The sequence below is a fragment of the Populus trichocarpa genome, chromosome 6 (assembly GCF_000002775.5).
Source record: "Populus trichocarpa isolate Nisqually-1 chromosome 6, P.trichocarpa_v4.1, whole genome shotgun sequence".
Taxonomy (NCBI): Eukaryota; Viridiplantae; Streptophyta; class Magnoliopsida; order Malpighiales; family Salicaceae; genus Populus; species Populus trichocarpa.
The window spans coordinates 23,052,354-23,172,918 of record NC_037290.2 but is presented as its reverse complement, the minus strand read 5'-3'; the positions used below and the strand labels follow the sequence as shown (position 1 = coordinate 23,172,918).

The window sequence follows — 120,565 nt, the reverse complement described above, 5'->3', positions numbered from 1 at the left end:
AATAAATTGAGGAACAACAATGAAAAAAAAAAAAATCGACCTAAAAGAAAAAAAAACAGTGTGGAAAACTATTACAATACACAATGTTTTTGTATCTATAATATCCCATGCCTTTTAGGTTTCTTCTATTTATTTTTAATAATTGTAATGTAATGTAATAACTGTCTAAGTATTAGTCTTCTTACAGTAATCTGTATTTGTCAGGTCCTTTATTCATTGAGGGGAGGCAAAAGGCTACCTAAATACTTGATTAATAAAGTATATTTCTTACTCCCTCCACACACACACACACACACACACACACACACACGTATATAATGTAAATAATAGTCCAAGAACATTGCTCGGTGTCTTGAGCATATATAGGTGCCCCTCGTGACCTCGTCCCCACAAACGAAATATACAGTTTTAGAGATACACTGTTGACATGTTTGTGCCATGTTCTCCCAAAAGCTTTTGTCTTCCTTCTCAGCACATACAGTCCTTCACACTGCAAAATTAAAGGATCGATCTTCAAAAAGTATAGTTTGATTGGCTTTCATTTTGTCATCTTCAGCTTTTGCATTGTTTATTGCAATACTCCATCATTCTTTAAGAATATGTTTGCTCGCTCCACCATGTATCATTTATGCTCTCACCTCAACATTCCCTTTTTGCTGGCTAGCTTTTACCATCTTGAAAGCAGCTTCATAATGTTCTTGGACACAGCACTGTCCTGATCCTTGTTCGTTCCTCGTTATTTGATTTCGAGAGCAGTACATATATATTTACTTGGACACAGCGGGCCGGGGAGGAATTAATTCTGATTAACGCAAGCTCCTTTTCAAGGAATATTTACAGTTGCCAGTACGTACATCTACAACTATACAATATATACGTCTTATTTTGGTTTTATATGGGGGAAAAAAGCCATACCAACCGACCCTTCTATTCAATCTTGGTCCATACCAACCCTTTCACTCTATCTTGACATTGACATTGACGTGCAAGTATGTGCATGTGATTATATATATGATAATTAAAGAAGGTTGTTAAGCTTATAATTATAGCCATTAGTCTTTGCCTGCTATTGAGTTCCTATTGAATTAGTGCGTGAAGTTTCCTCGATTAAGTTTTTTATCCAAGGATTTTGTGGGAGGATTTCATGCTGAGTAAGGAGCATGAATTATCCTTTACTATTTATGCCAGCTCCACTCGAAGGGCGGTGTGTTTCTTCTATCCTTTACTATTTATTTCCTTTTTCTTAAGCTTTTAACTCGATCTTAATTTCTAATTCCCTTTCTGGCCTTTTAAAAAAAAACGAACATGAAGTTTCTGAGTGAATTGATTTTTGGTTGGTTTGTTCTATTTTTCATGAAATATAAAGTCTATATATATATATATATATATATATATATCCAGATTCAGCATGCATGAAATGCTATTTACGAGCTAGGCTATGCCATCTCTTGTTTATGTGCTCTTTTTCTCCTAAGAAAAAAAAAGAAAAGGAAACGTTATCAGGTGTGAGTGTGCTCGGGAGTGCTTCTATTTTTGTTTTTGAGTATTTTTTATTTTAAAAAATATTAAATTGATATTTTTTTAAAATAATTTTTAATGTTTTTGATATATTAATATAAAAAATAATGATATTAAATATTACATTTCAATGACTTAAAATTTTTAACTAAAAAAAAGAAATTATGTCGTACAATAAACTCAAATAGATGTTGGCAATTTTTTTAGCTAGATTTGAAACTCGATACAAGTTTTTAATTTTATAATATTATTTTTAATATATTTATGCATTATAAAAAATATACTAATTTAATTATGTATAGATAAAAACTATTATTTAAAAAACATAAAAGTTCTATTATGGTTTATATACGATATGAATGAAAAGAAAAAAAGAAATTACCATTAATTAAAACATGTTTTATCTCAAAGAAAAAGAAAAAGGAAAAGTAATCTAGGTCATGTTTGTTTCTCGAAATTCACTTTTCGGGAAACCACTTTCCAAACTTTCCTGTGTTTGTTTGCAATTAGGAAAGTTGGTCAACGGAAAACACTTTCCGGTCAACGGAAAACACTTTCCGGTTTGGTTTGGTTTCCAGGAAAGTGTTTTCCCTTTTGGCTGTGTTTGTTTTCCGGAAAGTGGTTTCCGGGAAATCACTTTCCAAACTTTCATGTGTTTGTTTGCCATTAGAAAAGTTGGTCAACGGAAAACACTTTCCAGTCAAAGGAAAATTTGGCTTGGTTTTCAAGAAAGTGTTTTCCTGGAAAATTTGGGCGGAAAACACTTTTCGGAAGTTGTGAAAAAATTAAAAATATCATTATTTGTTGATTATATCAAATTTGATCCTCAAACTTTTGATTGCTATATATAATTTGTTTTGAATATTTATTTTTCAATTTCATCTCTTAAAATTTAATTTTATATTAATTTTGGTCCTTATTTTTATAATTGTTATTTGTTTTTTCCTTATCATTTTTTTATTGAAATTTTTTATCTATCAAATTTGGTCCTCATTCTTTTGATTGTTACTTATTTTATTTGAAATAATTTATGAAATGTTAATTATTATTATTTTAATTTCTTCACCTTTCATTTTTTTTAATTTTTTAGATTTGATCTCTATTATTTTGATTATTATTTATTTTATTTGAGATAATTTATGAAATTATATTTTTTTTTTCAATTTCATTCTCATTCAACTTTTTAATTTGTAAGATTTGTTCCTCATTATTTTAATAAACTTGAGAAAAATAAAACATTAATAAGTTATTTTCCAGCTCCTTTTTCATGACATAACCAAACACTGGAAAATGTTTTCCAACTTATTTTCCATTACACTACCAAATATCAAAAAATACTTTTCCGGAATTTACTTTCCAAAAAAATACTACTTTCCAGTAAACAAACGGGTCCTATATAAGTATCAATTGATTTGACATATAAGAAGTCATATCAACTATCTATTGATCATCCTAAGTTATGTATATAAGTCAATACAATGTCTTTTTGACCTTTGGAAATGGCACCGTTAGATCTTCAAAATCAAGTAGAATTTCTTTTTATTATTATTATTGCAAATAATATATGGAAAACATTATATATACGTTGAATGGTTTTTCATGTCATATAACAATCATTATACGAAAAAATAAATAAAATTAAATATTGTCTTGATGAAAAAAAAAAAAAGAGGGTTTATTCTTTGATGCACTTGAGTAGTCAAGCTTAGTATGAGGTTTAATTTTACAAGTTAATTTGAGCAACTTGTCTCTCCTTTGTTCTTAAGCTATCATTGACATTCTGACCCTATTGTTATATTTTTCGGGTATGTTTTATCAATTAATTTTACTTTAAGTTATTCTTGTATGTTTATATTATTTAATATTTATATATTTGTCTTATATGTTTTGAAACATTAACCAAATTAAGGCAATGTAAGAAATGTCCCAATTAATGGTTAAATGATTGTTTTATATATTTAGAAAAAATAAATTTAAATTTTACAATAAATAAATTAGGGCGTGTTTGTTTTTAGGTTCAATTGTTTTTGAAAATATTTTTTTATAATTTTAATGTTTTGATGAAAAAAAAATGTTTTAAAATATTTTTAGTTAAATTATTTTATAAAAATACCATGCATTACATTAACAAACTTAGAAACGTGGCAAGGAATACCATTTGTCGATGGACATCCCATTGGATTAAAAAGAAATCTTAAATTAAACTCAATTATTGGATTGAAACAGAGTTGTCAACAAAGTAGAGGATTGAAAACGACTTTATTTTTATTTTCTCCAATGGGATAATACCAAATTACCGATGAATGGTCACATGACTTGGAACTTGGAACTTGGAACTTGGCTTGAATTTTTTATCCCCTCGCTCTTTTTAATGGATGCTTTAGATTTGAAGTTATTAATTGATGACATGTTAATTTGTTTTTTAATCATCATTTAATTTATGACAACACTTAAATATATATACATGAACCTATCAGTGACCTTGTTAGAAATTTTTTTTTCTTTATATTATTAGAAAAGAAATTAACTTGAGTTCTTTAAGATTCTTAGTAAAAGAGAAAAGAAAAGGGAAGCTCGATTCGATCGAGACAAGGAGTCCTTGTCCTCAGCGTCTGAATAGTTCTTAAACTGTCAAATAACTTGGTAATGATGCACTGTGTCCCTTCTCTGAGCTTCACTTTGTGAAGTACTTGAGAATTGATACTGTATCATATTTTTGACAGATCAGTAAATTAAATAAGTTTGGCTTCTTCTTTGATTTTCTCAGGTTGGCATAGGGTGTGAACCAATCAGTCTCATCCAAATTTGTAGTGTTATGGGGTGGTTTCTGTCTTTCACATGGATGACGCTGGTACTGAAAAAGACAAGAAAACGTTGTAGGTAGCAAGCAATTTCCCCAGTTATCTTCGCGCAAGGCCATTTGTTTTTTCAGTCTTTGTGATAGATGCAAACATGGAGATTCTTGCTGTTTTCTTGGTTGGTTTATGCTGTGTTTTGCAAAGCAGTGGAATTGAAGTTGAAGCCTTGGAGAATAATGGATGCCAGAATTTTCAGCCTCACACGGTTATGATGCAAGAAAAGCAGTCATATAGAACCTCCTTTCACTTCCAACCACCAAGAAATTGGCTTAATGGTATAAATATTTACTCTTTTTTTTATTTTTTCCTTGTCAATTTTAATCATTTAGCGTGTTCCTTTCCTTCTTTCTTTATGTGTCTATGTATTCTGAAGACGGGTTTTAATCTTTGTGTTTAACATGTTACATGTACTGGTTGCTGATGAATAAATGATGCCTATGATCACACCAGACCCTAATGGTAAGTAACTCTGTGATCCATGTTCCCTCTTTTCATTCTCTATCTCTTCATGGATGTTTGGATAGCACAAGAAACTGCTGATTTCTATTATTGAGAAAAATTGAACAAGAAAAGCCTTTTTTGTGTTTTAATAACAGGATTAGAATGTCATTTTGAAGTTCTTGTATGGTCTACTATTGATCATGCATCAAATTACTGATCTTCTTAATGCACCAATCAATTATCCAATCTATTTCCAAAAGTGGGTCTGGGATTTTGGTATCAACTGGAGTGTTAGGATCTATGCTTTACTGCTAGTGAAACAAGTTCCAATTGTGTTATGACAATGATCAATCTGGTGCAGGGCCAATGTGGTATAAGGGGGTTTATCATTTATTTTACCAATACAATCCATATGGAGCATTGTTTGGTGATTTTATGATATGGGCGCATTCTGTATCATATGATCTCATCAACTGGATTCATCTCAATCATGCCCTTTGCCCAACGGAACCATATGACATCAACAGTTGCTGGTCTGGTTCTGCTACAATTCTTCCTGGGAAAGGACCTGTCATTTTATACACTGGAATTGATGCTAACCATTGTCAGGTTCAGAATATGGCAATGCCAAAGAATCTGTCTGATCCATTTCTTGAAGAATGGATAAAATTTGCTCAAAATCCTATCATGACACCTCCTGATGGTGTTGAAGGGAACAATTTTAGAGATCCTACAACAGCTTGGTTGAGTCATGATGGAAAATGGAGTGTGATCATTGGAAGCTGGAACAATAATCAAGGAATGGCAATTCTGTATCGAAGTGAAGATTTTTTTAACTGGACTAAGTACCAAGATCCTCTTTATTCAACTGAAAGAACTGGGATGTGGGAGTGCCCGGACTTTTATCCTGTGTCTGTTAATAGCACGGATGGAGTAGATACTTCTGTCCTGAATGCGGGTGTTAAACATGTGATGAAGGCAAGCTTCAATTCTCATGACTATTACATGATTGGTACTTATGTCCCAGAGATAGAAAAATACATTCCTGATAATGACTTTACCGGTACCGGTATGGACTTGAGGTATGACCATGGAAAATTTTATGCTTCAAAGACATTCTTTGACAGTGTCAAGAATAGGAGAATCTTATGGGGTTGGGTAAATGAGTCTGATAGCATAGAAGATGACATGGACAAAGGATGGTCTGGACTTCAGGTGAGTTGAATTTAAGTGAAGGCATGCTGTTCTTGTTTTTAATTTTTGGCTGTGAAAAGTTGGATATCTAGCTTAGTTCAAATTCATTTGGTTTTTTACTGGGTTATAAATGTAAAAAAATGCGGTTAACTGTTTTGTTCTAACATCGTTGAACCTAACTTATTTTTACTCTTCCTTGCAGTCTATTCCTAGGCACATTTGGTTGGATAGGAGTGGAAAGCAATTAGTGCAGTGGCCCATTGAGGAAATCAACAAACTACATGGCAAGAAAGTCAGTTTCCTTGATAAGAAAATTGATAGTGAGTCAATATTTGAAGTTGAAGGCATTACTGCTGCACAGGTGAATAGTTGAATTCCAGTTAGCAGAGAAAAGTAGTAGTTGAATTGAAATGTTGTCTCATGATTAAGTTGCATTTCTTCCAAGTTTCTTTTTTTCTGTCAGAGTATCTCAGATTGAAGTTGTTTGCATTGATTTAACTCTTCAGTCGTGACAACTTCCTCATTTCTTAAAAAAGGCAGATGTGGAGGTTGTTTTTGAGTTGCCAGAACTGCAAGAGACTGAGTTCTTGAACCTTACTGCAGTTGATCCTCAGCTACTTTGTTCTGACGCAAATGCATCAATCAAAGGCAGATTGGGTCCATTTGGTTTATTAACTTTAGCAACGAAGGACTTAACTGAACAAACTGCGATTTTCTTTCGGATATTTAAAGGCCTGAAAGGATATGTAGTACTCATGTGCAGTGATCAAAGCAGGTTCTCCCTTAGTCCCTTTAACAAATCCAAATGTAGAACAAGCACTAAATATCAAATAACTTGAACTTATACTGTACCTAATACCTGCTAACAGATCTGCTCTTCGAGATGAGGTCGATAAAACCACATATGGAGCTTTCATAGATATCGACCCTCAGCGTGAAAATATTTCATTAAGAAGCTTGGTGAGTTGATTAGTGATATTGTTTTTTATAGGGATTACCGTCCAATTGCAGTTTGGTTCAACATGCTTGTGCAATGCTTTGCAGATTGATCACTCCATTATTGAGAGTTTTGGTGGGGAAGGGAGAGCTTGCATCACCAATAGAGTTTATCCTAAGTTGGCTATTCAAGAAGAAGCTCGCCTGTTTATATTTAACAATGGAACCCTGAGCGTGACGATCTCTAGTCTGAATGCTTGGAGCATGAACAAAGCCCAAATCAATCACAAAGAAAACTTCATTTAAAAAGGAAGGAGCATCGCATGGCCTCTGCAGTCTGCTTTAGTGTCTTGAGTGCAATGGATGTAAGATCTTTTGGCTGGTATAGGTGTCTTTACAACCAATGAGTTGGCTGATTTACCATCCAATCTACTTTGTTTTTAATTTTTATGTCTCCGGGGCTTCTATACTTGGAGAAGGTCAATGTATTCTCTTTTGTGCTTGCAAATGTCGTTTACCCTTAAAAGCTGAAACAGAGAAGAGAAATAGAAGTTTACCAATGGTCCTATCAAAAAAACTGCAATGATGTCAGCTACCTTTCGAGGCTTTATGCTTCTTGGACATCTAGATTTGAGTTTTTCTAATTCTTCATTCCTTGTCTATCAAGAGATTCAAATTCGAAACAAGCTAATCTTGTTTTTTTATCCGCATTTTGAGTTTCTTGCACCGCATGGAGAGCACTTTGTTAATTGATTGACTAGGCATGGTTTCACTTACAATTACTATACATTCATGGTGTTGCTCTCACAATTTCACAGTCCATGATGATTGGCTTGTGAGCAGCATCAAGAATAGGCCCAATTAGGCAGGAATTCTCCTATACCACCATTTTTCAAAGGCACCGTGGCCACCTGTTGAAAGGTGGAGAATGAAACTGATACAATTTCCATCTTGGGAAACTAATTAAGGAATCATTGACAGATTCTGCATGTGTGCGGTAGTAAGGTTGAAATGTTGTCTTTGATCTGTCACAAGAGATGCAATCATACTCTCAAACGATGGCAAATGAGCTCCTGAGCGTTAAAAATGTAAAATCCTGCATCTATCTATGATGATTAAAGACCCTATAAAAAGACTTTTGATCTTTTTTTAATAGCAAATCCATAAAAATTATTATTCTAGTAAATAATATTTTCACTCACAATCTACAATCTACTGTGAGAAGGACAAAATTATAAAAACAATGTTTTTAATCCCTCTTGTTTTAAAATTTTGGTAATAGTTGCATTAAATTTTTCATATTCCCATGAACTTTTCTTCCCAGTCCACCTGTAAAAACCCATTTTCATTACTGGGAAGCGGTCACAAAGTCTCAAGTCTATTTCTAACAATTTTTTATAGCAATTTGGATTAGACTACTGAATTCCTGGAATCTTAAACCCCCCCACCCCCCCCCCCCCCCCCCCCCCCCCCCCCTCAGACTGAAAAATATTTAATTATTTTAAAAATATTGAATTTAAAAATGCAAGTTGAAAGTTCAATTCACTTGGTAGAAACAGAAGGAGAAAATCGGCAGAGAAACCTATGTTCTATTGGACTTGCACTAGGCTGTTGACCTGAAAACCTTTAATGGAGATATCTGTTATTTGGGTGGTTGGATTCTGCGTTTTGTTGGTTGACCATGGAGTCCAAGCCTCCCATCAAAGTAGCAGAAACCTTCAGGAAACAGACCAGCCATACAGAACTGGGTATCACTTTCAACCTCCTAAAAACTGGATGAATGGTACGACTTCACAGTTTTCATTCTATGTGTGTTCCTCTCTTTATTATTCTTTATGGCATTTCCTAATCTCTGATCTCTTCTTCTGTTGCTTCTTTTTTCTTGCACCATTTGGCATGTTGTAATTGGGAATTTTGCACTGCAGACCCCAATGGTAAGCTCTCTTGTTACCCTCATCCTACTGTTTTCCCTTATGATTAAAATCCTTTTTCCCCAGTATACTCTTTTGAATTAGATTCATGCTTTAATTATCAAACAATGTAATAGGATAGATATATCAAAGACAAAATGCCAATGTTTTTTGTCACAATGTGCATTCTTGACCTGATTATTCCTTGGGAAGCTCTCTTGTTAAGTAAGAGCATGCCTGATACCTTTTCTTCTCCAGATTTTTCCTCTTCTTTGTGTTTTCCTTGCGGGTTATTTCCTCTGTGGTTTGTTGTGTGGCATAGCACAGTGATAGAGAACTGACATTATGAGTTCCAGCCGAACATTGTAGACAAAATATACATCATGGTCTAATTAAGATTTATCGCTCACAGGACCAATGTACTACAAGGGAGTATACCATCTGTTTTATCAGTACAATCCAGATGGAGCAGTATGGGGGAACATTATATGGGCTCATTCGGTGTCATATGATCTTGTCAATTGGGTTCATATTGATCATGCAATTTATCCAACGCAGCCTTCTGACATCAATGGTTGCTGGTCCGGCTCCACCACAATCCTTCCTGGGGAAAAACCTGCCATTCTATACACTGGAATCGACACTAAGAATCATCAAGTTCAAAACCTGGCAGTGCCTAAGAACCTGTCTGACCCTCTGCTGAAGGAATGGAAAAAATCACCTTATAATCCCCTAATGACTCCTATTGATGGCATTGATCCTGATCTTTATAGAGACCCAACAACTGCTTGGCAAGGCCCTGACAAGATTTGGCGAGTTATCGTTGGAAGTCAGATTAATGGTCATGGAAGAGCAATTCTATATCGAAGCAAAGATTTTGTTAACTGGACTAGAATTGACAGCCCACTTCACTCATCAGGAAAAACTGAGATGTGGGAGTGCCCGGATTTCTTTCCTGTCAGTACCAGCAGCACAAACGGAGTTGATACCTCTTCCCAAGATAAATCTACTAAGCATGTACTTAAAGCAAGCTTCAATCATCATGACTACTACATATTGGGAAGTTATATGCCTGAAAATGACAAATTTTCGGTCGAAACTAACTTCATGGACAGTGGTGTGGATCTGCGGTATGATTATGGTAAATTTTATGCTTCGAAGACATTTTTCGACGGAGCAATGAACAGGCGAATTTTGTGGGGATGGATAAATGAGTCTGATAGTGAATCAGATGACATCAAGAAAGGCTGGTCTGGACTTCAGGTAATGTCAAGCTTATATCACCTGTACTTGTAGAATCAGCCTAGAATTGTTTCGAAACAGGAGAATATTTACTGGAAAAAATGATTAATCAACATCCTTGTTTCCTGGTAGAAATGAATCATGTCATAGAACTTTCAGTCTTGCATGCAAAAAAGTTTTGAACACCATATAACAATGTGTGTATTTTGCTTCCAGTCAATTCCTAGAACTGTTCTTCTTAGTAAAAATGGAAAGCAAATAGTACAGTGGCCGGTTAAAGAAATCGAGAAACTACGTTCCAAGAACGTGAGTTTCCATGATAAGAAGCTGAAGTCTGGATCAGTACTTGAAGTTCCTGGTATAACAGCTTCTCAGGTAATTATGAAATTGAGTCTGAATAATGGCTATGCCTAATGACTCGTTAAGATTATTTATAGTTGAAATAATTACGTTTCTTTTTCCTGTTTTCCTATTGAAGGCTGATGTAGATGTTTCATTTGAGTTGCTCAATTTGGAAGATGCTGAGATACTAGACCCAAGCTGGACAGATCCCCAACTGCTTTGCAGTCAAAAGAAAGCTTCAGTCAGAGGCAAGCTTGGGCCATTTGGATTATTAGCCTTTGCCACCAAGGACTTAAAAGAGCAAACTGCAATCTACTTCAGAATATTTAGAAGCAATCACAAATATATTGTGCTCATGTGTAGTGATCAAAGCAGGTTAGTTATACGACATGTTTACAAGGAAGCTACCATTCCAGTTTAAGGAAGCTACCATTCCAGTTTTTCTTGCAATTAAACTGGCATGACCCTCAACTTCAGATTTAAATCTCAACAGGTCTTCTGTAAGAGAAGAGCTTGATAAAACCACGTATGGAGCTTTCGTAGACATGGATCCTCGCCATGAGATTATTACACTGAGAAGCTTGGTATGTTAAGTGGAAGAGATGCTCGTTAGCTATGTGACAAACCACGTATTTTGTTATTGCTATGTGGTTGAGTTTGTTGATTTAATTCTTTTTGTAGATTGACCACTCAATAGTTGAGAGTTTTGGTGGTGAAGGAAGGGCTTGCATCACTACTAGGGCTTATGCAAAGCTGGCAATTCACAAGCAAGCATACCTATTTGCATTCAACAATGGTACTTCAAGTGTCAAGATCTCAAGGCTTAATGCCTGGTCCATGAAGAATGCTCAAATTGTTTCTACCACGAAACGAAGGAAGCCACACCTTTAGTTTGAAGAGCTATTGTTGTAAATGAAGCAGAGTTAGATGACATAAAAAGCAAAACAACAAACAAATTTCTTCTTTTTCTTTTGAAGTGTTAACAATTCTTGAATTTAGATTTAATTTTTATCCGAATTTCCTTTTTTTTTTTTTTATTGAAAATGCATCACCCACTGACCTGTAATATTTGTCCATCTTGTGTTTTCTCTAAGTTTTCCTTGGATTCCTGCTCTATCTCTTGGATGCGTGTCGACTATTTCATCCATATAGAACCTCAAACGGTGTGGTTTCAAGTGATATATGGTAGTTTTATTATACCACCGCTTGGCCATTAGCAACCAAGAGGACCAACTCCTAGGGTCATCACCTGCAAAACAGTGTAGCTAGGCACCTTTTAGGGTTTTATTAGTTACTTCAGCTGCCCGCTAGTCCGAGGATGGTAGGCAGAGGATAAGTGTAACTGGACCCGGCCCCTGAGACCTGAACAATTCCTGCCAAACATTATTGGTGAAAGCGGAGTCCTTGTTAGTTATAATAGAATCAAGCAGCCCATGAAGTTTTAGAACATGATGAGAGCTAATTATAGAGCAGTATAACGATGCCCAATAGCCATAGAATGAGCGTGTTTAGAAAGTTTGTCCACTGCTAACATAATACAGGGCGGCGGTTGGACAAGGGAAGCTCTCAATGAAGTCCATGGATGTGAATTTCCAAGGTCTTTCAAGCACGTATGAGTAATTAAGGGCTGTAGTAAACCAGGATGTCTCGTATTTTTCATCTTTGCCTGCTAACACGCCTCACGATGCCTGATGTGATTTTTTTACCTCAAACTCCATCCCCGCCTCAAAAAACCCCCTCTAGCTCGTCTCAAGACTCTTTTACACCCCGGATGACCAGCTACAGAGTTGCCATGCATGTATTGCATGATAGACTTCCTGGGAGGATATTTTCTCCTGATATAGATTCTCCCTTTATGAAGTACCCACTCCTCCCTGCATTTGATACCTTAAGACACCACTTGTCCCCCTCTCCATCTGTTTGAAAGTATCTTGTACTTGAGGGTCATTATGATTACTCTCCCTAATACCTAGAATGATAAACACACTGATAGGTTATAGATTTCAATATTCTTGTGTTTTATCATCGGTCCTGCATATTTTTTTTCTGGTACAGGCTGTTAGTTTTTCACCAGTTACATATATGATGGATGGTTCATTATAGTAGATGGTTTGCATAAATTATCACATTTATTTATTATAAACTTTGTACTGACTAATGAAATCCAAAGCTTTTTGCATATGATAGAATGTTTTTGTTCATGCTAATTGTTTAAATACATCACTGAAACTCCATAATGAAATCCAACGTGCTGTCTTTTGTTCTTTTATTGCCCAGATTGCAAGGACTTTTGGACCTGAATTCTTGTCGAAGGTTTATCTAGCTGGGGCAATTGGTAGCTCAGTGCTCCCCTTGCCGCGCCATGGCTTCATCGCTTTATCATCGAAGGTACAGCAGTCCTGCGCAACAATTCCATCATGCTCTGTTCTGGAAAAAGTAACATCATCATCTCTTTTTCATCTCCCGGTTGACAAGCAGAAAGGTAGATGAGAAGACAACGTGGGGTCTTCCCTGTGCTAACCTTCAGCTGTGAATAGCTTAGTTTACGGGGCCTGGCTTGCTAGCTTTTAGTTTAGATCGATGCCCCAAGATGCTAGTGGAATCTTGGCAGCAGAGATATATGATTCCTCTTTGCTACCACTGTAACTTACCAAACTCATAAAAGTATTGAGAATGTGTTGCAGGGTTATACAAATTATAGTTACCCACATCTTATAATCAATCTACTTATTTACAAAATCTAGCATTAACTTAACCTTAAAATATGTTTTAATATCACGATAACCTTGTATAAAACAAACCGAAATAAAAATAAAAAAGAAATGTTTTCCTTTCACCTCTCTTGATTTTCATAGAAAAATAAGTTTTCTTACATAATTAGAGATTTTATAAAACAAAACTGAATAGGAAACTTTATAAATCTTCCATCACAAATTTCATTGCAATGAATGAAAACACTTAGAATGTACATGTTTTAAGTCAGTAATTGGAGACGGATTAGTAGATCTCCTAGTTATCTATTAATTTCATTCCTCAAAGTCACCTATTTCCCACACAGATAAAATAAAAATTGCACCAATTAATTAATAAAAGATAAAAAAAAAACATAGTATATAGTTTTTCATAAAACCAATTTCTTAATTTTGATCATCCTCTTTGACGTGGTTCATCATTTTTAATTTTTTAATTTTATAGCATAATTATTTTTATTGTATTATTTATTTAATTGTTGAGATTTACAAGGATTGCTTGATTTAGAAATCTCAATTCCAATTTTATGAGCTAGGTAAGTTTTAATAAGAAATCTATAAGGATTTTAGATCTATAAGTAATATAAATATAAATGTCTATTTTTTTTATTGAAGATTATTGAATTAAAATTTTTCTAAACATATCATAGTTTTCTCTATAATTAAAAGAATGTAATCTTGGGATGATAGAAAGACTTGTTGAGTCAATTTTCACGGCAACCCACAATAGATTGTGTCTTTCTTCTATATTGCATTTTCATAGTTCTTTTAAATATTTATTTCATCTTATATTACCTAGCGTGTTCAAAATTTTAAATATTGTTTAATAGTTAATCAAGTATCAATTTTATAAAACTGAACTACAATTGCTAAATGAAAAGCAAAATGATCAAATAAAAAAAGCATGCAAATGACAAGAGAAAATTGAAGGACTCGGTGCAAAAAAAGAAGGATGCAAATGAAAAAAAAATTGAGGTGGATAAAAAAGTTTAAAGATCCTAAAAAAAAAGGATGCGAATGAAAAAAAAAAACTTAGAGTGGAAACACTATTCATATAATTTCTTAGAAAAGAAAAGAGGTTGAATATTTGTTTTAGTTTGAAATTGAGTCTCTAAAGTTTTAATTGGATTAAATTAATAAAATTAAATTTTATTTTGCCAAACCGAGCATTAACTCAACTTTGAAACATATTCTTAGCATCAAGAAAGCCCTATATAAAGTCAACCTAAATAAAATATCAAACTCAATTTCAAGTAAATTTAATGTGAAATGATTAAATTGAGAACAAAAAAAGTAAAGTCTCATGAAAAAAAAAAGAAGAAAAAGAAAATATTACGGGTAATTATTGTAAGACATGATTTTGTGTCTTTCTTCTGGGTAGCATTTTCATCATTTTTATAAATATTTTTTTCATCTCGCATTGTCTTGCGTGCTTATGATTCAAAATATCATTTTATGGTTTATCAAATATTAATTTTACAAAACTGAACTACAAAAGTATCAAATAAAAAAAAATACAAATAAGAGGAAAAAAAAAAGACTTGAGGTGGAAAAAAAAAGGCTTGAAGGACCTAATAAAAAAAGATACAAATGAAAACAAAAACTTGAGATGGTTCACAGTTTATATGAATAATGTTTTCATTCCAAGTTTTTTAATGTATAATTTAATACTAGATAGGTAATTCATGCTACGTCGTGATTCAGGTTAGATTTTTTTTAATGTAAAAAAAAATGTTCAAGTGATGATAATCTGAGTTAACTTGATTAACACACAATCCGAGATAACCTTTGAAAAAAATCATAAAGCTCAAAGCAAAATAATCTAATGTCAAAGGATATAATTGAAAGGAAAAAAATAAATTTTAAAAAAAGTACCATCGAAGAAAAAACTCAAGTCAACATGGTTAGCTTGGACCAACTTACCACTCATGATAAGAGATCAAGATAAAAAAAATAGATCTTTTTAAAAAAAGGACATAGAAAAAAAAAAACCAAAGTTAAATAAAAAAGGCTAAAAAAACTTGAGTTAACTTGACTAACCCGCATTTAAAATGACCCTACATAAAGAAAAACAGGAAAATCACAAAGCTCAAGGGTCAATAATATAATGTCAAATGATGAAATTAAAAAAAAATCAATTTTATAAAAAAAACATTAAGAAAAAAAATCGAGTTAACCTGGGTTAACTCGATTAACCCGTTACTGGGATATAAAATCAGGATAAACTCACAAAAAAAAGTGAAACAAATAACAAAGCTTAAGGCTCAATACTCCAATGTCAAATTATAAAATTGGACAATTTTTATTTTATAAAGAACTTTAAAAAAAGTCCTAACTTAAACAAGGCTAATATTTAAAACCAATAATCCAGGTTATAAGATCATGATTACCTTGTCGAAAGACAGATATAAAAAAAAATATTGGAGTAAGATTTTCAATCATAAAAAAATTAAAAACAAAATAAATAGTAATTAAAATAATATGGACAAATCTAGTATAAAAAGTCAACTAAAAGAAAATAATTAGGTATTAAATTGAAAAACAAAATAAATTAAGAAAAATGACAAGAAAAAATAACAATCAAAAGAATGAGGACCAAAATTTGATAAAGAAATTAAATGAAATAAAATATTGAGGGATAAAATTGAATTTTTTTTAGGAAAATGATAAGAAAATAGAAATCAAAATAATTAGAACAAAAAATGAATAAAAAAATTGAAAGTAATAAAATGATGAGGGATTGAATTGAAAAAAAATAATTCAAGGAAAGGATAAAACACAAAAAAAAATCAAAATAATGATGATCAAATTGCATACAAAAACTAAATGAAATAAAACGCCTAAGGACGAGATTGAAAAAAATACTTTTAAAAAGTATTAGAAGAAAAACAAATAGTAACCAAAAGAGTGAGGGCCAAAATTGATAAAAATAGAAACTAGAGGACACAATCAATTCTTGAAATGACCGGCATGAATTTCTAGGCTAGGAGAAGAAAAAAAAATGAAAAGAAATAAAGGTCACCGAACCCAACTGTATCTCCATTGTGAACGCACGTTTGATGAACGCAAAAAGAACATCATGCCGCTCCAAACATTGTCACGGACGGCCCTACATGTGCTGATGCGTTCACTTGTCATCAATGTTTTTTAATAATATTTATTTTTTTAAAATTACCAAACAATCCTTAGATCAACTTGAAAATAACAAAAAAATATATAAAAAAAGATGGAAAACACCCTTAGAAGCAAGCTTTTATATATATATATATATATATATATATATATATATATATATATATATATATATATATATATATATATCTCTTTTATTTATTTTAAGGGAAATTTCATCACTTTACTATTCTTAAAAAAAATTAAAAAAACATAAACACTTGTGAAACCAAGTTTTTTTTTATGGCAATTCTATCACTTCACTTCACTGTTCTTAAAAAATAAAAAAAATAAAAAAGTCCTCCTTTACAAGTTTAATAATTTTTTACTTTTAAAAGCATCAATGAAATTCTACTTTGCAAATAATATTGAAAAGATAAAAAAGTTATTTGACTGAAGTTATATAATTTTTTTTTGCTTCTAAGAACAACAAAGTTAATTTATTACATAAAAAAATATGTGAACCAATTTGTCTCCTATCAATTTTGTAATGATTTTATGGATCTCATGGAAAAAAATAATTTTACCTACAAGATTTGTTAGTTGTTTAGAAGGGTAAAAGCGTAATTGCTCTATTCCAATAACCAGTGCAATATATCTTGGGTCATGGTGTTTTATTAATGGTTTATAATTTTTATTTTTATTTTGTAATTGTAATACACACACATATTATCATTGTTTTTCTAATAAAACAATTCTTTAATTTCTTTGTTTTAAAAAATCTAATTTTGAGTTTTTATATTTTTTATTGCAATTTCATCCGTTAGTTTTATTGAATCACCTTTTTTTTTTCCTATCTAAAATATCTTTTATTTCCAATCGATTTTTTCAATCTTATTTAATTATGAATAAAATTAAAAGTGCTTTTCAAAAGGATCATAACAGTCAACGTTGGTCAAAACACTCATTTATGATTTTCAGAAACAGAAATACTAACTTACATATCATTAAAAAATATAAGGACTAAATTATAATTTACCCCACTAACTATAACTATAAGCAAAGAATTTCCCATCTTGTTCATTACAAAAGCCTCTCTCAACCAAAACCTAGAAGAAGAAGAAGAAGAGAGGAAGAAGGCATCAAGAGAAATGCAGAGACTCCTTTCTCTTAGAAATGCCTCATCAAACCTCCCCAAAAAACTCACAAGCAATTCTTCACTTCTCCTCTCTCACCCTTATAAAACCTTTACAAAACCAATCCACCAGTACCAAAACCATATTTTAAGCTCCTCTCTGACAATCCATTCATGTCAATCATATTCATACCACCATCTTCCAGCTAAAATTCTCCATGGCTTTCTCTCAAAACATTTTTTGTCCATTTTATCGAACACCCATTTCAGGGTTTCAACCAAAAATCTCACAGATTGCAAAGTTGGCTTCTTTATAGCTCGGTTTGCTAGAGGGTATTCTTGGTCCAACCTAAGTCTTGGTTCTAATCGCCGTGGCTGGTAATTTGCAATTTTTTTGCTGTTGCTTCTTCTGTTTTTGAGAAAAATGTCAAGAAAAAGCTTGAGTTTTGGTGCGATTTATTTTATTAGATGAATAAAAACAATTACTGTCATTTGATTTAGATTACTTATCTTGTGAGTTGTGATCATAAAATATTCGTGATTTAGGTTAGAGAGATAAAGCATTAGCAGTAGCCAGTAGCTCTGGCTCAGAAGTAGAGTACGTGTCAACTTTTGGATTGACACCTTCAAAGCCGTAGCTGTTTTCACTGTTCACAAAAGCTCTCACTCTTAACCAGAAATCCATATCTCTCTCTCAACATAGCATTTTGAAGTTAGCTTTTAAGGATGGTGATATTAGGTGTGATTTTGTATTGAGCATTTCACTTTAAGCAACCCCCTTGCTAGGAATTTCCTTAACGAAGGCTTATTACTAAATGGTCAATTTAAACCTTGCAAGAGAGGAAAACTTTACATTTAGAGAGTACTATTTTTGGTTCTGTGCATCCTAGTCCTTCAACTGGAGGATAAGAATCTCCATCATTATAGGAAAAAAAATTGCCTCTTATTTTCTGCATTAAACTATGCTTGTAGAAGGTGGAAGAATATTTGGTTTGGTCTATTGGAATAACATCACAGTTTTGATTTTTCATTTCATATTAATGCTTAAAGAACAGGTGAGATTAATTAGAGTAATCCCTTATTACAAGGCATTTCTTCTTCTTAGACAAGCCATAATTCTTCATGCTTGTCAATAATTTATTTTCTGCTGTTCGTAGGAGATCATGGTTCAATCGACTATCTGCTGATAATGTGGTTCTGGGATTGATCATAGCCAATGCAGCCGTTTTTATGTTATGGAGGATTGAAGATCAAAAGTTTATGATGGAAAATTTTATGGTGGGTCCTTTGTTTCTTGATTAAATGGTACCAAGTATCAGGAATAATTGACACCACGCAGATTTTGTTTGCTAAACTCATTAGGTGCTGCCCTCTCCTTAAAGTGCTGGATGCAGAGGCTAACCCTTGACAATTCTTAATAGAAGTGCAACATTTAGCTACACTATAAGCATAGTTTTTTGCATTATCAACGAAAGAATTCTACAGTGGAAAAAATGTTTTTTTTCACAGAGTATGCAGGCTAATTTTCTAGCTGTAAATTGTCATGTGACTATAGAATAGAGAATCCAAGAGGAATTCTTTGAAGAATGGCACATAAAAGATGACTCAGTGATTTAAACTCTCAGTGGTCTGTTTTAAACTCCATTGCCTACTGACTCATTTGATGTGCCCTGAGCAGATTTCATTGGACAATTTCAGAAGTGGGCGTATTCACACCCTTGTTACTTCAGCATTCAGTCATATTGATATTGGGCACATTGCGTTTAACATGATTGGACTTTACTTCTTCGGGACAAATGTATGTTCACATTCCTTGGCATTTTTTCTTTGTTACAACCTTTTGTTCCGTTAACCACTGCTGTTGAGTTGGTTACTTTTTTATGATTTGAAGCCTGATGAGTTTGGAGAATGCAAACCATACAAAGTATCATTATATTCCTTCGTTATGACTTTCATTCAAAGTTACACTTAAATATGTTATCTAGAATGATAAGTCACTGATAGGTTCTAGATTCCAACATTCTTGTGTTTTATCATTGGTCCTGCAGATTTTTTTTCTGGTATAGGCTGTTAATTTTTCACCAATTATATGTATGATGGATGGTTCATTATAGCAGATACTTTGTATAAACTATTACCTTTAATTATTATAGACTTTGTACTGGCTAGTGAAATCCAATGCTTCTTGAATATGATAAAATGTTTTCGTTCGTGCTAATTGTTTAAATATATTGCTGAAAGTCCATAATTGAAATTGAGCAAATAAAATTTTCAAAAGGAGAAGAAATAGTTTTTTTCATATTGAGACTCAATCAACCCAAAACCAATTTAGGATGGGATATTTAAAAATATTGTAGCAAATTATTGCATTCTAGATTCTTCTCCAGTAATCGTGATGATATTATCTTATAACTTGCAACAGTAAAATTTCCAAAATATTTTGCACATGCAGCATGTGTCTATCTTGTTTTTGCACATTTTCTGTTGGACGAAGTATTCTTTATCAGTCCTAAAAAATGTATTTGGTTGTGCTGTCTTTTGTTCTTTTATTTCTTACTGCCCAGATTGCAAGGACTTTTGGACCTGAATTCTTGTTGAAGTTGTATCTAGCTGGAGCAATTGGTGGCTCAGTGTTCTACTTGCTGCACCATGGCTACATGGATTTATCATCGAAGGTACAATAGTCCTAGCTACAATTCCATTATGCTCTGTTATGAAGCAAGTTATGGGAATGATTACTTTGATGGTTTTTATTTTATGAAAATGTGCTTCACAGGAATGTAGATTTTGGCATGATTTTTTACTACTGGTTAAACTATTTGACCTGATTTTTTATGAAGTTAACTAACAGAATAATATATGGTTGTGCGGACGATGACTTGAAAATTCCATTCCATGTGTTAAATAAAAACACATGTAATTTGTGTACTATTTGATTGTTATTGTTGGAATTCTATTTTTAGGATGCACTGATTTAATGATTTTGGCTAACCAGAAATCTTTGACTCTGTTCCCTATTTTGCTATCTGCAGGGACAGGGAATGTGGGCGAGGGATTCTTCAAGGACTCCAGGATTGGTATGCTTTTGCAACTCTTTTTTATCAGATTTCTCTTCTTTCTATTTACATTTTTCTTCATTTATTCAAGTCAAACGATGCTTGAATCCTTGTCCCTTGACTACTCTCATCATTAGTATGACATTACTGTTCATTAGGATTGTTCCTCTGATACTTTGAACCTGTGAACTAATTAATAAATAGCTAGTCGACAGCTAAATGATTGAAATGAAGGAAAATTTATCATGAAATTTGACAAATGCCAACAATAAATTCAGTGTGGCATTTTTTGGTGGCAAAATTGTTTCACTTCCTGTTATATATTTTTTAAATTAGTTTCTTGACTCAGAATAATGAACAGCTTCTCGCCTCATTTCTGGCCACTTTTCTGTGTTTGTTCCAGAGATAGGAGGAGAGTAACAAAACCTGGATCAGTTTTTCATCATCAAAGGTTGACTAACGAGTATGCTTGTGTCGTTTAGGGGGCTAGTGGGGCCGTCAATGCTATCATGTTGCTCGATATATTCTTGAATCCAAGAGCTACTCTATACTTCGATTTTATCATACCAGTTCCAGCAATCTTACTGGTAGGCTCCTTTCAATGAACAAACTTTTTTTTTTCAACCCAAGAAATAAGTTTATTCAAGCTCATTTTCAGATGCTTACCATATTATTTTTGACAACTGTCATTCTAGGGTATCTTTTTAATTGGGAAAGATGTGTTGAGGGTAATGGAGGTACATGGATATTAATCCTACGATTTTTTTCCCGTCCTTTTACAAATCGTTTTTTGAAAGATTTCGACCCAAAGCAAGCTAAAATGCTGGATTTCACTTTTGTTTTTGCAGGGAAACAGTAACATCTCAGGATCAGCTCACTTGGGAGGTGCTGCAGTTGCAGCTATAGCTTGGGCTAGAATTAAGCGAGGACGCTTCTGACTACTGGATAAATCTACTAATTTCTGATTCAATCTCTGGTTGACCAATAGGCATTACTTTCCAAATTTATTGCGTCTTGGGTTGCACTACATATTGATTGTTAGTGATAAATTTACCATATTTCCTGACACTGTTCATGCCTTAGTATGGTTAAGAGTTTGAAGTCTCACACTCTTCATCTCCTTCTATCTCCCAGTTGACAGGAAGAAAAATAGATGAGAAGACAATGTGGGGTCTTCCCTCTGCTAAGCTTGAGCTGTGAATAACTTAGTTTATGGGGCTAGGCTTGCAAGTTTTTAGTTTTGATTGATATCCAAAATACTAGTGGAATCTTGGCAGCTGGGAGAGACGATTCAATGTTATAAAAATAGGCCTTCCTCATGAACAACCAGAGCAGTGCCACTCTATTTAATTTCTGTCAGCAAATGAATAGGAAAGCCAACTAATCTAGAAGCGTGAGAATACAGCTTCCTCAACTTTTTGGCCTTGTCTCTCATGCTTTGTTTAATCAACTATCTGGATTGCACAAGTTTCCTATCAAAGCTCCAAGCAAAGTGAGTGGCTTTATTGGTCCACCACACGATCCCTCTTTGCTGCCAATCTCACAAATGTTTTGAGAATGTATGGCAGGGTTCTCCCAATCAAAGTTACTCGCATTTTATAATCACTCTACTTATTTACCAAGTTATTTATTAAATGAAAGATACATGATTTTTTCAAAAGATTACAATATACTCTTTAAGTTGTGATTACATTATAATATTAGTAATTCTAACATAATTATATAATAATTAGTCAAGTTAATGAACGATAATATAAATCATTACTTTCTGAAGGCATAATACTTGGGAAACTAGAGAGGGTTGGTAACAATTCGAACAAGATTTAGGATTAGGGTACGAAAAATAAATATAGAAAATTGAAAAATATCTATTATAAAAAAAAGAGAGATGATTATAATAATAATAATAATAATAATAATAATAAGAGGGCTCCAGTGACTCACTGTGCCATCTTTTTTTTCGTCCCTAGGATGTTTTTCATTTTGGTTTTTTAATTTTTTTTATTTGATTCTTTAATGTTTTAATATTAGCCATGATGATTTGGTTTTTATGCCTTCATTTGCTGATCTAACATTGTTGGGGAAAGTGATTCGTTACCTGGTTGATGTTTAATTTAACGAAACAAAATTAAATTTTATTAATTTAAAAAAATTAGAGTTTTAGAGATAACATTTGAAGCTTGAACAGTTGTCTAGTATATTTTTTTATATATAAATTTAGGAACTAGTTTAGACAGGTCAAGGGAAGAGTTCATGTCTATTTTTTTTTTTTTTGTTATTCATCATTTCACTATGTATTTATTTAGGATTTGACTCAATAATTTGTTTTGGTTAGTTAGATTTAGGGTTCCTGCAATGTCAAGGAAATATCTTGGTGCTTGGTTGATCATCGGTTTGGAAGAATAAAATAAAATAATGTTATGTAAAACAATTAAGGTTTAAGGGAGCAAAATTGAATCTAAAATAAATATGGTGGGGTAGGGTCGACGAGAAGGGCAACTTGGTTGGCATATGCATTGCTCGTGTGGAGGAAGCCCACCACATTCTGGCAATGCAAGTGACTTTCTCTGAAACTCAAACACCGACTTTTTTGGTGGTGTTGAAAGTGACGTGTTAAGGTTATTTAAGAGAGGCGACACGTGTTGGTAGAAGAGCGACAATGTCAAGAGCGACAATGTGGTAATGACATGAATTTTTTCTTCTCCTCCCTCTTTTTCTCACTTATCTTATTGGGATTTATGCGAGATAGGAAAAAATGAGACTTGTCATTTTGGTTTTATGTTAAATTCGGTCATCGTTTTTTTTTATTGCTATTTTTTTGCTTTCGGTTCTTTTTGAAAAATTATTTTTTTTTTAATTTCATCATTCGATATTAGCTTGATTGAGAATTTGACTTCATGATTTTTTTTAATTAGGTGATCACAGTCTCATGACCTGGCTCACAAGTTTGAAAGGTTAACATGAGTTGATATCAATTGTTTTTAGATTTTTTTTACATTGATTTTTTTTTAAAATTTCATCATTTAGGTTTGTTGAAAATTGAGATTAGTTAGTTTATCTGCTTTCATTTTTATGAGGTTGTCCTGGTCTTATGACCTGAGTTACGGGTTTGACGGGTTAGCCCATATTGAGTTGAATATTTTTTTGGATCATTTTTTAAGATTGAATATTTTTTTTATTTCATCCTTTAACATTTGGTTTGTTTAAGAACCGAGCTTTATAAATTTTTTTTTGTCTTTTATTATGTTATTTTATTTGCACACTGCTCACGAGCTTTGACATATTTATTTGACTTTACTAGTGCTTTATTTTATTTTGGGTTTTTTTTGTTATTTGTTTTTTTTTATTTCATTCATTAACATTTAGGTTGTTGAGAATTTTGTATATTTATTTTTTTAATTTATTTTTATGAGATTATCATAGTTTTATAATTCGGATTATGAGTTTGGCATGCGAACTCAAGTCGAATCGAGTAAATTCTTTTTTGTTCTTTTTAAAAAATAATTTTATTTTTTTTAATATTAAATTTTCTTGAAATTGAGTTTTTTAATATACGTTTTTTCTTTTTATGCGCAGAACAACGTGATCACGTTTTCTTTTATGTATTGATTTTTTTTATTCTTTATAATACAGTATTTTTCATGTAAATTTTTTTTCCCGGCCGCGACTTAGCGCGAGCCATTATCTAGTATTTCTCTGAAAGCTGTAAAATGAACAAAAAAAAAAAAAGGAAAGAGCAAAGGCACAAGACGTCTAGAAGAAGGGAGTAAAAAGAAAAGAGACAAGTAGAAAGAGAGATGAAAAGGTAGCTGGATTAGATTCTTAAATGAGCAAAGAGAGGAGAAAAAGAAAGAGGAAAAGGAGAAATTAAGTGAGAATGAAGAAGGGAAGAAGATAAAAGAAGCACAAGACAGCAAATAAATCTGAGGGAGGTATGGATGCAGTTTTACTGTTAATTGTTTTTTTAATGACATTCTTGAAGTTAGAAATTTTAGATTTTTAAAACCCTTAAACGTGTTGTGCTATTGATTAGTCATGGATCAAAAGGGTTTGTTTTGTTTGTTAAACTTGGTTAAGAAATGAAAAAAGATTCGGAAAATAGTTGGTCTGTTTGTTCTTCGAAATGAAACTGCAGATGTTTTGGAGAAGGTGATGAGCTTTGGTTCTTAAAGTTTATGAAATTATAATCTTGGTAGTTGTAATTTGTAAAGTGACACTTTGGTCCTTAACGTGGGAATAAGTTTAATGAGTGCCATGATGTTTATAAATAGATTTTCTATCATCAATTACGATTACTATGGACATGTGGCTGCAATCAAGAAGAAACTGATGTCCAGGAATGGATGATATGTGGAAGTAATTCTCTTAATAAGGTCAGTAAAGTCCTTGTGTCATTTTGGGAGACATGTATTATACTAAAGATTTGCTCATATTTAGGAACAGGAAACACTTCGTTTACTTTTTGGAGTTTTAGATGAAGATTCATGGCTGAAGCAGAGCTTGTGATGAATGGAATATCAGCAAACATGTCAAGTTAGTATTAACAATTTAGGAGTTCGGTAATGGAAGAATTGTACTGATATGTTATTCAAAAACTGCAAAGTTTACATGGCTGGAAATGTTATCGAATCCAGTCTCTTTTTTTATATATATACATGTAGAGGGGGAGGCAGTGAATCTTTTTGAGGTTGTTGCAGGCTGTTTGGACAGCTGCATATAGCATTAGTTATAGGACTTGCTAAACTTTGAGTGTAAGGTATTTATGGATGAAAAATAATCGTTTTAACTCAAGTTTACACTCCAAGAGATAGATAGATTCTTGAGCTTCCTAGGGAAAAACAACAAGAAGGTTATGTCTGGCGGTGAATGGTTTTGTTTAGTTGACAGGTAAGCCTAATTTCATTGCATGATCATGAATAGGTTTCTAGCCACTGGATTCAGATGAATGTGGATATGCTGAACAATAAAGGAGTTGAGTTTTATAGAAGAGCACACGCACAATGTCTTGTAATAAAAATAGAAATGGTGGCTTTAGGTGGTGAGAGGAAAACTTTTAGTTCATGCCTTTTGATTTTATTAAAACAAGCTCCATTTCAAAATTTAATTATTAAAGATCTAGATTCTATGGAATTTCAGAAGATAACAAGGTTTCGTTGTAAGAAATTTTGTTGAGGGTGGTCTAGAAAATGTCTTCGGTTATTGAATTTAAAAGAAAATCTCAGATGTTTCAGTGCTTTTTTTACTCTCTTTTTTGGGTGGGGGGGGGGGGTTGAGGTCAAAACTGATTTTCATGTGCTTATTAACGAAATGTAATGAAAGGGGTATCAATTCAAACAGGCAATAGTAATACTTTTCTATGTTGTTCATAAAATCATGTTTGTTTTTTATATATAGTTATTGTTTAAATAAATGTAATAATTTTTATTTATTTAAATAAAACTAAATTTCAATAATGTGGACAATGCACATGGTAAAAATCACTAGAGTGCGTGCAAAGAATACCCTATGGATATTTAAAAATATAAAGATTAAAATTATAATATCACTTTCTTTCTTTCTTTTTTTTAACTCACAGTTTTCTTTATTCTCACGCTGAGTTAAACCCAACCAAGTCTACCACCGAATTCAAGGAATCGCCCCCCCCCCCCCCCCCCCAATTCACTCTCCAATACAATCAAAGCTCTAATAAACATTTGAATTCTCTCAACATTAACTAGGGTTTGCATCTGCTGTTTCTGTTCTCTCTAACTCTTCCTTCTTCATTGATTTATTTATTTATAATATTGTAAAGAAACTGTCTGTTGAATTTTAACTAACATCCGTGTTTAATTTTCCTGCATTATTGAACATTGCTTTCTTACTTTCCAATTTTGTTGAAGATGATCTTGCTGTGTTTTTTTTTTTTAGCATGTTGAGATGTAATTGGTTGGTGTATTCAATTCCACATTCGTAATTAATTCACATCAATATTTTGATAAAAAAACCCATTTTTCTGTGTTTTCAAGATGAATTTGTTAAGCACTTATTTAATTATTTCATTTCCACAGGCAGTTCTGTAGAAAATTGAGGGAGGCTTAGGAAAAGTTGTTGAAATTCTCCAATATGTATGGTCAAGGCAGTTCCAATCCCCAGTCTGGCAGCCAAGGTCCTCAAACACCGATTGCCCCTCCATACTTACACCATCCACCTCCGCTCCCCCACAGTTTCCAACAAGGCCCTCTACCTCCGCCACCTCCTCACACTAGTCAGCCAAGTTTGCCTGGATATCAGCATGTTTCTATGCCCCAACATCTTGCAGTTCAGCAACTTGCACCTGGCAGGACGCCTAACCCGGGTCAGCCTTATTTGCACTCTTCTGCAACAGTTCATGGAAGTGCTCCCATGCCACATGTTTATGCACCTGCGCAGCAAAATTCACAGCATTCTTCCTATTTAGCATCGGTGCCTCCCCCTCCCCCTCCCTTTGGTTCACACCGTCCTGAAATGTTACAGGCCTCGCTGCCTTATAGAGGTTTGCCTCCTCCACCACCTTCACAAGGTCAGGGGTTTTATAAATCTCCAGTTCATTCGTTGCCAAAACAACTAGCTGGTGTGCAGGGTCATGTCCCCCCTCCACCTCCCCCACCTCTTCCTCCAACTTCCAGTTTCCTGACTCCTGCTCTCTCTGGGAGTTCTGCTGAGCCTCACGTTGGAAATCCTCAAATGCTTTCCACAGCTCCTCCCCCACCACCACCACCACTGCCCCCACCACCGACCTCTTGTGCACCACCCATTCCACCTCTGCATAACTCCCACATGATGCCATTATCTGCACCCGTGCTAGATGGTTCCATTCCACAATTTTACTCTGATTTTGCTTCCAATTCCTCCAAACCTTCTGGTGATAAATTGGGCCCTACTAGTTCCGCCAATGAAGTCATTCCTCTCAATCAAGGTGGACATAATGTTCTCATGCGTGATGACAACTTATATCTGGAAGGTGGAAGTGGTGCTGGGGTGTGTTTTAAATTGGATGAAGGAAAGACTTTTTCCGAACCCAGTCATTTGATGGATGCAGTTGGATCCCACATGTCTTCTGACTCTGATATGGAGATGGAAGGTTAGTACCTTATTGGTATTTTCTCAGTCTACTTCATAAGGTGTTTGTTTTCTAATGTTTGCTAAGTTAATTTATGTTTCTCTTATGTCTCTATCCCTCTCTTTGAAGCATGTAAATCTCATAAAACCTATGATCTGTTGTTTATGTTAATTTTTCAATGTTAAAGAGAAAATGAGATGCCTGACTGTTTCTCATTTACATCATGATACTGATGTATGACCAACATGCAAAATATCTATGATTCTTGGAAATTTGTTGTTTCTGTCCAATTTTTTTTAAAGAAATCTTTCCTTGGTTTTGTTTTATTGATTTATTTATTTAAATTCAATCTTAAACTTAAGGTAATTTATCTAGTGGATATGGTTTGCTGTTTGGTTGTCGTATGCCAATGTGACACCAAGCAGCTACTCCCCATGCTATTTTGTCTAGAAGTAATAGATTGGTGCTGTGGATGATGTTTCATTGAAATGCTTGTTAGTTTGTAGATGAAAAGATTTCATGTTGAATGACCTGAACAGATGATCCAATTTGGAGAAGTTTTTGTAACTGTTTATTTTATTTGTATGTACTTTTATGGATGAGTCATATTTTGTATTTGCATTGCGGGTATTAGTGATTCATTCACCTCATCATTTGTTTCTCACTCATCGGTGAGTTGTTTTCAGATGACATTACACAGTCTGACAATGACCAGGCAGTAAATTACCCTATTGGAGGTCAAACTCATGGTAATCATTTGATAGCTGGAGCATTTGATGTAAGAGAGCAGTTGCATGAACTGCAGAGTTCAGCACAATCTGACGCTTCCACAATGGTTTTATCTCTCTCTGGCTCCTCAAGGCTGAATAATGGTGAACAAGGTAAATGTTTCACCCACGCACTAGTTTTCCCTACTTGGACAGTCTCTTCCTAATTTTTCTCCTTAGATAACTAGCTTGGGTCACCGCAACATCAATATCATCATTAGAACAACACAAACAAAGACAAAGGGATATATTTCATCCAATGGGATTTTAGGAAACACCTAATTGATTGTCAAAATAAAGTATCAATACATTATTATATAGTTTAGAAGTGATATTAGTAGCTTATTTTATGTTATTTGGGTTTTATCTAGTGTATAAATAAAAAGTATGAAAAAGAGAGAGGAAATTAACCTATATTTTAGGATTCAATATAAAAAGCTTATTTTTTAGGAATTAATAATTTCCTTTGTAATTTTACCAATATTGTTCTTTTTCTGAATTAGAGATGGGATTGGATTTACTTATTAGTATTGGTAGTATACTATAATATTAGCATTGTATTAAGGGTATAATAGTAAATCAAAAGTTTGTAAGTAGTTCGTGCTTTTATATATATTATGGATTATATATTGCAAAGCTTTAATAGCACATGCCTGTGCTTATATTGAGTTATTTGCTGGCCTGAAACTTTAGGTTGCTCATGTTAGTTGTACAGGAATAACCTGTACACTTGTTCCATGCCCTTAAGTTTAGAGTTAATCTTGTTTCCAATTACAGGCTCAAAACTCATCAATTGTTATAACCAATTGACATCTGGGGAGTCAGTTTCTGAAGTTCATAGCCCAGTCATTAATTCAGCAGGAGCTGATGAAAAAAGTTCATTAAGGATCATGGCAGCTGCTGGATGCATCAATTCTGATAAATATTCTGGTGAAGTTTTTAGAGGCAGCAGCCCATTCAAACTTGTTCAAGATTATGCTTCTGAGGATTGCTCAGAAAATAATGAGGAGCCCTGTTTGAAAGATGACATTCCTAAAACTGCCTCAGACTTGGTTACTGTTGGCTCTGAATATCTGCAGCAGCAGCAACCACCCTATGGTTTGGATCCCTCTGCTATTGATAACGTGTATGGTCTATCTGGGAAGGTGGGTTCTTCATCTAGACTCCCACCAGATATTCTGGACTCAAATCAGCCATCTCACCTGCCAGATTTTGGAGCAAAAAATTCAGCTCACCTGAATTCTTTTCCAACTAGTTTTGAGCAGCCACTCAACTCCGGATTCAGTTCTGATGTTGTAAGGCAAGAAAAGGTTCCATCCTGTTCTTGCAAGGATGATCATTCTTCATGTTTGAACCATGCTTCACTTGATGGACAAGGTGTCAGTGTTGGAACAAGACATCCAATACCTTCGCCCAATTCTGCCAGGGGGGTTGCACAAATTATTCCTAGCTCAGGAGGTGATCAGTATGATCCGTTTTTAGACAGCATTGAGCCAACTTCAAACTCATTTAAGAGACTTGATCACATTCAGAAGTGGGAACCCATTGACACTGATGTTATGCCGAGGCTTAGTGCCTCAAACAAATCATTGGATGTTGAAGAAAACAAGAAAGAAGTTAGAGGCATTGTGGTTTCCACATCTCTTGATAATGAGGAGTTTGGTGAGATTGCAGATGCAGAAGTGGGTGATGTTGAGAATCAGAGCCAGAGTACTCCTGTTGTAGTGAATGTGAATATGGGTGATATGGAGATTGATCAGATTAAGTCTCCAAAGAAGAGCAAAAAGAGCAAGGAGTCCAGATCAATGAAGCTCTTTAAGGTTACCCTTGCAGATTTTGTCAAGGAGGTTTTAAAGCCATCATGGCAACAGGGTAACATGAGTAAGGAAGCATTTAAGACTATTGTCAAGAAGACGGTTGATAAGGTTGCAGGAGCAATGAAGAGCCATCAAATACCCAAGTCCAAGGCAAAAATGGATCATTACATTGACTCATCGCAACAGAAATTAACAAAACTTGTGATGGTAAATCCTTCTTTCTTTTACCTTGAAACTGATATGTGAAAGAGTTTTCTCATGACACAAATACACACACAAACAAGCTCATTTAATAATGGTCTCTATGGTCTCTATTCAAGTGGCAAAGACAGTTGATACTTATATTTATGGCCTTATGTGTATGAAAACAGAAGCCGCAGATGATTAGAAAGGGTTTCTTTAAGAAATATCACACTTGATGCATGTTATCTAGCACTATGAATCTCACATGGTACACATTCAATGATAGGTTTCCCATAACCTCATGGCTCAGCTTATGATTCTACTGATTGGAACATCAATTTCTTACTACCAAAAAAAGTACGATCATGATAGTGGTTATTGTCATTCTAGACTTAGAAGTCATGGGTGGGAAACAGGCATCGATGTGTGCCTGATGCAGCTTGACAACTTTCCGGTCAATATGCTTCCTCTGCAATCCTGCCCCTTTCCACTGAAAGGGAAAGTGCAGAACTTGAATTCTTAACCATTAGCCATCTCTATCTAGTAATGTTTTCAGAGGGACCTAGGAGTTAGGATTTGTTGCCGTGTAGTTTTTTTAACTCTCTACAATGAATTGTACAGTTGTATTTAATTTATCAAGGGAAGGTAGGGTTACACCAACAGCCTTCCACAAAAATTGTCCCATACTATTGAAAAATCACATAAAGTGCAGACACAAAATATCATTCTTAGTGATTGAGACCATCATGAATAGTATTTCAAAATATGATTGAAACTTCTTTGTTGCAAATGGACAAGTTCTGGGACACCAAACAGGGAAATTTGTGGGAGTTGCGACTTCAAAAAGATGTTTTATGTATGATTAGATTCTATATGGTCTTTAATTATGTTCATTTTTTTTCCTTGGCAATACCATTTTCACATTTTGTTGTGCAGGGTTATGTTGATAAGTATGCCAAAGGGTAAAAGTTGATATCAGCAATGATTTCTGGTTAAAGACTTTGATTTTGCTTGCTTTCTGGGACTAGTGTCAATGGAGCAGCAGAACAATCTAGAATTGGATGCAGAGTGCAGAGCTGTGAGAATAGATAGGAAAAAAAATGATGGCATAAGTAGATTCCTTGTATTTTGTGAAGTTTGCACCTGCCAAAAAAAGAACATATTAAGGTCCATGACCAGATGAACTCAGTTACAACATATTCCAACTTCAAGGATATTCTTAGAAGTCTCCAAAATGCGCATGTAATGTGCTTTCTTTAAAAGAAATGTTGCATGTATTTTTTGATCTGGAGCTATTCTGTACTTATATTTGATCGATTTGTTTGTTGTGTAATCATTGCAAGGAGTGAGGAAGCCAAATTGGAAGCATAAATATAGAAAACTTTAGATTTAGTAAGAGAAGAAAAATAATTCTGGTGTTAATTTGCATGAGATATTCTTAGGGTCCTGAATCGTCTCCTTGATTTGTCATATATCTTGGAATATGATTTTCTAGTCAACTAGAAAAATTGAATTATCCTTCTTTTTTTCCTCCTCAAAGTATTATATCTATGCATGTTTTGGACAACTCTAGCGTTTGATTAATAAACAGGTGCTGCAGCGTTAACTTGGACTTCTAATGATAAGACGGATGTACATAATGTTAGCAAGTAACATGTGTATATTGTCTTTACCGTCCCTAATCATTATAGAATTGCAGTAAAGGTAATAAGCAAATATTTGACTGCAACCATGAATTATGTGACAGTGATTGGTAACTTTGATTTTTTCATCAATTGAAGCATGATCATAGGTCAAATAAATCTATAACTGTAACCATGCATCTGATTGTTGGTTGCACAGATTTTCACTATTTTATCTGATTTTCCCCCCTTGTTTGCTGCCCTACTGCAACAGAGAGATCATTGAGCAGTCCTTTTCAAGAATTGGAGCAGAAGCATTCTTCAGAGCTTACAGTCAGCAAACCTCTCGCATGTTCATGTTGTCTGTTCTGTGAGTAGAATCTTTCAGTAGAATTGGATTGTTATAGTGAAATGTGAGATTGATGACTTTATTGAATTACAAGAATTGAGACTTGTTAATATATTTTGAATGCATGAGATGCTGGTGTTTTGCTTCTCTTTATTCCTTCCCTAGAATGGTGATGCATACATGTTTTGATGATCTGGAACATTTTATTCTTGTAAATCATGTTATATGATGGGTATTTCAATCTTGAATTGGATTGTGACTGGTTGTATGGTCTATTTTCCTTTATGTCTGATAGTTATCTGATATTGTGATGGCTTCCTTATTTTAGTTTCTAATTCATAAAGTGACCTTGATGTTTTTTCAATAAATGCTTCCTGCTCAACCTTTGTTGTCGGATTCTAACATAAATTGTATTCTTGGTCGAGGAAACATCCTGAGAATTGTGAGTGTGTTCGGGCTCAGCGAGATGAAATCAAGTTACATTCGATTATTAATTACTGTATGCTTTGACAGAAGTGGGATTTCATTTAGGTTTGTCCAATGAAGCCGAGGTTATGAATTTATAGAATGTTTGCTGTAATGAGGTGCATCATCTGCATTGGAATGCTTTGTTGCTTACCAGTAATACAGAATTTGGCATCTTTCAACTGCAGTGGAGCTCGTTACGCGAACCCCTTGTTCTTACATCTTACACAAAGGGAAGAAAAAAGAAAACCCTTTGGAGCAATGTGGGTGGGTGGCCATTGTAGGAAGTTTTACATTTGGCCTTTCTCTGTAAATATTTCAGTTAAGGAACCTGATGGGCATGCATGTGAATTATGAGAGAGGCTGCCGGAGCTTAGGATCTTGCAATAAGTAAAATGCAACTGTTGGCTCTGCCGTACTGGGCATGGAATCAGAAGCTTTTTAGTTTCATATGATTACCCTTCTTTATTTCCTTTCCTTTCCTTTTCTTCTTTTTTTCTTTTTAATATTATGATGTTACAAGATGGTTTTTGTTACTTTTTTTTTCTTGTTATATTTTAATTATTCTAGAAAAAAATATATTATTAGAAGAGAAATTACATGAAGAATACGGTAACTTTGGACGCCATGCAAGAGGAGAAGAAGGAATTGGAATCAAAGTCAACACAATGGCATTCCAATCTTAAAAATGTTTAAGAAATAAATAACATTAAGTTATTTTGAGAAAACAAAATTTTTGAAAATGTTTAGGTGAGCATGAGAGTAATACATCAATTATAAAGCTGTTGCTTTTCATGAGAACAGAAAGGGGAGAGGTTATAAAATGTTATCAAGGATATATATATATATAGTGATTTTATTTAATGATGAATATAATCACCCAATAATGAAACTTATTTTTTTAGAGGGTTTTTATTTATAATTTAGATAAATAAATTGTTAGAAAAAATGTATTGACTTGTCAAACCCCAAAAAAAACGACCTTAGAGATTTCCTAGATGGAAGGAGAAGGACTATACAAAGGAAAAAGAGAGTATATAAGCTGACAAGTCCTGATCAACTACTCATCGGGAAAGGAATTGCCTGGTCTGACTTTCCTTTATTTCCCTCAAACTACAGAGAGGGAGATTGAAAGAAAAAGATTCTTCCTTTGGAATCTCTCGCACCAACCCAACAAGAAAAAATAGACACGAACAAAACCCACTATTTCTCCTTTTCTAGAGATACTATAAAGATAAACAACGAAAGGGGCTCTCTTGAAACCCAAAAAGATTCGATCTTTATAGAGAAAAACTCATTCTGATTCTGGTTTTTAACAATGAGTAGAGACGATGACGATCCAGGAGAAAAGGGAGGTCGGTCAAAGCCACCAATATCATCAGGGCAGTACAAATGGTTGACAGACTTTCACAAAGATCTATTGGCAGGTGCATTTCTGGGAGGGGTAATGCATACAACAGTGGCGCCAATTGAGAGGGCAAAGGTGCTGTTACAAACTCAAGAAAGCAATTTGGCAATTGTAGGGAGTGGACGCAGGAAATTCAAAGGAATGGTTGATTGTATTGTTCGTACAGTTAAAGAAGAAGGGATTCTTTCGCTTTGGAGAGGCAATGGCAGTAGTGTGATTAGACATTACCCTTCTGTTGCACTTAATTTCTCCCTCAAGGTGAGTAAAGTTGGGTTCTTTTTGGTTTTTGGTTTGTGGGTAAGGTGTTTGATGAAATGTGTCAGTGGGAATATTGGGTGGTTTGTTTTTATAGTATTTTGGGTGTTTTTGGTATTTGATGATGGTTCTTGATGTGTGTGTGTGTATGTGAAATGTTTGATATATGAGTACATGAATATTGCAATGATTGATTTCACTTCGTATTAAGTGGAATGTTGTCTTTTATGATTGTAAAGGATGGTTCTTTATTTTAGTTGGTGTTTGTCATGGTGTAATTTTAACAATGTAGAATCTTGAAGTTAGAAGGAAATAGGAGGATTATTTTAACATGGGCTGATAGGAATGTTGCCTTTTATGATTGTAAAGGATGGTTCTTTATTTTAGTTGGTGTTTGTCATGTTGTAATTTTAACAACGTAGAATCTTGAAGTTAGAAAGAAATAGGAAGATTATTAACTTGGGCTGATAGGATTTGATGGGAAAGGATCTTTGGAACTGATTGCTGCCTGTAGGGGAATGAGGATTTTAGATTTTAGGGAAAATGTTGATAACAGGATTTTGGTACAGTTGAATTTGGAGAAATTTTAAGCAATTTTCTAGAAGAAGGGTCTTGCTAATTTTAAAAATAAAAGGAGAACGAAATTCATGCATAACTTGTCAATTGGGAATTGGAAATCAAAATGTTCCCCAACTAGAGAGTTCCTGGCTATACATTGACTTCATAGATTCATTATGTCATCTAAAATAGTTGGATAGATTTTGAGATTTTGGTGAATTAACTTTGGATGTATAAATTGTGAGAAGATCCTGGAGTGAGCTTTTGCAAGGAATGAAAGAAACGCTGTTTGGAGAGATAAGGTGGCATGAGCTTTAATTACAGGTGCACTGGTATGTGCAAGACGGTAGAAATGAAGATCCAAGAACTACTATGTTGCAAAAAAGGAGAGCAAAAGGAGTTTAATTACAAATAAACTTTAGATATTAACAGGTGTATTGAATGCATTGAAGGCTGAATAAAACCTCTTACTGATATTTTTTGGTTGGCTTTTGACCTTTTCTTTTCCACAAATGTAAATTTGTAAAGGCTTGGTCATGTTCTTGCAATCTTACGGTAACGCTAAGTTTGCCTAAGCTTTTTCTTAGGACATTCAGACAGCTTAACTGCATACGACACACTATTTTTTTTTGTTGATTGCAAGATGTTACAAATAGGACTGGTCTGTCTTAGCTGGCTGAGATCTACTCAGAACTTTTAAGATATGGAAAATGCTTCCCCAACCAGAGAGTTCCTGGCTATGCATTGACTTCATAGATTCATTATGTCATGTAAAATAGGTGGATAAATTTTGAAATTTTGGTGAATTAACTTTGGATTTATAAATTGTGAGAAGATCCTGGAGTGAGCTTTAGCAAGGAATGAAAGAAACACTGTTTAGAGAGATAAGGTGGCATGGGATTTAATTACAGGTCCATTGGTTTGTGCAAGACGGTAGAAACGAAGATCCAAGAACTACTATGTTGCACAAAAGGAGAGCGAAAAGAGTTTAATTAAGGACAAACAAACTTTAGATATTAACAGGTGTATTGAATGCATTGAAGGCTGAATAAAACCTCTTATTGATGTTTTTAGGTTGGCTTTTGACCTTTTCTTTTCCACAAATGTAAATTTTTAAAGGCTTGGTCATGCTCTTGCAACCTCATGGTGACACTAAGTTTGCCTAAGCTTTTTATTAGGACATGCAGATAGCTAAACTGCATACCACTCACTAATTTTTTGTTGATTGCAAGATGTTATAAATAGGATTGGTATATTTTAGCTGGCTGAGTTCTACTCAGAACTTCTAAGATGTGGAAAATGACTTTTTCCTTGAAATATTATTTTGGTAGCTGGTCTCTTTGAGATATACAATGTCATTATCCATGGCATGAGAAAATTTAATAATGCAATAGAAGATAATAATAGGGATTCTAACTTATTTGGCTGCATAAAAGGAAGTGATCTTTTGCTTTGATTATTGATATCAAAGTTTCAAGTGAATTAGGATCATCTCCATTTCGTGTTATGCTACCATGACCTCATGGTTGTTAATTTCTTTTGCAGGATCTTTATAAAAACATCTTGCATAATGGAAACCATCCAAATGGTCCTTTTTTGTCTAGCGCACCTGCCAACTTCACTGCGGGTGCTGCAGCTGGCTGTACGACACTGATTTTAATCTACCCGCTTGATATAGCACACACCCGCCTTGCTGCTGACATTGGAAGAACTGATGCTCGTCAATTTCGAGGTATTTTTCATTTCCTGACTACTATATACAATAAAGATGGGGTTCGAGGAGTGTACAGAGGGCTTCCTGCCTCTCTGCAAGGAATGGTTGTTCACAGGAGTCTATATTTTGGTGGGTTTGATACAATGAAGGAGATTTTGTCTGGAGAAGCAGCTAAACCTGAATTGCCATTGTGGAAGCGTTGGGTGGTGGCTCAGATAGTCACGACATCTGCTGGGTTGGTGTCATATCCAATGGATACAGTTCGAAGGCGGATGATGATGCAATCTGGTTTGGAACAACCAATGTATAATAGCACACTTGATTGCTGGAGGAAAATTTATAGGGCAGAGGGGGTGGCTTCTTTCTATCGTGGGGCAGTTTCAAATGTGTTTAGGAGTACTGGTGCTGCTGCCATTTTGGTTTTGTATGATGAGGTCAAGAAGTTCATGAAATGGGGTGGCTTGTAGCAGGGAGTAGTTTTGGTTAGTTTTTCATCTCAACCAAAGGATTGGAGTAAAATGAGGTGATACGGTTTATAGAAGGAAAATATTGTGAAATGCAAATGAGTTCCATACAGCTAAACGATAGCAAGCACTAGATGCCACTTTACTCCTCCTGAGGTTCTGGCAATTCACCCTTTATTTTTTGTTAACAAATAAAAAGGTTGAATGTGATTGATACAGATTTTGTATACCTAGTTGATTCTTGGTGATCAATCACCTGTATTTTTTATCGTCAAGTAAAGTGGTTGCAGAGTTATCATCTTGGAAAAGAAAGTGGGACTTGAATCCAAAGTCCCGCGATTTTCCCGAGCTTTCTTGTTGATCTGTTGATTAGGGATCTCATGGGCCTAGGTGTCATGTTTTGGGCCTCGGGGCTCTGTTTTAAACAAAAATAAAAACTTATTAGTGAAAGAATGGTATTGGAAGATAAAAAGTAAAGAAATAAAATTATTTTCTTATGAAAATAAATTATCTAAATAAAACTCAATCAATCATAGAAGACAAAATTTCTTATTAGTAACAATTTTTTTATTAGATTCTGATTATTTTTTTGGTATTCCAAAGGGAAAAACACAAAAGACAAAAAGAAATGAGCTCAGACAAGTGGATTCGAAGACAATGTCGCATGTGTACAACGTCACAATGATCGTTCTCCTGGATAAAAAAAAATAAGAAATTCTTGTTATTTATCGGTAAAATAATATTTTAGTCGCTAAAAATTCTAACTGATCTTCAAAGTTCGGATAAAGGGGACTAGTTGTGTATAAAAAAGATAATATCGCTTCTAATACACCCTACCTAAGATAAGTTGTATTGTTATTTGTCTGATTACTAAGGCACTATTGTATTTCTTCTAACTGTTGGTCTATCTAATGGTTAAAAATTGATTCACCCCAGTAGAATAAACCATAACTTTATAAGTTAAGTTTAGTCATTCTAGAGTCTAAACATATTTTTGTATTTGTTACTTTTAATATGTAGAATACAGCTTACATCTAAGTTCGTAATCCTTGATATTAAAATAAACAAATTGATTTATTGATGTTCTAAAATCTAATAAATTTAAAAATAGAGAACTTAAAACTTTGGCCATGTTATCATTTCATGAATTTGAAATTATATGGAAACATTTGAATTCTTGACCTAATATTAAAAAATTAAAAAGAGACAAGGGTGCATGTGAAGTATTTAAGAAATTGTACGTGTAAAAATAATTTTTTTTCAAAAACAAAAAAGAAATTAACTAAAAAAACAAAAAAAATGTAAAAATACTAGAAAAACATCATCAAAACTCAAACTCATGCAATCTTTGCCAAAGAAGTTTTATACCTATCTAAACACACTTTTGTTTTTTGAAAAAAAATCACATAATACGTGATTTTTTTACTCAGAATCCGGCCACCATTTTGGTTGTTGAAAAATCAAGGCTTAAGGATTTGGTGTGAAAAATTCATTTTCACCTATTTTGGCCCCCAAACTCATAATCTCTAAAAGCTTAAAAATCTATTTTATCATGATAAATAACTTTCAAAATGGTTTAAAAACACAAAATCAAACCGAGAAGGTTTTCTCTTTCAACTTTGATTTATTTTTATATGCATGATTAAGATTCAAAACCAACTCCATATCATCCTAGCTACTAGTTGAATGGAACGTGTTGACATCAATTTTGGTTATCGAAATCGTAACAACCAAATACTTTTTCTCTCTAATGTCATTTTCCAGCAGGACTTTTTTTATCTCTCATCCAAAAATCAAAATTGTTTTTTTTTAAGTACTTTAGGACTAAAATAAATTTTGGTGTAGCACATATGGGTAGCCAGATCAATTGTATCCTCCTTTTACTTGGTTCTCAAACCTTTAATTTGATACTTTTACTATAATTTCAAGAATCATTCCATGCAAATAGGCTAGAAAAGTACATAAAAATAACTTTAAAAGGATAGAAAAATAAGAAAATAATCTTGTGGACTGAAATGATTTTTTCCTCTGAATATTATAGTGGCCATTATATTTCTCCGTGTTGTTAACTTTGGTCCCTATCATTGAAATTTTCCAATCCTTAATAAAATTTTACAAATAGTTCATCAATTTAGACCTAGAAAGATGCAACTAAAAAACATTGAGTAAAAAAAAAATTGATACAATAATTGTCCTGGGTGTTTTAGTATATGTTACGTTATAATTACTGACGGCTAACTAATTGATTTTTTTAAACAAAAACAACCAAAGAGGTTTCTATTTATGTTTTCCAATTACAGAATCAGAAATTAAAAAAAAATTGTTTTTTTTTAAATATTTTTACTGAAAGAAAAATCTGCTACCACTGTTATGATTTCATAAAATCACTTGTTTGATTTTGAATATTATTGACAGTTGATTGTTAATTTTTTACGTTTTTAAAGTAAAAAAAAAGTTGTTTCTAATTTAAAATATCATTTTTAAATGGGAAAATGAAAAGTGAAAAATGGATCCCTAACTAATCTTACTAAGTGTAGATCACATAGTTATCATCAGACCCGATTCAAAAAAAGATTTGGCTAAGAGAATTAGGACCTAAATTACACGGGTTGATCCAGATCAACTTGAAAAAATTTAAAAAATTAAATTTTTAATATTTTATATAAAAAAAATTAAAAAATAATTTATATGAGGAAGAATTTCAAAGAAGGTTGGATGCTTGGGCCATGACTATCACCAGCAGCAGTAAAACTTGGCTGGTGAGGCGACACCTTGAAAATGGCCATATGTTAAAATGTGAGGTGAAGATAGTTGGAAACTGGAGTGACAAGGGAAGGCAGCAGTAGCAAGCTCTCCCTGTCAACAAAAGGGGCTTGGTTCTTCTTCAATTTCCTCGGTCTCTATCAGTGGCTGCAGATTCCCAAATATATATATATAGTCTCCATAACATTCTTGTTTGGAATGATTAGTCATCAGCAGAAGTCAAATTCTATGTTATATGAGCTACAGTTGGAACAAATTCAAAGATCCTCTTAGCAAGCATATATTGGTTCTTGATCAATCATAGGAATCGAATCTTGGGCTTCAATGGCCTCAATTCTCTTTCCCATTCTGTGTGCTGCCGACTATGTGTTTGGAATCCTCTATGCTTGGTTTCAGTTTAATTGACCAGAAAAAAATAAACAACAATGTCATAATTTTTTTCTTCCATTGCATCATCAAGCATCAAGAACAATGAGACCCCAAAAGAAAAACACGAACAACTAAGTTATTAAAATAATAAATACTGTATAATAGTGAGGTAGTGGGCTCTATTAGACGGGGGAAAAAAGAGAAACTATAATCAGAATATGCTGTCCTGAAATGTCTCAGTGCCATTTATGTCCATCACATCACAAGCTCTTTAGTTAGCTGCTTAGAGATGGGACATGGGAGTGTTTTTTTTCCTTTTTTCTTCTCTCTGGGAAGTGATGCAAGAATGACTGAATTGTGCAATTACATGGCAGTTGGTGATTTGTAAGTAAACTATACGAGGAATATCTAGGGAAGGTGTTTACCAGGCTGGAGATGGACTATTTAGGGCTAATAATAAATATGATACAGTGGACATGACAGTAGGTGTTTTGGTTCGGGTTTAATTTGGTTTGAAGAGTAAATTTAATAATTTATTTATTTTAATTTAGATAATTTTTTATCTAAATAGATATAATCTTGAAATAAACATGGATTAACCTGTCTATTAACGAGTTGATCGAACCGCTCACTACGGCTGGTTCTAATAACAATAATTTATACCAAATTGGGAGAGCAAATTACAGTGAATAGTATAATAAATGGGTGAATAAAATTTGTGGGAGTAAAGTGGGAATCTCATAAAGAAGGCTAGAGTTATTAAGCAACCATGACTTCACCATTCAAAATAAAAATAAAAATAAAGGGGAAGATGCTTTTGTAGCTTTAGACTGATTAATTTAGACAAAGTGCCACCTAAAAACCCTACCATCAAGGAACTTTCAGTGGGGATAGTACTTGGATTGCTTAATTCCCATGTCCTCATATATATAAAAAAAGATCAAATACCACTTCTCCTCCTACAAATTACCTACCTTTTGTGGAGTATTAAATTGGTGATATTGCTATTAGTATTTTTCAAATATACAGAATCACAAGTTGATTTTCTTACGTTGGAGTGTAAAGAAAAAAGATTCTAGGGTTGGGTCCGTCACTTGCTATATCAACACCATTGCATGTTTGCCAAGTGTGATTCATTATTAAAGAAGGTGAAAAACAAAATTAAAGTGAAGAAAGCACTCTAATGGTGGGTGGTGGTAATTGTGGCTGTGGTTTGTTGATGTTGTTATTGTCATCATCACCTAGCCTGTAGGCTGTAGCTGTCCTTTCCAAGCCCAGAGGAAATGGGTCCCAATTGCCTTATGTTAGGGTTAAGCCTTTTCTTACTATAATTTATCACCCTCTACAGCCCGTCTTCTTTTCCTAAATGGGAAAAGATCTATGAAGTACCTTATATATTCCTCTTCTCAAGTTTTTTAATTAACCTCGACCTGGAATTGGCCAACAAATTTATAATCAGCCTAGCTAAGTGAAGGGCACAGTCTCTTCAAGTAAGGTGAGGGAAGATATCTCTAGGGTTGCCTTTCATTAATTTCCCTGTCTTTGCCAGTAGTTATCTTTCTCAAGTAGTTAACATGGGTAAATTATGGTCTCTCAGCTCGAACACTAAGAAAAATGAAATCTTTTAGCAACAAGAACGTTTTTATAGCCCATCTTGTTTAATTATAGATACGATCAAGGGCAAGCACATGGATTCGGGAGGATCTTTACAAGGTGCTAGACGCATGATGGCCATGGTGATCATGGGCCAAGATGAGTGATGTTAGCAATTGATTTCTCACAAGTACACCTGCACATATATTAGTTAATTAAGCTTCCAAGTGGGAAGATTAATGCTAAGAATCTTGTGCATCCGTGTGTGTGATGGGGGCGAGGATGGGCGTGTGGAAAGAGCAGGATCGATGGCGAGTAATATCAGGCTGTCAGGTGGTTGAAGATTTATCGATGTCATGGGTGGTGACACCGCCCCCTTGCAGGCTGTCTCGTGGAGTGGTGACAAATTTGGCATCACCCCTTAATTTGGTTTTAAATCTTTAATTTTTAGGGGAACCTTCTTTGTCAGATTCACGAAAATATACTATATACCTACCATCTAAACAAATTAATTAGCTTGATCTATGTATATCGTGTTTTGTCTTTTGTCCAGTTAAGTCACAGCTAAGTTTTTAGCTCTTCAAGAACAGATCACCATGATCAAGTCATCTCAAATTAACACCAGAAAAAACCTCATTAATCTATATACTAGTAGATGTTAACAGATTAAAATTATACCCTCGTTTTGTTTTCTACTGCAAATGAAGGCAATAAATCTACATGGGGATCATCCATACAAATACAACAACTTGTTGGCCCAAATTAATATACGAGTAATGTGATGAACTGTAAGGCATGTATTTGAATCTAGGAGGTAAGTTCTACTAGACTTTTTGGACATGGTAGCCTAGCTAAGCCATGACTAAGCACCACTTTTTCCCATTATTCTCTTTCGATTTCCAGGTAAGAAAGGGTGGGAAAAGGGGAAAGATCAGAAGAAGCAATAGTTTCCACCATTAGTGCTCTCTCTTTTCACAACCTGGAATCTTTTTTCCATTCGTGGTTTTCGTAACATTTTGAAGTGAAGATGAGTTGTTCCTACCTGTTATTCGTGTCTCAAATTGAGTTGGTCCAGGCCGCAAATTATAAATCAGAAGAATTAATTACTAGGGCTTGCATGATTTTGGAAGCAATATATAATAATTGAAAGAATTTTGTCAGAATATCTGACAGAAACCCACTCCCTCTAGTCTCCACTCTCATGTCATTTTCACCAAGTAGTACTCCCAAACCCATCTCTCCTTAACCCCCCAAAGATGATCACAGTAACCAAACCAAAACCAAGAAAATTGAACGGCTCTGATTTTTCAATTATTGGAAATGGGTCCCACGCATTGTATGCATGATTGATTGTTCTTTAGCTAGTATTAAATCAACTCATGGAGAAAGAAAGAAGGAAAGAAAGAAGGAAGGAAGGACAATGCCAATGAAATCTTGAAAACCTGCAAGTACTCCTTTCATAAATCAAATATTACACACTACTTGTTCTCACTAGAACTGACTTGATCGACAACCCAACAATATTTAATCAGACAAAGTACTTACTTAATCTAAATCCAATTTAAGACAAAAACATAATCTTAAACTGGAAGCAGACTTTCTTGATTTCTTCTGGTACTACTGCTACTACTGCTATATTGTAGCGGAGACCCTTAAATAAACAGAGAAATTGATCATTTCTCGCTAGTAATCATTTATGTTCACTTACATTAATAACAGTAGATTAAAAACCCAAATCTAAAATCATAATTTCATTACTCCTTTTTTAATAATAATAATAATAATAATAATAATATATTGCTGCTGTTGTTGTTATTACGAGGATATGATAGGATTATTATTATTATCATACCCAGGAGAGAAAGCCAGGACACCAACTTCAACAAGCTTAGGCACAAGATGTCCACTAAGGTGAAGAGCAACAAGAGACTCGAGACCACCAACACAGGTGCCGCCGATGAAGACAGCTGGGGCAAGAGAGGAGGGGGAGGGGGAACCGTCTTCAGCGGCGGGAGGGAGGGCGGAGATCTCGTGGTCGTCTAATTCGATGACAGTGGGGTGAACACCAATAGTGGCAAGGAGTTTCTTCATGACATGACACATGCAACAAGAAGATCGAGAGAAAATGATAACAGGGTGCTCTGATATAAGTCGTTGGATTCTTGTCTCAGTGGATTCTGCACCGTCGATGGATAAAGAGGAGGAGTTTGGTGGGGTAGTGAGGTCGAGACGAACGACGTCGTTGGAGCAACGTCGACGTAGTCGTTGCATCGCCAGGACGGGAATTGAGAGAGAAATGAAGTGTTGGTGTTGTGGAGGAAGGAAGAGAGTAGTAGGTGCGAGTTGATGTCAACGGGGGGAGCAAGTGGGAGCTTATAGAGGGAGGAGTGTTTATATTTATAAATGAAAGGGAAGGAAAGAGGAGGGGAGGAGGTGGGGTTGCTTACATCACATAGTACTGTGTTTGCAACTGCAAATTACAAAGTCTTTTGCTTTCTTTCTTTCTTTCTTTCGGGATCAATGCTTGCGCGAGTTTATCTTACTTTTCCAAGCCCACGCGCCCACACTGCTTTCTTAGATGTACGATTGCTTCCTTACAAGTTATATTATAACTGTGTGTGTTCATCCTGTAGACTAAAGTACCTTCTGTTCTTTTTTTCTTTTTTTTTCTTGATTAGAAAAACAAATTGTTTGGGATTTTATATTTTAGTTTTTAGTTTTTTTTAAATTAAAATAATTTATTTTTATTTATTCAATCTTTGTCCAGAAACATAACATAATATATTTAACATTTAACACGTTCGACAACTTACATGTATTCAGGGAGCAGCCGATATTATTATTTAGAGAGAAAAACACAGATCTACAATAGTAGAGTGGAGGAGGAGGAACTCCCTCAACTCTACTCTACTGTCAAGTGAGTGCCTCAGATCTCTCTCGCACTGCAGCATCAGCTGCTACCCAAGGCAGCTTCTCTCTCTCCCTCTCTCTTGCTGCTACTTCTGCTACTTACATTTGCTCATGTTTTTTCCCTTTATTTATGGTTTGTTTTCCAATCAAATAATTACTGGGATGGATGAGAATGAAAAAATATGAGTTTTAAAAAAGAATAAAAACAAGCAAATTTGAGTGAGATTTTTAAACCTGGATTAATAACTAAAACTTGCAATATATGAAATTCTAGATCCGATCTCAATAAAAAAAACTCAATTCACAACCAATTTAATGTTGAAAGATGAAGTAAAAGAAAATCAATTTTAAAAAATTATCTCAAATAAAACAAATAACAATTAAAAGAATAAGCATCAGATTTAAAAGATAAAAAATTAAAGGGGATGAAATTGAAAAGGAATCTTAATTTTATAAATTATTCCAAACAAAAAAAATAATAATCAGAAATAACAAATTAAAGAGCTACTTTAAAATTTTAAAGGGACAAACATAAAAACCGAGTATATTTTAAAATTATTGGCATGGTTTTTTTAATAATACTTAATGGATGGTGAAATATAAAAATATCTCCGGATCAATTTGATATTAACTAAAAAGCTATAATGATAAAGATAAGCAAGGTAGATTTTTATTTAAAGGGTAATTAAATAATTATATTGATATAAAAAAATTGAAAAGAATATAAAGCCTTTGATTGTGAATTTTATTCCTTTTATCTCAGGGGTAGGCAATTTATTTTACTGTGAAGAAAAGTAAATAAATTATTCTACCCCATGCAATTTAAAAATAACAATTGAAGTTTCTATGGTTAAAGTACAACTTCATCGTGAGACTACTCTACTGAATAGTAAAACTGTAAAAGTAAACAGCCAAGGAAATTACTGTTCCTCTATACTCAAAACACTATTCCATGTCCCGAAAAGAAAACTATAGGAAAGTTACCGTGTCCCTGTGTTCAGCACATTATTCCACCCCTAGAGTTACAGTAACTTCCGTAGTTTAAATTAATTTAATGGCAACTTATTTTTGTCGCGTACCAAAATGAAAGAGTTATTTTATAATATCCTACCCAGCGAGGCAGTCACTTGCATCAAACACCGTGTAAAGATCCCAGCCATTCACGTCCATTTCACGTATGATTAACGTCATCATTTTCGGTTCGGTTTGGTTTTTATCAAAAAAATATTAACCAAAATGAAATTTTTTAAAAATTTTTACCTGAAACAGGTTCAAACCGACCGGTTTCGGTTCGGTTTGGTTCTGTTTTTTAGACAAAAACCTGTTCAAACCGGTTTGGCTCTGTTTTTTCTGGTTTGACTCGGTTTTTTATCGGTTTGGCTCGGTTTTTTTTGTTTTGGGTTCGTTTCGGTTCTGATTTTCAGTTTTGGGCTTATAAAACTGAAACCGAACTGAACCGGTCGGTTTTTTTAAAATTTTAATCGATTTTTTTTCACGGTTTGGTTTTTTTAATTTTTTTTCCTAGTTTTCTTGATTTTTCAGTTTTTTTCTCACCACTCCCCTACACATAATTGTATCAATTGCACCCTCACAATTGTAGCCAGAGCATTTCTCACGTTTTATGATTTTATGTCAACGAGAGAGGTAACAGCATGCGAGATTTTTCTTTTCAATTTAATATTTAAAAATTATCTTAAAAAACAAATAATACGCATTTAAACATGAGACAGGAAATAGACAGATCAAGAGGGGTAGAATTGTGGGGAGATTGGATTTCACGAGGCCAGGCAGCGCGTGAAGGCTGTAAATGTGCACATAAATGGAAGTGATTGTAAGCAATACGGTAATTCGGAAATACTGGATAACTGCTGGAGAGGTGGCCACTCACTCACATGGGGATGGGTGTGGTGATGATACTCAAGTAAATGACCCTTACGTCACTTTGACTTTAACGTGGAACCGCAAGATTGAGCCGTTACGCCACCCGCCTTAATAAAAGCATCTTCTCCTCTTTGTTTTACAATAAAAATATTTTCTAAACGCTTCCCGTGCAGGTTCTAACCATCTTTCACATTACAGTAATTAGTAATTTTTATTTAAAAATATATTAAAATAATATGTTTTTATTGTTAAAAAATTATGTTTAATATTATTATATTTATAAATATAAAAAAATTAATTTTAAGTAATTATTCTTTGAGGAACGAGATGAAAGAGAGAACTTGGGTAAAACGAGATGAAAGAGAGAACTTGGGTACAGAAACAGAAAGGCTGTGGCCATAGCATTTCCCTTAATTTAAAAGGAAAAAGAAAAAGAAAAAGTCAGATGACGTGGAGAAGAGCTGCTGCTATTATGGTGGAGCCCATCCTCATGACATAATCATCGGAATGTAATTACACTTTCCCGTCATCATGACGTTCCCATTTTGACACGTGGTGGCGCTTTAACTTTCCTTCCGGCGTGGAGATTGTGGTCTTCGGGAAATAAAATGGAGGGAAGTGTGCCCATCTTCACTTTTGAAACTGCAAGCGTCCGGCCAATGAGTTTTTTCCACGTGGTTCGGCAGCCTGCTTGATGGTGAACGGTGGGGTGACCTGCGGTCCCTACCATCATAAATCAGGGAGGGTTCTTGAAGTTGAACCATCGATGGTGGTAAATATGGTGTCTGCCATATGTTGTGATTGATGAGTAAGCGGATGGCAACACCCAGGAGGAGGACCCACTAACCTTCCAAAACGTGGATGCCCTCTTTTCGTTATTTTTTCATCTATTTTTTTATAATTAACACTCAATTCTTGCACCCATGGTAGCTTAAATTGGAATATTTTCAATAAATAAATAGAAACAGGTAGATTCACCGAGCTTATATGATGACAAGAGCAATTTCAATGCCATAGTTGACCACGATATTGGGTGCATGGGAGCATCCAAGATATTAATTACATGGTGTTAAATATATTATCATTGCTTTCCTTCTTCTATATTATATAAACTTAAATAAAAACTTGAGCTTGAATGATTACGTACGACGTTTATTTGGGATTTTTGTCGAGAGATGTCATGTGTTTAATGTTAAGAGGGATGGCTAGACTATTAAATTTGAGGATTAAAAAGACTATTTTACTTTATAATCCAAAACACAATGATTTTTACCCTGAAATTATTCCCTTTTTTTTTCCGATTTATTTACAAAGAAGAATCTTGAAACATGCTTTAATTAGGTCAAGGTTTTGATGTCAATGTCATGCATGGTTGGTGGACACAAGCCTAACAACCATATGGATTTTTTAATTTTATCGTGTTTGAAATTTTAGTGTAAAATACTTTTTAAAATTATTTTTTGATTGAAAATATGTTAAAATAAGTTTTTTTCTTTGTATTTTTACATCAAAACCATCATAAAATACTAAAAGAAATTAAATCGATTTAATATTTATTTTAAGCTAAAAACACTTTTAAAAAACACCTGAAACAAAGGTTGTATTAAACATCCCTTTCATCTAGATCGAGAATTCGAGAGAGGGGGGAGTTGGTGTTAAATGACAAGAATGACCTCACGTGGATGATTGTATTTTTCTACAACCTAAAGATTATAGTTGGATACTCCACTTGACTGGATCTAATGGAAAGATTCAAGTGTAAGAATATGCAGTGTTCATTTATCATATCAGACCTCACAAAGTAATGGGAAGAGCATGGACCAGGCATCCTTTTATTAATTAGTTTTGTGGAAGTGGTACTCGTGGTCACCATGCACGCTAGGTCAAATCTAAATATCAAGTCGATCGTAGCTTTTCTTCTTCCTTTTTTTTTTTTTTTTTTTTTTGCAGATCGTCATGCTTAACATCAGCCATACAGTGTCTCTCTTTAATGTTTTCGTGGAGAAACCATAAAGGCTGTTGCCTGTGCTGGTTGCTTTGCCTTGTCCTAACTCAGCAAAAGGTCGACTTGGATTGCACAGAGGGCCAAAAAACCCACCAATGCATAATGGCAGGCAGCCAAATTCTTTACCTAAACACAATTCTTTGGTTAGATACGATGATCTTTGCCACATTAACACGAAATACAAAAAAAAAAAAAAAGTTGTATATATATATAAATAAGCTCTCGATCCCTGATCGATCCCAGCCTTTTTAATTCCTTGGCTTAACCCTAACAATTTATCCTAATTTTTTGTTGTAGTTAATTGTTTTCCTTTCTTTGAACTACTATTTAGTAGTTTGATCTAACAAAAAACCCTGATAAATATATTAATTAATATATGCATATAATTGGTTCTTATATCACTTGCCTCCATCAATTTACATACTTGTAGCCGATTAAGAGTCAATATAAGCAATATCCCAGTCAAGAAACGGGGAAGGAAAAAAGACTGAAACAATAATTATCGAAGCAACTATTTTCTTCCTCGTGTATCAGCCGAAAGGAAAAGAGAAGAAAAGAAGTGGAGGGGGGGAATGGAAAACCAGCATGCTACAGCTTCCTTGACTATTCATGGATCCTTCAAGCAGTAATTACCCCAAGTAATGCAATTTGTCACTATAGTTGACTATCACATACGTAGCAGAGGACAAGCCACATGACATATGCAATGACACCTTAGGGCAACTTCAAACGTTTCATACTTTTAGTTGCTTTATCTTTTTCTCTGATGGTTCAGATTTTTCTGTTGTTATTTGACCTGTCGCTAGAAATCCAATGATCATACTTCACACTTGAACCCTTTTCTCTGTTTTTCTTTTAGCTAATTATCTGAGGAATTCTGTGTAAATCCCTTAGACAACACTACCAACCAACACCTCACTGTCAAAGAACCATTTTAACCCAATAGCTTAATTAGCTGTTAGATGAGGTCACATTTATATTATTTTCTAACATACCCTCTCAAGTGAAAGCTCTTTGGGCTTGAAACTTGTATAAGCCCACTTTACCTTATGCTTAATTTTTATCAAATAAATGGGAATGATGAGATTCAAACTCGTGACCGCTTGGTCATCAAGGCTCTGATACCATGTTAAGGAACCATCTCAACCCAATAGTTTAAACTGTTAAGTGAGGTCGCATTTATATTATTCTCTAACACTCACTCGATTCAACAGGGGCAACCATCAATGATCCACACAGGATTCGGATTAATTATACTCTAAGTAGTTGAGAATCATTTAAGTTTTTTTTTTTTTAACGTATAATCTACAAGGAAAGAGCTAGCGAGTGCCCCAAGTCACTTTAAATTGTTGATTTGTATTAGGAAAATAATAAAATTAAATACTTCAATAAAAACTTCAATTTTTTTTACAAGCTTTAATTAGAGATTTGTTTGTTTTTAATGACAAGATTAAGCTAAAATTATATCCTCTTCTTTTAAAGAAACTTAAGATCGATTCAGCATGACGACATATATATGGTATAATTCCTTTATTTTTAGAGTATACGATACCCTTTGTTGATTTGATGATGTTATTTTCATGAATAATTAAGACTAGGAATAGAAACTAATTCAAATAATCATCATGAACCCGTCTTCCTCTAGAAAAAAAGATACCAACCTTTTCATTGATGGATCTTCTGTTTAATCTCTGATAGGCTAATTCATAGAATTTTGTATTGCACATCCAAGTCATTTGACATCATATAATAAACATTTATCTTTCTAATTTGTTTAAATCAGTTTATGAATGTTAAAATTATAAAATTTATATAAAAAAATTCTTTTTAACATGTATCAAGATATGTTTCAGGTGTGTGATTGGTATGATCGATAGTACTGTAGGGTATGTTTTTAAAAGTGTTTATTACTTAAAAATAAAATAAATTTTTATTTTATTTTTGACATCAAAATATTAAATTTATTATCAAATGTTAATTTAATTTTTTTAAATCATATGTACTTTTAATATATAAAAATAGTTACAAACGCAAAAGTAAAATGTGCCCCAAGTTGTAACTCGCGTAACAAGCAGCGGAATTGATTTGATTAGTAAATGGTACAAATAAAAAAAATAAATCAAAAAACATAAGAGATCCACGTGGGCAACAACATGGAGTAGCCTTCCAAAAGATGGTGTTGATCCACCAGAGACACGGAAAATGTGTACAACTTCAGTCATCACATCCGTACCCGTAAATGCGGATCCGCATTCTCCCATAGGGCGCATCAACCCTTAACGCGCACATTAGCACGACCTCCCTATAGTAACAACCCACTGTTATGACATGTCCTTAATTTGCTCCTTTAACCTGTCGGCGCCGCTGTCTCTATTGTTTTAATTTATTTAGCTCGTTGACTGATTGAGGGTGACACCTGGGTGACGTAACTTACATGACAGTCGCAGGTCATAAATGGGTCCCTATGACGCAATGATCTGAATCTGTGTCGGCTCTTCACCTTGTTTGCGGATTTTTTTTAAAATGATAAAAGTGAATTAAAAATATTGATGGAATAATATAGTAAAAAGTATTGGTAAAATAATATAGGTTGTACTTTTTTTAATTTTTGTAAATGAGAAATACGATTGTTATAGTTTACATTGACATGTTTAAAAAAAATATTAAATAGAAAGAAGAGAAGAGAGGAAAGAGAAAAAAAATTGTTGGAAACATTAAAATTTTGATTATAATACTACTAGTAAACTTATAAATATCTTATTAAGATAAATTAAATAATATAAAAAAAGTTATTAATGATGACTTGAATATGTCAGATTTATCATAAAAAACAAGTTAGTCACCCTTTATTTTTAGATGATAAGTATGTCTCACTTGGATAATTGTTGATTTTTTTTATTTATTAAATTTTTTTTGTTGGGATTTTTTTTATGGTACCAATAATGTTGTAATTGAAGGTTTGGTGAGGTTTTTTTCATTCATTCATTTTTTTAAATTTTTTTTAATCTTTCTTAATAATTTAATATTTTTTAAAAGATATTACTATTTTGCATATCAATAAACTATAAAAATTATAGTTTTTTAAAAATATCATGTTCAACCTTTTTCAAATATATTATTTCACCGATATTTTTTTTAAAAAAAATTCCATGCTAAAAATTAAGAATAGACTTGTTTGCGCTCGTTACTTTCACCCTTCTCTCTTGATCCTTTCAAAAGAGGGTATCTTCTTCTTTTCTCTCATGGCCCATATCAAGGCACAACTACAAGTACTTGTTCATTGCTGTCCGTCCACGTGGCAGTCATGATTGTAAGTGGGTCCATTTTGGGGGAGGTTAAATCATGATGAGTCAATCAAATGGGTGTTGGGTGAGATTTTGAGGCCAGACAATGAGGTGGGGGGTTGCTTATGGAGAGAAGTGTTGGGGTCCTTCCTCACCTTTATTGCAATTATTTTAGAAGCTATGGAGCTTAGTACTACGACTACAACTGCTGCTAGCTAGTACCGATTTGCGCAATTATGGAAGTTGGCATCTGTGGAAAGAAAAATCATGCATGCTTAGTGGCCAAGAGGGGCTTTGCTGAATTGTCAAATATGCATCAAATTAAGAATCGACTAATGCAAGATCCTTACGTATTGTACACTTTTGAAATGGTTGATTCAGCTTTCTTTTTTTGCTTCTGACTGTTGGCTTCTGAGTCATGAGTTCCTAGAAAAGCTAGGTTGCAATATTGGTTTGCTTTTTTTTTTCTTCTGTTAATTTGATCTTGGATGGCTAGCTAGGTAACATGTATGTATAGAGATGATTTTTTCACATTTTCAGTTTAATTAACAACAAATCATCCCTGTAAAGGTAATTTATTGGTGAAAGGAAATGAATTCCAAGCATGCATGATGCATAAATACTCATTTTCTAGGAAAACAGTGTTTACTTGATGTTGTTGTCACGTACGAACAAAAGCTATATATCCACCCTCCATAAAAAATGTGCATTGCTCGCCCTTTTAAATCCGGGAGTGAATTCATAGCCCAACATTCCCCTTGTAAATTACAAAAGAACGACCTCTGTCTTGCAAAAAACTGGTGGGGTATATATCTTCTGCACAATGGCAACAGCTAGAGATTGTCAAGCATCAATCTTGACAAAAGATTGCAAAACAGGACAAACTCCTGACATGTTGCAGCTTGATTTGTCTAAAGATTGTGATTTCATTAGGTTTTTGGATCTTCATATTTGTTTTGTTTAGGACATGAAATCATGAAGCAACATTAATTAGATTTCATCATTCATCACGTATTGTGGGTTTGGTGAGGCTGGGTGTTTATGGTTTTAATCACGGATTGTGGGTTTGGTGAGTTTATAATCAGAGATTGTGGCTGACGAGGGATTAAAGGGAAAGGAAGGTGGCGACTAGGTTTGGTGGGTAGAGAAAGAAGATGGGTGGAAGAAATAACCAAGGTTTTTTTATTTATTTAATGACAAGATTATAATATTTAATATACGCGTCACAAACTTATAAATAATTAGATGATTTTCTTTTTCATTTTGCATGCCAAGTACAAAATGAATTATTATGCGCGTATTAAAATTTAGGATATATATTATAGTTTTTTTAAATTAAATTCAGTAACCAAGTGCAATTTTGACTAAACTTCCCGGTTATTATTTATGAAATAAGCTAAGCTTTCGTCATTTTCATCATAATAAAGTAGACATGCAAAGCATGTATGGAAGAACGGGGGAATTTGAAGGGTTTTTTTTTTTTTCCCCTTCGAAGAAGAGGACCTTTTGATGGAATTACAGAGAGAGATTTACAGGAAAATTATACTCGCATGGACTCATTGAGTGCAGTCAATAAGAGAAGAGTAGATGTAGTAATTAATCTAGATCTTGGTTATTTTAATTCCAGCTCAATATATGTGTATGATATCATGGATCTTGGAGAGAATAAGAAATAAGATACAGAAGCAAGTTGCAACGAGGCCACTTTGAGTACTATATAAATTAAATTAGGGTTTCATTCATTAGAAAAGGAGTAATCATGCTGTAAAAATTCCCTCTCACGTTTTCATAACCCTAGTTTTCTTCTTTAATTTATTCTTGTCTACACGTATAGAGAGACATCACAAGTCTCTTTTCTCCAGGCAATGCGATCCCAAAAATCATGTTGATTATTCTAGTACTTGGGCAAGTCGTCATGGCCTAGGTTATGTAGCTGTAAAAGACAAGGCATAGGGCATCCCCTTTTGACCAGTACTCTTGCTGGGCTCCAATTCCTCTTGATTTTGGACTTTACGTTCCATCAAAATAGGTTTATGATTGATAAAGAACACTCTTAGAGGCATCGAATTTATCAACAAGCAATTAAATCTAATTATATTAACACACAAAGGCCTCCATGAATGAATAAATTATAACTGATGTATAGCAGCAGAAGTAAATTAAGAATGACTTGACGGCCATCCCTTCCGGCTGAAGATTCACATGTCAGCTTGGAAGCAGAAGGGGCCCTTCATTAATTTGTGGACAGACTCGAGGGATTCGATCGGTATGTGCATGTGCAATCTCATCTTATAGCACAGCTTTTTTAGTCTTATTCGAGTTCGATTGGTTTCCTTCTCTTTGGACTTTACTTGGTGGAACAAAGCATGGCCATGGTCTCCTTGTCTTTCCTAAAATTCACAGCCAATTCTGCTGGCATCGACGAAGGTCCTCAAGCACCCTTGCCACCTTGCGCAGCAACTGTGTATGCATGAGAGAATGAGATAGCGAGAGGCCCATATTGTTTATAATTCAATTTTGTCATCTAGGAAAACTTTTTAAATGCCATGATTTCATCCAGGAGCTTTACTAACACTCGTGATATTTTTGTTTTTGTTTGTTTTAACTTTTAGTTTTTTTATAGTTATAATATCTTTAAATATTAACAAAACAAATAAAAACATATGTGTTCGGTTTCACTGGTTATATGAACAATTATTTTTTTTACCATTAATAATATTTTAATAATTTTCCTCCTTTTTTCATAAAAAATTCACTCCAATAAATTCATCAATTATTCAACACATCAAACGTATTTAAAATTCGTATTATTATTTATATTTACTCGAACATTATTTAAAGAATTTTCATCCTAGACGACATCTAAAAGCCAAAAATTAAAGTGTGTTTAGTATTGCCAAAAATTAAAGTGTGTTTAGTATTGCAGTGCAATGTATTTTTCACTTGAAAAAAAATATATATTCTGATATCGCACATAAAAAACCATTAAAAAAACAAAAAACAATATTAATTTAATATTTTTTAAAAACACATCTAAAAGCAATTTTAACCGCAATTCCTAACATCTTTGGAGAGAGATAAAAGGAGTTACAAAAGCCTAGGTTGAGAGTCCCCTATGTTAAGTGACAAACGAGAGATGCACGATCACTAGACTGGGCAGCTTAAGGCCACAGATACAAAAGAATCAGGGCCCAAATGGAAGCTCATTCATTTGACCCAATCAACCCAAATGGATTTGGTCTCTTGAATGCTTCTACGGGCCGCACACCGGACTCAGAAAAAACAGGACCAAGACAATCCAGATCCTGCAATGAGGCCCAATAGTAGTTGCTGGGCTAAATCGTTGTGGTTGTTGAAATCTTTCCTTGCAAAATATCTCCTGCAAGAGAACATTTGAGAATCGTCTAGAACTTCGAGGTCTGGTTGTCTGAATTCTGGAACCCCACACAATCCGACAAGTGTCAGAAAGTTCTGAGAAAAACACGATATCTCCCATCCTCTTTCTAGTGCTTTTCTTTCCTCCGTCCTATAAAGCTCACTCCCTCTCCCTACTCCCATGCGTAAACATTGAGGCAGAGGCTACTTCCAAGTTTCAATCTTTCCCTTCAAAAACGCTAAACACAAGACCAAAAGCTACAAACTTTAAAAACCCAAGTAATTAGACACCCAATCAACCTTAATTGAGACATCATAGACTGAGAGTTTCTGCGAAAATGGAGGGAGTTGTAGTGAAAGAAGAGGAGACAGTGACATGTACTGGAGGTGGAGCTTCTTCATCTTCATCATCCTCTAGTTTCTCTCCGCATCCAATGGAGGGGTTAAATGAAGTGGGCCCACCTCCGTTCTTGACGAAGACATATGAAATGGTGGAAGACCCTTCAACGGATACAGTGGTTTCGTGGAGTGGAGGTCGCAATAGCTTCATAGTTTGGGACTCTCATAAGTTCTCTACTACTTTGCTTCCGAAACACTTCAAACACAGTAACTTCTCCAGCTTCATTCGACAGCTCAACACTTATGTAAGAACTCATATACCCTCATCTTTCTTGATAAATGTTCATATGAGGTGTGATAGTTAATCTTTTATGGTGAGTGCTAATTATGATGCTTCTAATTTGAATGGAAGTTAGGTTTTAAGCTTGTGACCTTCGAATTTCTTAATTGAGGTGGATTATCTTAGGTTGAGGATTGGATTTTTATTTTTCATTTCTGAGTTTGTGTGGTCTTTGTTTTGTGATCGCAGATCAAATGTTTTTGAAAATGTCGATGTATGTTAATTCAATCTAGGTTTCTTGCTTCTTATAGTAATTGTGATTGCATATGTATTGGAAAATGCTGTGCAGTTTTGTTTTTGTTTTATCCTGTTTGTTTGTCAATCACTCCATGTTAATATCAATTTGTATGCTAATTTCAATTTCTTTAAGTATATATGTTAATTTTAATACGAAGTCTCCTTTTTTTGTCGTATTTCTGCTCAAGTGAACTATCTTACCTTATTTTACTTTTTGTTGGTTTCGCTAGTAATATTGATATGCTGTTTTTCAAGGAGTGCTGAACTCATTCTTGTTGCATTGTGATGCAGGGTTTCAGGAAGGTTGATCCTGACCGGTGGGAATTTGCCAATGAAGGGTTTTTGGGAGGGCAGAAGCATCTATTGAAGACCATCAAACGGAAAAGACATCTCTCACAGACCACACAACAACAAGGTGGAGGAGCTTGCATTGAGTTAGGACAATTTGAATTTGAAGGAGAGCTTGAAAGGTTAAAAAGAGACCGAAACGTGTTAATGGCAGAGATTGTAAGGCTTAGGCAGCAACAACAGCAGTCGAGGGAACACATTGCTGCGATGGAGGATAGGTTACGAAGCACAGAGAGAAAACAGCAGCGGGTGATGACATTCCTTGCTAAAGCTCTCAACAACCCATCCTTTATCGAGCAATTTGCACAAAGGGCTGCACAGAGGAGAGAAATAAGAGGTGTTGAAATTGGGCGTAAGAGGAGACTCACTGCAAGCCCAAGTGTTGAAAATTTGCAAGAAGTTGCATCTGTGGCATTAGGTAGCAGCCAATTTGTTGATTACATGAATCAGGATTTACCAACTATTGAGAACGAGATGGAGACGCTTTTCTCTGCTGTCTTGGACAATGAATCAAGCAGTGATATCAAGGACCCAATAGCAAGTTCTATGGACACAGCAAGTGGTGGTAGCACTTTGGATGCTGTTAATGAGACAATTTGGGAGGAGTTACTTACTGATGATTTAGTTTCCGGGGAACCTAATGAAGTTGTTGTGAGTGATGAACCAGAAGTTGATGTGGAAGTTGAGGATTTGGTTGCGAAACCTGTGGACTGGAGTGATGATTTTCAGGACCTTGTGGATCAAATGGGTTATCTCAGGTCAAATCCATGATATAAGACATAGCTGTTATTAAATGATTTTTGGGAGTTTGTATGGTTTTGTGTTGGTCTCTGCAACCCCATTCCTGTTTCCATAATGGTATACCTATGAATCCTGGTTTGGGATTTCTATTTTATTTAGATTTCCTTCTTGTTTGTTTGTGACTGAGGACTATATTTTTTGTCGTACAGGAGGGAGTGGTGGAAGTTCCAACACGGCCAACAGATGTTACTCTGCTCTTCTGTTTCCTTCTTGAATTAGAATGAAATTCCTCAATATTTCTTAATTTTTTAAATTACTTTGAGCCCTTGAGATTCCATTGATTCTTCTCTGCTGAATTTTTGCAGGCCGGAACGCCAACAAAGAATTTTTCGGAGGGGTGTCTGGATTTGAATCATCTAACGAGTTCTAGACTCCACTGCTTTATATGTTCGTTTTCTCAACTTCCGTTGCTGACAGTTTCCTTTTGTGTACATCCCACTGTTATATATACAATTACATAAAAACTTGTGTGTATAGTGTATATGATGTATATAAATGTATGAGACATACTGTACGTTTTAGATATAACTAATTTCTTGTATGTGTTATCCACTAAAATTGAGAGGTTTCTCTGGACCGGGACAGCCTCTAAATATGGTTGTTATTCGTGACCAGCTTTTGTGACTGCGTAGACTTTTTTACAGTTGATACTGTGATTAACTATTCAATGCTGCAATCATGTATCGGTGATGCTTGATTTGGAAGAGCAGCAGTGCTACATGATTGTTGGAGCTCAGATTCCTATTTGAGATCTCATGGTTATACTGATTCGTAATTGAAAGAAAAGCTTGCTTTATATGACTATCAGCAATTTAACGCATTTCAAATTTCAATTAATAGAACGTACAGGGTATGATTGCAAAGCTACCAGACCTTGCATTGTCTGACTGTGTTCCAGACACCGCTGCCTTTTTATGATTTAAGCCAGCAGATTACAGTTTCTTGTTTACTTGAGTTGATTGAATGTAAATTAGTGATGTAGGTGGTTTTAATACGTCAGTTGTGGGTTATGTGAGTGAATGGTTTTGTAGGGATATTTATGAACTGATAGGATAGAGCTAGGTTCAAGAATAGTTATGGATCATGCAGAGTGATTAGCTGGACAAAAATTCCTATAATTTTTTATTTAGTGTTTAAATTTTTTCAAGAGATTCTACAAGCTCAATTTCATAAAAGGGACAGCTTCTCTAACCAGCTCAAATCCGGAATATTTTTAAATTAAGCTTCGGTCTAGTCTAGTTTTGTTATTTATTCTCTTTATTTTCATATTTTTTTTTAGCTTGTTTAGGTCAGTTTTTAAGTTTATTTAAGGTGTAAACTTTTTACAGAATACTATTTGAAGACAAAATATTCAATAATTAAATTAGGTTGTTGTGTAGTGATCCTATTAGATAGAATTGTGTTGATTGTGCTTCTTGTTTTTTTTTTTTTTTTTTTTGTTTTATCTGTGTTAATTAGAGACTATGTTTCCTGTTGGAATAAGTAGACATGGATTATGGCTTGTGAATCTGAATCCCAGTTGGATTGAGAAGTTGGAGGGTGGAAAGCTCCTGTCCATGATTCTATAAGGATTTTTATAAACGTTGTGTTATGCCAAAGCACTTGTTAGGGTTCCAAGGGTTTTGGTCATGGTTGATAATGGATGCTTGTAATTCGGAAGTTATCGATATCTGGGTGCTGTTTTCAGTGGTCGTTCATACAGAAGCTTTAAGGCCTTAATTTGAGTGTGAGATCTCTGAAGGTGCTGCGGGGCAACCTGCAAGCTGTGTGACGGTCCTATCCCCACATAATCTTGGGTGTGTGGTTGCTGCTCACCGGGACTTGATCTGAGACATCTGGTTGCAGTCATCAGTAGGTGATGGTGTACACATTTCTGCAATTTTATGTGATGGCTTGGCCAGCACATGTCTGTGATTTCATTCAACAGGGATTTGAGAAGTGGCGACCGGCGTCGTGCAATGGCCACACATTTGGGTGAAAGAGGAAGGAGGTAAGCTGTGCTAGCACATAATGGATAAAACTTTGATGCAGTTCTTGTACACCATTTTTTTCAGTAGATTCATTTCGCTGCGCGCTTGGTTGTAGACTGGCCTATTGAGATGATGTTACAAAACGTACGTCTTGCAAGTGTTTCTGACCCTTGATTGTTCGGAGAATTAATGAAAAATAAATAAGGCAAACAAATGAAGCAATTATTACTTGATGTAACTTATTAATGGTGTAGCTTAACTGGTTAGGTTCTGTTTTGGGTTTGCTCTCTAAAGGTCACCAGTTCGAGTTTTACAAATCTTAGGGCTACTGGAAACTTATATGGTCGTTAACTTCAGGACCTATGAAATTAGTTAAGGGATACGCAAGCTGGTCCGGATATCCATGTTAATTTTAAAAAAAACTTAGTATTTAAAAGTAATAATAAAAATAATTTTAATTAAAAATAAAAATAAAAAGAGTAAGGATTCGATAAACCTGAGATTATAACATGTGGTAGCGCAAGGATATATAATATATAATGTGATTCTCTTTGAAGAAATAACAATTCATTATAATTTTTCTTGAATGGAGGAAAAATTCTCTAAACCTTTAATCACCTTTAATACTCACTTAAATTAAAAGGATAAATAAAAAATAGAAATGAATGTTTTAAAATAAATATGTGAGAGAATAGTTTAAAATAGTAAAGTGCTTTTTATTCTTAAAAATCTCTAATAATATGAATTGCACTCGCCTATATATATATATATATACCTCACAAAAATATTCGTTACTAATCATATTTAAAACAATTAATATATGACATAGAACTGTTATAGTAATTAATTAAAATGGTTATAATAATCATTACTAATGGTTATCATTTTTGATAAATTTTAAATTAAAATGGCAACATTAACAAAAATATAAAATGTGTTGTTCTTTTCATGTAGCTTTCACTATGGATATAGAGACATTATAATGTAGATTGTGATAAAACAATGTGGATTTCATCCTTTTAAGAGGATTTTAGGTGCCTTGGTAATGGGGGTAATTGAGTCATTTCTAAGATATCAATCGGTTATTAAAGGATTGTTAGGGGTTATAACTATCTTTTTTTTTTTGGAAAAAACAATATAATTACTTGCACCCGAGCTAAAAAAAAATGAACAGCTAGTAAAGGGTCTTTATATCTTTGCATTTTTTTCAAGATTATTAGATGACTTTTCTGCCCTTAAAATAAAAAAAGAAAGGAAACCTAGCAAAGGGTGCCGCCTCACCCTCTTCCTAATGGTGCCACGCGTGGTAAATTTTGGTGGACGGTTTATCGCCGGTGGTCGTTTCTTTGTTTTTCTTCTTGCTTTTCTCTCTCTCTCCTAGCAAAAGTGCAGGTCGGTCCTCTTTTCTATTTGTTTCTTGATTTACGTCCTTAGGTTTTTTATTGTTTATTTTAGTCCTTGGTCCTTTTGGGAAAGTTTTTGATGTTTTCAATTTCGTCCTTTAGTTACAATTTGTCATGTGTTATTGCTTGCAATTTGGTCCTTATTATTTTGATTTTTTATTTCTTTCCCTGACTCTTTTGTTAAAGTTTTGTTGTTTTCAATTTCATCATTCAATCAAAATTTATGTTATTTTATTTTTTTTCAATTTAATCCTCATTATGTTGATTTCTTTTTCATTTTATTAAAGTTTTTTCTTTTCAAATTACCGATCTAATGTTAGTTTTTTTTATGGCCTCCAATTTGTTTTTTATTTTGATTCTCAACCTCATTCTTTTAATTATATTTTTTTGTGTTACATATTTTTTTATGAGATTAGTGTGATTCATTTATAATTTTTTATTTTATTTTATATGAATTGAACTTATTTTTTTAAATAAAAAAACATTTATTTTTTAACAGTATTTTTAATATGTACAACCTTGCATATAAATTTTTTTTCCTTTGATTTTTTTCAATAAATTTTATGTATGTATCGATTTTTGTTACAAATTGATTTTCATAAATAAATTAATTAAATACAGTTGAGTAAATGACTCGTATTGTGATGTTAAATATCTTGGCCTCATCCATCTCTCAATTTTTTAATTTTTTTTTAGTTATAGTTAACGACTTTCTTTGTATTTATTTAAATAAATAGTTATCAATTTATTTGATTTGATGTTTTCATGAATTTTTTGATTTATATTTTGATTTTTAAAAAAAATAACCTGGATCTTTTTGGAAAAATTTTACGATTTGTGACAGCACGAGGGTGAAATAGCTAGTAGATTTGATAACACGAGACTGATTCTTGGTGTTCTTAAAAGTTATGCTGCTAGTCAAGAAGCTCCGCCTGCACAGTATTGAGTATCATTGGCCTGTACAGTAGCAATAATGCCGAGGAAAGCAAGTTCAATGCGATTTTACTTTAAACTAGAAAACAAGAATAGAATACAGAAAAACTGGTGTCATTATCAACCCTTTCCAGAGCCATTAAATATTCAATGCGATATTTTAACATGGTCATGAGGCAGCGACATGATCTAGTGCCTGTCACTGTGATGTATGAGACAAGCATGCGCACAAGATGCGTTCTGAAACATATCCATTGCTGTCTCAAACATTTACTACTCACTGTAAGCGGAGACAGAGCTACGAGTCCAAGGAATCCTTGGTTTTGCACACTACAGTTGCTACAAAATAACTACCTTCGACCCGAAGGGCGAATCGAGTTCATAAACAGATAAGCCTGCTTCAAGTCACCTTGATGGTAAACCAGCAGAAGCATCGAAGGAGCTTTACAAATCGCATAGAGCTCGAATATGTCGTTGCAAGATGGATAACGGAGACTTACTGGCAAAAGTAATTGCTTTCTTGACTCTTCCACAAGCCATCAGTTGTCAGCACGCATTCTTTGCTTTCCATGGATGTGACTGACCATATTATCTGAACAGGGTCACTTTTCTGCTTAAAGATATGCATATTCTGTCGTGGATGGGCATCCAATGATCGAAAATGGACTAGGTTAAGCGAATATAATATGATTTCATTGTGTTATTCCATCATTTGGGATCACTTCAATTAGAAAATGGAAAGATAAAAAATAAAAATCACCACAACATAATATCAAGAACAATTTACTTTCTACGTCTTCATTTTAAGCTGTAAGGGGATTTTGAATCGGAAGAGTTGAGAACAATAAATAGTTGTTTGCCAGGATATGGAAGTGCTTTTTAAAGAAGCACGAAGAACATGGTTATGGAATCATTTATTTATTCATATTTCATCCCATCTTATCATATTATAAACTCGTACTGTCCCACAGAAGTTGTTCATCTTATACAGTATGGTTTGTCAAGAATCTGGACAATCATGCTTACCCTCTACTTGTTTTTTCATAAACAAAAGTTATTTTGTAATAAAAAAAATCTCAAGTGACAGGACAGTTACTGTGATTTATTTACAAGACAAAAGCACCTATGGTATGCAGACGAAATGAGGGGTCACTTGTCGCACAGGAAATATTTAACCAGGTGTTGAGAAATAATGGGCATGGGCATGGGCTTCAAATAGTCACCAATATAATGATTCAAAAACCAACAAAGACATAGTGCCCAAAAAGATGCTTAGAGAGACAACCACTTCTTTTTCCCATTCCCAGTCCCCACATTTTGGTAGAGCTATAAACTTGGGAGGCTCTCCCCTCTTCTTCTATTATCTGTAACAAGAGCATCCATCTACTTAGAGGGCAACACTCTCCAAGTATGGATTTACAGGTCTTGTTTACAGATGTACCTGTGGTCACAGCTATTATTTGCACAGTGTTCGCCATGCTATTGGGATTATTGGGTTACTTGTATGGACCCTACTGGGGTGTTAGGAAGGTGCCAGGCCCTCCAGTGATCCCCTTGTTGGGTCACCTTCCCTTGATGGCGAAGCATGGCCCTGATGTGTTTTCAGTTCTTGCAAAACGTTATGGCCCCATTTTCAGGTCAGGTTACAGCTTTTAATCTCTAAATTCGCTGCCATGCTAGAGCTGGTGAAAGTTCTTGAATGTTTTTCTTTTGCTCCTTTCCCTGTGATTGATACGTATTATATGCTTTAGGTCGGGACTTTGAACTTGCTTAGAGGATTAATTTTGTAAAGTCTAATTTGACTCTCTTTTTTCCCTTCTCTGGAAAGATATTTTTTTGTAGTCTAACTTCCTCAAAGAGTAATGAAAAGTGAGGTGATTGGAGAAGGAAGAAATGTTGATGGAAGTGGAGAGATAGGTGTCCCTCCAGAAGAAATTTTAGTATTCTGTAACTCCTGTTTTGCCCTCTTGTTTCATACAATTAGCAGCTAGTGGATTTGCATCTGATTTTGTACATGTCAAATGTTATCTCTAGACAAGGGCTATTGATTTGCTAGGCCCCTTCGGTTAAAATGGTGAAACACTGAAACTAGGTTAGGCTACTGATAAATTTGGAATAGAAAATAAATTTTAGGTTTGTTGGGATCACTATGGAGCAGGTTTCATATGGGGAGACAACCACTGATCATAGTTGCTGACCCAGAGCTTTGTAAAGAAGTTGCGATAAAGAAGTTCAAAGACATTCCAAATAGAAGTGTTCCCTCTCCCATCTCAGCTTCTCCTCTTCATCAGAAAGGTCTCTTCTTCACCAGGTAACATATGTGATATGATCGCAGAGATTAAGCATGCTTATCTTCTCTATAATACTTTTCATTCATCTCTTTTCACCAAGGCTTCATCCAAATTTAGTGTGCAAATAACTGCAGATTATGAACAAAGTTTCTGGTGAAATTTGAACTTGCAGGGATGCAAGATGGTCAACCATGAGAAACACAATACTTTCAGTCTACCAGCCATCACACTTAGCCAGCTTAGTGCCCACCATGCAATCATTCATTGAGTCTGCAACCGATAATTTTCAGTCTTCTAATGAAGAAATCACCTTCTCCAACTTCTCCCTCAAATTGGCCACGGATGTGATAGGACAAGCTGCTTTTGGTGTTGATTTTGGCCTCTCTAAACCACAATCAGCCAGTGATTCAATCAACAGTTTCCATAACCAAGGCAAAGACAACTGTGATGTGTCAGAGTTCATTAATCAACATATCTACTCAACAACACAACTTAAGATGGACTTGTCAGGTTCCTTTTCAATTATAATAGGTCTACTTGTCCCCATACTGCAGGAGCCATTTAGGCAGATCCTTAAACGAATTCCTGGCACCATGGACTGGAAAGTTGATAGGACTAATAGGAATATAAGCGGCCGGCTTGATGAGATTGTCAGAAAGAAAATGGAAGAGAAAAATAGGGGTTCAAAGGACTTCTTGTCACTAATATTACGTGCAAGGGAATCAGAGACTCTGTCAAAGAAAGTTTTTACTCCAGATTATATTAGTGCAGTTACTTATGAGCATCTTCTTGCTGGATCTATTACAACATCCTTTACATTATCTTCAGTTGTTTATTTAGTTGCTCAACATCCAGAAACTGAGAAGAAGTTGCTTGCTGAAATTGATGGGTTTGGTCCTCATGAGCAGATTCCAACAGCTCTTGATCTTCAAAACAAATTCCCCTATCTTGACCAGGCAAGTCTCTTGAAGTTTTTCTATCGGTCTCCTGATGCCGCATTATTACTTTCTCCGAATTATCTGACCCACAAAGATTTTGCTGTCATTGCAAATCCTGATCTCCATGTTTCATAGAGTGTGTTATCAAACTGTGGAATTTCATTTTCTGATAGATGGTTTAATTGCAGGTAGTTAAAGAGGCAATGAGGTTTTACGTTGTTTCTCCATTAGTTGCAAGAGAAACATCAAAAGAAGTAGAGATAGGAGGTTATGTTCTCCCGAAGGTATTGTTATAGAGCATTGATCTGATTCTGTATGACTGTTTACGTGCCTAGAACTCATACACCTACCATTTTAGATGTACTTATGGTTTCCTTTTTGATGAACAGGGCACATGGATCTGGTTAGCACCTGGAGTTCTAGCAAAAGACCCTAAGAACTTCCCAGAGCCAGACAGGTTCAAGCCAGAGAGGTTTGATCCAAATTGCGAAGAAGAAAAACGAAGGCATCCTTGCGCTCTTATACCCTTTGGAATCGGACCTAGAGCTTGCATTGGCAAGAAATTTTCCATACAAGAAATCAAGCTCTCCCTGATACACTTGTACCGGAAATATTTATTTCGACATTCCCCAACCATGGAAAAACCTCTTGAATTTGAATTTGGCATAGTTCTCAACTTCAAGCGTGGAGTAAAGCTTAGAATCATAAAACGAACTTGAAGGTTGTTGTTCTGAGATAAATCTCTTAGAAATATCACATACTATCATGGAAAGGCCATCCTTTCGAATAAATAGTTAATAAATCTTCGTGTTGATAAATGTGCCCTGTGTAAAGAATTTATCTTGTATTTATTGTTAAAAATTTGTTTAATTAATATGATTTAAATAAATTAAGAGTGATATATATAATTCTTAGTTTTTCTAGATTTATTTCTTGATTTGTTGTGACTAATTGATAATAATTAGAGTTAATTTTTATTATTATTTTTATATTTTAACTTTTAAAATTCACTATAAAAATTAAATGAAGAGTTTCAAACTTGAATTGTTTTAGATATCTTTACACTCTTTCTCATTTTATTTTTAGTGTTTTTATTCTTTTTTATGTTATAGTTTTTTTCAAAAATTTAGAGTTTAGATTTATATTTTGTTGAAAGATATTTGAGAGTTTTTCAATTCAAAGGTTTTATTTAGAAATGCATCTAAGCTGAAAAGGTATTATTGAAATCTTGGGAGGCATATTGTAAACATTTTAGTTGCAGAAGTAGGGAACGATAAAGCTTTAAGAATAAATAATTCGATAACAACACAAATTCCATTACTTTAAAGTGCTTTAACGGGTAAATATTCTTATTTGTTTTAATTTAAATATAGATATTTTTTATTACAAGTATACATGTTAAAACTTTAAATTGATATCAATTCCAAGTTTAATTATATATTTAGTATGTATGTTATAATTTTTTTTATCATATTTATATTAAAAATGAAGTTATGCTTGTAATTTTAAACATGTATTAACTCTAGCATGATTTTACAAAGATAAACTTTTTTTTTTTTCTTACCAGTCTAATATAAATATAATACATGTTTTGACAATAGTACTATTATGGAGAGAGCATGCTTTCAGCAACTAAATTTCATCCAAAGCAAACTGAAAAAAGTAGCAACGATCTGTGGTCATGACTTGGAAGGAAGAGGATTGGTTCCCAGCCAAATCTCACTAGACACCCACTTTTTGAAAGGAGAAAAAACACACCACAATATCGATGAGATTTCACAATATTTGAAGGTGATGGCACAAATGCCCTAGAACAATCCAGGTCCTGCAAATATCCATTGATCTGTCACAATTTTGGTGGTATGATAGTAGGAAGCTACTGGTGGATATCACATACACAGCCATAAATGAACTATTTTACAGAATGGATAGCCCTCAAAACACTAGCATACTCATCAAGCTGTCTTAGCTACAGCTTAGTAATGATTGCAGAAATGCTCCTAAATTAGTACACATCTCAACAATGGAGAACAACAAGTCGTTGAAACTTCTTAACAAACATAAACCAATCCATCTAGGCATACAAATGATCCGTTCCTCTTATTTGTTTCATCGAGTTCTTATCAAATCTTGTCGGCAAGCAAAGTGGCTTGGATAAATTAACTGAAGGATCAGAACCAGCACTGCTTTTTGAATCTCCATTTGAGAACGCCGCTGACTTTTTGAAAAACTGAAACTCATCCATGGACTGCCTTTGAATCCTATGAAATAAATGACTGGATGTGTTTTGCTTTGCCTTGGTTGACTCGGTCAGGTTCATGTAGTTTGGCCTGCTGTTACCACTCTCCTCTGTTTTATCTGAGGCCAAGCCAGTGTTTCCTGATATTGGTGTTGTAGAAGTACAAATTGATGAAGAAGCTGAGCTCTCATCAAAGCGGACTTCAGAACTTGGACTTGAAGATGAGCGAGTAACATGCCCGATTGGAGGTCTCGCTGAAATTCTAGTGGTTACATTGTTCTTTCTCACTTTCACTGAACTTTGTTCAAAGGATTTCGAATGTGTGCTTGCATCTACACAGGACTTGGGTGGTGGAGTCACTGAGGGATCAGTATGGGTTTGTTCCATCAATCTAGTCTCCCATGGCTTGGCTGCCATCCAACGTTCAAGCCAACTCCATCCCCAGCTATTCTTATCAAACTCCTCATTCTTGAAAGAATATACCGAGTTATTGGGTCGAGTGTTTGAGCTGGGGTTTGATCTCCATTGCTGAAAAAATAAAGAAGTTAGTGAAGATACTTAGCTTATATGAAAGAGAAAGGTAGCACAACATGTGATGGTGGCATACTTTTTGAGCAAGGGAGTAAGCAATAGCTCTTTCTCTCTTGAAGGCTCCTTCTTGCCTCATTTGCAGTTTTGACTTCACGTCTTCTAATGTCCCCTTTCTATCACACCACCCTTCCTGAAATTAAATCAAGATCCTTAGTGCATTGCAAAAGAGTTTAAATCAGCATAGCTAGTGCTTAGGACTACCAAAATGGTCATTAACATGTGTATATTTAGTGGTTTTCATCATACCTCAGCATGTTTCAAGAGGTCAGCCTTGCTACGTCGCTCATTCAGCATATTCTGCACTGCCTGCCCTTCTAAGGACATTCGCACACGACGAGCCCTAACATGAGCTTGAACACGAACAAGAGCTTGCATGCACTTAAGTGTCACTGCAGCCTGCTTCCTCACTTGTCGACCTCGAACTAGAGCTTGGAGTCTCACCACTCCTTTCAAGGCCCTCAGAGCCCTTCTTGCCTACACCAGTTACTTTATAGTTCAATTCAACAAAAAATGTAAATAGATTTGCCAACTATTCTATTCAAAGTTTTTACTTTGAAATTTAGAAAGTTGTCTCTTATATGACTACCTGTTTCCTTTGTTTGATTAGAGTTTCATTTGCTAACACAGGATTCGGTGATGTTGCAAATAGAGCCAGTGATCATCAACAGATCTTGCGCTTTCCATGTAATATTTCAACACAGCATTTGGGTGAAATTATCTGAGATGTGTAGTGTCTTCAATTTTTCCAATTACAAAGATTGAAGGAAGTTTTTCCATTTTTTTCTAGTTGAAAGAATGGGGAAAGTTCCTATTTTTCCAACAAACAGTAAATGCAAAATCCGAATCATAAAATTTCAAAACATTGAACTTTCTTTCCCTCGTGTTCCATTTTCTCAGCAATCAAAACCCAAATCATAAAATTTCAAAACATTGAACTTTCTTTCCCTCCTATTCCATTTTCTCAGCAATCAAACAGTTAAAAAAGATCCAAGAACAAAAAAGTAAAATAAAAAACCATTTACCAAGAATCCACGAAAAGCAGTTTGAATCCTGATAGCAGCCCATTCTTGCCTGACAACCCTGAAATCCTTAGGAGGAGCTCTAACCACAGTAGCCATTGCAGCAGTAAATGGATCAGCCAGTGGTGAAGAACCCGATGCCTCTGATGCTGCTCTGTGGTTCCCTTTGAAACCCTTCCATGAAGACCCCAAATCTCCTGATGAACTCCTCCATAGCTTCCATTTCTTGCTCTTTCCACTCACCTTCTCCTACAGAAACAACACATATCACTAGCATTACTATCACTACAGTAAAGAACATAATGGTCGGGTCTTTTTGGTTGATAGTGTTTTAGCTTACATATTGGTCTTGATCTTTATCAGACTTTTTTAGACCTATAATGGATTTCACCCATTTTCCTGATGCACCCATCACTAAAAACTTCTTGCTCAAGCAGAGCAAGCACGTAACCAGATATGGTGTTTAAACCTCTTAAAACTTGAAAGATGCAAACTTTTTTTTAAAAAAAAAGTGTTGCAACAATGTAGCTTGATGTAGTATTAGAAAGAGCCTAAAAAGGTAGAAATTTCTGAAGAAACCGAGCTTGAAAAATAGCTAGCTAAAGAAAGCAAGAGAGAGGGAGATGCAAAATGGGCAAGACTTGAGACATGGGTTCTGATGCTGGGTTAGTGGGTTGATGGGTTTTTTCCTTTCTTCTTTTTGTCTCTGCTTACATTGTCCAATGTGCCCGTTTGATATTTGAAATTCAAACAAGCAAGAGACAATCAACGACTCGTCCCGCTCGAATTCTAAGGAGGAGACTGTTTGGTCCTTTGGATAGTACTATAATATTACAGATGGAGGTACCTACTTTTGGTAAAAAAAAACATGGAAAGGCACCAACCCTTTGGTTACTACAAAGGCATGCCGACAATAAATCTTCTCTAGTCAGTGTAACGAAGATCTGGTGTTTTGTAAACAAACAATATTTAGTTTCAGTGGTGGGAGTGAAAAAGTTGAAAGCCAATGACTGCCTAGCTGATCAGTAATACAATGTCAGTAAATGGAAACCAATGGCATGTCCAGATTACCAATCCTTGCTTGCAAAGTGCCAAAGATGGATTTTGAATTTTTAATTTTGGATTTGTCCCAAAAGCCAACCAAATACATGTTTTTCAAATCTTGTTCAGTGGGAATTGGCATATTGGTTAACTTTTTGCAGAATTTTTTAATTCGGGCACATGTCTTTAACTCCTAAGCTCGGGAATGTGTTCAAAATTTAAACAGAGCATCCTATGCTGGTTCATTATAGCAATGCATCTCTTTTCTGTATGAGCTGTGAAGTATAAAGATAGTTCCAATATTATAATTTAGGGTTTTGCTAGCTATAATGTCTGATTAGACACACACACACACACACACATGATAAAGAACTTTCCCTGTTGCTCTTTTAAGCAATACATTCTTTGACGTGCCCTCTATAAAACACCAAAAATTTATTGTTGCAGTTAGCATCTGATGCATTCTTTGTATAAATTAAGAACATTAGAGGTGCTGCTAGCACCATCAATAACTTAAACGATCAATCAAAATGACCCTTCTCGTCTCATTTGTCAATTGAATTGTCTTGGACTGACTCATCTCAGCTCTCAAGAGTAATCAATGGGAACTTCACTAGTCTGAAATCCAACCAGCTAGAGAGGAACTAGACCTCCGAGCAGGGAAGTTTGTCTTGGTAAACTCCTCACCATGCGTGAGATGATTCCTCACTAGTTTCAAAGTTGACTTTTCTCTAGTTGCTTTAAGCTGCAGGTTAATTTGCAAGCATCTAGAGAATACAGCTCACTGCAATAAATGAGCTAATGAAGTCTTTTCCTTGTTAATTACAACCATGTTTCCTGCTAGTGTTCTTTGTCAGGCATTGGCACCGAGGTTACTCTTCACTCTTCAGGAAGTGCTGCAGTAAGATTTTTTTAATTTCCATTGTGGCTCTCTATGGTGTATAGTTGTATACTAGCACTTCTTGCCACCAGGAGTTTTTTTTGTTTTCTAGCGTAGTGAGAAAAAACAATTATGATAAAATAACAAAATACAAAAAATATATAAGGAAGTAGTACAATTTAGAAAGTCCCATATGATATTTACAATTCGCGAGTTGACTCTTTCAAATTGTAAAATTTAAAAGACACATAATTTAACAAGGAGAGATGAGAGAGGAAAAAAAAAGGAAAGAAAGAAAATAAAAACCTAGAAGCACATCAAAACTCTGATTATGATACCACTAGTACCATTGAAAAGATCTTAACAAGACAAATCTAACAACACCAAGGAAGGTCAACAACAATAACCAGAGTGGGCCATATGAGCCTCAACACCCTTGGATGACTCGTGTGGCCCACTTCGTTCACCGTTTATGACCTTATTTGGTATCGTTGGACTCGTCTTATCAAGATCTTCTAAACGATATTGGTGGTGTCATCATTAGAGCTTTGGTGTGCTTCCAGGATCATTTTCTTTTTTTTTTGCTTTTTTGCTTTTTCTCTCTCATCTCTCCTCCTTGTAATTTGTGGAGAGAGAGGAGAGAGAAAAAGTAAAAGAAAGCACACCGAAACTTCGATGATGACACCATTAATATTGTTGAAAAGATCTCGATGAGACGAGTTCAACGACATAAAACAATGTCATAAATGGTGAACGAAGTGGGTCACACAAGTCGTCCAAAGGTGTCGGGGCTCACTTCTTTTTAGATCACTCGTGTGGCCCACTTTTATCACTGTTGATGACCTTTCTTAGTGTTATTGAATTTGTCTCATCGAAATCTTTCCAACGGTACCTGTGGTGTCATTATCAGAGTTTAGGTGTGCCTCCGGTATCTTTTGCTTTCTTTCGTTCTTTTCTTCTCTCCCTCTCCTCCCTCCTTGTTAAATCATGTGTCTTCCAAATTTTATAATTTGAAAGAGTTGCATATGATATATGTAACTCTCTAAACTATTTTATTTCTCTAAATATTTTTTACATTGTGTTATTTTATCAATTTTTTAGCATGCTAAAGTCCAAAAATACTCTTGCCACTGACCAACAACTAGGATAAGGTAACAATCCATTATTTTAACCACTTCATCCGTGTTGGACCATATATAATAAACAAAGTATATTCTATCACCTACCTTTATCAAAAAGTTATCTACTCCCTTAGACATGGGTGACAAAAGAATTGAGTCTCCTTTAAATCCTGACCTGGATGAGAATGATATAAAGTTTGGATTGGTTTTATGTACCACAAATCATGTTGCTCGCCAATCAAACAATGAGTAATTTTTAGACAAATTTAAGGATTGTATCTCTGTCCATTTGTTTTTTAATACTTAGATTTTATTTTTTTTTACAATTGAAGTAATTTGTTTGTATTTTTACTAGGGATGTTTTTTGGATTTCTAAGAAATAAATTAGGAATTCCTATTTATTTGCGAATAAAATTTGAAATTACTATTTCATATTCTAGTAGTTTTTATTTCCTATTTTCTAGTCTAAAGATGTGTTGTATAATTTTTGATTCGCTGATGATCTTCTTGATTTGGTGGTCTTCCTTTACTATTTATCTTATAATCATCCCTCTTGAAATAATTTCTAGCCTAATCTCATTATTCCTCCCAAATATCATTCTTCCTAGAATTTGGCCTTTTGACTCATAATTACAAAACTTGATAGGCATAAATATCTCAAGTAGGCTCAATATGTAAAATCATTTATTGATGACAGAGGAAAAATGGGGCATCTGACTAGCAAAATATCAAAACTTGTGGTTGGTGATCATAATATAAAAAAAATAGTAGTCTAAAAAACCTCTTGTTATCTTACAATTACATGAAACTTGTCATTAGAAAACCTTACTTATTTCATCCCATTACTAAAGATGTCTAGGAGGTCATTCAAGATCTTTATTTGGACCTAGAGAATTATTCTCAAATCTTTGATTTGAAGACTAGACATTAAAAATTCAAGTAGAATGATCATAATGTTACTACTTATTACAATGGAACGTTATGACAAGAACTTGATCAGTGTAAGGATGATGTTTGAGAGAATTCAAACGACCACGGTTTCCATAAGAAAAGAAAGAAAACGACATGGTTTACATGTTTTTAACCAACCTTAACAGGAGTTTGGATTAGGTTTGAGGTTGTATTTTTTACAGGAAGCCATTGTCCTCTATTCGAGAAGGTTTTTTTTTCTAAAGTCAGATGTGAGGAGTTAAGGATAAAAATCATGTTGTGCAACATTGAACCTGGTTTCAACTTGGAACCCGAGAGCTTTACTCTTGTGTCAAGAGGTGTTGATTCTAACAATGATGAGCATAAGAAACAATGATGCGAACTTTTCAAAAAAATGGCATGCAAAGAAGATGTGCTGGAAACTCGATGATGAACTAGAAAATTGAAAGCCAAAATCCAAATGTGACGGTCATGCTTGCCAAGCCATTCCTAAAGAGACTCATGAGCTTTTTATTAACTCAAATCTAGTCCCTTTTACCAGCGAGAAATTAGATCACCTGTATAAATTTTTTCAACCTCAAAAGGTATCTTTAACTTCATCTTATTCCTTGGTGTAGAAGAGTAATTTTTTTGCTATTGCATTTTTAGGTGTTATTCCTAACTCTGCTCATAATTTGATAATTGATTTTGGTGCAACTAATCATATGACTGGTTGCTCTAAATTGTTCTCAATCATACAGTCTGTGTGCATGCAATGAAAAGGTTAAAATTGTAAATGGTCACTTTTGATTATTGTTGGGATAAGAACTATCAAACTCACATCATTGTTAACAATTTATGATGTACTTTTTGTTCCTAATTTGTCATTCATTAGTAAATTACCTCTGATCTACAATGTCAAGCTAATTTCTACTCTTTTTATTGTTAGTTTCGGGAATTGACCACACGAGAATGATTGAAAATGATAAAGAAATAAATGGTATAGAACCCTGACAAAAATTTTTCCATGATCTGATTTAAAATAATAAAAATAAAAGGATGTTAAGAACATAAGAGAGGGGTAAACTAGGAATATAAAAAAGAAAGAAAATTTCATCATTTCTATTCGATGGTGGCTAGCTTCTGCTAGAGAGAGAGGGGGGAGGATTTAAAAAATTTCTTCATTTTTCTCCTTTGAAATTGGTTGGGTTTTATTATAAATCAAAGGGAAAAGTTTGGCAAGTTTAAGAATCAAGTTGCTAACATCACTAAGACAAGAATTGAGAGGAGAATTTAGAGATTATAAAGAGAGAATCGACAGGCTAACATTTAAAACTCACTTCCATGCTTGGTAAGAAGTTTTAAACCCAATGATGTGAGTTTTATGGAATAAACTCTAGTTTTATGCATGAAATTGAATTTTTCTAGTTAGGGTTCTTGAAAAGAAATTTGGGGAAAATGTTATATTGTTATAAATTATTGCAATTTGAGTAAATTGTATTACAAGTAATGTCTTATAGTAGATAATTGAAGAAAATATCATGGGTTATTAAAGGAGATTAGTGTAGGCCATAATAGGGAAAATGAAGAGTTTGAGGAAATTGATTTGTTGCTTGAGAGGTGTTATGCGCATGTTTGATATGAATTAATGCTTTTGGTGGTGGAAATTATTGTATGAATGAATGAAATAAATTTTGTTGACCTATTATATTGATGGTTGTTATTGATATTGATTTTTAGTCTAAATTGATTGACTTTATTAATTAATTATGTTGCTAGTATTAAATTTGGTCATTGTGTTGCATCGATTAAATTCATTAATTTGTTATAATAATTATTATGTTGGTGAAAAATATCCAAATAAATTGTTAAATTGAATTAGTTGATTGAGTTGATTTATTATATCAATAAGAATTATCAGAATGAATTGTTAGGTGAAATTATTTGATATGTTGATTTGTTATGTCAACAAGTAATATTGAAAATAAATTATCGAATTGAATTGATCAATCGAATTAACTATCATTTGATTTATCATTAATGTATATGTTATATCGAAATTGTTTATTTTATTATTTAGTTAAATGGTTGTTTAGTCATATTAGAAATATGACATGAGAATAAAAGGTGGTCATTCTAATATTTAAATACACACACACTTAATTGTTGATAAACTGAGCATAATAGATCTTGTTAGTGTCAATTTAAAGTTGAAGATATAATATTAAGGAAAAGGTCTTTAAGGGGCTTCAACTTCAACTCGTGGATATGTAATATCCATAAAAAAAAATTAGCCCAACCTAATATATCCAACTAGCACAGGTCTAAAAAAAATGAATAGAATAGATTTTAAATTTGTAAAATATTAGAAATTATGTTGAATACAATTATGAATCCAAACTCGATCCAACTATAGGTATGAACACCTTAATTTATATATCATTTTGTGCCTTTAGTATCTAACACCAGTATATTTGTTTGTGCTTCGCTGTGGGTCAGATTATTCTTTTTCTAAGCTTAAAAAAAATATTAAGAGTATGGAGATTTTTTTGGTAATATCATTGAATCCAATCAAGCGGTTCGATCTTGAAACCTGCCAACCCGGTTCTTTGCCTAGCTCAAGTTTCAAATTAAACCATGTGGGAGCTAATCTAAAGTGAATCATTCAATTTAATAGGTCAAAAGACAACTTGGATGATCGATAAAAACATGACATAACTTCTAAAAAAAACATTAAGATCACAATTTTTTTTTAATATTGAGACGATGACAAATTGGATCGACCTTGGTCACTTTACAACCTGGGTCATGGATTTCAATGGGTTTAATAACCTTCTTTTTTTAAAAAAAATATTTTTATTTCATATTATGATAAAATTAGATGCTTACAAAATCGAGTACCAACCCTAAAAAGGATATTATTGAGATTATGATAACCTTATAGAAAAAAAAAAACCATAAATTCATTTCTCAACCAATCAAATATTGAAGAAGAGTGAAATAAAAAAAAATAGAAAAGTTAAAGGACCAAAAACTTAAAAAAATACATATCAGGCTTGATGGGTGAACCTGTTAAACCTGTGAATCGAGTAGCCTGAGTCAACACATCAAACTCACAAACCGGGTAATGGACTTTATTGAAATTAATAACTTGTTTTTTATCTCTCTAATCTATTGTTTATTTAAATAACAAAAATACGTGATCGTAAAATCGAGTATCAAACCAATACTGAGACTTTTTTAAAAGACTATGATAACCTAATAGAAAAAAAATTAGTCGATCGCAAAATCGAGTTCAATTAGAAAAAAAAAAAAAAAAAGGCAACCCGCTAAATCCCCGAACCGGGACAACCAAGGTTATCTCGCCAAACTTGCAAACTGGGTCATTCAGTCCATAAAGTTTAATAACCTAGTTTTTTTTCAAAATCATTTTTTATTTAAATAAAATTTTTTAAAAAATAGACCATACCGCGATGCTAAAATATTTTTATAATACCATGATAACTATATAAAAAACAAATTATCAACTTTAAATCTCTAACACAAATCATATAAGAATTAAATTAAAAAAAAATCAATAACCAAGAAAAAAAAGGGTCAAAATGTAAATAAAAAAAATAAAAAAAATGTGAGGGAAACAGTATTCCCGGGGGTGTCATTATTTTACGACTCCAACCTCCCTGTACAAGACATTAATAACCACTCGCCTGTGTCTCTGGGACAGGCAGGGTAACGCGTACATAGGCCCAAGAATTAACTTTCGGGTCCACATTCCCCGCCCTTGGAAAAAGAAGAAAAGGAAAAGGAAAACACAGAATGGTCGTGTCTTAGAATTTTCATGTGACGGGGATGGCCCTGAGTCAATAGTCAAGGCGCATCCTTCAAACAAAGTTCAAACAAAGAGCATGGGGAATGGGATATGATCATCCGAATTTCTGCGAAAGTCACCTGCTGCCTTTTTCTTCAGTTCGATTAGCACATTTGCATTTGTTATTTTTCTTCTTGTTGAGTAATGGAGACCGAAAAATACATCAGATTGTCAACAACCACCAGCCCACCTTCCCCCTCTCCATGTCAGACAGCAAGAGAAGATTAGAAGATATTCTTCTCTTGCCTCATCAAACCCTAGCCCTCGATTCCTCTCCATTGTATAGCACAAACTAAATAACACCACAACATAACACAACTTTGAGATTAAAAGAAAGAACTTTATTTGGCTTATTCTCTTATTATCTGTACAACTTGATGAAAAAAGAAATAAATAGATGATCAAAGAAGGATGGGTTAATTGTCACTTGAATGTGCCCTCACTAGAAAAACTGATGGTAAGGTCACGAGGAGTGCCTTACTTGTCTAAGCCTCAAGCCCTCTTGAACATATTTCAAGGCCTAGAGCTCATCCGATCAAATTAAACCTCCAAAATTCAGAAAACATGATGAACATGGACCGTGGCATTTCACCATTTGGTGAAATCTCACAACTCTTTAGCAAGCAGAAGCTAATTAACGGATACCCTCGGGCTAGGAAGTCCCATGTATGCGAGCCTTGGCGAGACTCGAATCGTTGGGCTAGGCCGCGGTGAAGGGATTGGAACACAACTCCCTGCACCAGGATTGGTCCTAGGCGACAAGTTGACTTGCTCAAGTGCCCGAGATTGTAATTCAGCTGGATAGTCCCTCACACATCCAATTCGGGGACCATATCCACTAGTCCACTTGCACGACAAACGCTTGCTCAGGTCAAATACTGGTGCTTGCAACTTGGCTGCATTGGCATCTGTACTGTCTTGTTGAGTATTGGCTGTCGTATTATCAATAGGCCCATCAACATCATTAGCTTTTGTGTCGGTAGATGTGATTGTGGTGAAGACTTCCTCAATCTCCTTATCATCAACAACTTTGAATGAATCATGGTCATCATCTATTGAACATTTCTGCAAAGAAATGGTGAGAGTTATTAATAAGCTACAAATGAACACATAAACATGGTTGTCGTCATAACAAGGCAATTACTAGTAGGTCTTTCGTGTTGAAGATTTTAATTACCTTAACATTTGTTAAGTCCACGTTATGCTCCTCGAGAAAACTAATGAACTCTTTGAAATTGTCCTTGTTAGGGAGATAATGACCACTATAGGGCCATATTGCCTGAAGAACTCCATCTTGGGCTACTAATCTTCCAGCTGCTGTTGTAGCTGCTCCAGCTAGGAAACTCGAGTGCTGGAAAACGCCTTTATTCTTCTGCCCTACATACAAGGATCTTGATGTGCTTAACACGAAAATCCACTTCGTATCCTCCGTCGTGTTAATAAGAATTCCGGCTTGGCGGTACACAAGCTTGCCACCCTCTACAATCACCTCAAATGCTTCCCTTTCTTTCTGCAAGGACCAAGAACTGTTTGAGAACTTGAATAAATGCATGAAAATTAGAAACATGTGTATGCAGAAAAGGGGTTTAGGGGACTGGGAATTTAGAATTGAATTGCACACTGGCAGAGTCATGAGACATTACTGGTCCAAGATATTGAATGCATTGGCGTTGAAGCTTGCTCCTTGGGCACTTCTCAAGGTTTACCTCTTTACCATCACCAATGTCCAACCTGCAATTCCATAACGACATTAAAACTGAAGGTTATAAAGGACTAAATGAAGGTAGGCAATGCTTGTACAACTGCATATCATACTAAGATTTTGGTTTTGCACGAGTCTTAATTATTTACCAGTAGAAGAAAGGTTGTGTGCTCATGCTGTCAGACCAAATATCATAATAGAAGTGTAAATTGTGTCCATAACGATGGCGTGGATCGATCTGCAGAGCATAAGGGAGCATATTTTATTAAGCAAGGTGATAAATTAGTGAGACCAAATGAATTCAATAAAAGCCACAGATAAAATGGTGGACTTACAGCTTCAAGCCAGTGTTGTAGGGCTAGCTTTTGAGCCTTCTCATCCTTGGATAAACCCTTCCCAAGCTGCAAACACAAAGAGAATACATGTTATTTTATGAAACTTTTAATGAATCGACTCATTCATTTGTATGAAAGAAACCAGCAATTATGTACCGTACCTTCGCAACCCTTGTCTTGGCCCTAGCCCACTTTGACATAGCAGTTTCATGTTTCTCAATGCTGAAGAATGATACGGAGCTCCTTTTCAAAGTAGCAAAATCCAAGGCCTTCCACCTACAACAATTGAAATACCAAATGAATATTATCACAAAGAACACAAAACAAATAGGTTTGAGAGTCAAGAAGTTAAGGATATTGAAAGACATACCAGAGTTCCTCAACAACAACTGCACAATCTGCAAGGTTCCTCCTAGTCCTATAACTCTTGTAGACCTTTTTGAACTTTGGTTGCAGCCGCGTCAAGCTCACTAATAGGTCTTGGAGAAAAGAAGATCACAGGTGGTTCAGGGAGTGATATTGTAGGCTTTGTTAGGTGGACTATTTCATTAGCTTTGAACTTTAGAGAATTCGAAGTTTTGGTTGAATTAGATGGTTTAGCCTTTGTTTCATTGGAGTCCCAGCTGTCAAAGCTTAATGATCTCTCCATACTCATTTTATCTGACCCATCAAACTTTCCAGTGGTTTCTGAACCATCTCTCTTGAAGCTGTTTGTTCTTGGACCCATTTCTCCATCTCTCCTTCCAAAGCTTAGGGACCTTACAACAGTATTTTCAACAGTATCCTTTGAGCCAAAAAACTTGTGTCCCAGAATTGCAGACCATGCAGATAAGAGTATTGAAAAAGAAAGGCCCATTAAAGAACTAACAAAATTGATGCGTGGTATCAGAATCTCCAAGCCTGTTCATCATGAAAGCAACCATAACCATATTAACAAGATAATCACATAAATAAAGTAAGAATCAGAAAATATGATCTTTAATCATGAAAACAATCAAAGTTTTTAGCAATCAAGTCCACTGCAAGAACCCATCAACATGCACATAAAACTGTAAGAGAAGAGAATAAATCAAGATGGCTCACCGACAGTGCCTGAAAAATAGGTCTCTCTCTCTCTCTCTCTCTCAGTGCTTTCTTTGATCTTTGTTTGTGAGGTTCCAAAGAAGGGATAGCTACGCAAGCTAGCTTGGAGTAAAATATGCATCTGGCAGCTTAACTACTAGCTCATATATATACGGCCAGCTAGCAGTATAGAAAATATAAAAGAAATATTCTAGTCAAAGTAAGGATTTCAAAAAAGTAAAGCAATTTCCTTTTGTGAAGCTGCCTCTGCCGCTGCCTACAAGCCCACGTATGGAAATTTGTGGGGGCGTCCTAGTGCTAGGGACTTTCAAGGAAGTTATGGAGAAAGGTTAGGGAAGGACCGAAGATTAACTAGGCATGTTTTATATGTCTAATTGAATTGAGTTTAACTATACATTTATTTAGTGGTTAACTTCTTATGGGTTGTGCAAGAGAAGATGATTTAAAACAAACTATGATGGGTGGATAAAACATTGTAGCAATAAATATCATATTTCTAGAATATAAATTGTAGATTAAAATAGAAAATAGTGAAATAATGACTTTGTTTTTTTAAAAAAAAATTGGATTTTATTATTATTATTATTATTATTATAGATAATTTATAAAATTGGATTTTTTATAATTTCAACTTCGTTCAGTTTTCATCTATCAGATTTGGTCTTCATTCTTTTAATTTTTATTTGTTTTATTTAAGATAATATTAAAAATGAATTTGTTTTTATGATTTCATCCTCCTTTATTTTTTTCTATCAAATTCAATCCTTCACTCTTTTGATTGCTTTGAAATTTTTTTAAGAATGATGTATTTTTTTCGATTACATCCTTCAACATTAAATTGATTAAGAATTGAGCTTATTGATTGAGTCCGAGTATAGGATTTCACGGGTTGCAAGTTTAGGAGATTAACTCAGGTTAGAAGATTTTCCTGGGTTCACTTGTTTTTTTAAAAAAACTCATGTTTTTTCAATTTCATCTTTCAATATTTATTTGATTGGAAATTGAGCGTCGTAGTTTCTTTTTTATTTTATTTCTATAGGGGTTTTTTACTAATTTTAAAAATGATTTGGGTTATCTCAGGTTTTTTTAATTTTCGTACTTTGTTAAATTTAGCTTTTTTTTTAAGAAACTTTGTTTTTGAATTAAATTAAATTAAATTAATTAATTAAATATAAGAATAATATGTTCACTTCATGATATTTTGCTTAGTTTACTTTCTGGATCGTTGCTTTGATGGCACGTGGGATCTTTTTCGATATTGTCGTGCATCCTTTCACAACGGTATTAGAACCATCTCGATGAGCTTTTTTTTTTTATATAGTAGGGTAGTGTTCACGGCGGAGAGAAGATGAGTCTTCAATGAACTTTTCTTCCTTCTCCTCCTGAGTATGATATTAATAAATTATTTTTTATAGTTAATTATTGCTAATTTTATTATTCACTTTATTTACTATCAATATTTTTTTAATCATATCATTAAATTAACCAATTTTATTATACTTATTCAAGTGAATGACCCACGTCTCATGTCTTTCTTGTTTTTTTGTAAAAACATTGGCATTATCCGAATTTTTTTTTATGTTAGAAAAATTTGACCCGGCCCGCAACGTAGCGCGAGCCACCAATTTAATATATATGTTACTAATGCAATCAAATTGTTGGATTGATTGAATCTTATCTCAACTTATTTTTATTTCTCTTATTTAATTTATAGTGTTGAATTTAAGAATATATAATTGTGAGATTTAGAATATAATTGGTCAAGCTATTAGAGGATTCAAAACCCAACAGCAAGATATATTTTCTTATGAATACCTAACTCAAACATAGGTATATAATATATTTGATCAACCAGGGAGTTGAATTTTATTTCGAGGAATTTTCTACAATGCTTTGGCAGATTCTCAAAAACTGAGACGATTAATATCTTTATCAAGTAGGTTTGTTTTTCTTCAGAAATTAATGATTCTAAATAATAAACGAGCCCTACAAATTAATAGTTAAATACATTATAACTAACAATATACACACTACGACCACTTGATATATAACTTTCATGTGCACACACATAATTTTGATTTTTTTTCTTTATTTTTGGAAAAAGAAAAATTAATTAAAAACCTTTTTTTTTATATACACACGGGAAAGCTAATTTGAAAACAACATTAAAGTTAATATTTTAGCATGAAAAGAAGAGCAAATTAAATGATAGAGGTTAGGGTGTCTTTTCACACGCTATACATATAGATAGATAGATAGATGTTGGTAATTAACAAGTAATTAACTATATTCTTTGGTGATCTCATTTTGATTTGGAAAAATCAACTAATTCTACTCTTCAAAGTTATAGTCGTTGTTGACTTGGCTTCCCATTGCATTCTTGTGGAAAATTTCTATAAAAAAATGTGGTGGCACGTAAGGTGTACTCAAGAAAACTGTGTCCATGCACTGCATACCTTTATTTTTTTTCCATGGCAAGAACGAAGAACCAACATGAAAATGGAAGGACAAGGTGTTCACATCCCATTAATGGAGATGTTCACATCCCTTTATCATATATGGGGACACCACTCACTTGCCCACTTGCCTTGATATATATATATATATATATATATATATATATAGGGATACGTACATCGAGATCATCATCATCATCATCTCCCTTCATTCATTATATATATATAGTTCAAAATCTCAAATACGTATAATAATAGGGATCTGTTAAATATACAAAAACAATTCATTAATTTTTTATGAATTTATTTTTTAAAATGAAACTACTTTTTAGCACACAACGTATTTAATACTTGATTGCTCTGTGATTTGGAATCTCGGAATAGTATAGGAAAAAGAAGGGATCGACCGAGCTATCAATGAAACTTTCTTCTATGAAATGAAGGAAATACTGCACTCTTACGTACGTATCGTGGCGTTTTCACCACCTTTAGTTCATAGACATCGGGCTGCTCTGAGTAATTAATCGTGTGGAAAATCAAACAAATCCTGTTTCGAAATTAACTATGGCTAAGCGAAGAAGATATATATGCTTCTTGTTGATCTCTTGAACATATATATATATATATATATATATATATATATATATATATCCGGTTAACGTTGGACTGCATATTCTGGGCATCCCATCAAGTTAAATTAATTTTATGATATCTGCATGTGATGAAATAAAATTGTATAATATTCAAGCATAAATTCAGTGGTTAATAATGGTAAAGGGCAGAAAGAATACCAATATTTTTCTCTCCTAACCCGATAAATACCCATGAGAGAGTAATTAGAAAGAATAGATAGCTTTGGTAAATATTGCTGTGTTCACCGACAGTTTTTTATTCTTCAGAAAGACTAAAAAAAAATAGTCTTTTTTTTTTTTGGTATTCAAATTGTTGGAAATAATTTTTATTATGCCAACGCTTTCTAGCTTTGTGGCCCTCGTATCCCCCTTTTCTAACCCAAAAGGCCTTGCCTCGACAACAAAAACTAAATCATATCTACCATGCCAACCCTATCTATATCACTCTCTCGTGTCTCTTCCCGAATCGGAATGTCACTACTATAAGCTTCTCTTCAACTCTTCAATATTTTTTCTCTTCCTTTGAGAATTCTACTGATGGATCTTCTGTTCCATCACCCAAAGATTGCTCCCTTTTTGGCTATGATGTGCTTAGGGCAAAATTAAAACACAAGAAAAGACTCAACCCTAGCTATGCAACTAAGATCGAGTAGTAAGTACTCTTCAATCCCGATCTGGATGAGTCTATCACCTTATCATCACTTTGTATTATAATTTATCTTGGAATATCTATATATTGGCCTGTACGTTAGGGGATCCAAATGAACAACAATACGATCTTGTTATTTGTGAATGTATTCAGTGACTGCATGGTATAATATGATCCACAAACTTAACAAATGGCCAGCATTTGTGCCTGACGATTATGTCAGCACCCGGCCATTTCTTCCTTCCCCTTCCGTCCGAGAGTGTAAAAAATCATAGTTTTTAAATTTCGGTATTAATTCAATGCAAGTTCAAGGTGAATTCATCTGTTATCTTGGATCAACATAATTTTTTTATTTTTAAAAAAAATAAATAATATATTTTTTTTAATAAAAAATCAAAGGGTTTTGATTTATTTTTTTCTAGAATGACCGAGTCACGATACAACATGAGTTTTTGACCAGGTCATACTAAATCAATTCTCTTTAATTTTTATTAAAACTCAGCCTATTTAAACCTCAAATCATTGTGATCAGTACATTATTAGATCTGGTTATATTTTAAAATAGTGCCAAAGATCTTGCTTTTTTTGAATTGGATCTTTTTCATCCAATCATTCCCTTTCGGTCCCTACCAAGGATCCAAATATGAGACACCAATGTTTTATCAAATTATCACTATCAAATAAGTGATAATCTCATTATTATAATCATCCCTTTTGAAATAATTTTTAGCCTAATTTCATTATTCCTCCCAAATATCATTCTTCCTGGAATTTGGCTATTTGACTCACAATTACAAAACTTGATGGGCATAAATATCTCAAGTAGGCTCAATATGTAAAATCATTTATTGATGACAGAGGAAAAATGGGGCATCTGATTAGCAAAATATCAAAACTTGTGGCTGGTGATCATAATATAAAAAAAATAGTAGTATAAAAAACCTCTTATTATTGGTTGGCTTACAATTACATGGAACTTGTCATTGGAAAACCTTACTTATTTCATCCCATTACTAAAGATGTCTAGGAGGTCATTCAAGATCTTTATTTGGACCTAGAGAATTATTCTCAAATCTTTGATTTGAAGACTAGACATTAAAGATTCAAGTAGAATCATCATAATGTTACTACTTATTACAATGGAACGTTATGACAAGAACTTGATCAGTGTAAGGATGATGTTTGAGAGAATTCAAACGACCATGGTTTCCATAAGAAAAGAAAGAAAACGACATGGTTTACATGTTTTTAACCAACCTTAACAGGAGTTTGGATTAGGTTTGAGGCTGTATTTTTTACAGGAAGCCATTGTCCTCTATTCGAGAAGGTTTTTTTTTTCTAAAGTCAGATGTGAGGAGTTAAGGATAAAAATCATGTTGTGCAACATTGAACATGGTTTCAACTTGGAACCCGAGAGCTCTACTTTTATGTCCAGAGGTGTTGATTTTAACAATGATGAGCATAAGAAACAATGGTGCGAACTTTTCAAAAAAGTGGCATGCAAAGAAGATGTGCTGGAAACTCGATGATGAACTAGAAAATTGAAAGCCAAAATCCAAATGTGACGGTCATGCTTGCCAAGCCATTCCTGAAGAGACTCATGAGCTTTTTATTAACTCAAATCTAGTCCCTTATACCAGCGAGAAATTAGATCACCTGTATAAATTTTTTCAACCTCAAAAAGTATATTTAACTTCATCTTATTCCTTGGTGTAGAAGAGTAACTTTTTTGCTATTGCATTTTTAGGTGTTATTCCTAACTCTGCTCATAATTTGATAATTGATTTTGGTGCAACTAATCATATAACTGGTTGCTCTAAATTGTTCCCAATCATACAGTCTGTGTGCATGCAATAAAAAGGTTAAAATTGTAAATGGTCACTTTTGATTATTGCTGGGATAAGAACTATCAAACTCACATCATTGTTAACAATTTATGATGTACTTTTTGTTCCTAATTTGTCATTCATTAGTAAATTACCTCTGATCTACAATGTCAAGCTAATTTCTACTCTTTTTATTGTTAGTTTCGGGAATTGACCACACGAGGATGATTGAAAATGATAAAGAAATAGATGGTATAGAACCGAGACTAAAATTTTTCCATGATCTGATTTAAAATAATAAAAATAAAAGGATGTTAAGAACATAAGAGAGGGGTAAACTAGGAATATAAAAAAGAAAGAAAATTTCATCATTTCTCTTCAATGGTTGCTAGCTTCTGCTAGAGAGAGAGGGGGGAGGATTTAAAAAATTTCTTCATTTTTCTTCTTTGAAATTGGTTGGGTTTCATTATAAATCAAAGTGAAAAGTTTGGCAAGTTTAAGAATCAAGTTGCTAACATCACTAAGACAAGAATTGAGAGGAGAATTTAGAGATTATAAAGAGAGAATCGACAGGCTAACATATAAAACTCACTTCCATGCTTGGTAAGAAGTTTTAAACCCAATGATGTGAGTTTTATGGAATAAACTCTAGTTTTATGCATGAAATTGAATTTTTCTGGTTAGGGTTCTTAAAAAAAAAATTGGGGAAAATGTTATATTGTTATAAATTATTGCAATTTGAGTAAATTGTGTTACAAGTAATGTCTTATAGTAGATAATTGAAGAAAATATCATGTGTTATTAAAGGAGATTAGTGTAGGCCATAATAGGGAAAATGAAGAGTTTGAGGAAATTGATTTGTTGCTTGAGAGGTGTTATGCGCATGTTTGATATGAATTAATGCTTTTGGTGGTGGAAATTATTGTATGAATGAATGAAATAAATTTTGTTGACCTATTATATTGATGGTTGTTATGGATATTGATTTTTAGTCTAAATCGATTGACTTTATTAATTAATTATGTTGCTAGTATTAAATTTGGTCATTGTGTTACATCGATTAAATTCATTAATTTGTTATAATAATTATTATGTTGGTGAAAAATATCAAAATAAATTGTTAAATTGAATTAGTTGATTGAGTTGATTTATGAATGAATTGTTAGGTGAAATTATTTGATATGTTGATTTGTTATATCAACAAGTAATATTGAAAATAAATTGTCGAATTGAATTGATCAATCGAATTAACTATCATTTGATTTATCATTAATGTATATGTTATATCGAAATTGTTTATTTTATTATTTAGTTAAATGGTTGTTTACTCATATTAGGAATGTGACATGAGAATAAAAGGTGATCGTTCTAATATTTAAATACACACACTTAATTGTTGATAAACTGAGCATATTAGATCTTGTTAGTGTCAATTTAAAGTTGAAGATATAATATTAAGGAAAAGGTCTTTAAGGGGCTTCAACTTCAACTCGTGGATATGTAATATCCATAAAAAAATTAGCCCAACCTAATATATCCAACTAGCACGGGTCTAAAAAAATTGAATAGAATAGATTTTAAATTTGTAAAATATTAGAAATTATGTTGAATACAATTATGAATCCAAACTCGATCCAACTATAGGTATGAGCACCTTAATTTATATATCATTTTGTGCCTTTAGTATCTAACACCAGTATATTTGTTTGTGCTTCGTTGTGGGTCAGATTATTATTTTTCTAAGCTTAAAAAAAATATTAAGAGTATGGAGATTTTTTTGGTAATATCATTGAATCCAATCAAGCGGTTCGATCTTGAAACCTGCCAACCCGGTTCTTTGCCTAGCTCGAGTTTCAAATTAAACCATGTGGGAGCTAATCTAAAGTGAATCATTCAATTTAATAGATCAAAAGACAACTTGGATGATCGATAAAAACATGACATAACTTCTAAAAAAAACTTTAAGATTACGATTTTTTTTTAATATTGAGACGATGACAAATTGGATCGACCTTGGTCACTTTAAAACCTGGGTCATGGATTTCAATGGGTTTAATAACCTTTTTTTAAAAAAAATATTTTTATTTCATATTATGATAAAATTAGATGCTTTCAAAATCGAGCACCAACCCTAAAAAGGATGTTATTGAGATTATGATAACCTTATAGAAAAAAAAAACCATAAATTCATTTCTCAACCAATCAAATATTGAAGAAGAGTGAAATAAAAAAAAATAGAAAAGTTAAAGGACCAAAAACTTAAAAAAATACATATCAGGCTTGATGGGTGAACCTGTTAAACCTGTGAATCGAGTAGCCTGAGTCAACACATCAAACTCACAAACCGGGTAATGGATTTTATTGAAATTAATAACTTGTTTTTTTCTCTCTCTAATCTATTGTTTATTTAAATAACAAAAATACGTGATCGTAAAATCGAGTATCAAACCAATACTGAGACTTTTTTTAAAGACTATGATAACCTAATAGAAAAAAAATTAGTCGATCGCAAAATCGAGTTCAATTAGAAAAATAAAATAAAAAAGGCAGCCCGCTAAATCCCCGAACCGGGACAACCAAGGTTACCTCGCCAAACTCGCAAACTGGGTCATTCACTCCATAAAATTTAATAACCTAGTTTTTTTTCAAAATCATTTTTTATTTAAATAAATTTTTTAAAAAAATATACCATACCGCGATGCTAAAATATTTTTATAATACCATGATAACTACATAAAAAATAAATTATCAACTTTAAATCTCTAATACAAATCATATAAGAACTAAATTAAAAAAAATCAATAAACAAAAAAAAAAGGTCAAAATGTAAATAAAAAAAATTAAAAAAAAAAGGTGAGGGAAACAGTATTCCCGGGGGTGTCATTATTTTACGACTCCAACCTCCCTGTACAAGACATTAATAACCACTCGCCTGTGTCTCTGGGACAAGCAGGGTAACGCGTACATAGGCCCAAGAATTAACTTTCGGGTCCACATTCCCCGCCCTTGGAAAAAGAAGAAAAGGAAAACACAGAAAGGTCGGGTCTTAGAATTTTCATGTGACGGGGATGGCCCTGAGTCAATAGTCAAGGCGCATCCTTCAAAGTTCAAACAAAGAGCATGGGGAATGGGATATGATCATCCGAATTTCTGCGAAAGTCACCTGCTGCCTTTTTCTTCAGTTCGATTAGCACATTTGAATTTGTTATTTTTCTTCTTGTTGAGTAATGGAGACCAAAAAATACATCAGATTGTCAACAACCACCAACCCACCTTCCCCCTCTCCATGTCAGACAGCAAGAGAAGATTAGAAGATATTCTTCTCTTGCCTCATCAAACCCTAGCCCTCGATTCCTCTCCATTGTATAGCACAAACTAAATGACACCACAACATAACACAACTTTGAGATTAAAAGAAAGAACTTTATTTGGCTTATTCTCTTATTATCTGTACAACTTGATGAAAAAGAAATAAATAGATGATCAAAGAAGGATGGGTTAATTGTCACTTGAATGTGCCCTCACTAGAAAAACTGATGGTAAGGTCACGAGGAGTGCCTTACTTGTCTAAGCCTCAAGCCCTCTTGAACATATTTCAAGGCCTAGAGCTCATCCGATCAAATTAAACATCCAAAATTCAGAAAACATGATGAACATGGACCGTGGCATTTCACCATTTGGTGAAATCTCACAACTCTTTAGCAAGCAGAAGCTAATTAACGGATACCCTCGGGCTAGGAAGTCCCATGTATGCGAGCCTTGGCGAGACTCGAATCTTTGGGCTAGGCCGCGGTGAAGGGATTGGAACACAACTCCCTGCACCAGGATTGGTCCTAGGCGACAAGTTGACTTGCTCAAGTGCCCGAGATTGTAATTCAGCTGGATAGTCCCTCACACATCCAATTCGGGGACCATATCCACTAGTCCACTTGCACGACAAACGCTTGCTCAGGTCAAATACTGGTGCTTGCAACTTGGCTGCATTGGCATCTGTACTGTCTTGTTGAGTATTGGCTGTCGTATTATCAATAGGCCCATCAACATCATTAGCTTTTGTGTCGGTAGATGTGATTGTGGTGAAGACTTCCTTAATCTCCTTATCATCAACAACTTTGAATGAATCATGGTCATCATCTATTGAACATTTCTGCAAAGAAATGGTGAGAATTATTAGTAAGCTACAAATGAACACATAAACATGGTTGTCGTCATACCAAGGCAATTACTAGGAGGTCTTTCGTGTTTAAGATTTTAATTACCTTAACATTTGTTAAGTCCACGTTATGCTCCTCGAGAAAACTAATGAACTCTTTGAAATTGTCCTCGTTAGGGAGATAATGACCACTATAGGGCCATATTGCCTGAAGAACTCCATCTTGGGCTACTAATCTTCCAGCTGCTGTTGTAGCTGCTCCAGCTAGGAAACTCGAGTGCTGGAAAACGCCTTTATTCTTCTGCCCTACATACAAGGATCTTGATGTGCTTAACACGAAAATCCACTTCGTATCCTCCGTCGTGTTAATAAGAATTCCGGCTTGGCGGTACACAAGCTTGCCACCCTCTACAATCACCTCAAATGCTTCCCTTTCTTTCTGCAAGGACCAAGAACTGTTTGAGAACTTGAATAAATGCATGAAAATTAGAAACATGTGTATGCAGAAAAGGGGTTTAGGGGACTGGGAATTTAGAATTGAATTGCACACTGGCAGAGTCATGAGACATTACAGGTCCAAGATATTGAATGCATTGGCGTTGAAGCTTGCTCCTTGGGCACTTCTCAAGGTTTACCTCTTTACCATCACCAATGTCCAACCTGCAATTCCATAACGACATTAAAACTGAAGGTTATAAAGGACTAAATGAAGGTAGGCAATGCTTGTACAACTGCATATCATACTAAGATTTTGGTTTTGCACGAGTCTTAATTATTTACCAGTAGAAGAAAGGTTGTGTGCTCATGCTGTCAGACCAAATATCATAATAGAAGTGTAAATTGTGTCCATAACGATGGCGTGGATCGATCTGCAGAGCACAAGGGAGCATATTTTATTAAGCAAGGTGATAAATTAGTTAGACCAAATGAATTCAATAAAAGCCACAGATAAAATGGTGGACTTACAGCTTCAAGCCAGTGTTGTAGGGCTAGCTTTTGAGCCTTCTCATCCTTGGATAAACCCTTCCCAAGCTGCAAACACAAAGAGAATACATGTTATTTTATGAAACTTTTAATGAATCGACTCATTCATTTGTATGAAAGAAACCAGCAATTATGTACCGTACCTTCGCAACCCTTGTCTTGGCCCTAGCCCACTTTGACATAGCAGTTTCATGTTTCTCAATGCTGAAGAATGATACGGAGCTCCTTTTCAAAGTAGCAAAATCCAAGGCCTTCCACCTACAACAATTGAAATACCAAATGAATATTATCACAAAGAACACAAAACAAATAGGTTTGAGAGTCAAGAAGTTAAGGATATTGAAAGACATACCAGAGTTCCTCAACAACAACTGCACAATCTGCAAGGTTCCTCCTAGTCCTATAACTCTTGTAGACTTTTTGAACTTTGGTTGCAGCCGCGTCAAGCTCACTAATAGGTCTTGGAGAAAAGAAGATCACAGGTGGTTCAGGGAGTGATATTGTAGGCTTTGTTAGGTGGACTATTTCATTAGCTTTGAACTTTAGAGAATTCGAAGTTTTGGTTGAATTAGATGGTTTAGCCTTTGTTTCATTGGAGTCCCAGCTGTCAAAGCTTAATGATCTCTCCATACTCATTTTATCTGACCCATCAAACTTTCCAGTGGTTTCTGAACCATCTCTCTTGAAGCTGTTTGTTCTTGGACCCATTTCTCCATCTCTCCTTCCAAAGCTTAGGGACCTTACAACAGTATTTTCAACAGTATCCTTTGAGCCAAAAAACTTGTGTCCCAGAATTGCAGACCATGCAGATAAGAGTATTGAAAAAGAAAGGCCCATTAAAGAACTAACAAAATTGATGCGTGGTATCAGAATCTCCAAGCCTGTTCATCATGAAAGCAACCATAACCATATTAACAAGATAATCACATAAATAAAGTAAGAATCAGAAAATATGATCTTTAATCATGAAAACAATCAAAGTTTTTAGCAATCAAGTCCACTGCAAGAACCCATCAACATGCACATAAAACTGTAAGAGAAGAGAATAAATCAAGATGGCTCACCGACAGTGCCTGAAAAATAGTTCTCTCTCTCTCTCTCTCTCTCTCTCAGTGCTTTCTTTGATCTTTGTTTGTGAGGTTCCAAAGAAGGGATAGCTACGCAAGCTAGCTTGGAGTAAAATATGCATCTGGCAGCTTAACTACTAGCTCATATATATACGGCCAGCTAGCAGTATAGAAAATATAAAAGAAATATTCCAGTCAAAGTAAGGATTTCAAAAAAGTAAAGCAATTTCCTTTTGTGAAGCTGCCTCTGCCGCTGCCTACAGGCTACAAGCCCACGTATGGAAATTTGTGGGGGCGTCCTAGTGCTAGGGACTTTCAAGGAAGTTATGGAGAAAGGTTAGGGAAGGACCGAAGATTAACTAGGCATGTTTTATATGTCTAATTGAATTGAGTTTAACTATACATTTATTTAGTGGTTAACTTCTTATGGGTTGTGCAAGAGAAGATGATTTAAAACAAACTATGATGGGTGGATAAAACATTGTAGCAATAAATATCATATCTCTAGAATATAAATTGTAGATTAAAATAGAAAATAGTGAAATCATGACTTTGTTTTTTTAAAAAAAAAATAAACGGTCTTGCTATTAAAAATGATATGTTTTTTTTATGTTTTTTATAGTAAAATAACTAAAATATTTTTTAAAAAAAATTATTAAGTTAGCATCTAGGGACAATTTTTGTTTCGAGGCGCTATTAGAATAATCTCGGAGGCTCTTCTATCTCTTGGCGGCACGTGTGGCTAATGGAACTCCGGTCTAACACCGACAATCTTTTTTTTTTATTCTTCTTTTATTTCTTCTCCTTGATTTCCGCTACTGACCCTTTATTTTTTCATAGCAGCCCTTTAAATTGTTTTTCTTTTATATTTGATTCATATTCTTTTTATTATTATTATTATTATTATTATTATTATTTTAGATTATTTATAAAATTGGATTTTTTATAATTTCATCTTCGTTTAGTTTTCATCTATCAGATTTGGTCCTTATTATTTTAATTTTAATTTGTTTTATTTAAGATAATATTAAAAATGAATTTGTTTTTATGATTTCATCCTCCTTCATTTTTTTCTATCAAATTCAATCCTCACTCTTTTGATTGCTTTGAAATTTTTTTAAGAATAATGTATTTTTTTCGATTACATCCTTCAACATTAAATTGATTAAGAATTGAGCTTATTGATTGAGTCCGAGTATAGGATTTCACGGGTTGCAAGTTTAGGAGATTAACCCAGGTTACAAGATTTTCCTGGGTTCACTTGTTTTTTTAAAAAAACTCATGTTTTTTCAGTTTCATCCTTCAATATTTATTTGATTGGAAATTGAGCTTCGTAGTTTCTTTTTTATTTTATTTCTATAGGGTTTTTTACTAATTTTAAAAATGATTTGGGTTATCTCAGGTTTTTTTAATTTTCGTACTTTGTTAAATTTAGCCTTTTTTTTAAGAAACTTTGTTTTTGAATTAAATTAATTAAATATAAGAATAATATGTTCACTTTATGATATTTTGCTTGGTTTACTTTCTGGATCGTTGCTTTGATGGCGCGTGAGATCTTTTTTGATATTGTCGTGCAACCTTTCACAACGGTATTAGAACCATCTCGATGAGCTTTTTTTTTATAGTAGGGTAGTGTTCACGGGGGAGAGAAGATGAGTCTTCAATGAACTTTTCTTCCTTCTCCTCCTAAGTATGATATTGATAAATTATTTTTTACAGTTAATTATTGCTAATTTTATTGTTCACTTTATTTACTATCAATATTTTTTAATCATATCATTAAATTAACCAATTTTATTATACTTATTCAAGTGAATGACCCATGTCTCATGTCTTTCTTGTTTTTTTGTAAAAACATTGGCATTATCCGAATTTTTTTTTATGTTAGAAAAATTTGACCCGGCCCACAACGTAGCGCGAGCCACCAATCTAATATATATGTTACTAATGCAATCAAATTGTTGGATTGATTGAATCTTATCTCAACTTATTTTTTATTTCTCTTATTTAATTTATAGTGTTGAATTTAAGAATATATAATTGTGAGATTTAGAATATAATTGGTCAAGCTATTAGAGGATTCAAAACCCAACAGCAAGATATATTTTCTTATGAATACCTAACTCAAACATAGGTATATAATATATTTGATCAACCAGGGAGCTGAATTTTATTTCGAGGAATTTTCTACAATGCTTTGGCAGATTCTCAAAAACTGAGACGATTAATATCTTTATCAAGTAGGTTTTTTCTTCTTCAGAAATTAATGATTCTAAATAATAAACGAGCCCTACAAATTAATAGTTAAATATTACATTATAACTAACAATATACACAATCCGACCACTTGATATATAACTTTCATGTGCACACACATAATTTTGATTTTTTTTCTTTATTTTTGGAAAAAGAAAAATTACTATAAAACCTTTTTTTTTAATATATATATATATAGGGGAAAGCTAATTTGAAAATAACATTAAAGTTAATATTTTAGCATGAAAAGAAGAGCAAAATGATAGAGGTTAGGGTGTCTTTTCACACGCTATAGATAGATAGATAGATAGATGTTGATAATTAACAAGTAATTAACTATATTCTTTGGTGATCTCATTTTGATTTGGAAAAATCAACTAATTCTACTCTTCAAAGTTATAGTCGTTGTTGACTTTGCTTCCCTTTGCATTCTTGCGGAAAATTTCTATAAAAAAATGTGGTGGCACGTAAGGTGTACTCAAGAAAACAGTGTCCATGCACTGCATACCTCTTTTTTTTTTCCATGGCAAGAACGAAGAACCAACAAGAAAATGGAAGGACACGGTGTTCTCATCCCATTAATGGAGATGTTCACATCCCTTTATCATATATGGGGACAGCACTCACTGACTTTTTGCCCACTTGCCTAGTTGCCTTGATATATATATATATCGAGATCATCATCATCATCTCCCTTCATTCATTATATATATATAGTTCAAAATCTCAAATACGTATAATAGGGATCTGTTAAATATACAAAAACAATTCATTAATTTTTTATGAATTTATTTTTAAAAATGAAACTACTTTTTAGCACACAACGTATTTAATACTTGATTGCTCTGTGATTTGGAATCTCGGAATATTTTAGGAAAAAGAAGGGATCGACCTATCAATGAAACTTTCTTCTATGAAATGAGGAAATACTGCACTCTTACCGTCTTACGTATCGTGGCGTTTTCACCACCTTTTAGTTCATAGACATCGGGCTGCTCTGAGTAATTAATCGTGTGGAAAATCAAACAAATCCTGTTTCGAAATTAACTATGGTTAAGCGAAGAAGATAATGCTTCTTGTTGATCTCTTGAACATATATATATATATCCGGTTAACGTTGGACTGCATATTCTGGGCATCCCATCAAGTTAAATTAATATTATGATATCTGCATGTGATGAAATAAAATTGTATAATATTCAAGCATAAATTCAGTGGTTAGTAATGGTAAAGGGCAGAAATAAAAACACAAAGTATTTTACTAGTCAACGAACCAGCTGCGCGCTTGCTTCTGTATTGTTTATTATCCATGAATGAATGACAGCAACGGTAGGTCATCCTTTAATGGCCCATCTAACATGGAGGAAAGATCAAACATTTTATGGACAAGACGTCGACCCAAAACCTTATCGTTTACGCTCACTTCGATTCAATAAGAACCCTACCATACGTACAGTTGAATTGAATATACAAAGGACCATTTTGAATTGACTGGTACAGCTCCTCCTCCTGTAGAAGGAAGCAGTTAGTTCCACAACATCGTGCTGTCAAAACACGATCAAATCCCACGCGTCAAGAAATGGACTTGTTGTTTTCCATTGGAAAAAAACAAGCGGGCAGGCAGCTTTCATATGGCAATCAAGGAAGGTGGCTAGTAAAACAAATGGAGATGGAAAATTCTAAGTTATAATCATGGAAAAAGCCCCGAAAGAGTTATGTGATTTACACTGTGTACTAGCACACTGTATTTACTCTTTTGCCATTCTCTGCAAAGACCAGTTGCCTAGATAACGGGTTAGGCACGTACTTTCTAGAGGATCCAATGATCATTGGCAAATTGATGGGGATATTTTTTATTTTTTTTCTATGGTAAAATGATTTTGTTGTCTTGGATTTTGAAGATTTTGCTGCCATTCTCTTATCTTTTTTATATTTATTTTTTATTTTTTATTGTTAATTTTTGTCTCATGATCTTTACCGTCAATTTTAAAAATTAGCTTTGTTTAAGTTTGTTTTTTTTAATTCTTTTTAAAAATTAATTAATTTTTAATTTCATAATTCAATATTAAATTATTAAGTCATGAGCTTCTTGATTTTTTTTTTTTTAGGGTTATCTCTATCTCATATCTCAGGTTAATTAAGTTAACCCGAGTTGACTCAAGTTTTTAAAATTTTTCTTATGAAATTAATTTTTTTTAATTTTATCATTTGACATTAGTTCTTAAGCTTTGTAATTTTTCTCTTTTTTCTTTATACAATGTTATTTCTTGTATGAGTTGGTCAAGTTAACATGTGCCGGCTCAAGTTTTTTTATTGACTTATCTTTGGGTTTTTTTTTTTTCTAGGTCTTTATTTAATAAATAATTTTTTAATCTTTTAACTTTTATCCTTCGCATTATTATTTGGCCTTAAATTTTGTGAAATTTTTGCTTTCATTTTTAAAGGATTACCCATATTTCACATCTTGGACTGTAAACTAGATTTGCTCTAATCATTATCCAAACATCTTTTTTATATATAAAAAAATTTAACTGGGCCAACAACGTGTCACGAGCCACCAGTCAAAGTCTTTATTCCATGACGACAGAAATGCCAGTCAACGAGACCCATTTCTATGAAAATGGCCAATGTTCATGGGCCACCATAGCCAGTGGCTATACTGACACGTGACAACCTGCCAAATAAGACCAAGAATAGCTACTCTAATAATTCTCTGTGGCTTACTTTAATATTGCAGCAACATAAAACGAGCACATTTTATAAAGACTTAAAGACAGCAGTGTCACCTAGTTTTGATTCCAGTAATGATTTCAGTCCAAATTGGGCTCGACAATCATCTTGAGAATCAAATGCATCACGCATAGAAAACCTTATACCTGTGCATCAAATATCCAAACTTGCTTAAAGTCTCACAACAATGAAAAATTACTAGTTGAGCACTGTATAGTTGTAATGGAAACTTAGTCAGCTGGAGATTTATCCAGGAGATATTGATTGAGATTTCTGTCGAGGTGGAATCCGAAGCCAAACCTTCATCGTGTCATATGCAGCGAAGCCAATTGCCACAGAAGGAACGATCTGGCAAAAGGCAGTGAAACGATGTTATTAACTACAAACTCACTGTGAATCCAGAGTAAAGAGCAATCACAGGGTAATGAAAAACAAAATCTTAGTGAACATTTTGAAAGCATGGAACCACTCAGATTAGTTTCAAAACACTTCCCACTCCATGCATGCATATCAATAGTGGGACTAAATAATGCAATGCACATGGCCTCTATAAAGCATTCATGAACCTAGTAATAGCAAAGGCCATTTGCCTGATGAAAATACTTTCACACTTTCTGCTTTTTTTTCTTTTTACTGACTAGTTGGTCAAATTTCTGATGATGATACTTGGTCCAGCATTTCCACAATGATCTACAAAGTCATGCGACCATAAAGATTAAAGAGGTTGGTGTAGCAGGCTTCCAAGAACAAACGTGGTTTGAACAGGCAAATTTCATATAGTCAGAAAAGGGGGAAAAAGTTTCCAGATATCAGCAGTGCATGGTTTTGTGATTTGCCAGAAATTTTAGGAAAACATCAAGGAAAAGAATTATCAGATCGATCCTTTAAAAAAAAAAACAAAAGAAAAGGAATGAAGAAAAGAGGAAAAGCTTCCTACTCCAGGAGAAAAATCAAAATTCTCTCATTTTCTCTAATGAATCATAATAACCAATAAAATTTTAACCAAAGATTTGCATTTCACTTTCCACAATGCATTGCAAGAAGACAGAAGATCATATTCTTGTAGTTCCTTGGCAGATCAAAATTTCACAAACCATCTATGTAAATAAATAAACCACCAATAGCATGCCTATAATAACTAAAGAGGAAGTGGTGAGCTTTAGGCAATACATGAAAGCCAATTAAAAATCAAAACAGTCAGCACAACACGTAAATTGAAATCAATATCCAAAGCATCTATGTAAGAGTCTTCAAGCGTAAAACATGATAAAAACACTTGGCAATTTATTGTACTCCTAATATCCAATATCACATGCATCCCAAATAAGGGATCACAAACAAAATTGCCTCTTCCATTACAAATTATATTAAAATGGTATATCCAAAGCATCTATGTAAGAGTCTTCAGGTGTAAAACATGATAAAAACACTTGGCAATTTATTGTACTCCTAATATCCAATATCACATGCATCCCAAATAAGGGATCACAAACAAAATTGCCTCTTCCATTACAAATTATATTAAAATGGTTGTCACTTGAAAGCACCTAAAAACAATTTTTTTCCCATTTAATCAAAAAACTCAACAACCAAGCAGAACACGGTTAGGAAATACTATCTTATTTAAATGCGAAAGGAAGTTCATGTGCAATGGAAGTACATATTTGATTGTCAGCGAAAATGCATGGATAACAAGAGTCTAATATCAGTTGCAATATTCCATGAATTAAAAGCATTACCTTGATATAATTAATGCTCAGCCCAGCAAATAACTGTTTCCATCCTTGATTGCGGACTATAGTAGAAAGCCCTTCAAATGTGTTCCTGTATCTTGCATTACCTTGACTTAAAGGTTGTAAATTCTCAACCTGTAAAATACATTCCAGTAATACTTTAAAACCTGACATCCCAAAATTCTTGTTTAAGTTTCAAACTGTGTATGCGGACACTAAAAATCTCAACTAAAAAGCTGCCATTTTTTTTTTTATAAATTTGAAACAGGTTACACCAAGTTTGACATGCTTTTCCTACCAACATTGAACTGTGAAGAGGCATATGATGATCAAGTGGTCAAGCACATGGTCAATTCACTAATATAAATTCAGGAACCAGAAAATCTATCATCTAGGATACATTCCAGAAGCACCAATCACTCATACCGGAGTTCATGTAAACAGGGTTACAGCAAGTGCCCTATAGACTAAAGTTCACTCCCTGTATAGCTGTACTATGATAATTTTCTACATCCTACAGTAATAGTCATGTCTAGAATAGCCAGCTAAATGAGGATTGCACAAGTTTTGTGATATACCTGCATCTGTCTTCTAACAACATCTAATGGGTATGTAATTGTCTGCCCAAATAACCCTGCAATAGCTCCACATGAAAGACGCATCACAATGGACTGGTGCTCTTCAGGGACATGTCTCTTAAGTTCCTCATAAACATAGAACTTCAAACCCGCGTAAGGGAGGATTCCAATAAGGGTTGGACCTGCTCAAATAAAGAAACTTCATCATTGTGGCCAGCCGAACAGGGCAAGTATCATGTGTGTGTGTGTGTAAAGTAGAAGTTAAATCACAGTAAAGCTTATAAACTATTCCAAGCATTGTTGTCAAAATTACATGTCAACATATAGGATTCTATGGTTCATGATATGCTGGACATTTTAACTAGCCATGAAAAAGCAGCTGGGTGGAATCAACAGTGGCATGCAAGTCACACTGTTAAAATCAATGAAAAGTGATCTCCTAGTGGTTTTAATGTTTCTATGTTACAACTGTTCTGGACTTGTCTTCAAGGTATCTGACTGCGATGCTTTTGAGCTCATGTTCATGGGCCTAGTGGGAAAGCTGAAAGAGGCATACTGGCAAAGCTGAATTGAGCTATAACTTGTGGTAGTTTTGGGTTTTGACCAGAAATATTCAATAATCCAATTTTGGTTTTGTGGAAAGACGCAAGTGGCTGATGGGATTTAGGAAAAATCTTATTTTTGTATCCAATGATGAAATTATCTGAGTTTGAATTTATCATAAATGGCGAGTTTTGTAAGCAAGGATAATGGTGATGCAGCAGCTTCTTCAACAAAAAAGAAGAGATGAAATAGCGTTGTATAGAGGTGACTTTTGAAACTAATTGTCAGTTTAGGAAAAGATTTTAGCAGTTGCAATTACCAAAGATCATGTCATTTACTTATTTTGAGAATGGTAAGTACAATATCATTTCTCTTTTGCATGCAATGCCCTTTCTATGTCTCCCTTATTTTTTAGAATTATCCATCTCCATTTTGTTTGTATCGTTCATTTTAACCATAAAAAACAAATTGAGATACTAATGATAAAAAAAAAGCTAAATCATATCATTGCTTAAAATAACTAAAAAAAGATAGATTAAATTAATCAATTGATCAAATATGGAGATTTGGTTGATTTGGAGAGATCAGTTAAACCTGTTCAAATTTAATTACAGTTTGAATTTAATCACCACTGACACCATTAATGATTTAAATCCATCCGACTATAGTTGATAATGGACATGATAATGCTCCTATGTAAAGGTAGTATTTTTCAAATTTTTATGCTCAATAACATACTAAGAAACACAAGTACTGATCACCTTCAGACACCAATGCCTACACACCGCATCAGACAGCAAATCACCATAAAACAAGCATATACGCACCTATTCCTCGATACAATGCACGCATTCCCCCTTCCTTGTAGACACTTGTAAGTACATCTTTTATGCCGTTATAAGCAGGCTGAGCACAAATACTTTTCATGCCACGCCTGAAATCCCCTCTTGTGTCCGCAACCTGCAGAACCATTAGAAAAAGGACAGAAGATTACATGCTGAACCATCTACTTCTAGAAAACCAGGTAAATAGAACAGTTGAAGTGTTCAACAACATAAGACTACTTTGAGTTGAAACGTAATTTAGACAGTTTCCAAATAATGAAAATGAATTAAAACCAGGTTTCAGAAACAAATTAGAACATGCTTTCATTGTTCACAACCCTTTAATATGAAATCCATGGGCTTCCATCAAACTCAAAAACGAAAGCTTCAATAACAATCTTGCAAACTAGTTACCTGATAAGCAAGCTTAGTACGAGCCAGGTCTAAAGGGTAAGTGCATAAAACAGCTGTTCCTCCAGCCACTGAACCAGCTAATAGATCTATCACAGGCCCTGTACCAAGGGCAGGGCAATTATTCAAGATCCAAACACGATATTGCTCATATGTCATGAAATGTAAGGCCGCATAAGGAACAATCCGAATAACACTGGCTCCATTCCCCCTAGAAGAAAGCATAAAGCATAACCATAAACTATGTTAAATTCATGACTGGTATAAATAAAAAGTAAATGAAGAAACAAACTACAACTTACTTATAAAAGCCAAGGATTCCCTCATGCTTTAATAGTTTCTTCAATGACTGAAACACTCCAAGAGATTGGAACCCTTCAGTTCTTGTCTACAAAAATAAGCAAGAAAGTTAAAAAAAAATGCAAATTGATTGGAACATTTGAAAGCAAGTCAATAAGGAAAAAGAAACAACTGATCAGCGCAGGATGCAACAATAATGCAAAATCCCCATGCAGCACCAAATTTGCATAGCAGAATCCTCTTTCAGGCTTACTCTAGGAACACAAGTTTTAGACAAAAACCCATTTTAATAAACTCGAGATCAAGAATCTTAAGTTCTTCCCGGAACCTGCTGGTTCAAATTCAAAATTCTGTTCTTTAACTAATAGTTAAAAAAGCTAGTTTTTTGCAAAAGTACAGGGAAACTTGCATATTAGAAACAGTTTCTACCTAGAGTTCAATTTCAGCAAAGCCTAATAATGGCTAATCCCAACAAAATCTAACTACATGTAGCAGAAATAATCAGTCACATGAAATCCACAAATTCATATAAAAAGGAGAGGTGCTGCACCTGTAAGAGTATTTTAGTTCTTTCAAGTGGTGCGATGACAGTCTTAGCAAATGCTCCAGCGGTTCCACCAGCAATGAGCTCCTTCACATAAACAGGCACATCATCAAGCAAAGAAACGTCCCTGTGAGCAGATGAACCATCAACCAGCTCGGCGACATTAGAAGACAATGTGGACCCTTGCGAGGAACTCATTTCCCCAAAATTCCAATTTCCAAACCAAAATTATACAATCACAACCTTTGAAAATTAGATGGATGATGGTGATAATAGTAATTATCCACTCTGAAGCTTGAAAAACTCCTTATCCCATCTATCTCTAGGGATACAAAAAGAAAAGACCTTTCGTTCAACAAGTAAATCCAAGGGCCTGAGAACACCCAGAAGCGAATTGGGAAAGTTCACAAGCCGATCCTCCTCTTCCAAAATAACAATATTCATCAACAAACACAAAGAAACTAGTCACACCAGACCAAGTAATCAAATCCCTTCAATCACGACAATCCTCCCATGGATCTATCACAAACCCACCAACAATCATTCCAAGATAACCACTTCTATCAAACACAACCAATCCAAAGTAAAAAACCAGATCCAATAACCTCAGCCAAACCAGCAAGAACAAAAATCCAATCAATCCCAGACCAAAAAATCCAAACCCTTGTCTCAAAATCAAAACTTTTCAATCAAACAGTACAGAATTCTCATAACCCTTTTATAATGCTAACCCAAATGACCAAATAAACAAAACCCAATTGAGATCAATCAAGATTAACACAGTTTTTATACTTCTGTTTATTAATTGTTGGAGAAAACCTACCAGTAAATGATTCTTTCTTGGGTCACAGGAGAACAGGCTAGTGAATTTAGCAAAACCGCATAAAAGTATCGATAACCCTGTTCCGTTCTGTTCACCTTTGAAGGAAAGATTAAGGAAGGAGGCAGGGAGGCTTCTCCAACGTTTTACTGTCCTGTATCTTTTTTTTTTTTGCTTCTAAATAGGCGCTTTCAGGAAGGAAATTTAAAAGGGCGTGTATTTTTTTATAAGAAAAAAGAAACATAGTTTAATAATAATAGGAGTGCTGTGTTTTCTTTGACGTTTGACTCTATCTACGTTAGCTGTCTGGCTAATGGCTGGCATTGCGCTCTTCTAGCCACAAATACGGCAAATCCTTAAATATGTTTTAGATAATAACTAGTTTGATTTCAACAAAAGCTAATCAAGTAGTTAAGATAAATATATATAATTTCATAATATTGAGTTATTTAATTTTTTTTAGAATATAAATAATTTAAACTCCATTAAAAAAATTCTAGCATAATTCTTGCTTTTCTTTTTAATGTATTTATTTCAATAAAAAATATATTTTTTACATGGGTTCTTAATTTGATAAAAATATAAATAATTCGAATAAATATAAATATTTCCCCTCATTAAATATTAATAATAAGAAAATTATTATAATTAAAGTTCTGCATGTTGTGCTAATATATAATTATTCATAAAAAATTGATAATATTATCATAAAACAATTTTAATCTTCTTGAAAACAATGTGAAAGTATTTTTTTAACTGAAATAACTATTTTAAAAAATATTTCATGATTTTCAAATCACGTTAAAAAACATGTATCAAAATAATGTGTTCGTATATTTTATGTGATTAAATAATAATAATAATAAAATGGTTATTTTTTGTAATATCCTAAAGATTTAAGTTAAAAAAGACAATATCAACCTTATATAAATAATTATGGTTATTTTTTACTAAGAAGAAAATTGGACATTTCAAAGAATTTGATAAATATATAGTTCAAAAAAATGAAACCATAGAGTTATTTACCTTTGTTAAAGAAAAAAAGAAGTGATAGGTGCAGAGAATAAAAGTGAAGTCTATTTTTTTAATTGTAAGGTAAGAAATATGAATCTTTTTTATTTAAAAAAGTTTAAGATTGATCAAGGCTTTTTATATATAAAAGTTACATAAAGTTAAGGAGATTTAAATGATATTTATATGTATGACCAAATATAATTATTATGGTAGATTATATGATATTATAAGATGGATTAAAAGTACTTGGTAGCTGTTTAGTGGTTTGGAAGTACTAGGTTAATAATCGGGTATAAAAATGAGAAGTTGTTAGTTTAAATGTTTGATATAAGCTTTCAGGAATTATTGTAGCAATAAAGAAGACGCAAACTTGAAGATATGAACTTCTTTTCGGCTTTGAATATATATTTCAAGGCTGAGTTGTCACAAACTACAAGTCACTTAATTTTTCAACCTCTAATGGTAATCCACACGAATCATCAGTGAGAAATATCCTAAACCTTTTTAGGATAGAAAGATTGTTATACCTTAGAATGCTAGCTTTTTTCTTTTGTGTTTAGATGTTTTTGTATTGTACTATTTTTACATTTAAACTCTTCACATGAAATAAAAGACATGGCTTTCTATTTATAGGGAAACCTAAAAACCATATAAATTGAAAAGTATTAATTTTCCCCTTAAATAATATCATATATATTATTTTGGCTAATTTTAGAAATTTATTCAATTAAGTCTGTACTTGATTTTTCTAGGTCTAGAATTGTAATTCCCTATATAAATTACATTTTAGTCTTCAATTTCTAAAACTTATTTATAATCAAGTCACATTTGATTAATCATCTCATTTTAATTTCTGATCAATGGTTCTTATATATGAACTCATTAAGTTTCCTAATAAGTTGATCCAAATATAAATTACAATCTTACATAAAATAATATTAAATAAATTAAATTAATTAATTTATTATCAATTCAACAACTGATTGATTTATATTTGAAGATCAAGTTCAATGTCTAACAACCTACCATGATCCTTCAAATATTAGAAAAGTCACAAGTGGTTTGACTTAACCTTTTAGTGACTAGTTTTCCAGTGTAATTATTATTCATTCATCAATAATATTTTAATTTAGACATTATAGCGTGAAGTGTGTCTGCTATGTCAAATCATGTTTGTTCTTAACACCATAGTCATTGATTATTTGAATAAGATTTGAAACTCTTTACAAATCTCATTCTACCTTGCGCAAGGATTTACATTAAATAACATTTAAAAACATATGTAACATTTTCTCTAATTCACTAAAGGTAATGAATCATCTCTTGATTACTTAAATACCTTAATATAATTCATGTTATACCCAATATCTGTCCATTTATTATCCTTGATTAGGACAACATGTAACATGATCAAAACATAATATTCTCTATATAAGATTAATTAGTGATCTCAAGTCCAAGGATCAGTAACACAACCGTCACATGAGTTTTTCCATAGACATAAGTGATCTCTCCATATGAAATTCTCATCCGAGTCAATTCATTGAACATGTCATATAATAAGCACCTACATATTAGTTTTAGATATCTCTCATATCCCAACTTATGAAAACAGCTGCTTTCTTTCACAAAGGAAAGAATATATTATGTAACAGTCTCAACAGCTCTAATTAGGCACTGTTTGACATTGCGTTTGTAACTGCGTTTCATCAAATTTTGATTATTTTTTTTGCTAAAATTGAGTGCGGTTTGTACTTTTTGGATCGTTTTGATGTGCTGATGTCAAAAATGATTTTTAAAAAATAAAAAAACATCATTGGCATGTATTTCAGCACGAAAAGCTATTTGAAAAGCACCCGCAACCGCACTGCCAAACACGCTCTATATCCAGTCTTAATAGAACATTGACCATGGATATTTAAAAAAAAATGCTTAGATGTAATAGAAATTTCATAATTATAATAATTCCATAATTCTTTTTACAAAACATTTTGTTCTAAGGACTTTATTTTTAGTCTAGATTCATTAATCAAATATTTAATTTATCAATCAAATAAAAATAAATAAACTTTTATTAATAAATTAAATATGTTTATATAAATAAAATTAATGACACATATAATCAACTTGTTAGCCAAAAAGCATGGACGCTAATAATATGCAGTCGCATATGGAACCTATCATAAAGTAAGCAGGATTAAGGAATTAAGACAACCTATCACTTGGGAGCCTTGGCCTTCCACACCAGAGTGAAAGATGCCGAGGCCTGCCCAATAGGTGTAGCCATTCATGGGTGCCAAGTCATAAACATTGAGATAAACTGGTGTATTGCCTGGACCATAGTTAGGTGATCCTTTCTTCGATCCAAATTTCATATTTCCTCAAAGCAAGAACAAAAATCAACAGACATTTTGCAGATCTGTAATATTTAAAACAAAACATCAAAATCCAACCTAAAATCACAGCCTGTTCTTTCCAGCGGTTCATGAGATGCAGAGTCCTGATTCCCAGTTGATCTAACTGAATCACAGCCTATGTCTTGATTCCCAGTTCATCTAACTGAATCTTAAATGCAAAGAGTTTTTTTTTTTTTTTTTCCTTTTAAATATACAATTAGTATATTTTAGGTAATGTTACTCAGAAACATAATAAATTGCAGAATCTGCAGAGTCGTCAACAAAAATTACAGCAACCATCTGCAACTCCAGTTGACTGTCATCCTAAATAATACAATTAGTGTATTATCTTAGACTGCAATTCCACCATGAGAGATGATCAAAACTCTTAACAAGTCCTAGTACAAGAAAACCTCCTTTCTGGGAAGCACCACTCACTGTGAGTTGAAAGCAATAATGCCTCCCTTAGCAAGAGAAAAAGAGGGCTATCTGATTCTGAAACGCTCACTCCTCCCTGACACTAAACATCAAAAATTATAAGAAAATAAAATATAGCTAGCCCCAACACAGTCTTGCAAGGTAAATGGCAACAGTCAATCTCAATGCTACCTTTTTCGCGTTCAAAAAAGAAGAAAATGGATGGAATGCTCATTGTTTTTCTCATCTTTTCTCTTTCCAAGTTATTTTATTCCATAAAATTATTAAAATAAATATTCAAAACTACTTACTAATAAAGCTCAAGAAGTGGTCAGATGCTACCCTGGGAAAATTTTTTTCTGAAGATCAGAACATATTTTACCCGAAAAAAGAAAGATACGAGGATGGCATGTGTACGTTCGTGGTCCAGCTGCAGGTATTGATAATTTTGCAAGAATTCCCGCCACATCTTTCATTCTACTCGTTCCATCTCTATCTCAAGATTTTATAATATTAAAATCAAGATAAAAATCGAATTTCATATAACTAAAACAGTAATTAATTATGGAAACTTTGCTTAGCACCATGTTTCTCTCATCTTTCCATTTTTCATGTTGTTCCACAGTGATAGAATATCAAAACTGCAATGAGAGATACAGTAATTTTTTTTACTTAAAATCCCATCATGTTTGTAAATTTATTTTTTTCTACCATGAAGGTTTGAATAAACTTGTAGATGCTATAAATAAAAGACATAACACATTAAAGATTTCAAAAAAAAAAAACTATGAAATTTAGATTATATAAATCAAAATTAATAATTATTGGACTCATGAATACATCAAATTTAGTGTATGGATATGAGATTATTAAAAAAAAATATATGCAAATAAATTGATTTATGTACTTTTACACAAGTCAAATAACAAAAACTGGATGTCAGAAGTGGGATTTGAACCCACGCCCTCTTTCGAAGACCAGAACTTGAGTCTGGCGCCTTAGACCACTCGGCCATCCTGACCTCTTATGATAGTTTTGCTTTTAATGATATAAAACCATAATTCATTGTTTCAATGTCTGCTGTTCTCAAAATATATCAACAGTTATTAATGATGCATCATAAACCTTCTGGAGTTGAGGGCATCACTTTGTTTGTGCAAGATTTTTAAGCTGAAGACAGTAAAAACACAGAAAGAACACGATAATTTTAATAAGTGAAAGAGGCTGCTGGTATAAATTTTAAGTTTGTAGGTTTTATTTATTTTAGAATAATAATTATAGAGTTTGCTTTTATTTTTTTTATAGATTTACAAAACTTTAAATAGGATAGAAACCCTACCTCAATTAAAAAATAAAAATCCAAGATTACAAAAGAAGAAAGTATAAAATCCGAGTATGAAATTCAAAAATAATAAGGAAAATTACAAAAACTGTCAAAACTGGAGCCTCGGGGTGATATTTTCAAAATCTAAAGATACGAAGGTTAGAGTAGTGATTTCATAGCTACTCGAAGGAAATGGTATTTGAAAACCCCTATAAAAATTTAAACGCGATCCAAAGATCGGATAGAAAGTTATTGTCATTTTGAGTCGTTACTTTGATTTGGCACAACTTATCCCACTAGTCCATAAATATATCTACTAGATCATTCAAATAATCTATTCAGATCAGATTCCTATTTAGTTATAACAAATTCATATCTAACTTCTTAAAATCACTCCTTATCATAAGGCGAACTATATCAATTTTGCTGCACACCATATTTAGTTAAAAATCTATATATTCTGTCTGTAATTTCATTGGTATATATCAATAATATTATTCTATCGGTATATACTAATCAAATTACAGACGGAATAGTATTTGTCGGCCATTATCATTATAATTTACTGAAAAAATTATTCATTGATAATTCCGTTGATTTTTAGATGAATTTATGATAATGCACGGTTCTCTTTTGCGGAATCTTGAAATAACAAGGAATGACAAAATTGATATCTTTATCGATAGTAGGAAATGACAAATCATCATGAAGTTCTTAAAGAAACTGCTTTGAATACAGGTTGGATTTCGAGGCATTGGTTAAAACATTTCCGCCCGATCATCAGGGAAACCACTGTAGAGGTGACTCCAGAATCTAGTCCTAATGCATTCAGCACTGCAATTAGCTATGTTTACTTGCTCAATCCTGGCTGCAGTTTGAATTACCAAAGACAAAAGCCCTGGCTGTTGAGATATCCATTTTTTCTAAATTTACGAGGTCACCTTGCAATTTGGTGGTAAATATGGAAGAACAACTTCACAAGTCTAGTGGTGATACCATTGTAGAATCTTTTTTTCATTATTTTAAACCAAACTGAGGAATGGCAGCACCTCACGTAGCATTTTGACAGATTTTATTGCATTAACAACTTACGATTGCCCAGAGCAAGATAATATTGGTATTGGTCTGGTTTAATTTTATCGTCCTGGAAATATTTGGACGAAGAAACTGCATGCATTGATACTGATAGAATTCATCTATTATAATATAACTGTCAGAATTGCTAATGTATTAAAAGGACTATGACCTTGTCTTTATCAAATTTGAAATCATAACAATTTTAGCAGGAAGAAAACCATTTTTGCTCCTGATTTTCTCATTGAGTATCATAATAAATCCATGCACGTTTATTTTTTGAAGAAGAAGAACATAGAAAGAAAACAGAAAAGGTTTCCTACCCTTTGATAACACAAATTAAGATGATCCATTAACATCAAGAGAATTCTTCACCCTCTTCTCTTGAGACCCCCTTTTCCCTGTCTTGAGAAGGAATTGCATTTAAATCAATTTGAGAATTCTGCCTAGAACACGAGGCCTTTTTGTGATATGTTGAGATTCTTTTTCCCTTGCCGTCATAAATCACAGCTTCATCTTCATCTGGTACCTTGCACTTTTCCCCTAATATTATTGTCTTCATCCAAACTGAATCCTCATGCTTCGGTTTCCCTTTCTTCTTTTGATTCTTTTTGTCATCTCCGTCCTTCCTCACCAATGACATGCTTCTTGGCAACTTCATGCTTATGGCTTTCATGCTCATGCTGCTTAGACTCCGCGTGGAGGCAGACTTTTTCATGCAGTTGCTGGCGGAAGTAGTCTCGGCTGTCAATTGCATAGCCGGTGGTAAAGGCAATTCTTTTATTTCCTGGGCATCATTCTCTTTTATATCGTGAGATTCTGCTGCACCGCCTGCTTGTGTATGTGGAGGCGCCGTTCTTGTTTCCATGGCTGCTGCTTGTGGCGGCGGCGATGGGGAGGCCAATGATGGTGAGGTGCTCACATCCGAATTCGATTCCCCTCTTTGTTGGGGTGATTCTGATGCTTTTGATCGTGATCTTCGAAACCGGGCACCGCAGAGACTTTTGATCATAGCCAATGCTCCAGCCATTGTTGCAAGGAACAAAGAAAATGAAAATGTTGGATTACGAATTCATTGACCATTGGCCAAAGAAATTTCATACAAAAACCAGTGCATAAACAATACAGGAAAAAAGGGTCAAGGAGTTTTTCTTTGTTGATGTTAATTGTTTGAGATGGTGCCGAAGGAGGAGGAACTGGCTTTGATATTCATAAAGAAAAAATCGAGAAAAAACGGCCACTTTTCTTGTTTTCTATAATTTCTGAGTATCCAAACAGAATGCTTGGAGTTAGGATTGAAGGAAGGGAAATAGAGGCGAGGAGGCAAAGATGCCAATATTTGACATCTGGGTGCTGCTTCAATACAGATAAGCCCTTCATTGACGGTTAAGTTGGTTGTATTTGTGGAAAATCCTCATCGTTCATCTCTCTTCTTCTCCCTTCTTCTCTCTTCTTAGCTGTAAGCTAGCTACGCAAGGCAATGCAAAACTAACCTCCACAATATTTAGGAGGATCCTAGGAAAAAAAGGTACATTGATACTGAGGGATTATCTTAACTAACCAATCTCTAGGAAACATGGGCAAGAATGCTTGCTGTTTGCCTCTTGTGCAGTGATTATAATTAGATTCATGGTCTAGCACAGTTCAGTTCCATGTTGGGCTTCACGTTTTGGAGATTTCGGTCTCGTGGCCCACTGAGCAGGCCCACGCACGCACTTGGCCCGTTCTTTATATATATTCCCTAAGTCTGACACTCTTGAGTCTTGCCCATTGAAATAGATTCACTAGCTAAAAATAATTTGATTTTTTGTTTTATTGGATATCATTGGAATTCCATTTTTTTACAAAATCATAATTTTTTTTTATGATATTAGCTAACATTCTTTTTTAACAATATTTCATGATTATGTTTTAGATTTTGGCATCATTTGGGCACCGCGTTCCATAAAAATTCAAAATTTTTTTATTAAAGATTAATTTTTTTTTTTATGTTTTGAATTGTTTTGATGTGCTGATCTCAAAAATAATTCTTAAAAAATATAAAAATATTATTTTGATGTATTTTGGCATGAAAAATACTTTGAAAAGTAACCATAACCATACTCCGAAATAGTATCTTTATTCAATTGTTTGATAAAATACCATTTAATTTTTTTTTATGGGATTTTATATTATTATTTCTTTGGTAGAAATAACGAGTATTTTTTGTGGCTCCCGACCATGATTTTGACTGACGATAAGAAAAAGACTCGCAATAAAACAAATTTCTTGCTGCAACAAAAAAACATGCTGCCAATGGCCGCCCATTTCTTTTTGCTACAAAAATAAAATAAAAAAAATTGAATAAACTAGTCACAATCTAAATCCCATCCCATCCCATCTTTTCTAGGATTGAAGCCTGGCCAAAAGTACTTGCAGCAAAGATAGATCTAAAACAACACATGAGCTCTAATTGATCCAATCCAATATAAAAATCTGGAATTACTTTGAATTCGGATCATTTTAATTTCGATAAAAAAAACACTAAATCTATAATAATATTGTTGTTGCTGCTGTGGTGGTTGTTGTTGAAAAAATAAAGTCAGATTGTCGTGTCGAAATTATGAGACCCGGCCTCGGAGGAGGAGGAGAGGAGGGAGGGCCGGAGGGGTCCGGTGGAGCTTCTTTATGCCATATTTCTATCATGATAAAGTGGAGAAAGAGAGAGGGGTTTAATGCACAAATCTATCCCTGTCAGGAGGACCATTACACAAGAAGACACCAATCCAGACATGAAAGAAAGCATTATTATTAAAAAATAATATCATCAAAGGGACGGCTCTGTTTTGTCCATCCATTAACCTGCCCTTATTTTAATCCTTTTATGAGACACCAAACACCTCCTTACGTTACCTTTAAATTGAAAAATAAAAAATAAAAAATAAATCCCTCTTTGCTGATCCAAGAGAAAATTAGCCCGCCGACATGTCATTTGCTTCGTAACATTAGAGCTACGAATTAATACAGCACCATGTCTTTAACGTTAGAGAAAAAAGAAAAAGGAAGTCTTGACTTGTTATCTAGGTAGTAGCAGGTGGTATTTGTTTATTGTTCCCTGATAAAAAAACCAAAAAACAAAGGAGGGAGAGATGTGAAGAAGTCTCTTTTTTCTTTTTTTAATATTATAATATTCTTGGTTATAAAATCAGGACTGACTTGGCGAGTTGATCCGGAACCATGCCAATTCAGAGCTTGGACTAGTCCAAGTTTATAAAAATAAAAGAATGATTGACTCGACCTGACCTCGATAAAAACCTATATTGACCTAGGATAAAACACGGGTTAAAAACCTGTTGATTTTTTTGAAAAAACTTTTGGTCAAAAACCTTGTCCAAGGTTGCTTTAATATTAAAAAAAAAAACAAAATTGGATCAACCGGGTTGACACTCTTGACCTGTGACTCGAACCTTGTCTCGGGTTGACTCTAGAGTCGAGTTTTAAAACTATGATAATAACTTTTTTTATTTTTATGTTGACTCGGGTCAACCGGAGTTGACCTTCCCAATATGTCACTTGGGCATTGCCCCGAGTCGACCCCTGAATAGGGTTTTAAAAATATAATAATTATTATTTTTATTATTATATTGACTTGGGTCAAATCAGGCCTCGACCAGTGACCCGGGCTTAGTCGTGGATTGATTCATCGAGTTGGGTTTTAAAACTATGATAATAACTATTTTTATCATTACATGTCTTAGTTAGACAATTTTGAAATTAAAGGTTTTTTACAATGATGTTTTAGGAATAAAAAATAAAAAATATTGTCTTTGGAGACATGTCTTCTTTATACTTACTGTTTTAAAAGTACATAAATTCTTTCCAAAATTATCACAAAGACATATTTATTTTTATATCTATGTCTTTATCTCTTTAACCAAACATATCTTTATCTCCTTAACCAAACATATCTTTATCTCCATTGTTTCTGTTATTTTTTTTTAGGACAGTAACTAAATGCTACATTAACATGTGTTTGATATTATGGTGTATTATAATTTTTAACAATGTTTTCTAATTAAATGTGTTAAAAATAGTGTTTTTTCAATTTTGACATAACATATTAAAACATCCAAAATACATTTTCAAATATTGAAAAGAAGGTTGGAATGCAAAACACATTTTTCATAAGATTTGAAAAGCATGTTATAATGCAAAAATAAACACTAGTACCTCATTCCAAAGTTAGTTTTTAGTAAAATTTTTAAGAAATTCAAATATTTGATGAAAAAATTACTTTATATATATATATATATATATATATATATATATATATATATATATATATAAGACATTTTATACCATAATATAAAGCGTTATATTATGGGGAAAACAAATTACTCAAGGGGTGATGAATCAATGTATTTTATACATGTTATTTTTGTCTAAAATCTATGTTAAAAAAAAGATCAAAGATAGGGTAATGATTTAATATCTCTGAACTTAGTTATACTATGAGCCTAAGTGTATATGGTTCTGGGAAATTATTAGACCCAACATTTTTAAATTTAGCAACGCACTAAGCCCAATTACATGTTGATACATCTCTAAACTCAGCTACACGTTGAGCTAAAGTACATGTTGGTACATCTCTAAGCTTAGCTACGTACCAAATTCAAGTACATATATGTCTGACAAGCTGCAAGAAACTCTCTTAAAAATATCATGACATTTTGTTCCTCTAAAAAGATATTTTAATAAATATCAGATAGTCTTTAATTCCATAATTTTTTTTTCAGATACCAGCCAACAATCATATTTACCTTTACATGCTAAACATCACATACCGACTGTTAGCCACTTTAACTAGGAAGAGAAGAACAAAATACTTAAATTATAAAATTAATTAAATTATCCAACACACTAATCTTATTATTAAACTCCTTTGGATTTTATAACATCATCATACTCAATCAGGTTAAACAAACATTCTCTAAAAATTAACTAACAATAACTTGAGAGGATTGACATGATGGTCAGGGAATGTGCTTCCTCATTTATAGGGTTATCCTTAACATTAAAATTAAAAAAAATTTATTTTAAAGCTTAACAAACTCTTACTAACGTTATTTTTAATCGAAAAAATAAAAAAAATATTGTTAATCGTTTTTTAAATACAACAATTTGAATATAAACGATAATTTAAAAAGTACTTAATCTTTATTCACGAAAACTGATATAAAATTAATCATTAAAGTTTAAAAACTATTATTACTAATATGTTTGATATATTACACCAAAATAGAATATAACATGAACATATTAAGAAAAGAAACCCCATTTGGAGTGTAAAATTAGACATGGGATATATATTGTTTTTACAGGTATATTTATTATGACTTAAATAATTTGTGTAAATTGAATAAGAAAAATACCAGTATGAACTATAGAAAAAAAATGACACTAGGTATATAGTTAGAATATTTTTTTTTTCCATGGGTATTTTCGAGTTAGAATACCTTCGTAGACAATCTTAATAATGCTTTTATATTGGCTTGTTGCATTTTGATGAATTTTTTTAATTATAATTAAAAAATTTAAACTCTAAAAATAAAATGTGATTTTTTTTAACCATCAAATGAACTTCTAAAATTATTCAAAACACCATTACAACTTGAAGTTGGAGTGTGCAAGAACCATCAATGTGCTAAGGAAAGTCAAACGGTGAAAAAAAGAAGCAATTTTTAGGGAATATTTGCTTCATTATTCTTTTTGTCATGTACAAGTTAAAACTACTTGGATTTTGCGTTTGACCAAGGAAAATTAAATAATTTTTTTTTTGTTTTATCATTCATCAATTACTGACCAGCTGTATTTTTTTTTTTAATTACTATGCTTGTTTAATTTAATACTCCAAATATATGTAAAAATACAACAAAGCCGAAAGAGAGACGTTGGATTAGAAAGGGCATGGAGCATGTGGGCTTCTTATGTTCTCATTCTCCAAATGTATAAGAAACAATACATCCCTTTTGATTTCTTCAGTTTTTTTAATAAATGATTCTTAAATTCAAGATCAACCCAGATTTTTGTTTCTAGTTTTTAACATTGATTTCTAAAAAAAGTTTGGTTCTTGCAGCTTATCAAGAAGTAATGTTATTATCTACTTAAGATTTTGCTTGATTGCTTTTTGTCTTCTTTTGTTGTCTTTCCTTTTGTTCTGTTTTTCTTTATTTAAAGGGTCCCCTTTTCTTATTGAGAATCGAGGAGGATATAGATATATAGAGATTGCATTAAGGTGGTTGTTGTAATAGAGATTGCGTGAATGGAAGAAGGCAACACAAGGAGTAGCAAGTTCAAGAGGGTGTGTGTGTTTTGTGGAAGCAACTCTGGCAACAGACAAGTCTTCAGCGATGCTGCTATTGAATTGGGAGATGAACTGGTTGGTCCAATAAACTCACTTTTTCATAGATATTGTTTTCATTGACTAAGATTGCTCTTGTGTTTGTTGGTCTCAAATATTTGACCTTTTTGATACCTTTTGTCATTTATGGATACCTTAAAGGTGCTGTGAGGTGTTTGATATATGTAACTCAGTGCACTTGTTTGGATAGTTCTTGTACTAGAATGGGTTTATGTTTGCAAGCAAGACTTATCTTGGTTTGTACTGATTAATGGTCTAAATGACTCTTATCTGTGAAAATGGAAATGGTGTTTAGCTTTTGTTACAATGATTAGTTTGGTTTCTGGTTTGCTGATATTGAATGTGGCTTGTAGGTGAAGCGGAAGATAGAACTGGTCTATGGTGGAGGAAGTGTTGGACTGATGGGATTGATATCCCAGAAAGTGTATGATGGGGGCTGCCATGTTCTCGGGTAATCAAGAAAGTTGCATTGAGGAATATACTCTTCGTTTTTTTTTCATTATCTGTTTTGATTAAACACAAGGTGTTTGATCTTTTCCTATTATATTGCAGTGCTAAACTAATAGTTGCTCCTCAAATGCAGGGTCATTCCAAAAGCACTCATGCCTCTTGAGGTACCTATGCTTTTAACTCAAATAAAATTTTGCCCTCTTGTCAATGTCTTCAACTATGGTGCTTTTTGTGAATATCTTTCTTATTCTGATTGTAATTTGGACTGCCGGTATGCTGACAAGGTTTTTTTTGTTTCAAATTTGATTTGCTTCTGGTTTTCACTCTTTAAGTACTTAGGTTTTACAAGTTTTTTCTCTTATTGCTTTTGAAGTTATTAACTCTATCATTTTGACTCCTTTGAAATATTAGTGGTGCTTTTCCCTTTGGACTTTCATCTGTTTGTATTTTGCTTTAGCATTCTAATCCCCATCTGGACTTTTTGGTTAGAAATTTACCGGACCCTTTATAATATTAGTTCTAGCTCTCTTTGCTGAAAAGAAGTTATACTTCTTAGCAGTAAAATTGTGATCAGTTGTTCACCAGTAAATTGTTTTCTGCAACATTCCAGATATCTGGTCAAACTGTTGGAGAAGTAAGAACTGTTGTGGACATGCATGAGCGTAAAGCTGTCATGGCTAAAGAATCAGATGCTTTTATTGCTCTTCCTGGTAATGATCTTTGCTGTTCTCATCAATTTTCTCAATGAACAATTAGCAGATATAATTTCATACCTGAGAAGCAGAAGTAGAGATCTTAATTCATGTTCTCTAACAGGATTTCTTTAGTTTTTAAAATGCTTCTGATAATAAGTGGTAATACTTGTGTATTCTTGTAGGAGGGTATGGAACCATGGAAGAGCTATTAGAGATGATCACATGGTCGCAACTTGGAATTCATAAGAAACCGGTAACCTTCCATTCTCCATGCTTGAGGATCATATTTAGGCAAACTACCTTTCCATGTTGAAACTGAGTGGTACTCTGCACAGGTTGGTTTGCTAAATGTTGATGGATACTATAACTGTTTGCTTGCATTATTTGACAATGGTGTCGAACAAGGTTTCATCAAGCCCGGTGCTCGGGACATTGTTGTCTCTGCTCCAACAGCCAAAGAACTTATGGAAAAGATGGAGGTAAAATCTTAGATACTCGGGGTTGGAGAAAATTTACTTTTTGTGAAAACATAAAGAAAAAAATGTTAAAAAAATAACTAAATAAGGGAGAATGCATAACTATAAGACTTGCTTGTAGTTGGACCAATTGTAATTCACATGCTTTATTACCTCAAAATGACGGGAGCAATTTCACTAGTTTTTCTTTTTAAAAAAATGTTCGATGATAAGAATACATTTTCTTCTTAAATTTACGATGAAAAATTGCAAAATTGCCAGTGATGTGGATTCCAGTTTGTTGGTTTGATGAGGTCACAAATTGAAAATAATGTATGGAAAGAAAAACTGGTTCAAACTTGGACAAGTCCGTCCTCATGTTTACCGACATGATGTCTTCCATTAGTTACTATTGGAATGTAGAGAATGGGAGTGCATTTACTACATATTCCATCCTTTTTGTTGCATTCCCCCCCTGTAACTTCAAATGGGACATTGCCAGCCACTTGGCTTGTAGTTGTTCCAAGAGCCTATCAATAGCTTTTTCTTGAAGTTAATATTTAGTTACAACTAATAGAGCCTTATTACTTGACAGAATTTTGAACTTCTAAAATTTTTGCAGCTATACACTCCTTCCCACAAACAGGTTGCGCCTCGTGAAAGCTGGAATATGGAGCAACTCGGAGACTATCCTAAACAACAGAATGCACAGTGAGGGTTTCGGTGGTAGGTCTTTATCCCAAATTAATTCCTGATGTAATCCATCGTAACTCTGAGCTGTGTAGAAGATTCTTTCTGAAATGGGACCACATAATTGTTGGGTACTATGTACTTTTGTCGTTGTTTTATGGTTTGAAGTCTATTAGAATCATCCATGCTGTTTCAGAACTTTCATTGGTTTATGGTCAATCGCACTATTATGGGGTCTTATCTGGTTGTTACCACTTACTGAAGGGCAAAGATACCTTGAAATGCAAACAAATGGCAAGCGGTTTTAGTACAATTTCATCTAATGAATAGTGAATAATGGTCCCTAAAGTGGACTATTTAAGTGCGTTTGTTGGAAGCAACTAAGGTGTTTGGTTGGTAGTAAAGCTATTGGACCTCAAGCACCTCATCAATCCAACCTCTGAAAGTCGATTATGTTGACGACCGTTCTTTCACATCAAAATTTATTTTCAGTGTCAAATGGAAGTTGAATTTGGAGCAATTTTCACACGATGGAAAAAAGGTTTCTGTCAAGGCACCTGTAGTCTATTTTTGGTTGATAGTCATGTTGTCGGTGTTGAGAAAAATTGATCTCTCACGAAATCGTCCAAGTTAAGTTTCACCTTGTGTGAAATAAAAAGAATTAGCGGGTTGATAACATGAGTGTTTATATGTGATCAACGTCACAAGTGGGTTGATAACAAGAGTATTTAGATGTGGCCGCCTCACAGTAACTTGTGACGTAAGGCCAGACACATCCTGTGCAGTTATCGCAGTTGATCTTTCCATGAGAGAAAGGGCAAAACACTCGGTCGATCCCGCAGCTTCTTATTAGAAGCAGTTTTGTTGTTGGAAGCTTTTTCTAGCAACATGCAAACTACTGTATGTTTCCGCCACTTGCTTTTGGTTTTACCAAGATATCTTGCTTTAGGCATAAAAGTAAATCCCACTGTCATAGGCATTTTGGAGCATCTTGAAGAAAGAACGTGATAAAGCTTTTCTTGTAATTATCGGCAAGATTTGTGGATGATTACCGGACCTTCTTCTTTCTTTTTTTGTCGTAGGAGGACCTTCTTTTCTTGCTTTATTTGAATATTCAGTCAACTCCAAACGAAAAGTTACAAGGTTTTTCAGCTGTAAAGAGTCTGAAAGTGGTTATTGCATAGAGCTTAGTCCTTTTTTGAACAACACATGACTTACTATATATACATTCCGATGGAGTGAAAGATGCGCATGCATTGCACTGAGGTATAACACTTAACCTTTGCATTTTAATTAGGTTCTTCGGAGGTGGATGATTTGAGTTCACATCCGTACATGATAGATCCTTTAATAAATATTAGCTTAGTTGATATGAGTTTAGTTACGTAATGAGTTTTTATTCTTGAAAATACATGCGCCTCTTATAAACAAAATAGACCCATATACTACAGGTGCCTTGACAGATGGGATATATATATATATATATATATATTCACATGTCAAGGGGAGAGAAAAAAGGAATTTTTTCCATCTCAAACATAAAAGAAAAATATATATCTCTTTATCCACTTCTCTTACATAATATCTACCTAAAAAAATCCTAAATTGACTTAAACATAAGATGGTTATTTCGCAAGTAACATCCAACCCATTATTGTTTGTAAAGAAGGCCTAGATCTAGTGAAAGCTTTATCGGTGGCGCTGTTAGTGGGAATAACACACATGAGATGCTACCCAAACCCCTCATCTTGAGGGTTACGATGATATGCTACTATCCTATATTGATTAGGAGGACAAAAGCCTTAATAACTTACATAGCACGAAGGTCTCCTATCTCTACAATAAGTGTTTTTCCAATGAAAAAACTCATCATGAGGCTAAATCCATGTCAACTAAGACAATATTTTTTAGAAGGTCTACTATGTATGGATGTGGACACATGTTATCATTAGTGTCGTTTGTAGAAACGTTAGTTATATTGCGCTACACAACCCCTTGTCAGGGGGCTATGATGATGTTATTATCCCACATTGACTAGGAAATGATAACTTTAATGATTGAACCAACATTATCTGAAATAATACCTCTTGAAAGGCCTACCACGCGTAGATGTGTACACACATCATTAGGGGTAAATTCTGCTATGATGAAACTTAAACTAGAAGCAATTATTTAGCCAAATCTAGCAAATTTTGAGATTTCATTCTAGTGTGGTGAATTCAACCAATATCCTAGTATAGTCCTTCTCGAGAGTATAAATCAACTGAACATGTTTATAGAACTACAACTATTGCTTACTACTCGGAGGTTGTTGAAGGAAGCAAGCTCTTGGCTGATAAAATGTGAAAAGATGGCCTAAAAAAGCCTAATTCTTACCCTAAACTTCCTGTGAAGTAATTGACCACTTAACAAACAGCCTTTTCTTTGTGGAGCACTCCTTTAAAGAAACATTCGTGACCCTTTATGATGATTATGAGAAGGCAAAACTATTTATTTAGATGATATAGGCCATCGGAAATTTATAAGCCTTTCTAGTGGCTGAAAATCCGTGTTTCCTTACAGACATCCTTACTGCTATCCATGTAATAGCAAGCAGGAATAGTCCTTTACCAGGGTGAGGTGTTGGTGTTTGGAATCATGAACTCGGCTATTCAGGTTAGCAGAGTAGCACACACTGCAATGAGCAAACCAATTTGTCCAAAATCTTTGGAGCCCAACTGATCTGTCAGCTTTTGGGAAAATCATGTGTGGCCTTTTAGTTAAGGCTTAGCTTTATTTTGATGGTGCCAAGTGCCAACTGCAACCCACATGGGAATTGCCTGCTGAGGGGTCCTAAGCCTGTGAACGTGTTCTCTCTTCTCCGTGTCCATCCAGTGAAGTACCACAGCATGCCACTTCATTGGACGCGTAATTTTGCTTTTATTTTCGAAAGAACAAGAAAAAAAAGAGAAGAAGACGACTCTAGCCCTTTTTGTTTAAATTGATGGTTATGCCCCATTTCACCACAATGTGGTCCATGAGTTTTGTATTTTCACGAATTTGATGATGCCTATGAAATTCTGAGATAGGTTTTTGTTTTTCAATATGAATCTTCCACCAACAGTAGCGGTTCCTGTCCAGGTCATAGTGGACCTTTTGGTCTTGTTATGTCATGAACTAGGAGGTAAAGGTGGAGATGGCTGCAGTTTCTCATGGGGTCCCTTTTTCTCCCTTTCTGTTCGTAAATGAGTCGCTGCAACAACTGAAAAGCCATTTTACTGTTTTGCTAGGACATACCATGAAGTGATTGCAGAGGTATGCAACTGTTCGTGCTATTATATGAAGGGGCCCCCCTCCCTTAACTTCTGTAACTCAGAATTAGGTCTTGTTTTTTCAGACAATTGTCCTTTCAAATTGCTTGTCC

General features: G+C 33.8%; 13 protein-coding genes and 1 non-coding gene across 30 annotated transcripts; 8 read left to right on the top strand and 6 right to left on the bottom strand.

Moving 5' to 3' along the window:
- Positions 1-3,997: 3,997 nt before the first annotated feature.
- LOC7462253 (beta-fructofuranosidase, insoluble isoenzyme CWINV3) lies at positions 3,998-7,651 on the top strand. Of its 2 annotated transcripts, XM_052454075.1 has the most exons (7): positions 3,998-4,161; positions 4,286-4,651; positions 5,179-6,032; positions 6,214-6,372; positions 6,548-6,786; positions 6,881-6,971; positions 7,056-7,651. In XM_052454075.1, the coding sequence occupies exons 2-7, from the start codon at positions 4,471-4,473 to the stop codon at positions 7,251-7,253; spliced, it is 1,722 nt and encodes a 573-aa protein (XP_052310035.1). In that variant the 5' UTR covers positions 3,998-4,161; positions 4,286-4,470; the 3' UTR covers positions 7,254-7,651. The 2 variants fall into 2 exon arrangements, with proteins under 2 accessions (XP_052310035.1, XP_024458233.2); XM_024602465.2 differs by lacking the exons at positions 3,998-4,161; positions 4,286-4,651 and adding an exon at positions 4,678-4,835.
- Positions 7,652-8,497: 846 nt separating this feature from the next.
- Positions 8,498-11,475, top strand: LOC7462252 (beta-fructofuranosidase, insoluble isoenzyme CWINV1). The gene is made up of 6 exons (XM_052454074.1): positions 8,498-8,881; positions 9,270-10,120; positions 10,316-10,474; positions 10,578-10,816; positions 10,935-11,025; positions 11,123-11,475. Exons 2-6 carry the CDS (start codon positions 9,275-9,277, stop codon positions 11,330-11,332), a joined length of 1,545 nt encoding a protein of 514 aa, XP_052310034.1. The 5' UTR covers positions 8,498-8,881; positions 9,270-9,274; the 3' UTR covers positions 11,333-11,475.
- Positions 11,476-17,399: 5,924 nt separating this feature from the next.
- LOC7462251 (RHOMBOID-like protein 12, mitochondrial) lies at positions 17,400-21,907 on the top strand. 2 transcript variants are annotated; one of them, XM_002309459.4, is made up of 8 exons: positions 17,400-17,815; positions 18,595-18,715; positions 19,116-19,235; positions 20,002-20,112; positions 20,470-20,514; positions 20,976-21,080; positions 21,189-21,230; positions 21,342-21,907. In XM_002309459.4, exons 1-8 carry the CDS (start codon positions 17,454-17,456, stop codon positions 21,429-21,431), a joined length of 996 nt encoding a protein of 331 aa, XP_002309495.2. In that variant the 5' UTR covers positions 17,400-17,453; the 3' UTR covers positions 21,432-21,907. The 2 variants fall into 2 exon arrangements, with proteins under 2 accessions (XP_002309495.2, XP_024458740.1); XM_024602972.2 differs by lacking the exon at positions 21,189-21,230.
- A 2,273-nt stretch (positions 21,908-24,180) lies between these two features.
- LOC7462250 (uncharacterized) lies at positions 24,181-33,310 on the top strand. 11 transcript variants are annotated; one of them, XR_002982520.2, is made up of 8 exons: positions 24,183-24,425; positions 24,765-24,866; positions 24,968-25,027; positions 26,541-27,592; positions 28,258-28,452; positions 29,116-30,362; positions 31,275-31,580; positions 32,235-32,557. XR_002982520.2 is itself a non-coding variant. In XM_024603857.2 (5 exons), exons 2-5 carry the CDS (start codon positions 26,596-26,598, stop codon positions 32,244-32,246), a joined length of 2,451 nt encoding a protein of 816 aa, XP_024459625.2. In that variant the 5' UTR covers positions 24,181-24,425; positions 26,541-26,595; the 3' UTR covers positions 32,247-32,557. The 11 variants fall into 11 exon arrangements, 2 of the variants coding, with proteins under 2 accessions (XP_024459625.2, XP_024459623.2); XR_008059545.1 differs by lacking the exons at positions 24,765-24,866; positions 24,968-25,027 and having other exon boundaries at positions 24,182-24,425; positions 29,116-29,540; positions 29,574-30,362; XR_008059542.1 differs by lacking the exons at positions 24,765-24,866; positions 24,968-25,027 and adding an exon at positions 32,963-33,310 and having other exon boundaries at positions 32,235-32,330.
- A 428-nt stretch (positions 33,311-33,738) lies between these two features.
- LOC7470692 (probable ADP,ATP carrier protein At5g56450) lies at positions 33,739-37,471 on the top strand. Its single transcript, XM_002309457.4, has 2 exons — positions 33,739-34,440; positions 36,541-37,471. The coding sequence occupies exons 1-2, from the start codon at positions 34,093-34,095 to the stop codon at positions 37,174-37,176; spliced, it is 984 nt and encodes a 327-aa protein (XP_002309493.1). The 5' UTR covers positions 33,739-34,092; the 3' UTR covers positions 37,177-37,471.
- A 5,854-nt stretch (positions 37,472-43,325) lies between these two features.
- On the bottom strand, positions 43,326-44,283 carry LOC7462249 (glutaredoxin-C6). The gene has a single exon (XM_002308516.4). It carries the CDS (start codon positions 44,167-44,169, stop codon positions 43,714-43,716), a length of 456 nt encoding a protein of 151 aa, XP_002308552.2. The 5' UTR covers positions 44,170-44,283; the 3' UTR covers positions 43,326-43,713.
- An 11,102-nt stretch (positions 44,284-55,385) lies between these two features.
- On the top strand, positions 55,386-57,946 carry LOC7462248 (heat shock factor protein HSF30). Of its 3 annotated transcripts, none has more exons than XM_002309456.4 (3): positions 55,386-55,997; positions 56,561-57,375; positions 57,724-57,946. In XM_002309456.4, exons 1-3 carry the CDS (start codon positions 55,692-55,694, stop codon positions 57,767-57,769), a joined length of 1,167 nt encoding a protein of 388 aa, XP_002309492.2. In that variant the 5' UTR covers positions 55,386-55,691; the 3' UTR covers positions 57,770-57,946. The 3 variants fall into 3 exon arrangements, 1 of the variants encoding a protein (XP_002309492.2); XR_002982616.2 differs by having other exon boundaries at positions 55,388-55,997; positions 56,561-57,475; XR_002982615.2 differs by having other exon boundaries at positions 55,388-55,997; positions 56,561-57,475; positions 57,568-57,946.
- A 5,009-nt stretch (positions 57,947-62,955) lies between these two features.
- LOC7470691 (cytochrome P450 711A1) lies at positions 62,956-65,876 on the top strand. 3 transcript variants are annotated; one of them, XM_052454073.1, is made up of 5 exons: positions 62,956-63,361; positions 63,883-64,035; positions 64,188-64,975; positions 65,146-65,237; positions 65,343-65,876. In XM_052454073.1, the coding sequence occupies exons 1-5, from the start codon at positions 63,135-63,137 to the stop codon at positions 65,670-65,672; spliced, it is 1,590 nt and encodes a 529-aa protein (XP_052310033.1). In that variant the 5' UTR covers positions 62,956-63,134; the 3' UTR covers positions 65,673-65,876. The 3 variants fall into 3 exon arrangements, with proteins under 3 accessions (XP_052310033.1, XP_006382011.1, XP_024460281.1); XM_006381949.3 differs by having other exon boundaries at positions 62,959-63,361; positions 64,188-64,971; positions 65,142-65,237; XM_024604513.2 differs by lacking the exon at positions 62,956-63,361 and adding an exon at positions 63,370-63,671 and having other exon boundaries at positions 64,188-64,971; positions 65,142-65,237.
- Positions 65,877-66,704: 828 nt separating this feature from the next.
- LOC7470690 (protein IQ-DOMAIN 6) lies at positions 66,705-69,752 on the bottom strand. Its single transcript, XM_006381948.3, has 5 exons — positions 69,143-69,752; positions 68,806-69,051; positions 68,030-68,257; positions 67,800-67,913; positions 66,705-67,720 (listed from the first exon to the last, which is right to left on the bottom strand). The coding sequence occupies exons 1-5, from the start codon at positions 69,212-69,214 to the stop codon at positions 67,028-67,030; spliced, it is 1,353 nt and encodes a 450-aa protein (XP_006382010.1). The 5' UTR covers positions 69,215-69,752; the 3' UTR covers positions 66,705-67,027.
- A 7,188-nt stretch (positions 69,753-76,940) lies between these two features.
- LOC18100648 (IQ domain-containing protein IQM1) lies at positions 76,941-79,900 on the bottom strand. The gene is given in 9 exon segments (XM_006381947.3): positions 76,941-77,686; positions 77,799-78,131; positions 78,265-78,352; positions 78,473-78,561; positions 78,659-78,724; positions 78,820-78,934; positions 79,029-79,096; positions 79,098-79,558; positions 79,742-79,900. Coding segments are annotated over 9 exon segments (1,776 nt in total). The 5' UTR covers positions 79,863-79,900; the 3' UTR covers positions 76,941-77,251.
- An 8,884-nt stretch (positions 79,901-88,784) lies between these two features.
- LOC7470689 (IQ domain-containing protein IQM1) lies at positions 88,785-91,675 on the bottom strand. The gene is made up of 8 exons (XM_002308514.4): positions 91,506-91,675; positions 90,794-91,322; positions 90,585-90,699; positions 90,424-90,489; positions 90,238-90,326; positions 90,030-90,117; positions 89,564-89,896; positions 88,785-89,451 (listed from the first exon to the last, which is right to left on the bottom strand). Exons 2-8 carry the CDS (start codon positions 91,276-91,278, stop codon positions 89,017-89,019), a joined length of 1,611 nt encoding a protein of 536 aa, XP_002308550.3. The 5' UTR covers positions 91,279-91,322; positions 91,506-91,675; the 3' UTR covers positions 88,785-89,016.
- A 4,787-nt stretch (positions 91,676-96,462) lies between these two features.
- LOC7470688 (mitochondrial carrier protein CoAc1) lies at positions 96,463-102,453 on the bottom strand. Its single transcript, XM_006381946.3, has 7 exons — positions 101,434-102,453; positions 100,886-100,971; positions 100,587-100,794; positions 100,176-100,308; positions 98,806-98,987; positions 98,234-98,362; positions 96,463-96,842 (listed from the first exon to the last, which is right to left on the bottom strand). Exons 1-7 carry the CDS (start codon positions 101,623-101,625, stop codon positions 96,741-96,743), a joined length of 1,032 nt encoding a protein of 343 aa, XP_006382008.1. The 5' UTR covers positions 101,626-102,453; the 3' UTR covers positions 96,463-96,740.
- Positions 102,454-107,011: 4,558 nt separating this feature from the next.
- On the bottom strand, positions 107,012-107,095 carry TRNAL-CAA (transfer RNA leucine (anticodon CAA)). Its single transcript has one exon. It is a non-coding gene; the product is annotated as a tRNA-Leu (tRNA).
- A 7,235-nt stretch (positions 107,096-114,330) lies between these two features.
- LOC7470687 (cytokinin riboside 5'-monophosphate phosphoribohydrolase LOG8) lies at positions 114,331-117,362 on the top strand. The gene is made up of 8 exons (XM_024603167.2): positions 114,331-114,457; positions 114,689-114,890; positions 115,226-115,323; positions 115,456-115,486; positions 115,933-116,032; positions 116,200-116,270; positions 116,353-116,496; positions 117,095-117,362. Exons 2-8 carry the CDS (start codon positions 114,774-114,776, stop codon positions 117,185-117,187), a joined length of 654 nt encoding a protein of 217 aa, XP_024458935.1. The 5' UTR covers positions 114,331-114,457; positions 114,689-114,773; the 3' UTR covers positions 117,188-117,362.
- Positions 117,363-120,565: the final 3,203 nt, after the last annotated feature.

Excerpts from the sequence above, each read along its gene's own strand:
- LOC7462253 (XM_052454075.1), top strand. The coding sequence starts at position 4,471 with ATGGAGATTCTTGCTGTTTTCTTGGTTGGTTTATGCTGTGTTTTGCAA. Across the intron at positions 6,787-6,880 it reads ATGTGCAGTGATCAAAGCAG|ATCTGCTCTTCGAGATGAGG; the intron begins GTTCTCCCTTAG and ends ACCTGCTAACAG. Across the intron at positions 6,972-7,055 it reads ATATTTCATTAAGAAGCTTG|ATTGATCACTCCATTATTGA; the intron begins GTGAGTTGATTA and ends AATGCTTTGCAG.
- LOC7462252 (XM_052454074.1), top strand. The coding sequence starts at position 9,275 with ATGTACTACAAGGGAGTATACCATCTGTTTTATCAGTACAATCCAGAT. Across the intron at positions 10,121-10,315 it reads AAGGCTGGTCTGGACTTCAG|TCAATTCCTAGAACTGTTCT; the intron begins GTAATGTCAAGC and ends TTTTGCTTCCAG. Across the intron at positions 10,475-10,577 it reads CTGGTATAACAGCTTCTCAG|GCTGATGTAGATGTTTCATT; the intron begins GTAATTATGAAA and ends TTCCTATTGAAG.
- LOC7462251 (XM_002309459.4), top strand. The coding sequence starts at position 17,454 with ATGCAGAGACTCCTTTCTCTTAGAAATGCCTCATCAAACCTCCCCAAA. Across the intron at positions 19,236-20,001 it reads TTTACTTCTTCGGGACAAAT|ATTGCAAGGACTTTTGGACC; the intron begins GTATGTTCACAT and ends CTTACTGCCCAG. Across the intron at positions 21,231-21,341 it reads ATGTGTTGAGGGTAATGGAG|GGAAACAGTAACATCTCAGG; the intron begins GTACATGGATAT and ends TTGTTTTTGCAG.
- LOC7462250 (XM_024603855.2), top strand. The coding sequence starts at position 26,596 with ATGTATGGTCAAGGCAGTTCCAATCCCCAGTCTGGCAGCCAAGGTCCT. Across the intron at positions 27,593-28,257 it reads CTCTGATATGGAGATGGAAG|ATGACATTACACAGTCTGAC; the intron begins GTTAGTACCTTA and ends AGTTGTTTTCAG. Across the intron at positions 30,363-31,274 it reads AATTAACAAAACTTGTGATG|GGTTATGTTGATAAGTATGC; the intron begins GTAAATCCTTCT and ends TTTGTTGTGCAG.
- LOC7470692 (XM_002309457.4), top strand. The coding sequence starts at position 34,093 with ATGAGTAGAGACGATGACGATCCAGGAGAAAAGGGAGGTCGGTCAAAG. Across the intron at positions 34,441-36,540 it reads CACTTAATTTCTCCCTCAAG|GATCTTTATAAAAACATCTT; the intron begins GTGAGTAAAGTT and ends TTTCTTTTGCAG.
- LOC7462249 (XM_002308516.4), bottom strand. The coding sequence starts at position 44,169 with ATGCAACGACTACGTCGACGTTGCTCCAACGACGTCGTTCGTCTCGAC.
- LOC7462248 (XM_002309456.4), top strand. The coding sequence starts at position 55,692 with ATGGAGGGAGTTGTAGTGAAAGAAGAGGAGACAGTGACATGTACTGGA. Across the intron at positions 55,998-56,560 it reads TTCGACAGCTCAACACTTAT|GGTTTCAGGAAGGTTGATCC; the intron begins GTAAGAACTCAT and ends ATTGTGATGCAG. Across the intron at positions 57,376-57,723 it reads GATCAAATGGGTTATCTCAG|GCCGGAACGCCAACAAAGAA; the intron begins GTCAAATCCATG and ends GAATTTTTGCAG.
- LOC7470691 (XM_052454073.1), top strand. The coding sequence starts at position 63,135 with ATGGATTTACAGGTCTTGTTTACAGATGTACCTGTGGTCACAGCTATT. Across the intron at positions 64,036-64,187 it reads AAAGGTCTCTTCTTCACCAG|GGATGCAAGATGGTCAACCA; the intron begins GTAACATATGTG and ends TTGAACTTGCAG. Across the intron at positions 64,976-65,145 it reads CCCCTATCTTGACCAGGCAA|TTAAAGAGGCAATGAGGTTT; the intron begins GTCTCTTGAAGT and ends AATTGCAGGTAG.
- LOC7470690 (XM_006381948.3), bottom strand. The coding sequence starts at position 69,214 with ATGGGTGCATCAGGAAAATGGGTGAAATCCATTATAGGTCTAAAAAAG. Across the intron at positions 69,052-69,142 it reads ATAAAGATCAAGACCAATAT|GAGAAGGTGAGTGGAAAGAG; the intron begins GTAAGCTAAAAC and ends TTGTTTCTGTAG. Across the intron at positions 67,721-67,799 it reads CTTACTCCCTTGCTCAAAAA|CAATGGAGATCAAACCCCAG; the intron begins GTATGCCACCAT and ends TTATTTTTTCAG.
- LOC7470689 (XM_002308514.4), bottom strand. The coding sequence starts at position 91,278 with ATGGGCCTTTCTTTTTCAATACTCTTATCTGCATGGTCTGCAATTCTG. Across the intron at positions 90,118-90,237 it reads ACACAACCTTTCTTCTACTG|GTTGGACATTGGTGATGGTA; the intron begins GTAAATAATTAA and ends ATGGAATTGCAG. Across the intron at positions 89,452-89,563 it reads TGGACTTAACAAATGTTAAG|AAATGTTCAATAGATGATGA; the intron begins GTAATTAAAATC and ends ATTTCTTTGCAG.
- LOC7470688 (XM_006381946.3), bottom strand. The coding sequence starts at position 101,625 with ATGAGTTCCTCGCAAGGGTCCACATTGTCTTCTAATGTCGCCGAGCTG. Across the intron at positions 100,972-101,433 it reads GAACTAAAATACTCTTACAG|ACAAGAACTGAAGGGTTCCA; the intron begins GTGCAGCACCTC and ends TTATTTTTGTAG. Across the intron at positions 98,988-100,175 it reads TGCATTGTATCGAGGAATAG|GTCCAACCCTTATTGGAATC; the intron begins GTGCGTATATGC and ends TTATTTGAGCAG.
- LOC7470687 (XM_024603167.2), top strand. The coding sequence starts at position 114,774 with ATGGAAGAAGGCAACACAAGGAGTAGCAAGTTCAAGAGGGTGTGTGTG. Across the intron at positions 114,891-115,225 it reads TTGAATTGGGAGATGAACTG|GTGAAGCGGAAGATAGAACT; the intron begins GTTGGTCCAATA and ends TGTGGCTTGTAG. Across the intron at positions 116,497-117,094 it reads AACTTATGGAAAAGATGGAG|CTATACACTCCTTCCCACAA; the intron begins GTAAAATCTTAG and ends AAATTTTTGCAG.